The sequence below is a fragment of the Enhydra lutris genome, unplaced genomic scaffold (genome assembly GCF_002288905.1).
Source record: "Enhydra lutris kenyoni isolate GAN:26980312 unplaced genomic scaffold, ASM228890v2 scaffoldscaffold15, whole genome shotgun sequence".
Taxonomy (NCBI): domain Eukaryota; kingdom Metazoa; phylum Chordata; class Mammalia; order Carnivora; family Mustelidae; genus Enhydra; species Enhydra lutris.
In genome coordinates this window covers 62,390,549-62,530,142 of record NW_019154099.1, presented here as the reverse complement: position 1 = coordinate 62,530,142, position 139,594 = coordinate 62,390,549, and the positions used below count along the sequence as shown (strand labels likewise).

The window sequence follows — 139,594 nt, the reverse complement described above, 5'->3', positions numbered from 1 at the left end:
TCCCGGGCTCCGCTCCCCGGCTCCGCCCCTCCCGCCCCTGCCCTCCGCCCGCCACCCCCCTCAGCCCTGCCTCTGGCCGCCGGGGCCCGGCGCGCACGTCACGGGCGCCAGTGAGCATGCGCCCCGCGCCCGCCGCCCCCGCCCCTGCCCGCCACGCCCGCCCTCGCTCACCGCGCGCGCGCGGGGCCCGCCCTCCGCGTCCCAGGGCCCCGCCGCCCCGGCGCGGGGACGGACTGAGGGCTCTGGGCTGGAGGCGGGGGGGCGGGGACGACTGCCTGTTGCTTCCGCCTCCCGGGGCCTGGCCTGCGGCCCGGTGCGCCCCGCGGGAAGGAGCCTCGGCCTGCGTCCGCCCCGGCCCGACTCCCGCCCGAAACTTCGGTCTCGCTCCGGAAGGCCGGAGGGCGGGCGCCAGGTTGCCGGAGGCGTGGAGGGCGCCGTGGGGTCGGGCAGAAACCCACTACCCGGGTCTGGGCGGCGCGCTGGGGCCCAACCGGTCCCCACGCGCGGCGGCTCCTGCCCCGCAGGTGGGAGCGGTTTCGTGCCTCGGGCAATGCCCGGTGCGCTCCTCTTTGCTGCGCGGGGGTGCGGGCGAGCCCCGGCTCCGCCGCCTGCGATCCTTCCTCTCCGAAACCCGCGCCCTCCCGCGCCCTGGCCTCCTGGCCTTTGCTGTCCAGATCGCGCTCTGGCTGGGGCGAGGTGTGGAACCATTCTCGAACCTGTTGCACCAGCGGGCAGCCGGGCTGGGCCGCCCTCCCCCGGTCCCGCCGGTCCCGTTCCTTCCTGCCCCGGTCCAGGGCGGCCACCCGGAGGCCCAGTCTGGGAGGCCACGCCCGGCCCCGGCCTCCAGGTCCCTGGGGCACCGCGCTCCATGCTGCTGGCCCTGAACCCGGCAGAGCTGCTCCTGAGAGCCGGGACCCCACGATTTCACTCCCGCCGGGGGCTGTTTCTGGCTTCCCAGCAGAGAACTGACTCAGGCTCGAAGTCAGCCTGTGCTAAGTGAGGCGCTTTGCTGCAGCTTCTCTGCCTGCTGCCTCCAGGTCGCCTCGTGACATCTGAGTGGCAGAGCCCAGAGGGACAGTGCCCCGGCCATGTGAGGGGTGCGGTGGAAGAGAAGCCCTGTTACCTGCTTTTTGGCCTAGAAAGGAGTCCGCTTAGAGGGAAGAGTGACCACCAACGACCTGGGCTCTGGATCACCTTCCTTCAGTAAAACACTCCAGTTTGGGGTCAGCTCACACGGTGATTCTCCTCATTCATCCCAGTCACTCTGCCCTTCTCTGTCCTGCTCTGAGCCCAGGAGGCTAATGGTCATCCTCACTGGCCCCTCACCAACCAGGCCACCTGCGGCAAGCTGAAGACCCGGAGGGTCTGGGCACGTCCTTCCCCTCCGGCCTGGCCTCCCCTGGGGTCCACAGTGGCTGTGGCCCTCTGTGAGGACAGTGCCTGGAGACCTCCCTTTTCCACTGTGTCAACTTGGGTCAGGTTCCGAGAACTATAGTCTCCTCCGGCCTCCATGGCCTCCTGCTCCTGCGGTCCCTGGGCAGCAGCACCCCTAGATGGGTCCCTCTGTCACACTGTCTCCCAAATCTCTCAAGAAGACCCCCGCTTCCTGCCAGGCCCTTCATGGCTAGGGCCAGGTTTTGACTAGGCTTCTACCTTACCAACCACACCGTTGCAAGGGTATGCGTGCAGGAGCAGAGGGCAGGCTTGCTGGGCGAAGGCTGGCCGTCTCCCAGGAGTGTCTACTTCAGTCAAGGGCGAATGTTAATTTCATGTTGTCGCGGGCGCTCCCCACTGTCCTTGCCAGCGGAAACCCATCGTGGTCCAGGAACCCGCCAAACCTGCGCTCCTGTAAGCCGTCCTTTCCCACGACTTGTTTAAAACAAGTCTAAGCCAATGAATCCCGCTGTGGGGAAAAATGTTTCCTCACTCTTAAAAAGGCACATGAAGGGAAGTACCGCCCGTTTCCTGCCGGCTGTGTGTCGGGCTGCCATGGCAGGTGCCGGTTGCCTTCTCGAGTCCGCACCCGGAGGCAGCGCGAGGACCATCCTCGCAGTGGGGACAGCAGCGCGGGAAGATGAGAGGAAGTCTGGAGCCTTGCTCATACCGTTGGCCATGCACTGATCCCACCATAGCTGTCAGCGCCATAACTTAAAACCCGTGGAACCAAACCAGTTAGGGCTTTACTAAAACCCAGCTCACCCTGGGACTCCGTTACTTATTTCCGTGGAACCGCTGCTAACTCGAAAGCTTCAACAGCAGGTGTTTCTTCCTCAGGACTCTGGTTTGGCGGAATGGCTCCTCTGCTCCTTCTGGTGTTGACTGGGGTTGTTCGTGGGGGACTCCGCAGGACCTGGAAGGTTTCAAGGCTTCAGCCACATGTCCGGTGTCTCAGCTTGGGGGATAAGAAGTGGGAGCAGACTGGCCTCTGTCTCTCCACTCAGCTTCTCATCATAGAGGAGTCTAGCCTCGGCTTCTTAAATGGCCGCTGGATCCCAAGAGGGTCAAAGTGGGCACCGCATGGCCCCAAAACGGGACACTCCTGCTGCCCCATTCTGTCAGGAAAAGTAGGTTCCAAAGCTAACCCAGATGCAAGGAGAGGAAAAGAAGAGATTTAACGTCTTGGTGGGAGGAGGGCCTGGCACCAAAAGAGGGGAGACCTTGTGAGCCGTCATCCTGGAAATCGTCTGCACAGACAGACATCAGTAGTAAGAGGAAGTTGTGCCAGCATCACGCCGAGTCCAAGTGAGATGGCTGCGGGAAGCTCCGGGGCCTGCTGTTTCTTCATTCACACCAGGGGCTGAGAATCTTTCACTCTCACAGGGGCAGCTCAGTCCCGTGCGTGGTCCTGGCCAAGCAGTCATCGGGACCATGGAGTGCCATTCGATGATCAGCAGAGGCCTGGCTTCAGAGCACATCCCTGACTGGTAAGTGTCCAAGGGGAATGGGATGATCTTAACCAGCTTCAGGTCTTCAGGACCCCCCTTCCCCACGCTCTGCCACCAAGCCCCCAGCGGTATGGCTGCTCCAGCACGGTGGGGGGCAGTGCAGCAGAGAGGAAGCCTCCAGACGCCTGGGCTACACGCACACCACACCCGTGCCCAGACCCATAAACACCTGCTCTCTCTTCCTCCGCTCCACCTGGGAGAGGGCGCGGGTGGTAGCCACACATCTTAGACTCACTGACTTCTAAGTGAAAAAGGCTTTCTGGAGGGGCGCCTGGGTGGCTCTGCTGGTTGGTTGACTGTCCAACTATTGAACTCAGCTCAGGTCCTGATCTCAGGGTCATGAGTCGAGTCCCACATTGGACTCCGTGCTAGGCATGAAGCCTACTTTTTTTTTTTTTTTAAGATTTTTTTAATTTATTTGTCAGAGAGAGAGAGAGAGAAAGAGAGCACAAGTAGGGGAGCGGCAGGCAGAGGGAGAAGGAGAAGCAGGCTTCCCGCTGAGCAAGGAGCCCGATGTGGAACTTGATCCCAGGACCCTGGGATCATGACCAGAGCCGAAGGCAGACGCTTAACCCACTGAGCCACTCAGGCATCCCGGCATGAAGCTTACTTAAAAAAAGAAATTTTTTTTTTAAAGAAAATTTAAAATAGCCAAACTATGGAAAGAGCCTAGATGTCCATCAACGGATGAATGGATAAAGAAGATGTGGTTCATATATACAATGGAATACTACGCAGCTGTCAGAGGAAACGAAATCTTGCCGTTTGCAGGGACGTGGATGGAACTAGAGGATATTATTATGCTGAGTGAAGTAAGTCAATCAGAGAAAGACAATTATCATATGACTATATAGTATCACTCATATGTGGAATTTAAGAAATAAAACAAGATCACGGGGAAGAAAGGAAAAAATAAAACAGGACGAAGTCAGAGAGGCAGACAAACCATAAGAGACTCTTTATCATAGGAAACAAACTGAGGGCTGCTGGAGGGGAGTGGGTTGGGGGAGGGCTAACCGGGGGATGGGCAGTAAGGAGGGCACGGGATTCAATGAGCACTGGGTGTTATTTAAGACGAAGGAATCACCGACCTCTACCTCTGAAACTAGTAATACACCGTATGTTAAATTGAATTTAAATAAAAGAAAAGAAAAAAGACCTTTGGGAATTGGGGGGGGGGCAAGAAGTACAACCTTCCTGTAAAGATGGTTCAAAGAAATTATTGTTCCTGAGAACTCAGATGACGGACCTGAAGCCAAAACTGTCTACTGAAAACACAGAACAGGGAAGGAGGCATTGCACGTTGTGTTTTTGTGTGGGAGGAAGGGCAGGCACCTGGTCCTGGGGGGCTGGGCCCCTCCGTGAGCTGCTGGAACGTTCCGAGCCCTCTCTCAGGCCACGCTCCCTGTGGTCTGGAGTTGTGTGGGTGCCGTCCTCCCATGGATTGGTTCTGGAATTCTCACGGCAGAAAGCCACAGTCTCCTGCTGGCCTCCCTCATCCCTTTGGTCTGGAATCTGCTGTGGCGCCTGCGTTTGTCCCACACACCGGCTCGGCCCTTACACCCCCTCCCCTTCCTCCCCTCCTTCTCCGACCCCAGTTACCACCCCCCTCAGCGCTCTCACGGGCACCAACTCAGCATAACTTAGTTGTTTCTCCAAAAGCACTGGTTGCTGATTAAAATCATGCGGGGAGATCTTGTTTCTTAAACAGAGATTCCCTAGAACCCCCCCCCCCCCCCCGGGCCAGATGCTGCGAATGGGGTCCCAGCATCAGCATCTTTTAAAAGCTCCGAGATACAGCACGGGTGAGGCCCGCTAGTCCACATGCCTGTGTGCCTGGGACGCCTGGGGCCTCCGTCGGGTAAGCACCTGACTCTCGATTCCGGCTCAGGACGCCATCTCGGGCTTGTGAGATGGAGCCCCACACGGGGGCTCTGTGGGGAGTGCGCTGCTCTCCAGCTGCCCTGCTCTGCGCGCGCACTCTCTCTCTCTAAAAGACACAAATCTTTTTGAAGTAAAAAATAAGAAGCGTGGGGCACCTGGGTGGCTCAGTGGGTTAAGCCGCTGCCTTCGGCTCAGGTCATGATCTCAGGGTCCTGGGATCGAGCCCCGCATCGGGCTCTCTGCTCAGCAGGGAGCCTGCTTCCTCCTCTCTCTCTGCCTGCCTCTCTGCCTGCTTGTGATCTCTGTCTGTCAAATAAATAAATAAAATCTTTAAAAAAAAAATAAATAAGAAGCGTCTGTCTGCCTGCTTCCTTGGAACTTCGGAGAATGACCTCTATCACCGAGGCCTTTGTGCTCCCCGGGGCACAGTACGGTCCCTCGTTCACAACAGGCGCTCGATGAGCGGTGCGGGAACGAAGCGCAGCTGCCCGGCTTTGTGGCAGGGGAGGGGAGGCCGGGAGCGCGCACACACGGGGAAGGAACCCGCGCAGGCAGAGCCGTCAGGGCCCGACGGGACGCTGTGGAGAGCAAGGTCCTGGGTTCGAATGTGACTGAGGTCAGCTCTTCCAGTCCACCCCCCGGAACGTGGTCCTGACACGTTGCCGCCCGCGCCTGGGAGGAGCGGCTGGGGCAGGGCCACCGCCTGACTCCCGAGAGTCGTTTCTCGAGGTCGGTACGCAGGTGTCCGAGAAAGGCATCCGTCACAGCTCAGGACCTTCCTCGAGCCGCGCCGTGTGAGTGGTGTGAGGGCAGCGATCGCCAAGAATCATCAGGATTTACGCTTCCGGACAGTGCTGGCGTGAGCTCTGCCACGAAAACCACTGCCAAGCCCCGGGACTCCTTCCTGGGCGGGTGTGGCTGGCGGGGGTCCCAGGCGTGCCTGTCCTGACAGACCACGGTTCCCGAACCCTGGTCCTTGAGATGCCGTCCCCTCTGTCACTCTGAGCCCTTCTCCTCCTAGACTTTCTTCCTTCAGGTGTTCAGACGCAGGTCAGGAGGAAGTCCCGGAGTGCTCTGGCCTGTGTGTCCAGGTCCTTCCCTCCCCAGCGAGGCAGCTGCTCAGGGCGAAGGCGCAGAGGCCCCCCTCCACCCGTGCTGTGAGCTGCCGCACGAGGGCCTTGCTGGGCCCGCCATGCTCCTGCTCACCACGCTCTTGCTTCTCAGATCCCCGTTTTCTCCTAGTTATTTTTCAGTGAGAAAATATGTAAAAAGAAAATATGCTATGGATCATTTTCTCTTTCCCCACTTATTTTCTACATTCCCTCCCCCTTGTTTGTTTGTTTTTTTTTTTTTTTTTTGCCAAAGAGATCAATTATTTTAAATCCAGTTTGATTTCAGAAAAACAAAACAAAACAAAACCTGAGTTCTATGGTGCTTAAAATTACCGATAAAGTCATGAAAGCAATGCGTTGTTCTCAGTTACTTGAACAGAAGCTTTAAAATACTCCTTTCCAACAACCTCAATAAAACGAGCGCGTTTGAAACAGAAGTTGGACGTTAATGAGGACGGGAGTGTTGCTGAAGCTGTTTGCACCTTCCTCCAGCAAAGCACCTTGGCGTTGCACAACACCACTTTCCTCCGTGTTCTGTCCGTGGGCTCATCTTAGAAAACGAGGAAAGTGCTTTCTCTCATCCTGTTGTGTAAATGGGAACATTAAAGTATCAAAGACCTATCATAATCTGCAAGAATATTTTATCAGTTTTAACTGCAGATGATCTAATTTTAATCAGAATGTACATATAAAGTTGAATAGTTTTGATGACATTACGCTAAGTGGAACAAGCCAGCCACAGAAGGACACGTGGGGTCTGATTCCAGGGACCCACGGTGCCTGGGGGGTCCTGCTAGGAGAGGCAGAAAGAGGAGAGCTACTGGGGCGGGAAGGAGGCAGCTACACAGGAAGGAAGGACACCCCAGCCCCCCCTCCCAGGTTCCTCATGTACCCAACGGTGGCGACAGGACAGGGCTGGCGCTTTGGAAAGTAAAAGATGGGCGCGTGTGACCCAGGTGGGTTCTTCAGCCTTGGGGCTCTGTCAAGGGCTCAGATCAGCATCAAGGAGCAGAGCTGATGTTGCGGAAGGTCATAATTTGTGTAATTGGCCCAGCATGAGGGTCTCCCAGCAAGTGTCAACCTTCTTTCCTCCCCGCTCGGTCCTGTCCGGGGGAAGCGTGGCTCCCGCCCCCGCCCGCTCGCCCACCCTGTGGGGGAGGCTGTAGGGCGCCCATGCCTTTCCCTCTGGGGGCCACGAGCTTCCATGCAGCGGCCCGACTGGGAGCCCGCCCCATCCGTGACCTCTCCACTGTCCCCCGACCTGGTGGGGCCTCCTCGACATCTACCCCGGAGGTCCTTGCTATGTCCCTGTGTGGGAGAAGCCCAGGCACGTGCCTCCCTGAGGGGCTGATGCCCGGGGAAGAGCCACCGCCGTGAGCCAACCCTGACCCTGACCCGGTCCAAGGATGCTCCGGTGTCCGGGGCTCTTGGGGCAGAGCCCTCACACCCCCAGCAGCTGTCACAGACTCTGCCCGAGAGCAGAGTCCCCTGTGGGGGAGGCACTGGGGCGGGTTGTGGACAACACTCATGAGGAGAAGAGGAAGGGCAAAGAGCGGTGGGTTTTCTTCTGTGTGACCTGACGGAGTGCACCAAGAGTTTGTTTTCTGTGTTACATCAGAACTCCGCTTATATGAGAAAATGCATCTTAATTTTAATTGATGACGTGCATTTGTGTGGCTTCAAAGTCAGGTAGCACTCCCTGCCCCACGCAGATGCTGGACACCTCAGCTTTCCTGTCCCGCGGAGGAAATGACCCACAACCCTTGGCTCTTTCCTCTTTGTTGCGTCCATACTTCTAAATAATGTGCTTATAATGTATTATTTCTAACTTTGGGCAGCGTCCATGGACCTCTCCCCAGGGAAGGCCAAGTATTTACCTCTTTTCTACTGCCACGGGCACCCCCCTCCCCACGGGCGACCCCCAGTGTGATGACGTCCCCGTGGGACCAATATTCTCTGTGTCAATGCCATCACCTTCCTCTGCGTGAGGAACATCGTGCCTGCCCCCCCGGCCCAGCCGGACATGGGGCTCCTTCCCAACCCCCATGAGATCATGACCTGCGCTGAAGCCAGGGGAGGGGTCCTCAGCTGCTCCTACTTGTGACGACACACTGGGCCAAATCATCCACCAGCTATCACGTCAGAGAAGAAAATGGTTTTCAATATTCACTCTCCACGCACCGTTCCCTGGAACTTACTGGAGAAGATGGTCCAGCAAAATAAAGAAACCCATCAAGGAAGGAGGTAGCACATCCAGACAAAAAGGGATCACGCGTGTGGTGGCCGGCATGCCCCGGGGGGTGGGGGGTGAGGGGCTGAGGACGCGCTCGCAGTGGGCCCGCGGCCACCAGCCCGGCCCGGCCGGCACAGGACACCGCGGTGGCAGGAGGGTGGCCTAGCTGAGGGCCGACACGTTCGCTCACACCGAGAGTTTTACCCTTCGTCGGAGCGGGCTGTGATGCGTGGTGAGTCTGTAGAAGACTGAGATGATGCAGGACAGGGAGCCGTGGCCGCCCTCGAGGGGGACAAGTTGTGTAAGAGAAGACGCGTCGTCGCAACACGGTGCGCAACACAGCGGGGCTGTGCTCCAGCCCCTGACTGGTAAGATTGGAAACTTAATTAAGATGTCGTCGAGTGCAGTCACCAACTCCACAAGCCGTTCGAAATCTGGTCAGTAGTCGCCTCTCACTGCACTAACCTCCACCTTCGCAGGTCTGTGAAACGACTTTCCAGCTGCTGGAGGGGAGCGCTCGCTAGGTGCGGGAGGTCACGTCATGGAAAGTGTCGCCCGTGGCTGTGGTGAAAACCAGACTTCACCTGGGCGCTGGTGCGTGCGTGTCCGTGGGCACGTCACCCCACACCCTCTCTTTCTCTCAGCGACAGATCCGGGACCTGCTCTGGGTGTGGGGGGACACGGAGCACGCTGCCGTCCACCTGCTTGGGCTCTGATTTTCCATTGTTCAGAATTCCGTGCAAAGTAAGATGGAAAAAGAAAAGAAATGTGACTTCTTACTGTTTCCATCTTGAGGATCTGGAAACTCTGTGAGGACAGACGGGAGCTGGGTGCAGCTGTGGGACCGCTGGTGTGGACGGAAGACGGCTCAGAACCCAGATGTGCTGCGTTCGCTGGGGAGTTTTCTCTCCCAGCCCTGCCTCCCCTCGCCTTCTCCCCCTTCCCCCGCCCCCGCCTCTCTTTCCAGCCCTCCTCACACCCCGCAGTGCCCCTGCCTGTTGCCCCAGTGAGCTGGGGAGGACAGTGTCTGGGCCGAGAGGGCAGTTCCCTCTGTCCCTCTTGACGTCTGCTTCGGAAGGATCGATACCCCCAAGGCTTCCTAATGGCAGAGAAAGGGAATGCTAATAGCACGGCGGCTTCTGGTCCAACTGAGTCTTAAGTGGCTGCCTCAGGTCTATTTTTAAACCTCATTATCTGTTATAGTATAATTATGGAGTAATTTTACTTTTGTGAATTTTTCTATAAAAAGTTTGATCTGATCACCCAACTACGGTCGCCATATTAACAATGAAACAGTCATTCGATCTCATGGTTTTCGAGGGACTGAAAGCTCACTTCTTGCCCTGATTCGCACCGGCTCTCATGAGGTGCCTGACCCCCCCGGACAGAGCCTTTTCCTTCCCATTGCTGACATTCACTCACCGCCTGGGGCCCTCCTCGTCCTCCTGGGTGCGTGCAGGCCCCTCCCCCTGCAGGCAGGGCTGAAACGGGCCCTCCTTAGGCACCTGCTCCTTTCTCTGGGACGGCCTGCGCAGCGTCCCAGGACGCCTCCTAGACTCCCGCCCTGTGTGCGCAGGCATGCGGGCATCTCTCTCCCTGATTCTGTCATGTTGCAGTGGGCCGGGAATTTTGCAGCCGTAATAAGGGTCCCTGAGCAGTTGAGTTGATGTTAATCAAAGGGAGACTGTCGCGGGTGGGACGGAACAGATCTGAAGCCCCGGGATGGCTTGAAGGGGCAGACTGCCATGCTGTGGGGAGGCCACACGGCAGGGGACAGCAGGTGGCCCCCATGCTTGACAGCAGTCCCCAGCGGGCAGGCGCACCAAATAGGGAGCTCAGCCCCTCAGCCACAAGGAACCGAGGGCAGCAGCACCCCGCAGCATGGATGGCAACCCTGAGCCTCAGCGGAGGGCCGGGCCCCAGCGGCGCCTTGACTGCCCGCTCCTGAGACCTGAGCGGAGGACTGTCTAGCTGGACTCGGACCCCTGACCACAGACAGTGTGGGGTGCGTGCGGTTCCGGCATCTGAGTTCAAGGCAATGTGTCTCGCTGCCCGGGACGGGGCCCGACACAGGTGCACGTCGTCCCCACAGCTTCCTGGCTACGGCATCATGGTGACACAGGCGTGAGCCACTCTCTCCTTTGTGAGTCCCTTCCATGGGCCATATCATGGTGGGCAGCACCCGGACAGTAGTTAGCTGCGCGCGTGGGCCGGAGACAGGGCTGTGAGGACAGACTGGTCTTCTGGCGTCTTCCAGGTCCCCTGCCCTCTGCCCCACGTGGCCTCCTCCGCTTGCTGAGGCGCAGCCCAGAGGCTTCCATACAGAGCTCGCTGTAGGGCACATGGCCCCCGGCTTCCTCCCAGCCCTGTCTCCGCTTGGGGCATCCCATCGTGTGTGGCCTTGGACTGAGGACAGTCCCCTGTACCTGTCCAGCACAAAGGTGCTCCTACCTCATACCCCGCCATGCCTGGTTTGGGGGGACAAATTGCATGCCCTGAGCACGATGGGATCTCTGGCCACTGGCCACTGGAAATTGGGTGACAGGCTTTCCTGTCTGGCTCCCCAGGGCAGCCTGTGGGGGGTTGGGCATCTTTGTGACTCTTCTCTTTGGACAGCAGCCCGAAGGCAAAGGGAGTGTCTGCAGATGGCCTTGCCCTTCTCCCGGGCCTGCTTGTGCTGGCTCACCCCAGCCCCCACTTCCGGCATCTGCGGCCCTTTCCTGAGCTCCTTGTCTGTGCCTGGCCTCACAGCCCCCCACCCCCCGGTCTGTGAGCTCTGTATCCTCCCAGAGGCTTTCCTTTACCCTGAAAGAGGGAAGGATTCCTACCAAGAGCGCCAGGCCATGCCCTCCCCAGTCCTGCCGGCCGGCACAGAGTGCTTTTCCGTGACATGGCGATGGTGTTCCAGTGTGCTGGGTTCAAATCCCGCTCGGCCGTGTGCCAACTCCGAGGCCGAGGACGGTTGCAGGAGCTCCCTGGGCCTTGTCTGCGAAACGGAGACTAACGACAGTCCTTACTTCATGGGTCACACCTGTGGGACTCTTGAAGAAATGCCACCACATGTTTGCCCTGATTTCCTGCTATTCTGGGGACAATATTACTCGATGTGTTTCCCAAACTGGACTGTAGGGTCCCTCAGGTAAGAAGCTCTTCTGACTCCCATCCCCCCAAAGCACCAAGTGTGGAAGGAGCTCACGGTACAGCCCAGCGTCGGGGCCCCATGACCACAGCTGCTTCTGCCCCTGGACTGCAGGGTCCCGCGGGGCAGGCGTGTCCCCAGACCATGCTGCCAATGTGGTAGGTGCTCTGCGTGCCACGCTTCATCTCAGAGACAGGCTCCGGGTTCTGAGGATCCAACCTGCGTGTTGTCGCGTTCCAGCAGGGAGCAACGGAAGCGAGTTACCCCCCACACCTTCCACCTCCTCCCCCAGCCTCTGGGAAATAGTTTCTGCTCTTCCTTCCTGGACCTAGGCTTACAGCTTTCCTTTTCAATCTTACTAACAAGTAGGAATGCTAATCTATTAAGAATACATTTAGGGGCAACATTTACCAACTAATATAGCTGGACAGAATCTCGAAATACTTAACAGCCAGAAGGTATCGTCCTGGACAGCAGCCGGCACGGCAGCATCAGTGGGCCGCAGCCTGCGACCAGCATCTGCTCTGAGTACAGGACGCGTGGCCGGAACAGAACAGGGAAACTAAAGGTCTGTAAGGTAACAAATGAATAAAATGGTGAAATAAATGCACTGGAAAACAAGATTGGCTGGTATCTTCCAAAATGGTGTGGGGACGGGATCCAGATGGGATGGGGTGGGTTAGAGTGGGATGCGACGAGCTGGGTTATGATGGGATGGTTTGGGATGGGACTGAAGAAGAGAAGAGAAGGGTATCCACACTTGACATGATGTGCAGACGGCAGAAGGGGGTTAAAATGTTGGTGTCTTTTGCTGTCATACAACTTATTTGGGAAACAAACAGTAATGCATTATTGACGAACCGGCAGACCACATAAAGCACAGACGGCTAGAATGTTAAGAGCCGCATGCATTAATCATGAGATATCTTTAATCTCTTGGTACTCACATAATGACAGGACCGGTTTTTTATTTTTCTGGTAAATTTACTGATCTATCCGAAATGAGTGAAGATGTCTGAGACAGAACTTTTACATTCAAATCAATTTAATAAAATAAATACAGCAAATGAAGATGTTTTTGTTTTAAGACTCTGTTAAATGCCCCACTAAGCTGCTTTTTTATAAGGGACCAATTCAACAAATAAATAAATACAAAAAGTATACAATGATATAGAAGAGGAGCTAATAATAGTTCCAGATGAATGGAATTCTACTTTGATAAAGACATGAAAAGGTCAGAAAGATCACACCTACAGAGTAATCCAAATGAAGGTGCGAAGCCGGTGAATCACAAGGGGAAGAAATAGTTTAAATGTCTGGATTTGATGTGCTTTATAAAAATCCTGAGAAGCTATTGCAAAAATGTAAGATTCCAAGTTTTTAGATTATAGAATTAGTATATATTTTATATAGCTATTCTATAAACTATGTGTTTATTATCTATTTATGTATATAGTTATTATACAAAGTAACTATTGGCCAAGCGCTGGTAGCCAGAGGCCCCGACGAGGTCAGTGATCCACTCACCCACTCGCACACTTACTTATTCAATGACCGTGTGTGCAGGGTGTCACGCCCAGGCACCGGCACCAGGGAAAGACACAGGCAGGCCTGGAGCTCGTCAAGCGTGTGGTCCCATGGGACACAACTTGCCCTAACCCTAGAGGCAAACACGCAGTGAAATTCTGTGTTAAAGTCTCCGAGGGAAAGTGCTGTGTCCAGTGTGTCGACTGGGCCTGGAAGGGCCCAGGAAGTCGTCCGTGAGATCAGTGACGTGTGAGCCGCGTCCTAGCGAGTCGCCTCTGTCATGTTACAGGTTAGTTTGACAAGAAGGTGAGGGAAGGATCTGTGAGTCACTCCTAAGAGAGAGTGACTTGGGGCAACGTGGAGGTAACATAGATCTTTACAAATGCGTCTGTTGTATGAACTACTGAGCTTTCTCTCAACGAAACAGAACCAGTAAGTATATCCGTGAGGTGTCTGGCGACGGACTTGGAGTGCACGGGAAGTAGTGGATTTCGACTTGTGCCAAGTTACCCAGTAGCCTGAGTCCCTTGTGACGAGACCCTCACTGGGGGCTACCCCAAGAAGAACAGGAAAGGTTCCCTCTGATTTAGAAATATCTGAAATTTCTAGGAATATTTCATTGCTTTAAAAAATCTTCCAGTGTTAGTGACAGTTAAGTTTTTAAAAATCTTTATTATATAAATTTTTAAACATACATAGAATTAGGGGAAAAAACATACCCATTAGCCACCTTCAATAATTATCAGCATGTCAGTCCTGCGTTCCTGCCGGCGTCTACCCCATCGTCCGATCGGTCATTCCTCAGACATGCCAAAGGGAGATCATTTTGCTTCTTCCTTTCTAGTATGGATAGTATGGATACCTTTTCCTTCTGTCTTTCTTTCTTATTATTCCTTTTTTTTTTTTTTTTTTTTTTTTTTGGTGAGCCAACGGCCATAGCCAGAGCATGTGTTGGGATACTGGCTAGAAGCGGCGAGAGTGGGCGTCTCTGTCTGGTTCTGATCTCGAACGGGGTCAGACTTTCCCCAGCAGGAATGATGCGAGACGCCGCTTTTCAGAGATGCCCTCCTTAGCTGAGGGACTTCCCTACTACTCCTGGCTTAAGTGGTTTTTTTTTCTTTTCTTTTCTTTCTTCCTTCTTTCCTTCCCTTCCCCCCCTTTTTTGTAGGCTGGTGTGGAGCCCGACACGGGCTCTGAGACGGAGACCCGAGCTGCAATCCAGGAGTCGGAAGCTCAACCGCGGAGCCCCAGGGCCCTTTTCTCTTTCTTTTTTAATCATGGAAAGGTGTTGGATTTTGTCAAATGCCTTTTCTGTGTCGATGGAGATGACCCCGTGGATTTGCGTATTACCCTATTCGAGGGACGAATGAGAGAGATTTGAGCCCTGAGCCAGCCCCGACCCCGGGGCTCACCCGCTTGCCACGGCCTGTGATCCCCTTCCAAGCTGCTGGACCGGGTTTGCGAGGGTTTTCTCGGTGATCCTGGCGTTCACGTGCGCGGAGGATCCACATGCTTCTGCTTGGCGGTTCTCCTGGGGTCACGGTCTCAGCTGGCCTGGGTCTCACAGTAATAGCGGCTTCCGGGAAGGAGTCGGGAAGCGTCTCTCACGTGCTTGCTCTCGTAGGACGCGTCTGTGAAGGTCAAGTGTTGATTCTTCTTCACGTTTGGTTGAACTCTCGGTGCAGCCACGTGAGCCTGCGTCTTTCTTTGCAGAAAAGGTCTGAATGACCAATTAAATCTCTAACGATTACCAGTCTAGGCAGAGTTTCTATTCCTTCATTTTTGATAGTTTCTGTTTCTCTAGGAATCCGTTCGTCTAAGCAATCCAGTCTGCTGGCAGGAAGGCCCATCTTTGACCGATTCTGCGGGTTTCGCAAAGCGAGAGAGGCGCAGGCTCCGTGTCTCCTGACGGGGCGTCGTGGCTTCTCTCCCTTCTCTTGCCTCCGTCTCTGTCCCGTTCAATTCCCTGCTGTCTCCGCGCCGAGCTTTGCCAGGGATGGGGGGGTGCTCCGGGCTCAGGGGCTCAGGCCTGGCCTCCGGATTTGGAGAACGGAACACGCGGACCCCGTCCCACTTTGGGCTTCTGCCGTCTGTTTTGTGGCCCTTCTGTTTGGACCGCGGCTGCTTTAGGCCTGTTTTCGAGGCCATCAGGTGCCCGCATGCTCCCCTCTGTTGCTGTCACACAGTGATGCCAGGTGGGTTTTCTGCTTGCTGGTGTGTCTCACCTGCTCACATCTCCAGGGGTGGGGAGGGACCTCGTCCCCTGGTTTTGTGGTCGGCGTCCGTGGGTTCAGGGCATGGCAGCGGGTGGCAAGTTGCTTAACTTTCTGAGCCGCGGCTTCCTTCTAGTCAGATGGGGAAATAGGTGCCCCGTGATGAGGCCGTGGGAAGTGTCTGCGTCTGCAGGGTGTCCTCCGTGACGCTTCCTCCCAGCTTCCCCTTTAACGTGGAGACGCTACGGGGTCAACATTACAGCATCACATTCTCTCCTTAATGTACAAGTTAAGTTTGTGCTAAAGTCTTTTTGAGTAAAGACATTTGGTACAAGTTGGTTTAACATTTTAAAGCAGTAATAAAATCAGAGAAAGACCAGACCCTCCCGGTAGGTCTCCGCAGCCGCCCGCTGGTGTGCGGTTTTCTGGTATGATGCAAGACCGCACTGCACTTCTCCACTGGGCGCACAAAGCAGAGATCGAATTTTGCACTGCTGGTATAAATATTTAACTCCGACAAATTATCCATCCGGGTTTCAATAATAGAAGTAAGGCGACTAAATTAGTCTTGAACCAGCAAGCGACGCTTTTCTCCAGCCCATTTGTTCGTAGGGACTACCTGACCGGCTGAGAGACGTTCTAGTAGTTTCTGAAGGACACAAAAATCACATTTTAGTCTTCATTATGATGGATCGATCAAACCTGATTTTGAGTGTCCTATAACCCGGCACTTCAAAAAGGCACGTGTGGGGTGTCATGACGGTGTCCAAGGGCTCCCTGGGGGGGCAGGCATAAAAAAGCTGAACTCATGTCGGCTGAGCTCATGCACCAAACGGAGGCCGATCTAATGGGAATAAAGGAAGAAAAGGAAGCATTTTTCCTGGGTCAGATTTCCTCAAACAGTAAGAAAAGGCTTGTGTTCTCAATGCAGCAGCATCCGGCCCTGTGCTCTGAGGAGGTCAGGCTCCCGCGCAGCACAGTCTCTCTCTAAAGACATTCACGGGACGCATTGAACAGAATCCAAAAGAGGGTCTCAGACAACTCAAGTCAGTGGTTCCCAACGAGGGCCGAGTGTCCCCTCAGGGGACATTTGGCCACACCTGGAGACGTTTCTGCCCCGTGACTGGGGAGGGGTGCTACTGGCATGCAGTGGGGAGCCCTGGACGCCCCCGACACACGGGCTGCCCCCACAAGAAGACATCATCTTGTGCAGAAGGTCCCTTGGGCTGAGGATGAGACGCCCGGGCTTGTGGCAACCTCCCCGGTACGAGTGGCCTCGGGGACCTGAGTGACGTGTGGGATGGCTTCCTCTCGGGTTGGATGCCCACCTCAGAGGCCCGACAGTCACCTCCAGCCAAATTACCGTCACGGGGGCGGGTGTAACGTCTCCAAGACTCAGGTACACTGGTGACGACGACCACTGCTGTCTGTCCCCTTGACTTATTGGACAGTTTCCCTTCTGAGCCGACTTTTATTCCACTTTTTTAAAGATTTTATTTACTTACTAGAAAGAGAGTGGGGGCAAGGGGCAGAGGACGAGAGACTGGGGCGGCTTCTGTGCTGGGCGGGGAGTCCAGTGCAGGGTCCGTCTCATAACCCTGAGATCCTGACCTGAGTAGACACGGGGACCAGAGCTCAAGCGACTGGGCCGCCCTCTTGCTTCCAAGTGGGAATTACATTGTCTCGAGCTGGTGCGCGGGGTCCCAGGTGGGGTCCGACCCGAGAGCACACAAGAAGCAACAGGAAGCTCCGCACACCTCCCCCCTTCTTTCTTTCCAGCATGGCAACAAGTATTCAAAGCTCCACTTCATGTCCGCCCTCCGAGTAATTCCCGTCAAGCTCTGAAGGAAAACCGTTAATCCAGGAGAGGATAATGACTGAACGTTTATCCCTTTTAACCTTAATCTTTCAAATCAAAGTTTAAGAGAAAAAAGCCTAAAGCACGAAGCACCCTGGTGTTTGCAGATGTGACTTGGGAAGCTGCCCGCCGGTGCCCTGAATGACAGCGGGGGATGGACCTTCACGCAGAGGCCTAGGCGCTGCCGCCACGAAGGCGTCGACACGTCTGCAGCGAAGCCCAGGCGGGTGTGAGCCTCGCTCCGGCGCCTTCCGAGAAGCACTCGCCGCCGTTAGTACCCGAGCACAGCGGGGCTCGGCGCCGGCCCCTCCAGGCCAGTGGGAGGCATCTCCGTGGGCAGGTGGGGACTGGAAGTTTCCGGCAACCCTGCCTTGGAGGCGCAGGGAGGGGGGCTGTGGTGGGCGACGCTGAGTCAAGCCACCTGGGGTCCCCAGGGCTTGTGACTTGAGGACACAGGATCACGGGGCTTGGAACCCTGGGACTTTCCAGGTTTCGCATGAAGCCCATCCCCTGGGAGACCCCTCAGTGTGAGACCAGTGGGGACATCAGTTGACCTGTGCTGCTGAGTTCCTAGCAAGCTGAGTCCCCTCCAAACCTAAGGCCTGTCCCCCTGCCCTTCCCCTCTGCCCTCTGTGTCTCAGCTCAATGTCATGTCTTTGGCGCTAGTGAGGGCCCGGGGTCTCAGTGCCAGGACAGGATTCTGAAGTGCGATGTGAGGACTCTGGGGGCGTTAGGGGACAGAACAGTGAGGTCGGGAGGCGAGGGGTCACAGAGTCGGAGCACAGTCCGTCACTGAGCCTGGGGAGACCTTCCTCCCGTCCTGCGTGGGTGTGGGCCCGGGGGTCATGACACACCCTTCCTGCGACCGTCTTTCCTCGAGAGCGGACCCAGAGCTGTGTGGACAGAAGCAGGAAATGGCATCTGCGTGATGTCAGCCCCAGCAAGGAAAGCCGCTGTGCTTGGGCGCGTCAGCGAGGGCACTGACTCGCAGACCCAGGGCCGTGCACGCGGGGCGCCCGGGGCGGAACAAGGAGCCGTTTCCCTAGACACTGATTCCTGCACCTTCAGAGAACAATTTCCTAGAACCAGCGTAGAATGCCTGTGTGATTTCAGGAAAATGTTTGAAACAAACCTGTCAGCTGTCCTCTGGGGGTGGAAACTAGACCTCGAGAGCATTACGTGTCCTCGGGCTCCCGCGGGGTGTCACGAGCTCCCCCACGAGTGACCTCACGGCGCCCGCGAGCCTGGGCTGGGGACGTGTCTCCGCGGCCCCCGGGGGAGAAGTGGGGCTCAGGCAGCTGGGAGCGCATGGCTGGGGGCGGGGCCGGGCAGAGTCTGGCCTCCGCCATGGGGCAGAGCCTGCGGGAACCTGCCTGCTCACGGCCACAGACAGGCCGGTCAGATGGCGGCTGTCCGAGGGAGTCTGAGGGTTTTGCATCCTCTCCCGATTGCCACCTTGACTTTGGTCAAACCGTCTGCTCTCTTGACTTTTCTCACGTCGACAGGGAATATTGATATCTTCCGTAGGGTTCGTGGGAGGACGGTCGGAGGAGGGGGATTAGAAACTATTTATCTGGCGGGCATGAAGGGCATCACAAGGGCGTCTGAGAGCAGAGGAATGCTTCCTGCACAGGGAAAGGTAAGAAATCCCTGTAAACAATTCTAGTCCGTAACACACTGAGCTCGTGGCAAGTCTGAGCCACACCGATCTCAAATAATGTCGCTCTGGAAAAGAAAAGGAGGCAAGCATGGACTCGGACATCCCCATTCCACTACCCAGAGCCTCTTATTTGAACAAACCGACATCCAAGCTTTCTGTTTTTCTCCCAGAAACACAAAATGCAAAACGATTCAGTTGCATTTGGTCATTATTCACAGAAGGCCTGGTTCCGTCTGGATGTAGTCTTCTTTATATTAATGAAAAGATCCTTTTTAAACTCAGAAAACTTGGAAGTAACAGTCTTCTATAGTGTGCATTCTCAGCCGGCTTGTTGGGTGCACAACCGCAGACACGTCCCATGGCGGATAAGCATTGCAGAGCCCTTGGAGGTCCATCCTTCAGCCTCAGCAGAGGCAGCTTATCTCTAGGCCTTTTAAGGTTCTTTGTTTCCTTCCTCTTCGAACAACGACATACTTCTCCCTGGGATTGCGGAAGCCATCAAAGAGGAAGAAGGTAGGAGGCAACAAGAGCAACCTATCCTGTTGGGGAAAAGGAAAAACGCCCCAACAAAGGACACGCAGAGGCAGAGCAGAGCCTCCCCTCCTCAGGGCCCAGCAGCGAGGGGAGAGCCGAGGGCAAGCGGAGCTCGCCAGGCGGAGTGTTCCAGGTGCTGCGGGCCTGGCCGTAGCTCTGGCAGCCTCCAAGTGTGCCCCCTGCCCCCGTCTCTCAGTCTGTCCCCCGAGGGCAGCGTTAGACGTGGGAGGGCCTGGCAGACTTGGGGACACAGGCGTGGGGTCCCAAGGGTCTCTCCTGCAGCGTCATCTTCAGACCCACTCCGGGAGCCCCGGCAAGGGGCTTCCCATGGCCACGCCAGCCTCGCCGGCCGCCCCAGGACAGGGGGTTCCCTCCACGTGCGGCCCCCGAGGGTCCGCCATCTGCAGGTGTGGGGGTCAGCAGCTCCTGAGGATAAAACAGACTCTGCCTTTGCGGGGCTCACTCAGTGTCTCTTGGACTGGACTCGGGCCAAGCAGAGACCTTGGAAATAAATGAAACTCATGGGGGCTTCTTCAGGAAGTCCACGTGGGGAGTGCTGTCGTGAGTCCGGATCCCAGTGGCCCTCGGCTGTCCCCCGCGGTCGGCTGTAGCGCGCTCCGGCCAGGAGGGTCGTCAAGAGACGGCTGGCCCCTTCCGTCCTTCCACCGGGGTGCCCAGGCCGGGTCCTGGCAGGGAGGGGAGGGCATGCGGACCCCTCCTTTGCTGAATCCCACGCTCCTTCCTGTGTGGCCGAGTTCCGCGTCCACAAGGGAGCCGGGAGAAGGGGGTCGTGCCTCGTGCATCTGGGGGAGCCAGAGATGGCGGTTTCAGAACTGAATGATGGGACGAAGAGTGGGGACCTTAGAGGCTACAGAGGGTGGGGGTTCCTTTCTCCGGAACGGGAGACCCTTGGAGACATGAGTGTTGATGCCCTTCGCTTTGAAGGACTTGAACAGGCTTGGAGTCCTCCCACGCGTGAAGGAAGCTGCAAGCCCCTGTCCCCCGCCCCCGGCTTCAGGTACCAGCCCCGAAGGAAAGTGACCCAGGAGGGTATCAAGTGAGTATCAACAGCTTCTCCCCGCGTAGCCTGCTTCCACCAGCCCCAACCCCGCTCCCCGACGCGCGTGTGGCACGTGTGAGTGTGCACACGTCTGTGTGGCTCCTTCTGTCTCCACGCTGTGCTGGAACCTACTTTCTCACTTAATAAAGCATCACATGGTGTTCTGTGGACACACGGGTTTCCGGGCAGCTGCGTGGAACCTCGGTCCCCGGCTGTGATGTACTCACTGTCCGATCTGCTGGTGAGAGATGCTCTAACCGCATCCACGTTTTACCATGGAAGCCTCCAGGGTGAACCTTGGCTCGTGTCTACGCTGTTCGGCTGAGGGTAACGTCTTCAATGGAATCGAGACTGTGTGTTTGATTCCCGTCCCAGGATCGCTGCCCAGAAGACTGCAGTCCCACGAGCACCCGGTCCCCAGCCGCCCCCTCAGCTGCCACAGGTGTGACCTACCCTGAAATCCGTCCTCTACCTCTTCCTCGTGCCCAGCCACCACCCTTTCCGCCGGCGCAGCCAGGCCCCGAGTCCTCGCCAGAACTCCCCGACCTGCTCGTTCCCGGGTTCACTGTGCTGAGCTGCTCAGGGTGTCTTGTAGGAAGCCCCCGTAGCAGAAGGAGCAAGTCCAACCACACTTTTCATGACCCGCATCTCTGGGAAGAAGACCCCCGGGGCGGAGATGGAGCAGAGGGTCTTCCCACGGACGACGAACGATGCTGCTTTGCCGAGCCCCAGGGGGACACTCTGGTCCTGCCATAGCCAGACAGTTCTGGAAAATCACGAAACACGTTTTTGGGGGGGGTCAATAATTATTATGTACGACTAAAAGAATAGTGTGAACTCCAACCCTTAAAATATGTTTAAGTTACGGGGGGTTTAATAAAGCAATGCAGAGTCGAAGATAAGAAATCACACTGTGACTCTCACATCCTCTCTTCCAAGTGTCACGTCCCCGACGGCACAAGACGGGCGTAATCAGGGAACCTGTCCGAACCCTGTCTCTCAGCGCCTAGGAACTGGGCATGGGTTTGGTTTTCTTTTTTCCCCTTGTGTTGGTATTCTTTTTTTAAATTTAAAATCAGTTCATTAATAATAGTGTATTATTGGTTTCAGAGGAAGAGGTCAGTGACTCATCAGTCTTACGTAACACCCTGTGCTCACTGCATCCCGCGCCCCCCTCACTGCCCGGCCCCCAGCTACCCCTTCCCCTTCCCCCACCCCAGGTACCCCTCCCCCCACCTGCCCCCAGCCACCCTCAGTTTGTTTCCTGGAGTTAAGAGTCTCTTATGGTCTGTCTCCCTCTCTGGTTTCGTCTTGTTTTTTTCTTCCCTTTTCCTAGTTCATCTGTTTTGTTTTTTAAATTCCACAAATGAGTGAAATAACACGGTAATTGTCTTTTCCTGACTGACTTATTTCGCTCTGCGCAATACACTCTAGTTGCGTCCATGTTGCTGCAGGTGGAAAGATTTCCGTCCTTCTGGCGGCTGAGAGATCTTCCACTGTGTGTGTGAACCACATCGTCTTGAGCCACTTGTCAGTCCATGGACGTCTGCGCTCTTCCACGGTTCGGCTATTGCTTGGTGTCAAATCTGAGAAACCATTGCCCGATTTTAAATTTTAGGTCAGGAAAGCTTGAAGGGCAGAGATGACACCTGTCTTGTTCACTATGCCCGGACTCAGCACGCCCAGCACATCACGGCTCTCAAGAAATGCTTGTTGAAGGAACACGGCGGCGCAGAATCCTTGTGGCCCGGCTCGTCTCTGGACACGCCACCCCATCCTGACAGCCAACCCCTCGCTGCAGCGTTCAAGGTTTGAAGACGTCCCTCCTGGGTGTCACCCCCCACCCGTTAATGTCACTGAGCTTCTTGCAAAGATGACATTTTGGTAGCAGCCGGCAACCTTCCATGCGGCAAGTAGCAAGTTGAGGCATGAAAGACTGGGGAGCCGTGGCCCAGGGTCTGCGGCGCACGGGAGCCCGAGCCTGTGCTGACACACCAACAGTACGTTACCGTGACTGCTGTGGAATCGCCTCTATCTGACCCATCGTAGCTCTAAAAATGGCAGTTGAATATGGTTAAACATAAACAATTTGTATTAGGTTCAACATAAGAGAATGAAAATGAATGATTAAATATTTTGTTTGAAACTCCCCTTCCCTTCCTCCCTCTGTCGTTCCTTATGATTTTCTCTTTTTCTTGCTTCCCCTCCAGCCAAGGGGATGCGTCCTGGGCCCTAGCTCCCTGCACCCACCAGGGGAAGACACTGGCTCGGCTCTGCTTTCCCCTGTGGGGGGAGCAGGGGAACCACCTGCGGACACGCTGGGCTGACGCTGCCTGGGGCCTCCACCTTCGGTTCTAGCCCTCATCCCTTCCGTCCCCCATGATCAGGGACAGAGGGTCTCATGACAGTGGCCAGACCTGCCCGTGGCCTGCCAGGTGAGGTGCAGTGGCCCCGGGCCGTCCCACGGCGGATGAGCTTCCCACCGAAGGCCTGGTTCTTCGCAGCCTGGAGACGGTCTTGCTTACAGGCTTGGAATTCCCTTTTATTCTAAGACAATACCGGATCTTTAATGTCTAAAACAGCTCTGCCAGATTCCTAAAAGTTCCCTGATATTTTTTACAGGAGAATTCTCCTGGACGGCTTGAGAGAGTATAGGGGCCCTGAGCGCCTGACATCAGGTGGGGACCGAGGATGGGGGGACGTGTCGTACATGGCAAACCCGCGTCCCCGAGGGAAGCACTGCGCCAACGTCCCGTGTTTTTCACACACACACTGATCGACTGGGAAGAGGAATTTCTCCTGGTCTGTTTTTTTTCTAAGTGCTTGTAATATTTTGCTGTTATTGGAGATCTCTAGTACTGGACTGATTTGGAATTTTTCCTTTCTTTTCATCTGACTAAATTCACTCTCTCCTCTTCTAAGTCAGACGTGACACGCATCATGGATGGTACGTGATGCATTATTCATGCAGAGCTGGTTGAAGTAAGAAACTTTAAGTTGGACACTTTCTTTAGAAATTCCACTTACAGGGGCGCCTGGGTGGCTCAGTGGGTTAAGCCTCTGCCTTCAGCTCAGGTCATGATCTCAGGGTCCTGGGATCGAGCCCCGCATCGGGCTCTCTGCTCAGCGGGGAGCCTGCTTCCTCCTCTCTCTCTGTCCGCCTCTCTGCCTGCTTGTGATCTCTGTCTGTCAAATAAATAAATAATGTATTAAAAACAGAAAAAGAAATTCCACTTATAGTACAGAATTCGCAGTCTAAGTGCTAAGGAAGTACGTTCAAGAGAAAGACCACAGTTTTCGTGTCCGTGTCCGCCCCTCTGACTCTCCTCTGGTGACAGCCGTGCCCCTCGTGCACCTGATGTGGTCTGAGGTCTCAGTGCGAGACAGTTCTGCCCCACGGAAGGGCTGCTGACAGGGAGTCACGGCGGATGTCATGACCTCAGAGGTCGTGTGAGGTTTGCGACGGCAAGATGCCGAGCGTCACTCTAAGCGCTCCCCAGGCTGCTTGGCAGGGGCTGCCATGAGGACTGGCAAGAGTGTGCTGGCGGCTACTCCGAGCCCCGGGGAGTCCCGAGTGTTTCCTGCCGTGGACACTGCGGGGCCTCGGTGGATGGAGCACGGGGTCACAGTGATCCAGCCCGACCCCAGAGCCCAGAGTCCCAGGGTCCTCTTGTGCACCCCGCCCCATCGCGCTGGGTTTCTCCTTCTCCCGCATGAAATGGGAAAGCGAACACACCACGCCCGCTTCGTGGGTGGCTCATTCCTTCCTCGTAAGACCCGAGCGGTCACTCTAAAGTGCTTTACACACTGACCAGAGGTAACTCCGGGACCTCTAGTTTTGCCTTTGGGTTCTCCCTGGAATTTCAAGGCTCCTAGAGAAACGTCTTCTGACTTACCTACCAGGTTCCGATGTTGCCAGGAGAAGCTCCGTCCAGATCACCCACCTGCCTTCCCCTCTGCCAAGCCCTCAACCAGCCAGTCCTTGCAAACGTCACCCCAAACAAACAAGAAAACAACCACAAAAGGCAGGAGCTCCACTGTCCAGCCCATGACTGGGGTAGAAGGAAAGGGGAAAGGCATTCCCCCCGAGCAGAGACCAGACAGCTGGCCACCAACTTCTGGAGGATCACCTCCAGTGAGCAAAGAGTTAGATCCTGAGTTTGAACTCAAGGCTCTGCCATCCAAGGCCAGGGGTGATGTCCTGCCGCCTGCTCAGCTGGGCACCTGCCGTGTCCCAGGGCTTGGGCTCCTGCCAGGCGGCTTTAGTCAGGTGACGCACAGCATGAGTTATTCAGCAGATGCGAGTCCTCAGGGGCCCCATGGTGTTTTGGGGACACGTGGCCTTTGCGTGTCTCACCATTGAGGTGCCGTCTCTCCCGCGTTGGACTCTGGCTGCTCCCGATCGAGGTAGAAGTGGGGGTTATCGGTCCCACCCTTCCGCATCTAATGGGGACGTGGAGCCTCGGCAGTGCAGAAGGTTTGACCCAGCCCCGTTACGGAGGAACCTTTTCTGAGCGATCATGTGCTACCTTGGACATTTCATTCACTTGCTTGTTCTTTACTCCTTGAAATATTCCCGCGATCTCACGATGGGCTGGGGCTGGAGGCCGAGGTCACTGAGGGGTTGCAAAGCAGGGTGGACGGCCACAAGGAGTCTGTGGGACCTCGCTGAGAGGGACGGAGACGAGCACAGAGTCCATTTCGGCACCGAGGAGAGGGTTCGAGGCCCCCGGGGGGAACTTTGTCAGGGATGAGCAGACCGAGAGCCGAACTTGGGAGGGGAACGGACACCCACGGGAAACTATGACACGTTCCTGCTTCGTGATGAGAACTGTGAATCCCACCTCATCGCGCCTGTACTGGTGTTTCTCGCTGACGAGCCTGGTGGCTGGTCTGTTGGTGGGGAGGGAAGAGTGCGAAGGGCGGGTGCGACTCGATGCTGGGTGGAGACAACCCTTGGGTCACCGTGACGCGCGCTCCAGCCCGCCCATGTTTCTCATTTTCCCCCGAGGCACGTGAGGTGGGGGTAACAGCCACCAGGCCTTCCCACAGCAGCTGGCAGGGGCCACGGTGGTGGAGACGACCCCCCAGAGGGAAGTGTGCATCCCAGAACCTTCCAGAAGCCAAGGCTGGCCGCTCCGAGAGCCCCTCCCTGCGTCGCCGCAGGAATTCAGAGGTTCTGCGGCCGCACAAAACCGGCTCTGCTTTTAGACGGGTGAACCTCTGACGGCGTCCGGCGCGTCCGTCCGTTATCCCTCAGGTGCAAACACGGGAGCCACTGCCAGGAAGACAGGAAGAGGCCACGGCATGTGCAAGGAGCACAAACAGACGCACCGAGCCGGGCGCACCCTCCCTGCCCCCTCACGGTGTGAGTGCACATCCCTGCCACCCGTTCCGGTTCCCAGCGCTAGATTAGTCTAAGCTCCCGCAAGAAGGCGGGAGGCAGGTGCCGTCAGCCCCCAGGCCCCGCGCCTTTGTCCAGCGTGCGAATCCCCGTGAGAGAGATTGCCGGTGCCCGCCCTGTCCCTCGCAAGGCGGTCCTGGCCCTAGCCTGCTGTGTTTGCTCAGAGGCCCACAAAGGAAGCAGGAAAGGACGGGTCCCTCTCCACCCGGCGACGGAATGAGGAAGTCCCCTGTCTCCTGGCAAATGTAATGGAGACGAGGCCAAACACAAAACACCCGGTGCGCAGCCCGGAGCTCTTCCTGTTGGCAAATCCTTTACATGAGATCACTTGAACCACTGAGCAGGAAGCCGGTCATCTGACCAGACCCGTGGGAATCAGGTAAGAAGACCCCAAGAGACACCCCCACCCTGGCCCCAGCCCGGTGGGAGCTCGGGGCTGACTAGGGCGGAGTCACTGCTCTCCTGCGGGGTCTGGATTCAGACGTGGCATGAGGCTCTGGCTGGACCTCAGCGAGGACAGGGAGACGCAGAAACGAGGCCGGTGCTTCTGGTTTTAGCACCTGTGGGCCCACGTGGGCTCGCTCTCTCCTGTCGGACCGCCTCGGAGCCAAGCTCGCAGCCTCCAAGGACGTTCGGAGCCCCGAGCCGTGGACACGAAGGCCGCAGAGATGGGCCCGGGCTTGCTCGCATCCTCGTGCTTGTGTGCTGTGCGGTGAGGCCGGAGGCGGCTGCTCCACGAGCTCCAGAACAGTCCTGGGACGGTCATCCTGCAGAGGGGAGACGCGTCCCCGGCCCTGTCCATCCCACGAAGACTCGTGCAGAAGGGCTCTCGCTGGGGGGTGCGAGGTGGAGGTGAAGGCGGCGGGTTCCACCAGTCGGAGACGCGGGCACTGAGCCCTTTCTTGAGCGCCAGTGCCGCTGGGGGACAGATGGACGACATTCGAGCCCGAGGGGAGCAGGTGAATTATTCAACAGCCTCACACAATCAATACAATATTGCTGTGTGTTTCCTCACAGATATTTCTGGAACACGCTTCAATATTTAATTCAACCCAAACCTGTAGGTCATTAGCAAAAGTATATTCCGGGTTACCACACGTCTCCGCTCGCGTCCCACCACGGAAGGCTGGGCGTTGCGGGTCTGGGAGCTGACTGTGTAAACGTCTCTCCTTCAGAGAAAGGTTGAGACACTTTTCACACGCTCTCTTTTTGTATTTTTTATTTTTTTTAAAGGATTTTCTTTATTTATTTGACAGAGAGAGATCACAGGTCAGCAGAGAGGCAGGCGGGGGTGGGTGGGTAGCAGGCTCCCCACTGAGCAGAGAGCCCGATGTGGGGCTCGATCCCAGGACCCCGAGATCACGATCTGAGCCAAAGGCAGAGGCTTTAACCCACTGAGCCCCCCAGGCGCCCGCCACACACTCTTTTCTTTTCTGCCTTTGCATTTAAAGAGGACGTGGGGTTACTTCATTTGCAACTTCTTCTTAAATGAACAACTTGCCAAAGAGGAAGGTGCGATGAGGTCTTTGTTGAAGACGTAAGAACGGCAGGAATTCCGAACGAAGGGCCAGGCCGTGAGCCTCCTGGAGTGGGCGCGCACGGGGGCCCACGCGGGACACCGCCACGGTCCACGGAAGCAGGAGCTGCAGCACGTGGGACTTTCCTCGGCCACTTCGGGAGCGCACTTTCTGCTTGGCCGAAAGAAACAAAATACCAGTCCCGCACGTTTAGCTTCCGTCCTCTTAGAAGCTATTGAACTGTTTCCCTGAGCTACTGACTGCACGTGCCTCCTCCCCGGCCAAGCCCCCCCCCCTCCCCCCTGCTGGGAGCCCGGGCGGCTTGTGGGTGGGAACGTGACCAGGAAATACAAAGTAACAATTTCCTGCTTTGCCCCGGTTGCTCAGGAGGGCGCCATGGTTGCCCTGGTTGGGCTTTGGGACCAGCCTCTTGGGGTCCCAGCCGCTGCCCCAGCCGGGACAGGAGTGCACACGCAGGCCCCGGGGACGCCCTCCTCCCGCATCCCCTTCCTCCCAGGCAGGCGGAGTCTGCCCGTTCCCGGAGACGGTTCCTGTGGCTGCAGACCACGGAGCACAGAAGGGCGCGCTCCCTCAGGCAGGAGGTCAGAAGGGGTCCCTGCGATCTCTGCCTCTGTCCTCACCCGGCTTCACCCCCGGCCTGTGTCCAAATCTCCCTCATCCTCGAAGGACGCTGGTCACATTGGGTCAGGACCCCAGCCTGGTATGGCCTCCTCTTAACTTGATTGTGTCTGCAAAGATCGTGTTTCCAAATAAAGTCCCATTCACAGCTTCTGTCACACAAGACTTGGGGGACACTGCCCAGCCCCGTGCAGTCCCAGAGTCCTTCCAGTCCGACGTCAGAGATCAGAGAGCAGATGCCCGAGGCGGGAGGCCTGGTCAGGGCTGTGGACACAGCTTAGGGAGGAAGAGGACCCTGTTCTCAGGGGCTTGGGGCACAATGACAGAGCAGCAGAAACCCCCAAAAGAAACATTATTTTATTTACTTCCGCCTTGGACCGCTCAGCTGTCTTATAACTCCCCGTTTCTGAACGCTGCCCACACCACAGACTGAACCAGAGGGGGCTGGGGGCACGTCCCTGTCCGGGGCCGGGTCGCAGAGCCCGCCGCCTCCCTCCTGCAGCGCCGTGGCCGAGGACGCCACCGGGCTGCGGGTTCGAGCCCACCCGGGGGCTCCGAGAGTCTGTCTGTGCGGCCACACCTTGCAGACGGCAGCCCTGCAGAGCTGTACCCTTGACTAACCCAAATGGGGTCACTTATTTGTTTCTAAACGAAGAACATGCTTGTATTCTAGCTTTGTTCGAGACTGGGTTAGTGAAAAGTAAATTCCAAGTTTCGATAAAGCAACGTTCAAACCCTGTGCTGTCTTGCTCGTGAATGCAAGAGGGTCTGTGTCCCTTCTGAGACGGACGCACCGAGGCGGCGTCCCTGCTTCCGACCAAATCCCAGCAGATGTCAAGGTAAAGTAGTTACTTGCAGGAGTGACGGAGACCGTGCTGAGAAGGTCGACTGGGCAGAGCCTCGTTATTTCAGTTCCCACAAATTGTTCCTTTTCTGTTTGTTTTGAGGGTCACTGGGCAGGGGAGGATGAGAACGCGGAGCTGCCGTTACAAAACAAGCTACAAACAAAGGGAAACACACCTTTTACAGAAGAGCAAGCTTACAGGGATATTCTTTTCTACTTGAAGATAAAATGGGCCGGGCGCCGGGGGGGCTCAGTCGGTCAGCCTTCGGCTCAGGTCGTGGTCCCGGGTGCTGGGATCAAGCCCCGTGCCGGGCTTTCTGCTCAGTGGGGAGCCTGCTTCTCCCTCTCCCTCTGCCCCTCCTCCCTGTTCCTTCTCTCTCTCAAATAAATATATAAAATCTTCTTAAAAAAAAAAAAGAAGGAAGGAAAGGAAAGGAAAGAAGAAGGGAAGGGAAGGGAAGGGAAGGGAAGGGAAGGGAAGGGAAGGGAAGGGACGGGGCATTGGATTTACTGAGGTTCTGGTTCCTTCTCGGCCGGGGCCGGTCCCTAGACTGCACACACCGTGTTGTCACAGAGGGAGGCTTCAGAGCTGCAGCGAAACCAACTTTTAGCAGGATCCCAGAGCCCACACCTGCTGCCACCAGAGGAAATTATGCCCTAAAGAGAACTGCAGGGGTGACCTGGTCCCCAGCAGCTGGAGCAGGCGGGTTCCCCCGCAGACCAGGCCTCCATCCCCCTGCCGCGGCCATGGTCGGCTCGTCCCTGACCTTCCCCATGAAGAGGAAGGAGAAACATCTTCAAATATTAGAAAATAAAAATAAAAACACACTGTTATATCCAGCCCTTGGGATTAAAACAAAGATTCTTCTCAGTTCACAGGAGATGCAGGAGACGGAGACGACGCTTCCGGGAACCGTCAGACAAGCGCAGAATAGGGACGTCTCCGGGGAAGACGGGCCGTCTCTCCAAAAAGCCCAAGCTGTGGAAATGAAGGAGGGGAAGGTTGGGGGGGGGGTTGTTCTGAACTGGAAGAGGCAGGAGAGACAGAAGAACAAAAGATAGTGCATAGGTCTTTAGGATCCTAGAACTGCAGGCCCTCGGACCACAGATCACACTGTATTAAGGAACTCTGTGCGGGGACCCTTGTGCTCTGTGCAGGGGACCAGCCTCCATCTTCAGGCACACACCGAGGTCATCCGGGCCGGAGACTGCCAGGCCTGTGTGAGCAGATCAGGGGAAAAGATTATGCAAATAGTTAAGTTTAGCGATGGGGTCTTTTTTTTTTTTTTTTTTTCCAATTTCCTCTATGTTTCAGAGTATTCATGATGGGAAAAACAGGGAGAAAGGTCTCAGCAGATGACTTGAGCAGGAGGTGAAGGTCCATGTCTCCACTGCAGGCCCAGAGCAGTCCTCATGTGGCCATCTGGGCCCGAGGGCAACCCCAGGGCAGCCAGAGCGGCAGTGATCCCAGCACCTACCCGAGGTGCTCAGGCACGTTGGGAGGGTCCCTTTTGTGAGTTTCTCCATAATCATGCGTCCCGTTTGTGCGACTCTGGTCCTCCTGGGAAAGCACTGGCATAGAGACCGTTGCTTCGGAGCAAGGGCGTGAGTCCCACAGCATCTCGACCTCCCGGCGCTGACAGCTCACCCCCCGCCGGCGCTTCCACACACCACGGCACTTGGTGCTTTGCGTCCGGTAACTTCCCCACAAGGTTAACATGCTCGGTCCACGCACAGCCCGTCTGACAGGCAGAGGATGGGCGAGGAGGGATCGACTCGGCCAAGACCTCACCGCTAAAAGCCGCGGAACCGAGCAGAAGCAGAAGCAGAAGCCTGGTGATGTCTGTGCTTTACTCTGAAAAGTGTAAATACCGCGGCGGGTTGGCGAGTGGACGGTGGGACAGACGGACAGATGTGTCCAGAGTGTGGGTCGCAGAGAATCCAGGTGGTGGGTGTTCACCAAACAACTCATTCAGATTCTCGGAGTGTAAAATTTTTAATCAGATGTTGAGGGTGAAAGGGTCCATGGACAAAAGGACGAGACTGATACAAAGCGAAGGTCAAGCAAAGCTTTATTTCGCGCCAAGCATCGAGAATCAAACTGACCGGCCGGGACCGTCTCTTGCAAAGAGGCGACCCCCCCCAGCCTCACAGACTAACTTTTATAGAGCAGAGGCCATGTGGTCGGGCCCGGCCACACACGGGCGGCCAGCTGAATTACAGTTCACCCTATAGTAGTTATTCGAACTAGCCTATCACTCTGGTCAGAATTGGCGCCCAAAAGGCAGGGCCCACATTTTTGGGTGGTTAGGGAGGTGCTTTCCTGATTGGATGTCTCCACCTGGCTTGGCTCATCCTTGGCGGGCAGGGAGGTAATACGTGCGCTTTCACTGATTAGACGTTTCCACCTGGCCGGACACGTCCTTGAGTCTGGGCTCCGTTATCTCTGCCCAGCCGGACATGTCCTGGTATCTGTGCTCCGTTATCGGGGGCCATTTGGCCGTATTTCACCAGTTCTGTTTCTAAGCGCTTTCCTCTTGGGGGAAGGGGCAGGTTCAATCTAAGTTTACTGCATGAACAACAAAATGGCTCGCTCTGGCTAAGTAGGCCCTTACAGAGGGAAAAATTTCGAAAGAGCAGAACTGAGACGCAGAGCAGGCGGCCTTGCTCCAGAGCCCAGGTGCTCGGCCATCGCGGGCTCCTCCTCCTAAGCAGCGGGAGTCGGACCCCAGGCGCTTAAAGGATTTGAGCAGGTCGTTCCTGCAGACGTGCCATGGGACTCGGTGGGACCGAGGAGTCATCTGGTCCACACGGCCTTGGTAAGGCAAGCCTCAGGGAGAGGGTGACTTGCTCGAGATCTGGGAAGGGTTGGGACCGGTCCCCGGCTTGGCGTGGCCGTCTGCACCGCGCCCCCCCCCCCCACCGGCACATTGCCATGGCTGCCTGTCGGAGCGGCCGGACAGCCTGGTGTGGGACCCTATCCTCGGCCGCCTGCGTTGGCTCTTCCCGACAGTGGGCTTCTACCCACCGTGCTGCCAGTCCCTCTGATGCCCCCCGTGCGGCCTCCCCTTCTCAGAACGCTGTCCTTGCCCATCGGACCGCAGTGGCCCCGCCCGGAGGCACAGGTTATTGAGCGCATAGGACATTTTTATCTTGAGTCCAAACCTCCTCTGGTTTCACTTCTATTTTTAATACCTTGGATTCATAGAGCCATTTCCTTCGATGAGCTCAGGCACTTTGCAGACGTTACCTAATGAATCTTCCAAGACCAGTGGGTGACAGTGTTGTTAACCAGAGGCCACCCCTCGAAGAACACTGGACACCTGTCGTGATGGCTGGGCGGATGCAGAGGAGAGAGAGCAGGTCGTCACACCGGAGATGGGGCCGCGGCGTCTGACCCCTCTTCCAGGGCCCGGGGACTGAGCCCTGCATTCGCATGAGGGAATGCTACCGGCCGTGAGGGCCAGAGCTGCAGCGGTCCCAGCCAGAAGGGCCGTAGGAGGGTCCGCGGCATCCCCGCACATTGCTGGCCAGACGGCTAGGAGAGACGAGGGGCTTACCCGAGGTCACTGAGCTCATTACTGCCATGTCCCCCAGCAAGTTTCTGGGCAGCAGAGGTCTTGGAATTACACTTTCCAAGGTTAACATTGTGTTTCTTTATAAGGAACATGAAGACGCACCCCTCAGTCCTCGCTCTAGGATCACACAAGCCTTTCTCAGCCCAGAGCTGTCCCGCCCCTCGAGGAAGTCAGCTTGGGGGGCTTACCCCGTGCCTGGAGACCTGTGTGTCCCCTTTCCGGGTGCTTGGGGACAGACAAAGGGTGCGTGGGGACAGACAGCACGTGCCAGGGACTGGGGCGTCTCTGACTTCTGCGGCGTGACTCATCGCTCCCACAGGTGTCGCTCTGGGAGGAAGCCTGCCGCATGGCTTTGGCTCCCGATGACCTTAAACCAGTGCCCCTGTGAGAGGTCCTCGTTCCGTCTTCCAGATGTCACCGCCGCGAGGAAGATGCTTGTTCTGTCAACACGGAGCCCCTCATCCATCGATTCATCCATCCACCCCTTAATTCATTAATTTAATTTGTTCCCGAACTATTTCTGTAACCACACTCAGACGTATGGACGGGGTCACCCCCACTGGACGGGAGTGACCTCCTAGTTACTACTTTTGATGATGTGAGAAGCGTGAGATGTGAGAACCCACCAGCCCAAACAGAAGCTGGGGCTCTGATTGGAGGATCCCTCCTCAGCCCGTGCATCCCTGTGTCCTCCCCGTCCCGGACATGGCCATCCTGAACCTGCCGTTCGGCGGATCCCTGAGCTCAGGGAACAGGACCACTCTCGAGTGGGGCAGCGGGCTTGCCTCCCCCAACTCCGGAGGAGCCCCCATCTCTGTGTCTCACGGCTGTTAGCCATACCGGCGTTCCGGGGAAGACGATCTGGACAAAGGGCTTGACGTGCAGGTCTCGGGACCCACAGTGTAGGCTGGGCCAGCTGCTCCCTGCTGGGTCCGAACCTCTCTGGGAAAGCAAACAGCAGGCCTCGACAACTCGTTTATTCTTAAAGAAAATTAATTTATCTGGTTTTTGCCACCTTGAGAGGTGAAGGAGCTAAACTCAAGGGGCAGAACGGAGGCCGCCAGGTCTGAGCCCCGGGGGAGGGTGTGGAGGCCACTGGGCAGGTGGGCTGTGCTGCGTGGTTCCTGGCGGTCGGGCTGTCTTGTCCTGAGGCGACTGCGGCCCTGCCCTGGGTGGGATGGGTGCCGCTTGCCCGCAGGGCCGGGCATCAGGTATCATGAGTTGATCTGACGGCGTTTTCAGGCTTCGCGCTGACTAGGCAACAGGGAAGGCCAGAGGCAAGTGAGGTCCTGGGGGGCAGGGGCGGGGTCTGCCCTGGGCTCGGACCCTCTGCTCCTTCAGGGCCCCCCCCCCAAATCTCCCTCCCCTGAACAGGGCCCTCGATGTGCTGAGCGGCTAAAGGGCTGGGCACCCCAGCAGCGCTCCCCCGAAGGTCTGAGCCCCCTGGGTCTCCTCTGGCCTCGTGGGGGAGAAGCCGGTGAGGGTGGCAGCGGGGCCGCCCGGGCTCTGCGGTCTCTGGGGCTGACCGAGGATAAGCTGTCAACGTGGAAGACCACCACCCGAGGGCTCCCCGGAGTTGGGGTCCCAGACCCCGGAGCTGCTTGAATCGCACGGACGCTCCCGGACAGGGGCTGCTCTTCAGCCCGGCCCACCACACTGACCCCGGGCCGAGGGAGGGCGGACCCCGAGACCCTGCGGCCAGTCCTGCCAGCTTGGTTTGGGAAGATCCCCGGGTGAGAGCCGGGGCCCCAGGGAGAAGAAACGGAGACTCGGACTCCTGTTTGCCCCGGCTCTGGGCCTGGGCCTCAGGACATCCTGGGAGCACAGCCAAGGGCAGGGGCGGCCGAGCGGATCCGCTGCCCTACCGGATCTCCCGCGTCTCCCGAGACAGCCTGAGCGTGAGGTGTGGCCTCCCCCCGCCCTAACCGAGCCCCGCAGGGCCCTGCGGTACCCTGGGCCATGCTCCTGTGGCGGTGGAGCACCCACAGCCGAGGGGTCTGAGCTGGCCGCGTGCGCGCCCCTGAGGAAGCTGCAATTATGTCCTGACACCCCTGCTTGGGGCCCAAGGCTCCTCCTCTGGGGACCCTCTGAGCCGAGGTCGAGGCGGTGAGGCTGGGTCTCCCTGGGCCTCCCCCACCAACCCTGCCGCAGGCCCGGCCCTCCCTGGCCTCTTCCCCATTGCTGGGTGACAAGGCCCCACACTTCAGGGATTTTCTGCCAAAAATCTGAAGCTCTGGAGGGAGGAAACAGCGTGGACTGAGAGCGGTGCCCCCAGGCCGAGGTTCGAGAAAGAGCCCGGTCCAGCTCCGCGGCCGCAAACCTGCTCCGAGTGCAGCCTCACCGTGGACCCCAGGGCCAGCTCCAGGTCCCAGGGAGGACAAGGCCCCCGGGGATTCAGGTCCCAACGGGGCCCCTGCCGCCCACAGCTCTGACCACCAGCCTTCCGCCAACCGGTGCCCCCGGGGAGTGTGCTAGGGACGGTGAGCAGAGCCTGACAGAGGCGATGACGCTCGTTAGCCGTCCCCGTGAGCTCACGCGGTTCTGAGTGCGGTGCCCGGAGGACTCCGTGGGGCCTGCCCACAGCCTCCCGAGGGACAGACGGGGGCAAGCCTGGGTTTCAGGGCTGGGGGACTCGCGCCCCGGCTGCACGGCCGGTTTTCTCATCTGGAACTGTTAGAAAGAGTTCGCGTCTTGCAGGGTCTTCACAAGCCCTGATGCACTAGGACACGGGAAGTGGCCCGGAAGCGCTCACTGTTTGCAGCCCCATTCTCCAGTGGGAAAGCCCTTGCTCAGCGCACAGTCAGGCAGGCCGCCGTCCACCCACTGCGAGCCCGAAGCAGGGACGGGAGGGCCTGAGTACACCGCTCCAGCCCGCACTAGCCACTGACCTCCACCCTGTGATGCTACCTGAGCCTGAACCTCAGCGGGGCGGCAAGGCTTCCTGCCGGTGCAGCGGCATCCTCTTTGCGCTCCGTCACAGCCTTACAACAGAACAGAATCGCAGCTCTTCTCATTCTGGTTGGCGAATTAGTGGACCTGCCTAATGCATGACCGACAGCCCGGGCTGGGCCAGAGGCCTGCAGAGGGACGGCCCCGGGAGCAGAGGTGCAGCGCCGGTGAGCAGATGGAAAGTAAATGCTAGATTTGGGAAAGCACGAGGGCCAGTTTGAGAGACGATGACTTCCCATCAGAAAGCTGAGGTCTGAGGACCCTCTGGAGCCATGCGTGAGGCTCAGTCAGTCCTCAGGTTAAACGTGGCATTTCTTAAACGTTTCAGTCACTCATGTTCTATTATTGTACTCTGTAATGCTTCCAAGTTTTCGATCTTTCCTTTGAAGTTTCTAGATTCTGAAACAACTGGAGTTGGCCCAGAGTGCAGATAGCTTGGAACTACTGAATTATCACCTAAAAGCTGGTTTGGAAGCACATCCCTGCGCCTGGTCGGGCAGGTGCGGAGGAGGCCAGGGTCAAGAGTCTGCGTCCCGGGTGTCTTTGTCAGCGGACACAGGACATGGGGCGTGCGAGCTGGGGTCTGGACGCTGGGCCTGGAGGCCCAACATTGTGTGCTTCCTCTGCCCCTGGGGATTAGGTTCTGGTGGTCTTTGATGTGAGAAACAAAGGCAGAAGATTACTGACAAGTCCTTGAAACAGGGAGAGTGACCTTACCCTAGGGACTCAACTACCTCGATGTTTACACTTGGCTAAGGGCCAAAGACAAGTGTCAGCCCATCCCCCCAGGACCCTGCGAGTTTACTTTAACACATATAAATTCCTTTGGGAATGTCCTTTATCTAAATCCCCCAAGATATGGGTTGGCAATCAGCCTTCAACCCTAAGGCCCACTGATACACGTCTGAAGGGTCTCCTGACTGAGGGTTTACTAAGCGGGCATAAATGGCCTTTCCCAACAACAGCGAGCCCCCTCGGGGTCCTGGAAACTTTGCTTCCAAAGTTCCTCAGAGACTTACACTACCGCCATCATTTTGGAGGGGCCTTTCATGACTTATGGGGCTCGGGGGAGGAGTCACGTAAGCCCGTCTGTTGGAACAGATGCTGCGTACTACGCAGTCGGCGGGCAGAGTTCTCAGGGACAAGGACGACGATCAGACCGCCACCGTGGCTGGGCCTGCTGGCGTCTCAGGGCGGAGTGGACGCCTGACTCCCGGCATGTCTCCCAGACACCACTGTCTCCTGCCCTCGCGGGCTCTCTACCCCCACCTTCCCACCCCGGGGCTGCGGGTGCATCGCCCCGTTTCTCAGCACGCAGCCGCGCAAACCCCACGGCGGGGTCGGCCAGCGGATCATTTGCGCCCCGAGGCGTAGGTCGCCGATCTGGGAGCTTAGACAGAACCGGAGCGGAGCAGCTGGGTTCCTGGACTGGCGCCCACCTGCTGGCGTCCCGCGGTGGAACTTCCCTGCCTGTAGGATGTTCCGTGGAAGGAGGAGCTGGACGCCCAGCCCCATGGTGACCCTCGAGCCCAGTGTGCTCCCCACCCCCCAGGCCCCAGACGCACCCGCCCCAGTGGCTCCGGGAACAGCGGGCTGGGCCACCGGCTCCCTGGACCGCCGTGACCAGGCTCCGGCAGGAATGTCTGCCTTAGCTGCAGGGCCCGCAAGTGTTCTGGAACCGTCTGCACTGTCTGTGAGCAGCGCTCAGCCCGAACAGAGGCAGCTGGGATCCCAGCGCCACACACAGATGTCCCTCGGTGGTCGTCAGTGCGGCACCTGGTTCCCGGGCGGATGGACGGCCTCGCGGCCTGTGTGCTTGCTTCCGGCCTGTTGCTCCACCTGGCCCTTCGCATCCGCATCCCTGCCAAAGGCAACTTCCCGAAATCCAGTACTTTGTGAACCAAAAAAGTGCTTCCTTGGGGCGCCTGGGTGGCTCAGTGGGTTAAGCCTCTGCCTTCGGCTCAGGTCGTGATCTCAGGGTCCTGGGATCGAGCCCCGCATCGGACCCTGCTCAGCGGGGAGCCTGCTTCCTCCTCTCTCTCTCTGCCTGCCTCTCTGCCTGCTTGTGATCTCTGTCTGTCAAATAAATAAATAAAATCTTTTTTTTCTTAAAAAGTGCTTCCTCCCCTTTAGCCTCCAGTGTTTTTATTTTGTTGGTTTTTTTTTTTTTTTTTTAGATTTTATTTATTTATTGCGGTTGGAGCCGTGGTAACGTTTACCTGTAATACCCCTTTCCGTGAGATCGTGTGACTCTCGCAAGCGCACACTAGCCTGGCCGCGGAACTCTGCTCCTCCAGAAGAGACCCCACGCGGGGGTGGCTGGCCCGTGCAAGGCTGCTAGAAGGCTGGAAGGGGCCCAGTGAGAGAAGGGAGCCCGCGGGGCGGGAGGACAGGGCGCTGCGGGAAGAAGGAAGCACCCGCCGTCCAGCCTCCTCCCTCCCGGAGCCGCCACTGGGTCGTCTGAAAGCGTGGATATATAAATACACACGGGCAAAGAGCAGACCGAGTGCCGGGCCTCTTTTTACCATCTTTGATCTTTTCTCGTTATTTGTTGAAAAAGTTCCTTTGACCTCATAGAAGGTGACACACTAAGATCAAGAAAGAAGAAATTTCTATTCTCATTGCATTGAGGATTCTGAAAATATGTCACCTGCACAACTTATTTTAGGAACGAGCTCCCCCACCCTGACCTGTAGTAACCAGAGATGTTCGTCCTTCGCAGAGCTCATGGCACTTAGACTCCGGAGCGAAAGGACTTCTGTCCTCTGAGCACATGTTCCTTCAGCCCACGCGGGTCAGCTGTGGACCCGCCCAGACCCCGTTCGAGGCACAGACCTGCTCTTCCCGAACGAGGACCGAGGTGGGGCAAGCCTTAGGACCATCTGTCTCCGAGGCCAGGAGCCGGGTTCCCAGCAAGACCACCGTGAAGCGAACGCCATCGGTCCTTCAGGGGCGGCGGGAAACAGCTGCAATTGCAGTTTTCCCGAAGCTGCTCTCCAGGAGCCAACTCAGCCGAAGCCAGATGGGTTCTTTCCATTCCCCGTCCTGCACTTTGCCCTTCTAGCTGCTGCTTTGCAGAGGCTCATGGAAAGACTTGTGTGGGTGGTAGAGAGTGCCATCTTTGGGGGTCCCTACGGGACCGGGGGGTGGGGTGGAGGGTCTGTAATCAGATGTAGGACCCTGTCGCCCTGCCACGGGCCTCCCAGGTATTGGTGCTTGGTGAGTCATTAAGGCTCAGTAGAATGTCCTCAACTTTGAATATTCAAGAAATAAAACACCGTGGGTTTACGCCGAATGGATACGCTCTCCCATGACATGGAACGAGGCAGAGTCGTGAAACAGAACCCACATGTGCGTTTCCGGGGGAGCCGTGTCTGGGACTCGGCACTGGCTGTGCCCGGAGTCCTCTGTCTGGGGTGCAGGTGGGGCTGGACGGTCCCTCGCTGCTTCCAGGATGTCCTGCTTGGCCTGTGCACTTCTCCCTAATCGACGTAGGTCAAGGCCAGGATCGCCCTTGAGAAGAAGGGAGTCCCTTAGTCAGACAGTCCTAACCATACACGGCTAATTCTTTAGCCTTTTGTTTTCCAGATAGGCCCGGAAGGGTGTCCCTCCACTCCTCGCAGTCTACCGAAGACGCAATACGAGCAGGATAGGTCAACTCAAAACCTGCGGGCCAGGTCTAGGCACTCCCGAAACCAGCCCAATCCGCACAACCTCAGCCTGACTTCGGAGCTCACCTGGCCTCCGGGACCAGTCCTGAGCCCGGAAACGTCTTCCTGCCTGAGGCGTCTTCTGTCCTTGTCCCTCCGAGTCAGTCAAGTCCGGGCAGGCCGCCGCGGCTCTCCACTGACTTTTCCGGACAGAGGGGCCCCTTCGGAGGCAGGAGCCGTCCTGGGAAGAGGGCTTCCTTGAGGGGAGACTGAGGCCTGACTTCCCATGAGTGTGACCTACTCCTGCCCCCGCTCCCCGTCCCTCCCCAGCAGCGTGTCCCTGGCGGGGGTCCGGTCCTGCCTCAGTTCGTCCATGACCGGGCACTCCGTGAGCGGCCACCTGCTCTGGCCTCATACCTCCCTCCGCAGCCAGGCTCCCCACCCTTGTGTCCAGGAAGGCCACTGTCTTGGTTCCCTGCGTGTCCTCAGTGTGTCACTGACTGTAGGAGCAGGCTCAGGGAGGGGCCTGCCTGTCTTCCGGGGACCGAGCGTGGCCAGGACGTGGGCAGGCTCTCCCTGTCCCTCCCTGTCCCTCCCCTCCCTCCCTGTCTCAGGTCTGCAGACACGGGAGCAGCCCGCCAGCCCCAGAGGATGGCCACTTGTGTTGCCATCATCCCATTGATGCTGGGGGAGCGGGGGACACAAGGATGAGCGTGCTCTTGCCGCCACAGATGACGGTGGCATAGATCTCCGTCTGTAAGTGCACCCGGCGCGTGACTCGAGCCGCCCCTGTGGGAGCCACCCCTGTGGAAACTGTCACGACGTCTTCCTGCTTTGCTGCTGTGGTGGCTCTGATTCCCTCCGTTTCCTCAGCAAACGCTTTCCTGAAAGTCCCGCTGAGTGTCCTGAGACTCGGGTGGTCCCGCGAGCTGCCCAGGCCTGGACACGGACGTGGGAGGAAGAGAGGGTCCTGGCAGGAGAGGGGGCGTCCAGGCGCAGGATATGGGTGATGCCAGGCCCGTCCGCGAGTCTTCCTCGCGTGTGACCCGGATTTTCCTGCAAAGCTGCTCACGCCCCCAGCTCCACCCCAAGGGCAGCGGCCCATCCTCAGTGCTCAGCGCTCTGCTGCCTCGTGGTCCCTCTCACCCGAGACACCCTCCTCCCACTCGCCCGTCTGCCCAGCTGTGCAGACTCTCCCTGTCCTTGCTGGAGTCGTCCCCAGTTGCTTCTTCTGCCTTTTTGGAGACGTTGATATACTCTTGGGCTGTTCCCAGGGGGGCCTGGTCCATTTCTGAGCGAGCCGTGTTCTGTCCTTCCCAAAGTTCGCTGCCAGGACCCGTTCATACCAACTTGCGTTTCATAGTTTCATAAATCGTCTGGACGAAGGAGCCCATGGTGACCCCTGAGTGATTCCAGGGGGAGGCAGGAGGGGCAGGGATGACCTGCGACCTGTGTTCTGCCCCACAGGTGGAGTGAGCCGTGCTCTAGAGGTAGACAGGCCGGGGGTCAAACCTCCACGGCCCCTGTCGTCCTGATCGCTAACTCCTCAGCAGCAAGTGGGGCCCCGAGCCATTGATGAAGACATTGGGACAACCGGGAAGCATCCAGCAGAGTTGGCGGAACACTGCAGGCCTGTGAGAAATGACATGTGTGTCGTGTTGCTTCTCATCGCGCACGGGGGGAGGAACAAGAGGAGGGACCACGGGTGGTGTGCTCATCAGACCCCACACGGGGCTTAAACTCACGACCCTGTGGCCACGACCTGCTCCGAGATCCAGTGAGACGCCTAACCAGCAGAGCCCCCTGGGTGCCCCCTCCCCGTTTTTATCTCTGTGAAACTTTTCGTGGTTTTAGAGCTCCTTTTCCTACTAAGACTGTGTGCTCTGGATGATAAGAGCCGCTAACGGACAGTCACAGCAAACTCCCTGAGTGCTGGCTCCGTCCCGTCCCGTGCCAGCCTGGTCAGCTGGGAGCATTAGTGCCCAGAGTGGAGGGCAAGGTGAGTGGGGCCGAGTCCCCCGTGCTCTGTCCCTTCTACCTGCTCCCTCATCACGCACCCCTCAGTGAGGCGTCCATCTTTGGAGAAGCCAAGCTGCTGACACTTCCTGGCCCCGCTCGGGACCCCTGCACACGTGGCACACCAGTTATCCTGCTTCTCGCGGCTGGACGTCCTCTTGCTTCCCTGGGGGCAGACATTGGTTCGCTTCTATCTGGGTTCGTGGCGCCAGCACGGCGTCCGACCCCATCACCGGTGCAAACGCACCTTGGTGGGACGGACGGGTGACCTGGAGGAAAGCAGTGGAAGTGGAGGGGGAGGTGGGCTCGGAAGGAGAAAGGGACAAACCCGGTGACAAGAAGTGGGCAAGGAGGAGTCACAGTGGGGCCAGGATGTCCACGCCGAGTGGTGGGAGGACGAAGGTACAAGGCAGGAAGGCAGGTGGGAGATGATGATGCTTGTGTGCGGACGGGGGACTCTGAGGTTAAGCAGAGCGTTCAGCGAAGCGTTCTGGCCCAGGTGATGACATTGAAACCCAGTGTCCTGCTGTGGACGACAAAAACGTCAACGAGATATTGCTGCGTCCTGCCACTGGGGGTGCTGGGGCGGAACGGAAAGTGTCTTCCTACCAACGTCCGTACCTGGAAATCTGTATATCCCTTTGGTTGCCAAACTCGAGAAACAAGTGATCGGGCTAGGAAAAGCCCAGGAGGAACTCCTGTTTTCAAGAATACACAGAGATTTTCACAAAAAGTGTGATGGAGGAAAAGTGTTTGTTATCGGTTTGAAAACGAAACGAGAGGTCTCAGGAAAATGTAATGTGACTCGTAGATGAAGGAGATTCTTGCTTAACTCCAGAGAGGAAGGGCGCAGGCACGCCTGGAGGCTGCAGTGGCTACACTTGTAGCGCGATTCCGTAACACCTACACACTTGCACGCACACGGGAGCCCAGTGGTACCACGGCCCTGGAGCCCTTCCATACCTGTCACAAGACGAAGTGCTCCCCCGCTCCCTGTGGCAGCGGCACCACCCCAGCGTCCCCGCGTGCGGCCTGCATCTCAGCAAGTCGTCGCGCTTGTCCCCCTAACTAGTGGCCACCACAACCTTCGAGCAAAGTAGGTGTCATTTAATACATTCAGCAATAAAAAATGTGCAGGTTTGTTAACCCCCAGAGGTAGAGTAGAACATGAACGCTCTAGACAGACAGACAGACCGCTCAGATCGGTGAGAGAGAGCGTTCTGCGGTCCGTGGCCCAGTCCCGCTGAGTGATGCTGTGATCTTCTCCCTGCGAATCTGGAAACACTCAGCGCGCTGAGGACCATCCCAACGGCGGGAGCACTTCCGCCCCGGCACCGCCCCCGCACTCGTGACCGTGCCTCCAGCAGTGGGGGGCAGGGCGTGTCCCGGAGGCGGCGGCACCTGCTCGCGCACTGAACGTGGCTTCTCGCCCCCACTCCACACATCCTACACTCAGAGCCAAGAAGACCCTGTTTGCCTCGTGTTCACACGGAAACCTTTATCAAATTAGAAAATCAGAGGTCGGGGTACATGGGTGGCTCAGTGGGTTAAGCCTCTGCCTTCGGCTCAGGTCATGATCCCAGGGTCTGGGATCGGGCCCCGCATCGCGCTCTGCTCAGCGGGGAGCCTGCTTCCTCCTCTCTCTGCCTGCCTCTCTGCCTACTTGTGATCTCTCTCTGTCAAATAAATAAATAAAATCTTAAAAAAAGAAAAGAAAAGAAAATCAGAAGTTGTTTTCATGATTAAAAGACCCTTTCCTAGAATGAGACCCTCTCCTGTCAGGGTAACGACTGCCGACCTGGATCGGACATGACGAAGACACCGGCAGAGGACGAGCACCTCCCTGAACGTCGAGGGCTCACGAGTGGACGGAGATACAACCGACACGTCCATCCTCCGAAAGAGGCCCGAAGACTGGGGGTGCGCTGTGGGAGACGCGGTGTCACAGGAACCTGATGGAGAACTGGCTCAGGTTATGTCACAAACGGGCAGGAACAGCCAAAATTCAAAACACTGCATCATAGGGTTTGTAACATAGACTTTTGCAAGTAGAGATCTTGTGTGGATTTCTTTTTTCTTTACTGATGTTCATAAAATCAGCTATTTTATTTTATTTTATCTTTTAAAATATTTTATTTATTTATTTGAGAGAGAGAGCACAAACAGGAGGAGGAGAGGGAGAAGCAGTCTCCCCACCGAGCAGAGAGCCCGATGCGGGACTCAATCCCAGGACCCCGAGATCATGACCCGAGCCGAAGGCAGATGCTTCAGCGACTGAGCCCCTCGGGCACCCCAAAAGCAGTTATTTTCATTTTCAGCATTGAGCTTTGATGGTACGTTATGAAATGCTTAGCTCATCTGAACACTGTGTCAGTGGTTAAATGGGCTTGTTGGAGAAAAGAGAGCCGTCATCACGACGGTCGAACGATGGTGTCTTGCGCTCACAGGAGACTGAGCTGCTCCAGCAGAGCACACAACATGCAAATTTATCAGTGTTTTAGATAAACCGAAAGCACCCCTGTTGTGAAGAAATGTTGTGAATTCAGGTTTTTCTGATTCAACGCTTTGTTCTATTTAATGTGCTGTACGTGCAGAAGCTCACGCGTCTTCCACACTCGGGCATACGCAAGTCGTAGTGTGTTTTACAAGGGCTTTGCGGAAACTGTAGAGTCACAGGTGCTTCTTTCTGGTGAGCTCCGCGCACTCGCAGGCTTGAGAAAAGGTAGCATGGAACGGTTTCGCTCATTTTGTATCTTCTGTTACATGTGTGACGTCTGTATCATACTGCACTCAGCCAGCACTCGGGCTCAGCCAGGGGAGCGTGCGACTCTTGGTCTCAGGGTTGTGGGTTTGAGCCCCACATGGGGTGCAGAGATGACTTAAAAATAAAATACAAAAAAAATCTAAAAGTTTAGAGGATTTTATTAGGAATGCACCATAGTTCAAGAAAGATCAATACTTTGTAAGTAGGAAGGCACTGATGACCGCCACGGACGCCAAGCCCGTCTTCCCCAGGTTGGAACGTCCGTCTGTCTGACCTTGGGCTCTCTGCTTCTCCATCTTTGCTTCCCTATCTTTAGGGAAAGTTGGTGTCTGTAAGCACCTGTAGCTGTGCTTGGCACATAGGACACGACTGGGGGCGACGACTGCCCACGTGTTCCCTAAATGAGGGTCTTTATTCTTGTCTTTGACACCGTAAAGAATACCGAATCCTGGATGCAAAAGTACTCCTTAAAGTGACTCCCATAAAAACACAGCCACGACAGAGACCCGTCCGCGTGCTAGCGTTATTGTATAATTCCATGACTCTCTCCTGCGTTACGGAACGACCAGCCCAACAGCCAAGAGCTCTGAAGGGTTAGGAAAATCGGAGGCTGACCGTGCAGACGCGCCCAGAAGACAATCCCCAGCCTAGAGCGACCACATCCGGGGGCGCTAAGCAGCAGCCGGCGGCGTCTTTGGAAGGGACTGCAGAGGAAACCATCGTCACTTGTCACAACCTTGTGACTTCAAACTCAAGAGCTGAGGACACTCATGCCAGAGAGGTAAGTTGCGCAGACTTCAAAGGACCCCGGGCCTGGTCCAAGCCCCCTGTCCACTCGTTACTATGCAGCCCGGGAGACCCCAGACCGAGAGGGACCGGGTGTGGGTTTGTCCAGGGACATGCCATCTGGTCTCCTGTCGCTGGGGCCAGTTCTAGCGTTGGGGGCAGCTCCGGGCGCATCTCCCAGGAGGGGCACCGGGAAAGGCTCGCAGCTCTGAGGGAACCCTCCCGTGTGCTCCCCGTCTGTGCCATTCATGGGTTCCTGGCCACCTGCTCAGTTCCTGGTTCACGTCTTTGCAGGGACACAACGGGCTGAGAGTTTACAGCAGGAATAGTGTGTCAAGCATTGTGTTGGGGACGAACTAGCTGAGTCACGTTACTAAGGGACTCCCCGATATCCAGCATTGTCCTGCCCTGAGCGGGTCCTTTTGCACTTGTGCCGAGAGAAGGCCTTTCCTGGAGCCGGTGTGCGGGATGGAGGGTGAGACTCTGGGATGACTGTGTGTAGAGAAGGCAGCAGCGGGTTCTGAGGGACATCTGGGGGCCACAGCCTCATCGAGCAGGTGTGGTGTCTCAGGCTCAGGAAGGGTCAGAGTGCTCAGCTCCGAGCACCTGCCCACAGAGGCAGCTGACAGGCTTGGACTTGGCACGTGGCTGGTCTCGTGCATGGCATCTTGACTTATCGCAGCATAAAGGGGATAAACACAGATTCAGGTGACGGTAGGGAGATGTTTCCTCCGAGACAGGCTTGCTGGAAGCAGGAGTCATGAAGGAGCAATTCCAGGAAGAACTGGAGGCCGGAGAAAGACACCCGGTCACCTTCTCCAAAGGACTTGCAGGTAGGGTTACTTTGCCCTCTCTGGGTCGGGGACATAGTTCCTTCAGAGGGAAGAAACGGGGTCAGCGTGATTGTCGTGACCCTCCCCGGGCCCGTGATGCTGTGGTTTCTCGCCACATGTACTCAGGAAGGGACGACTCAGAGTGCGTTTTGGAAAACTGAAATGTCCAGGTGGGCTCTGCCCGGTCTCAAGTGCGACCTTTTTGCACACGTGGCCGCAGGTCACTCCGGTGACAGAAGCCGGCCGGCATTTGGTGTCTTAGCAACCCTAGCTCGGGGGCGCACTGAGCTCTGCAGAGTGCTTCATGATGTCCAAGAAGGGATTGAAGACACGTGCGGTGAGCTAGCGCGCTCGGGACGAGTCCGGTGAGGTCCCCGCGGAGCTCGGAGCCCAGCTCCCGGCACAGAAGGCGGGGCTCGCGCAGACGGAAGGCTCATCGTGGCCGTCGCTGCTCGAACAAAGTCCGCCAGGAAGACAGCGTCATCAGGCTACACGTTCTTACCTTGGAGGGCAAGACGGAGTTCTGTAAGACCACGAAGATCGGACCAGGGTGAGCAGACGGATGACCCAGGAACTGAATGGGGGGGGGCTTCTTTTCACTGGGAAGAGGCACGTCTGCTACTTTCAGAGCAGACACTCGTGTCCAGTCAGTAAATTCATGAAACTCCTTATCCTCCAATCAGCAAAGGGGGGGTTGACAAGGCTTGAATCACTGAATTGGTGGTCAAGACCCAAAATGCAGTGAAGAAAGGGGGTTTTAACCTCTGATGTCAGCAGTGAGGCCCAGCACGCCACCCACAAGGTGCCCGCAAACCCTCATTGTGGGAAGGAGACCCTGGGGCAGGAGGGGGGGTTCCATCAGGTGCCCGTGACCTGGGAGCCGCTGCAGAGCGGGCCTCGGCCAGCGAGGCTGCTGTGTGCGCTCAGGGCACCCTGGGCTCCACGTCCATTTGGAGCCGGAACCGTTTCCCAATTGCTGGTGTTCTGCCAAAGAAACGACCATCAGGCGTTGCTGAGGTCTCCCAAGCCCGAGTTAGGGGTCGAGGTACCTTTTCTTAGCCCCGTGAAGGGCCCCAGTATGCTGCCTCCTTGGCCCTTCCTCTGAATATTTATGAATTGCGACCGGCCTCTCCCCTAAGTGCCTTTTGGGCCATATTTAATCAGAACTCATTTACTTATTCATAGCGAACCCTTATTGAAAGGCAATATATTGATATTGGGTTGTAAGTATTAATAAACCGTGGCCCCTGCCCCCCAGGACTTACAGTCAGAAGATAAATCACATGAGCGGGGGGGCGGTGAGGAGGGTGCTCTGGGCGCCTGCCCGTGTCAGCTCTGGCCGGCCCTGCGCACTGGAGACCCCGTCCACAGGCTGACAGGAAGGAGAGGCTGAAGGGGACAAAAACCACAATCAGCCCGTTTCCCGGGGACAGGAAGTGTGGCCCCTGGCGCCAAGTGGAGGGCGTCTCCCAGGAGGCTGTGGTCCCGTGCGGGGAGAGCCCGGGCTGGCGGAGGAGGGAGCGCGGGCTTCCAGAGGGACAGCTCGGAGCTCACGCTGGCCGGACAGCGCCACGCTGCTGGCTGGAAGGCTGGGAGCAGGAGGAGAGCTGGGGAGGCTCACACACACCCGCGCCTCCGCTACAAAGCCCGAAGCCCGTCGTGACTCGTGCCCTAGAGCGAGTGCTACAGCTCCAGGACCCAGCACCCTCCTGCCCACGACGTCCTGCACGCGTCCTACCACGTGCGCACCACGACCTGACCAAGTGGCCAGGCCGCTGTTTCGACCCCCGGTTCCCGTGCGGGTGGTCCACCAGAAACCAAGAGCGCCAAATGAGAGACAAGAAGCTCGCTGTCGTTTCAGTCGCATTTTGTATTTCTTTGCCCCGTTAAATCTCAGTGATCTACCCAAACGTGGAAAGATGCGATGGGAGGGTGTTTGAGGCTCGCTCCGTGGCCATCAGCGGGAGAGGAGTGGGTCTCCGAGGGCCCTGACGGGCACACCCTGGGCCAGGGCCCTGGCTGGAGGTGAGAGGGCTCCAGGATTCCAGAGCTGACATCGAGGGCCCCCAGGTACATGAAGACAAGACGCATCTTTAGTGACCTGAGTCAGAGGTCGGAGAGTAGAACGGTCGCCAGCAGTCCCGTGAGTGCAAAGCCCCAGGAAGGAGAGAAGCAGCAGGACCCCCAGCCTGAGGCTGGGATGGGTTGGGGGGGCGGGGTGCACCTTTGTGCCTCCCCAGGGCTGAGGCTTGAGTGCAGAGTAAGGCCACCTGGGGAGATTGTAAAGTCACCCAGCCCGGGCAAACCCGAAGATCTAGCTGGTGTTGGGAGAACTCGTCACACCAGGACTTGAGAGCAGGGATTACAGTGAGGCTGGCAGTTCTCGGGCCCCGGTGAGGGTCACGAGCATAGGTGTAGGCACACGACAAACTGTGCTCCCTGCCTGTCACTTCCATCTCCTTCTGCATTTTTTTGAATATTTTATTTATTTACTTATTTGAGAGAGAAAGAGAGTGAGTGGGGGAGGGGCAGACATAGAGGGAGGGGCAGAGGCAGAGGGAGAAGCAGGCTCCCCGCTGAGCAAGGAGCCACCTCGGGGCTCGATCCCAGGAATGACCTGAGCCGAAGCAGATGCTCAGGGACTGAGCCCTCCAGGCGCCCCCCGCCTCCTTGGACAGCATGTAACTTGGGCCGATGGCTTCTCTTTTCCACTGTCTCCCACCGTGTCCCATACAGTCTATGAGAAACATGTCCTTGATTCCAGTGTTGCGACCTATGAGATCACTGCAGGAGAAAAGCATTTTTAAACCATCATTTTCTTTATTTTGCCAAAATTGCACTTTTGAGCCTATTGTTGGCGTCGTTTCTCAGCATTAGCGCATTGTCAATGCTGGTATTACGGAAACCTGATCTAAAACCCTCTTTCTATCCCGCTTTGATATTGATTTACTATCAGGAGATCATTTTCTGTTCGTCTCCAGCAGAAGGCAACGTGAGGAGGATAGGATGCGCATTTCCTGACGACGTATTTCTCCTCTAACCCAAAGGACAACGTTTTCCTTTTGCTTGAAATATCTTAGTTGCACTTTTTATATATAGAAAAGAACGTGTAACTGTGTTGGGATGGTAAGATTCCAAATGAGAAAAATAAATCTGAAGGACACATTTTGCCTGTTTCATCTATACGTATCCTTTACTTTCTGCACTTTCATAATTGATCAGCAACATTGTATAAGTTTCAGGTGTACAATGTGGTGACCTGATACACACTGTGGAATGCTTACCTCGTTACAGTTCATTCACACACTCACCACTTCACATCGTCACTATCTTCTGTGGCTGTATGGTGGAAGCATGTCAGATCTCTCGTCTTAGCAAGGTCCAAGTACCCGACACAGTATTGTTAACTGTGATCAGCTCGTTGGGCGTTAGATCTCCAGAACTCACTCATCGTGAAACTGGGAGTTTGTATCCTTTGACCATCTCCCCATTTCCCTGACACTCCCACCCCCTGATGACCTCCAAGTTAATTCACATTGTTGCAAATGGCAGGATTTCCTTATTTCCAGTGGCTGAATAATATTCGTGTGTGTGTGCGCGCGCGCGTGCGCGCGCACGGGCGTGTGGCATCCTCTTTCTGCGTTCATCCACTGATGGGGACATCGGCTGTTCCCGTGTCTTGGCCACAGTGAAATGTTGCAACGAACATAGGGGTGCAGATAGGCCCTTGCGAGAGTGATCTCATTTCCCTTGGATATATACCCAGAACTGGGATTACTGGATCATATTGTAGGTTCTTCTTTTAATTTCTGGAGGAAGCTCCAGACTGTTTTCCGCAGCGGCTGCACCAGCTGGCATTCCCCTCACCGTGCACGAGGCTCTCTATCTCAGCGCCCTCGCCCACACTTGCTACCTCTTGTCTCTTCTGTAACAGTCATTTGCCAGGTGCGATGTGACATCTCCTTGTGGCTATTGAGTCACATTCCCCTGATTCTGAGGGAGGCTGAGCACCTTCTCATGCACCTGTCGGCCCGTATCTCCTGCGGGAAAATGTCTGTTCGAGGCCTTTGCCTATTTTTCAATCACACGATAATGATGACTCCTTGCTCTCGAATTGCACCAGTTCTTGGTACATTTTGAATATTAATTGGTCATACAGGACTCACAAAATCTTCCCTTCTCTCCCATTTCTAGACATAATTTTGTCATCCTTAAAAGCTGGCGAAATTTTTAAGTGATACCATCTGGGTCTGGATATTTCTTTTTTGAAAACTTCAATGGCAATCTTTTTTTTTTTAAAGGTTATGTGCCTATTCAAGTTATCTATTTTTTCATTTTGGCTGAATCTTGGTAGTTTGTGGTTTCCAAAGAATGGGGCCCTTTCTTCCCAGTTTTCACATGTAAGAATGTCAGGTGTTCTAGCAGTCCTTGGTCACTCCTGATGACTGTGGAGTCTGCAACTGTAGGTCTCACTAGTTTCATACCTGATATTGGAGATTTCTGTCGTCTCTTTATCTTTCTCAGTCTTTCCAGAGGTTTATCAATTTTGTCAATTTTTTTGAAGAATTAACCGGCTTTGCATTTCACTGATTTTCCCTGTTTCTTCTGCTTTCAGTTGTATTGATTTCTGCCTTTATCATGATTATTTTCCACATTTTTCTTGCTTTGGATTCATTTTGGCCCCGTTTGTCTCGTTTTGGGTTGGAGCTCACATGCCTGACTTGAAACTTTGCTTCTGTTCTGAGGCGGACCCTGGCGCACTCCCCTCCCCCGCCGGCCCTTCTCTGGCCGCGACCCGTGGGTTTTCATTCGGCTTTCTGAAGTTTCAATACTTCTCTTGCACCTGCCTCTCCGGCTCATGGATCATCTACAAGAGTGTCGTCTGGCTCCCACGGGTCAGAGATTTTTCGTCTGACTTTCTGTAACCGACGTCTGCTCTGATTCCACTGTGCTCGGACGGCGCGCTCTGCGATTTCAACCCCGTCGAGCCTGTGACCTGGACCGCGGTTTGCACATCGCGGTGACCCGGGCCACCGTTAGCGCATCGCGGTGACCGGAAGGAGGGTATATTCCGCCACTGCCGAGCAGGGGGGCCTAAGAACATTAGCTCGGTGCTGCTGGCTGCTGGGGCTAGTTGGATCTGCGCATCCTTCCTCAGTTTCCCTCTGCAGGTTCTGTCCCTTCGCTGAGGAGGGCGTTGGAGTCCCCATGTCAATTCTGGATGTGGCTACCTATACATATTTTTAGCTCTGTCAGATTTTGCTTCATTTGAGTTGAAACCCTGTTGTCTGGCATCTGCCCGTTTCGGATTATATGTATATATTCTCGGTTGATGAATCCTTCCATCATTATGTAAAATCCCTTCCTGGCCTTGGTGATTTCTTCGTCCTGCAGTCCACTTTGTCTCATATTAATAGAGCCTCTCCTGCTTTTTTAAAATTAATGTGGGCTTTGAAGATCATTTTCCATTCTATTTTTTCCGTCACCTCTGTAATTACATTTGACTTGAGCTTCTTAGAGACAACGTGTGATCGAACTATGTTTTTATTTACTCTGATAATCTCTGTATTTAATTTAATTTTAATACTCGGTGTGTAGGTCACTTACATTTAAGGTCAACATTGATTTTTAGGGCTTTGCTTTGCCATTTCATTATTCGTGTCTGCTCTTTTGGTTCCTTGTTCCTTTGTTTCTCTTTTCTTAGGTTGAGTCCCTTGAATATTTTTTGGACATTGATTTTGTTTCCAACATTTTTTAGTGTGCCATTTTGTACGGTTTTCTTAGTGCTTGGTCTAGCGGTTACAGTGTGTCCGTCTGTGGATACAGTGCGCACATGTGGATACGGTGCGTGCACACGTGGATACAGTGCGAGCACACGTGGATACAGTGCGAGCACACGTGGATACGGTGCGTGCGAATGTGGACAGGCGTATAGGTCACTTCAGACTACTGTCATTGGTTGTACCACTTCAAGTCAAGGGCTGGACTCCGGCTTCCACTTGGATTCTTTTACCGTCTCCACTAGAAGATGTGATTCTTTTAAGTCTTTCTTTTACATGTGCTGAATAGCACATCAGATGATGTTATGATTTTTGTTTTGGCCATTCAGACATTCATGAACTGAAGGATAGTTTATTATAGTTACCCTTATCATTACTATTACTATTCCTGTCCAGCTTTTCATACTGAAATTCCCAGTCTTCTTTGGTCATTTTCTTTGCATTTGCAGCTTCCTTCAGCCGTTCCTTAAGCTGGTCTGCCGCGGACAAATTCCCTTAGTATTTCTTTGTCTGAGAATGTTTTCATTTCCCCTTCATTCTTTTTTTTTTTTTTTAAGATTTTATTTATTTATTTGACAGACAGAGATCACAAGTAGGCAGAGAGGCAGGCAGAGAGAGAGGAGGAAGCAGGCTCCCCGTGGAGCAGAGATCCCAGTGCCGGGCTTGATCCCAGGACCCTGAGATCATGACCTGAGCCGAAGGCAGAGGCTTCAACCCACTGAGCCACCCAGGTGCCCCTTCCCCTTCATTCTTAAAGGATAGTTTTGCCGGGGGTAAGGTGTTAAATAACAAATATTTGACTCAGTAAATGTGGAGATCTAATTGGCTTTATTAAATGTTTCACGAATGGGGCCGCCTCCCATCTGGCAAGTAGAGGGGACTCTGGGGGTTTGTACAGATGGAAGGTTTCTATAGACGGAGGGTAGGGCAAAGAAGTTAGAAGCAAAAGAAAAGGATTATTCCAGGCAAGGTTTTTTCCTAGGGGGACAGGCAAGGAGTCCCATTGTGCAAATCACCTCATCTTCCTTGGAGGGGTTGGGGAGGCCAGGTGGCAGATTCGCCGGCACCTGTCGGCAAATTCGGGGGCGAGGGGGTGGGAACTGCGGTCATGGGAGGCATTAAGCCCTGGTTTGGGGACTTGGCCTATGTGGCGCCAGGTTCAGCTTGTGGTTTTCTCTTTAACAAATGTTGTGGTTGACGGTTTGCTCTCACTCAGCTCTTCCTTTCTCTGGGCCTCCGCGGTTTCAGATAAGACATCGGTTGTCACTCATGCTGGTTCTTTCTAATAGGCTGTGCGTCATTTCTCCTTTGTCTTTAAGAGGTTTTATTTTTATGTGGCTTGGTGTGGATTTTTTCTTTTTTAAGTTTATCCTGACTGGTGTTCACTCAGCTTCTTGAATCTGTAGGGTGATGTCTTCGGTCAAATTTGGGTAGTTTTGGGCTATAAGTGCTTTTTTCAGCCCCCAGTCTTTATTCCTCCCTTAAGGGACTCTGATGACAGATATGTAAGGTCTTCATTACTGTCCCACAGACCCTGAAGCTTTGTCCATTTTCTTCTGTCTGTCTCCCCTGTTGCTCAGATGGGGTCAATGCCGTCAGCCAGGCCCCGGGCTCACCGGCACCGTTCCACTTTCGAGCTCGTTCAGCCTATGTTCATGTCTGTTATTGTACTTTTCCCTCCTGTAGTTTCTACTTGGTCTTTAGAAAAAAACAAAACAAAACTTCTATTTCTTTGTTGAGATTTTCTATTTTCCTCATTTGTTGAAACAGTTCATAATTGTTTCTTAGAGCATTTTTGTTGTGGTTGCTTTAAAAACCTTGCCAGACAATTTTACTACCTGATTTATTTTGGTGTTTATGTGAGTTTATTAGCTGGGACGCAGGGAAGCTACTCAAATCAGAGGCCAAAAGCTCCAGCAGAAGGAAGGAGGGGAAGGGACAGAAGCAGGGAGGTAATGTGGTTTGTTCCATAGAACAGACGGCTCCAGCCAAGGAATCTCCTGGCTCGCTGTCTTACCTGATAACCCCTTACGTGAGCCAGTCTGCACCGGATTGGAACTGAGGACCTGCACAAAGCTCCCCAAGACATCTGCAAGCTGCCTTTAGCTCACTATGATACCAAGATCTCCTCCCGCGGGTGGGGTTTTCCACCATTTTTTGAGCACAGTGTATTCACCAGCCTGGAGACAAGCTCCCAGCTCCAGTGTCCTAAAACACCAGATAAAAGCTTCCTGAACTGGCCCAAGGGAGACGGGGCTTCAAGAGCGACCTCCCTGTCTCCTTCCTTGTAACAAGTGATGAAACGTTCTTTGCTCTCCACGCATCCTTGGGTGTATTCAATTTGATGCACTCCAAGAGTTCAATTACAAGTTCATCCTCTTTCTCTTTTTTAAAATCATGTGCTTTTCCTGCTTCCTGTTAGACAAGTGATTTGTACTTGTATACTTTGGATATTTTGTTAGAAGATTCTTGATTCCTTTCAAGACTGCTTAGTTTGGGGGGGGCCTCTCTCAATGCAGTTAAACTCTGCTTCACATTTCAGCAAGGTTCAAAATTTTAACGACTGAGCCACTCAGGCCCCCAAGGTTCAAAATTTTAATAAGCATGAATTTACTTTTTAATTAGAAAAAAGAAAACTCGGGGCACCTGGGTGGCTCAGCGGGTTAAAGCCTCTGCCTTCGGCTCAGGTCATGATTCCAGGGTCCTGGGATCGAGCCCTGCATCAGGCTCTCTGCTCTGCGGGGAGCCTGCTTCCTCCTCTCTCTCTGCCTACCTGTGATCTCTGTCAAATAAATAAATAAAAATCTTTAAAATACAAAAAAAGAAAGAAAGAAAAAAGAAAACTCAGTAAGGATGTGTATTTCATATTCCATGTGTGAGGCTGGAGGGCGCCGGGATGCATGTGAACTCCAGAGTTAGGGTAATGACCCACGCAGTAGTTAGTGGTCTTTCCTCTGGCCAGGACTGGCGGGGCCGGGGGAGCGGGCGGGTCTGCCCTAACACCAGCCAGCGCCAGTTTGCCTGTGTGCGGCCTCTGTGCCCACTGGGTTAGGATGTGCCCCTCTCAGACGCGCTCTCCAGCGTCCAAGTGTTGTGTGCTCAGCGGCCAGAGTTGGGTGCAAAGTTAGGGCTTCAGCCTACAAAGCTGGAATGTTCCCACTCAGAAAAGAAGACACACGGCAACACAATCCTGATGAATTAGTGAGCGTTACACACGAAGACCTGGTTACGGAAAGTTTAGGTGTGCCATCTCAGCAGGTCATTTCAGGTGGACAGGGATGCTCCAGAGGCTGACAGGTGCGTTCCTGGACGAACCTCGATCTGCCGCTGAGCCGGGAACCTCCGCAGACCACGCCTTTGCTCGGGGATGACGACTGCGGAAATCGTTTTATAGATTTCGACCCTTTGCTACTTTTCGATTTATCCTTGATTAAATTTTAATACGTGAAATAATACAGTTTCCCACACACCTGTAATGTCGAATTAGGCTTCATTTTAAAATAGATTCAGTGTAATGAAACGAGTCTCTCTGCTGGTCTTCCAGTGGAATCCTGAAAAAATGCCGACCCCGAAATCTACCAATAGACTTTCCATAGCCTCGTTCGTGGCCTTGATTTTCTAAAGTCCACCCAGTATTTTGAAACATTAACTTGGTTGAAACTTTTCCAAATTGTACAAGGGAAAGATGCTCGCTCTACGTTAGGGACTAGAAAGCTGACGGCGGCAGCGCTAGTGTTCCCAGAGCCACGTGGCCAGCGATGGGCGTGCTGCCAGGCTTTCTGAGGAGGTTTTTTTTTTTTTTAAAGATTTTATTTATTTATTTGACAGAGATCACAAGTAGACAGAGAGGCAGGCGGGGGGTGGGGTGGGGAACAGGCTCCCCGCTGAGCAGAGAGCCCGATGCGGGGCTCGATCCCAGGACCCTGGGATCATGACCTGCGCCGAAGGCAGCGGCTTACCCCGCTGAGCCGCCAGGCGCCCCTTTCTGAGGAGTTTTGCAGGATACTCGGCCTCCTCCTGCTTTCTCTTAGCCGTGGCCGAGGGGACAGTCTTGCCAGCATCCGGCAAGCGAGCGGGCCATTCCAACAGTGGCTTTTCTCAGGAAGGTGATGCCTGTGGCCAGTATAGAAGAGATTTATCTGGGGAACTATGGGAATTCTGTTAACGATATAATGCTCACTAGATTTATTCTGTGAAACTGGATGATTCAACTAAAACGCAGTTCCCCACTCGGGTAGCAATTCAGCCGTCTTGCCAGCAGAGGGCAGCACGAGGCCGGCTCAAGGAGGACGCTCAGCGCCGTGAGGGGCATCACCTGGCCTTGCTCCCGGGTCACCTGAAGCCCATCCTGGGCCCTGAAGGGCACCGGTGTCCTGGCACCAAAAAGTCGTGCAGGGTCAGCAGCAGGAGTCAGTCCCGTCCCCTGCGTGTTTACAGGATGGAGGGGAGAAAATTCTGAACCGAATATACATTTTCTCAACTACCTTTTCCGTCGGAAATCTTGTCCGTAACTGAGAGTGTGATTTTCCTGCGTCAAATACACGGAACGCTGTCTTCGGAAATATCTCTGACTGTGCGTCCTGCAACAGGAGTCCCAAATCATGTCCCGAGAGCCACAAAAACAAACCAACCAGCCCGTCGTACGGCAAGAGCAGCTTTGTGACATCGTAAAAGTCAATTAGTAACTTTTTTTCTGAATATACAATTTTATACAATTGTATATTGCAATTTTACATTGAGATTTTTAAAATACAATTTTATACTGACTTCTTACTCTTAATTTTTTGACGGTGTTGATGTAAGTAGTATGAATGCGTCTTACACACCATTACTACTCGAATAAGGATTTTATTATTTTATTTTATTTTCAAATAAGGATTTTAAATTTAAATTTCAAGTGGTACCTTGAACTTCTGTTACAAATCTGTACTTAGGTAGTGAGCTCGTGAGCTGTAGAAGGAAGACACATGAATTCTAGCTCTGTCTGGCCATTTGCTGCTGCGTGAGCTCGGGCAAAGCACAACTTCTCTGATCCTTGGTCTCCTTCTCTCTAGAACAGGGACCCCAGTTCTCGCATCAGGGAGGTTTGCTGAGGAAAACGGTCTCACTTAGAACTGTCCGTTACGAGTATAACTGCGGCCCCAGGCAGACGTACGGGGTTTGTAAGACTTTGGCTCACGTAGCCCCTTCCCTGGTATTTATCGTGGCCACCCACGCTGCAGACCAGGAAGCCACGATTTCGAGCGCGCCAGTGCCTTTGCCACAGTCGCCCAGATGGCCCATGGCAGAGCCGAGACCTATAGCTCTTCTTCCGGCTCCAAACCCGTTCCCTTTCCACCTCCTGGTACCACACTGTCATGTTTGCGGAAGGGCCTGTGGAGGCATAAAGACCACGGCCATCCCCAAACCTCACGAACTGTCCATCAGGTTGGCTAAGTGAGAAACGCAGCTTCAAGTCGACGTTTTCAGTAAAGACTTAGGGGAATTGTTCAACCCAAATTCAGGGCTTTACAAATAGGCTTTCCCAATGGTTTGGGTCCAAAGCTACTTTTAAATGGCTTTAATGTTTCTTACATGTAATAAAGAAAAATCTGAAAACGAACTGGATATCCAAGACTATGATGAGGGAAATGGATAGCACAGACGACGAGAGTCCACTGGCACAGAGCGCGATGAGGCCGTTAATGGGGCTCAGTCCTGTGTGATGACAGAGACATGAAGTAGATCACTGGGTGAGACGGGAGGTCGCAGAGAGTGCGTGTGGTACAAGTCTAGGTGTAGGTTCACACACGCACCAGGGGGAGAAGCCTGGGTGTGTAGATGCTGAACAAGTTGTGGTGACGACCCCTGCAGCAGAGATTATGTCCATCATTATGGGCTGCGCAGTGTTTCCTGGTTTCTCAATTTTTCTTTCTTTTTTTATTTTTAAAGATTTTATTTACTTATTTGACAGACAGAGATCACAAGCAGGCAGAGAAGCAGGCAGAGAGAGAGGAGAGAGGAGGAAGCAGGCTCCCCGTGGAGCAGAGAGCTCAATCCCAGGACCCTGAGATCATGACCCGAGCCGAAGGCAGAGGCTGTAACCCACGGAGCCACCCGGGCACCCTGGTTTCTCAATTTTTCAGCGTACATTCTTATCTCAGAAACAGAAAACAATTAATTATTTTTTATTATTTAAGTATAGTTGCTATACAATGTAATACTAGTTTCAGGGGCTCAACGATCCTGCCCATTATACCATGCCCCTCGCAGGTGTAGTCACCGTCTGTTACCATACGACGTCACCACACAGGACTGACGATGTCCCGACGCTGTGCTTTTCATCTCCCTGACTCTCTTGTTTTGTAACTGGAAGTTTGTGCCCGTTGGTCCTTCACCTGGGTGCCCATCCCCCTCCGCCTTGCAATGGCCACTTTGTTCTCTGTACTTCTGAGTCTGTTTCTGGTTTTCGTGGGTTCATTTGTTTTGTTTTGAGTCCACATATAAGTGAAATCATGATATTTGACTTCCTCTGGCTTATCTCACTTAGTAAAATACCCTCTGGGTCCAGCCATGTTGTCACAGATGGCAAGATCTCATCCTTTTTCACGGCTGAGCGATCTTCCGTCACATAGATCTGTGCACACGCACACACGATCTGTATCTCTCACGCGTGCGCACACGCACACGCACACCACGACCTCTTTATGCGTCCACCCACCGTGGACACTGGCTGCTTCCACAGCTCGGCTACTGCAAATAAAGCTACAGTAAACACGGGGTGCGCGTGTGCTTTCAGAGTAGGGGTTTGGATAAACACGCAGTAGAGGAGTTACTGGGTCACAGGATACTTTTATTTTTAATTTTGGAGGCCCCTCCGCACGGCTTCCCACAGCGGCTGCCCGGCTCGCGCTCCCACCCACGGCGCCGCACGCTCCTTTTCCTCCTCAGCGACACCTGTTGTTTCTTTTCTAGACTCGGGCTGTTCTGGCGGTTGTGAGGTGGCATCTCTCTGTGGTTTGTTTCTTAAGACTTTACTTGACGGAGAGACAGTGACAGAGGGAACAGGAGCAGGGGGAGGGGCAGAGGGAGAAGCAGCAGGGAGTCCGGCTCGGGGCTCCACCCCAGGACCCTGACATCGCGACCGACCCGAGCTGAGGGCAGACGCCCAACCAACTGAGCCACCTAGGCGCCCCTTGCTGTGGTTTTAATTTGCATTTCCCTGATGATCGGTGATGTTGAGAATCTTTTCATGCGTCTGTTGGCCATCCGGATGTTTTCTTTGGAGAAATGTCTGTTTAGGTCTTCAGCCCATTTTCCCATCAGATTATTTGGGGTTTGTTTGGTTTTTTTGGTATTGAGTTGTATCAGTTCGTTATACATTTTGGATACTCTTTACTGGATAAGTCACTCGCAAGTATCTTCTCCCATTCGGCAGGCGGTCTTCTCGTTTTATTGATGGTTTCCTTCAGTGTGCAAAACCTTCTGATTTTGGTGTAGTCCCTATAGTTTATTTTTGCCTTTAATTTAATTAATTAGCTAATTAACTAAAATAGTTTAAAATGAATTTTTAGAGAATTGTGTATATATAACATTGCCAATAAAATCAAAGTAAATTTGTGGGTAAATATATGGAGATTGTTTCCCAGAGTAAAACATGCCAAAGGAAAGCCCTAGAAAGTGAGCTGAGAACCGAAGGCCTCAGAGCCCAGGGACTGTGGGCGGTAGGAGAGGTGGATGTGGGGGGGTGGGGGAAGGCTAAGGAAACCCCCCAGACGCTAGAGCACTGGACTTGGACTGGGTTTTCTTCACGCAGGAGGGTGGGGAATCCTATCCGTTCATCACTGAAACGCTTCCAGGAATCCTGGAACTGACGCTTAAGCAGCTTTTACCGTCCACTGCAGGACAGTCCGCCGCAGGACCCGGAAGGCGGACGGTTGCACAGCTGGCATCAGCGTCGGGATGTCATCCTGGAGCAGAGCAAGCCAGAGAAAATCCCCAAAGCTGACCAGAGATTCCTTCCCTCCCCTCCTTTCTGGCTTTCCTTTCTCTCCTCTGCTGCAGCGCCCGTGACCTTTGACCCCATCCTGTCAACCAAAGATAAAGTTAACTGTGATCACTTTGTGGGTTTTATTAGCATTTAGGATTGTTATGTTGAATTCTTAACAGCTTCTGAATTTAAAAACGGAGCAAAACAAACCTACCAAATGTAGAGAATCAGTTACTAAATGAAATTGTCGGGAGAAAACAAAGACCGGGTTTTAGACGTGTCAGCAGAGGAAACAGCGCACTGCTAACGCAGAGGCTAACAGGGCTGTGCCCGGAGCTCAGGGGTCCCAGGTCCGCGATGCTGTAGGACGACGGCAAGGCGAGGTCAGGTTTCATGGGACACAAAGGGTCAGAAATCGGTAACATAACTGCAGTTGGGGTTTTTGGGTTAGAAGGAGTTTGGGGAGTGAACTGACTCGCCCTTGCCCTTGCTTGGGGCAGAGACCATAGCGCTGTCCTCCGCAGGCTCTGGCTGGGGCCTTCCTCCCACACGCCTGACAACGACGCGGGTGGGCTGTGCTCCGTGAGACCTCGCCTGGGGGGCTTCCTGCCACCCCGTTATCTCACTGTGACCTCACACACTGGTTGCCGTCCTGGGGCTGTTGGTGCAATTGAAGTGTTGGTGCAACGCACAGGGTGAAGTTCCCTCGGTGCGGCTTCTGTGCCCTCCGCCAGCCACAGCGGCCCCTTCCCCAATGTGTCCAGGCGACATTCCGCTCCAGGGACAGAGCGGTGCGGCTGGGCGTGGGGCTCCGTGGTCGCTTGAGCTGTCTTGTGCGGCCCAGCGAACAGGAGATCGTGACCGAGAACAAATGCTTTTCTCCCCACTGCAGAGAGGAGCCGAGTTCCGCTGATGCCAGGGTATTTATAGAAATAATCGCGCCGGCCAGCGACTCCTGTGCTCCAAATCGATCACGGAGCACAAAGCTCCCTGATTCCCAATGTCTGTGAGGCCTCGGGCGGCCGCGAGGCTCCTTCAAGAGCTCGCAGCTGAGGGTTTTGAGGCCGAGAGAGGCTCTTCATGTCTGCATTATTAACTCGGTGAAGCATTTGTTCCAGCAAAAGGGGAATAAGCCCTCTAATCATCCGGAAAACTAATTAACTTCTTTCTTCAAATGCCTTATCAGATCTCTCCTGCGCAGCTTTCCCTGAGCTCCTGGGGACCGAAGCGCGGCACACGAGCGGTTATCAAAGTCCATGAAGCCGTCAAAAATGTCTTTGATGCGGGGGCGCCTTTGGGGCGCTGATTCACTGTGGACTTGAACCCTAGGTCCCCCCCGGCTGTGAACTTGGGCAAGTTACCTGTAACCTCCCGTCGCAGCTTCTCTTCTGCCTCCGGGAAGCCGACCCCGGACGGGCGTGCGACCTGTGGAGGCGAGTGCCCCCTGCAGCCCTGGGCTCACAGAGCTGTCCCCCGACCGCCACTGCTCCCGCCACGGAGCCAGGACACCTGCCCGAGGTGACTGGAGCGGCCCAACGGAAGCCCATGACCCCACAACTCAAGGACACTGCATTCCCCGCGGAGCCTGGGGGGTCACGAATTTGGACAGAGCGGGTCTGGGTCCTAGAAGCTCAGCACCTGGGACCCCGCCTGGGACATCAAACTGGGTTTGGGGGCGAGCCTGGCCCTGCAGGAGCTTTAGCAAAGGCTGGAAGCCGGGAAAGGAGAAGGCACACCCTCCTTGTTTGTCCCGGGGCCAGTGAGAAGGGCCAGACCCACTGTCACTTTAGCCTGAACGGTGCTGTCCTGTCCTTAATCTCCGAGGTAGGTTTCATTTTCCAAATAGATCAGCCAGACCCGTGCTGACCTGGGACCCCCACATCCCAGAGGTTGCTCATCAGCTGGAGACGCAGCCTTCTCCCCCATCCCTTTCCCCTTCTCACTCCCCACGAAGCTCAGTCTTCCACAGGTACCCACCCCCCAGCTGAGAGAATGGCAACGTTCAACCAGTTTGTGAGGAAAAAAGTCCGTGGAAGGAGCAGCGTTCCGTGGGGAGTTGTGAGGTACAGAAAGAGAATTCTGTGCTCAAACAGATGTTTCATCCCCATCATGAAAAACCATTTATAGTCCCTTCCTTACAGAGTTTTAAAATTAATTCAGGATACGTTTAGAATTAAAGGATGAACATTCCAGTTGAACACCATCCTAAGAAACTGAATGTGCTTCGCAAACTGTAAATAGAGACCCAAGCAGCAGGATAAACGACAACAGGCCAAAACGGTTCCCAGAGGGAGGGGTAAGGGCTCCTGCCTATGTGGAGAGAAGGAGACATAGTCTTCAATCCCAGTGATATTTATAGCAAAGCCTGTCAAATGTCAAGCTTTGAAAATCAATTCCAATTTTTAAAAAGTGTTAAGAAGAAACACTATGTGCACATGAAACAAGGTAACAAAAGGACAGTGTCTCAAAAGACTTGACTCCTAAAGTAATTTATCCATCTACGTACAATGGTTAAATGACATTTTCCTGAAATATATGAGTTTTCAAAGCCTAATTGGAGTTTCTTTCTGTTGATCTGATGTCAGAGCAATAAATCATTATGATCTCAGAGAAGAAATGTGAGTATCAATTTATAAATTAATTGTAATTTGAAAGCTCGTTCATGAGTCTCAGTCAATCAGGCGTGAGAAGCTCTGAGCAGCAGAGGTGCGTCCCCGTGACCGCACTGCCCACGAGGCTTCCGATGTAGACAGCCCGAATGCAGTTTCCCCGCAGCGTCGCATGGGACGTGAAAGGTAGTTAGTCTCTGTCAGGGCGAAGGGAGACAGACCCGCCCTCTCGTGCGGGGTAGCCTGCGCACAGGGGCCAACCAGGCAGAAGCTGTGGGCCACAACATCCCGCGCAGCCCTGTCTCAGACGAGGGCCCTTTTTACAGGAAAGATGAGAGCCCGGTACGTGACCATGGAACGTACGGTCTCCTCCCGCTATGCCGTCACCCGGGGCCCTGGACGTGTAAGCTGTGGACCTCGGTTATTAACCGTGTGTCCGTGCTGCTCACGAGCTGTAACAAATACACCTACTGAGGCAAGATATTACCAGCAGGAGACACGGCGTGCCAGGGACGGGTGCCCACGTGGGACTTCCTGTGCCCTCTACTCAATATTTTTACAAATCTAAAACGGTAGTACAAAACATGAAGCAAACCCGTTAATTTCTAAAAACTCACGATGATGAGCAGGTGTCAAAGGGAGATGGGAGCCAAGGGAAAGAGGTGTGGGGGGTCGAGGCCGGAGCGATGTGGGTGGTTGGTGGTGGGGATGTAGCCCAGAGTGTGAAGTCCACGCACAGGGGCACGGACTGAAGCAGACAGCACGGAACGGGGAGAACACACAGATCTGCCGCGGACACCAGTCTCGCTCAGTCCACGCAGACACCTCCTACCTAGGGACGCAGAGCCTAGCTCCCCACGCCGAAAGCGTGGGCAGCACACGTGGACAGGAAGAGTGACTTTGCCCCGGAGAAACTGGACCAGCATGACCTCAGGCTCGCGATCAAGGTCCATACCAACGGTGCGGAGTCAGGTGCACAGAACGCACCCACGCGGTGCACCTAGGCTTGGGCCTGAACCGGCGGACGGGGGCCCTTCCATTCAGCGTAATCCGGGAGACGTTTTGGCTTCAGGGTACCGTCGTAGTACATTTTCTCTTGTTCCTCTTGCTCTCTGGTCATTTTTATCTCTTTTTGTGGAGGAAAATTTTTCATTCTATATTCTTTCTTCTGCAGTTTGGTAGTCATCAATACATTCTGCAGTGGTTACTGGGATTTGATTAAGTCTGATTGATCAAAGTCTGGTATCAATTAGGACTCGCCTCTGCAGGGCATTTTGAAGACAGGAGAACACGTACTTAAGATTTATTTATTGATTTATTTGGTGGGGGCAGGGAGAGCACGTGGAGGAGAGGCAGAGGGAGAGGGAGAAGCAGGCTTCCTGCCGGAGCAGGGAGTCCGATTCGGGACTTGACCCCAGGACCCCAGGATTGCAACCTGAGCCAGAGGCAGACTCTTAACTGAGTCTCCCAGGCGCCCCAGGAGAAGACCTTTTTTTTTTTTAAGATTATATTTATTTATTTGACAGACAGAGATCACAGGTAGGCAGAAAGACAGGCAGAGAGAGAGGGGGAAGCAGGCTCCCCACTGAGCAGAGAGCCCGATGCGGGGCTCGATCCCAGGACGCTGGGATCATGACCTGAGCCGAAGGCAGAGGCTTAACCCACTGAGCCACCCAGGCGCCCCACGAGGAGAAGGCTTTAGTTACATGGACCGCCTGGTTGATTTGGAAGGTCATTTTTCATTTTTGTGTCTCTGTCGCAGGCTTTCATTCCTTCCTCTGGATTACTTGCATCCTGTGGAATTCCAGCTTAATTACTTGCTAACGAGAAAAATCTGTTCTAATTGTTTCAGGCAATCAAGGGTTTCAAGGCCATTCTCAGCAGGTGGCGGAGGTTTTCCGCTCCGGATTTTGCAGGTCTGGCTGACTAGCGGTTTCACAGCGACTCTGATGTCTCCGCCCCACATCTCAGGGTCCCTCTTCTTCTCAATTAATGACCTGCCCTTAAGAGAAGAGTCTTGGCAAGACAGTGCGTCCAACTTAGGTCATAATTTACAACCTGAACAGTTGAGTCTGGGGTCTGGCCCTCAGTTCTGACTATGTCGGGTGTGGACGTGACTTAAAAATAAGTAAAAAATCTTAAAAAAAAAGAGGGGCTCCTGGGTGACTCAGTTGATTAGGCATCCAACTATTGGTTTCAGCTCGGGTCATGATCTCAGGGTCGTGAGCTCGAGCCCCACTTGGGCTCCCTGCTCAGACCACAGTCTTCTTGAGACTTTCTCCTTCTCCCTCTGGCCCTCTTCCCACTCATGCACTCTCCCTCTCTCCCTCTCAATAAATAACATCTTAAATAAATAAAAAAAAAATAAGAGCTTCTTCTTAGGGCCGCTGTTGGAGCTCCATGGCCCTATGGCTGCGCATTAAGCTATACCCAGGCTTCCCAGACACACCCCAGCCCGGGCCACCGCGCTGCCGTCTTGATGTCATCCTTGCTGCCAAGACAGTGGACAACAGCAGCCACTTCCCTCCCCAGGCCCTGCTCTCAGTCAGCTCTGGTGCTTCGACATGAACGGATTTCACATTCAGAAAGATCCCCAACTGGGGAGACTGGGGGCCTCAGTCAGTTGGGCGTCTGACTCTTGATTTCAGCTCAGGTCATGATCTCGGGGTCGTGAGATCGAGCCCCGTGTCTGCGCTCGAGGGTAGAGTGTGCTTGAGATTCTCTCTCTCCCTCCCTGTCTGCACATCCCCCGCATACCTTCTTTCTCTCAAACAGATGAAATCTTAAAAAAAGAAATCCAACATGTCTGAGCTCAGGCGTGGGAGCTACCTACTCCTGGGATCCGACAGAGGATCTCTTCCCTAGGACCATTCCCATTAGCATGAACTATACAGTGAGGTTGAGTCTGGAAAACGGAAACCACTCAGGCAATTTCAGCGCAGGGACCGACACAGAACTTGGTTATGTGGGGTCGAAGGAGGCAGGGAGGCACTCAGAGGAACGGGGCAGGAAGTGGCTACTTCGCCTAGGGCTGAAGAGACAGTAAGAAGAGCTGATGTCCCTGTGTCCCGTGTTCTGGAATCTTCCGACGGGAGTGAGATCTGTGAGGAGGGCACGGAGGAGGCTGGAACATGACGGGAGGAGCGGGCAGGTCGCAGGCGCCGCCACAGAGGACCTTCGGCTGCTGGCGTGGACTGGGCGAGGGGCAGAGGCTCTAGGGTGAGAGCCTCGGTCGTCTCCTTCTGACCTCCATTTCCCTGGCAGGGACTCGCCTGCCTGAGCCTGCCAGGAGGCCAGCAGTCCCGGGAGCTTGCGCGACAGCGTTCTAGAGAATGTGGGGCAGATCAGGGAAGGGCAGTCGGTGGCTCTGAGGGCACTCCGGGCAGCGTCGGCCCGTCCTGCGCACAGCCACCCTCGAACCCTCCAGGCAGGCCGCCCGTCCAGTCTTATCCTTAGTGACACCGGAGGAACCCAGGGTCTTTTTGTCCTATAGCTCGTGGCTTTTCCCCAACCCTGTGCAGCCGGACCTCACCAGCCTATAAGCGCCCGATGACGGGACAAGGCGACATCTGTTCTCTCTCTTCCTTTACCTCCCACTGCTCTCTCTAACTCCTTGACCTGGAGTCCAGACAGAGGGATGAGGACAGAGGTCAAACGTCCTCTGGCCGACTCTGCAGGCGGCCATGCCTTCTGTCAGTGGCCCTCACCGTCGGCCGCCGACGGCCATCAGCGCCCTCTCTGTGTGGGCGTCCTAGGCCAGTCCTCCGGGGGACACAGACAAGACTTTCCTGAGGGCTCCCCGCAGGGGGTCTGGCCTCCGCAGTCTCCTGGCAGGGCAGGTCCCGATGTCCCTGAAATCGCCTCAGGACCTCTGGGACCCCTCCTTCCCCGCGGTCACCTGCGCAGCCGGGGATGGACCTTTGGGATGGGGGAGACAGCGGTGGGGTCAGCAGTGTCCGCCCAGCTGCGGCCTCGTCCTCCGGAGGGGCGTCGGCCTCCCATCTTCCAGGCTTTGTTTAAAGTGCGGCGTCCTCCGTGTTGTATCCCAGTGACCAACCCTCGGGACACCCTGTTACTTGTCCACCCGTCGGTCGTGTTTCCGTCTTGAATCTGGAAGAGCAAAGGCCCGTCCCTGCACGTGTCAGCGACGGGGGCAACGGTCCGACGCCCCCGCACGTCTGCTCTGCTGGGCCAGCGTCTCTCGCGTCCTTCCCTCGGGGCCTGGCCCGTCTGGGCGCCCGCGGCGCTGCCGTCAGGACTGTCACTGGCTCTGCGGCCCGGATCCCAGCGGGCGCGGCAGGACCGCCGGGCGGGGGCCGCGGGGCCTGGTGCCCCTTTTTGACCCCGCGCTTCGGCCCCGGGTGCGGGGCGCGGGCCTTCCGGAGACCTGGGCCACCGACCGTCTGGCGGGGACGTTGTGTGTGCGAGGGGCGGGGCCGTCGGGACCCTCCGGGGGGGACGTGGGCGGTGCGGCGCGGTGCTGACGCTGCAGCGCGGACGTGTGTGGCGGCTCCGCGCTCCGAGGGCAGCTGGGGCAGGGGCGGCAGGGGCGGCCGGGGCCGGAACCCTCCAGGCCCGGCGGCTGTGGTCGGGGGGCCGCGCGCGGACGGACCGGGGGACTCTCAGACTGGCGCACCCGCCGCCCCGGGCGCCGGAAGAAGCGGAGCATTGTGGGAAGGGCGCGCGGTTTCGGCGGGTTCCGTTAAAATGGCGGCCTCGTCGCCGGCGCTGCCCGCGGGGCCGTAGCCTGTCCGGCAGGTCGGGAGCCCGCGAGGCGTGGGGCGGCCGGGTACGGCCGGGGGCTCCGCAGGGCCCCCGTGGGCCGTCCGGGCGAGCATGGCGACCCCGGACCAGAAGTCCCCGAACGTGCTGCTGCAGAACCTGTGCTGCCGGATCCTGGGCAGGAGCGAAGGTAGCGGGGCCGGGCCGGCGGCTCGCGGCCGGGGCGCGTCCGGGAGGCCGGGGCGCGGGGGGCGCGGAGGGCGCGGGGGGCGCGGGGGCCGGCTTCCCGGGCGGGCCGGCGGAGCGCTGCAGCCTTGGGTGGAGGCGGGAGGGAGCCGGGCCCGGCGGGGCTGAGTCACCGCTCCCCGCGCCGCGGTCCAGGTGGGGGGGCTGGGGCCGGCGACTGGCCTCCGCCCGCCTGGTGGGGAGCGCGCGGGCTGACCGGCGGGCGCGGGTCACTCGGCTGTCACCGGAGAGGGACGCGGCGAGCCGCCCCGGACCTCCCGGGCGCCCCGCAGATGCCGGTCCCGGGCGCAGCCCGGACGGGGCGGGAAGACGCTGGGCGGGCGCGGGGCCTCGGGACACGGCGCCGCTCGGCCTCTCCTGCGGGACGCGCGGGCAGGGAGCACCGGGGGGGTGGTTCTGGGGGGTCGAGGACGCCGGGACCGTCCGTCAGCGCCTGACGCGGCCGGAGACCCTCCGCGAACTCGCTGCGGGAGCGTCGCGGCCAGAGTGGGCGCGGCGGGCGGGCGGGGGAGGGGGACGCGCTGGCCCCGCTGAGGGACACGGACTTCGCGCGGTTCTCGCTGCGTTTTCTGCGGTTTGGCGCTGGGACGTGACTCGTCGGCGGGTTGTGGGCTCGACGCCGCCAGGCGGGATGCGGAGCGCGGGCGCAGGGCGGGCCCCCGGGGGCCGCTGCGTGCTGGGCGGAGGCGTGGCCCGAGGGAAAGCGCGGGTGAGCGGGAAATGCCGCAGCGGGGGTGGAGTGGGGCGGCCGGGGGGGGGGGCTCGGAGACGCTTCCGCGGGGCGGGCGGACGGCGGAGAGGCCGGGCTGGGGGGAGGTGGATGCGGCGCGCCTCGTTGTCCCGGCGGGTCCGCGGGTTTCCTCGGGGACGGACCGCGCTCCTCCGCTCCCGTCCTCGCGGCTGGACGCTGAAGGCCACTCGCCGTGACGTAGCATGCTGTTCTGCATGAAAAACATCTTTTCTAAAAAAAAATCTGAGGCTCCTGTTGATGGACTGTTTGAGCCCTTCCAGGACGTAAAAGCACCAGCTTCCGCGGATTCTGCTTCCTCCTCTCCCTCTACTCAGAGCCGCGCTGAAACTAGGAGCAAAGGGTGTCTCCGAGGTCCGCGGGGGCCTCCGAGTAAGACGGTTCCCGGGGTTGTTCTGAGCACTCGGTTGCCGGTTGCGGCCGTGATTCCAGATTATGCTGTTGGCGGAGGAGTTTGTAGGCACTGAGCGGCCGCGTTCTGACTTCTTCTGCCTCCGTGAGCAAAGGAGCATATTAATTGCTCACTTTACAGTGTTTGACGTGGAAACGTTTTTCTTTTTTTAAAAAGATTTTATTTATTTATTCGACAGAGAGCGCGCGAGCGTGTGCGCGCCAGCCAGAGAGGGAGCTCGAGCGGGGAGCGCGGGGAGCCCGTGCGGCTTGTCCCAGGACCTGAGCCTGAGGCAGTTGCCAAAGGACTGAGCCACCCAGGTGCCCTGAAAACGTTGTTTCACTAGTGGTGTTTTACCTGATAACTAAGAACTTTTGGTAACCCTTTCTCTACTGTCCTGTCACAAGCACTCGCCGTATACTTTTGTAGTGTTGCTTTTTCAGTGCTGTCATTCTGAGGAATAATTGATACTTGTTTTATCTTTATTTTTTCCCTAAAGAAGCCCTACGCTGATGTGGGGCTTGAACTCATGACTTGCATACTCCAGACGAGCCCACTGGCTCCCCTACTTGTTACTTTTTTTTTTTTTTTTTGAGAGAGAGAGAGAGAGAGCGAGCGAGTTAGGGGGAGCTGGGGAAGAGGCAAGAGAGGGAGGATGCGAGAGAGTCTTGAGCCACTCCAAGCCCAGCCAGGAGCCCGATGCAGGGCTCCATCCTGGGAACCTGAGATCATGACCTGAGCCCTGAGCGGAAATCAAGAGCTGGACACTTAGTTAACTGGGCTTCCAGGTGCTCTTTGTCACTTTTACTTATTTATTTATTTATTATTTCTTTAAAAGATTTTGTTTATTTGACAGAGATCACAAGTAGGCAGAGAGGCAGCAGAGAGAGAGGAGGAAGCAGGCTCCCCGCCGAGCAGAGAGCCGGACGCGGGACTCGACCCCAGGATCCCGACACCACGACAGGAGCTGAAGGCAGCGGCCCAACCCACTGAGCCACCCAGGCACCCCGCCCCCTTGTCACTTTTAATATGAGTTTCATATGAATCAGTTTTTCATAGAGTACTAAAAATTTTTTTTCTAGTTGGCTTCAAGGGACCCTCAGAAACAAAGCACCAAAGTGTGATGGTATTTGACATTTTTATAAAGTTAGTATAACCATTATTTCTCACCTTTCCCAGCCTGAGAATTTGCTAGAAATGTATACTGCCAGCCAGTGACTGGAAAATTCTCTCTACATCCCTGCCTCTCTCCCAGAGCACGTTTTCTGTATTATGTCTTTGGAGAGTCCTTTCTGTCTGTGGAAACCATGTTCTTGATGTTAAGTGTTGCACCTCTGTCAGGGACAACTTTCCTTTTCATACTTTGTAATTCACTTTTTCACAAGAGATAACAAATACAGGAGTTTCTGTTTGGTGAGCATTTCCACGCAAATGCTCAGGTGTGATGACAGTACCCTGTGCCTTGAGTTAAGGGGACCGCCCTGCCACATAGCGGCGCTGGGAGTGTGTCCTGAGCCGCAGGGCAGGCCAAGGAAGGAGTCTTGTCCTCCTGGGTCTTGTACCTCAGGTGGTATTGCTGTTGGTGTCATGATTTTCCAGAAACGGTGCGGAGCTCTTGATGAAGTTCCCGGTAAGTTAGGGTCTTCCCTGATTACATATACTTGGGGAAATCAGTGTGTGTTAACTAGACATTACAACCTACATCAGGAGCGCCTGGTCGGCTCAGTGCAGCGTCTGCCTGCAGCTCGGGTCAGGTCCTGCGTGGTGAGGCTCCGTGCTTGCAGGGAGCCTGCTGCTCCTCTCTCTGCCCCACTCACGGGCCAGCTCACTGTCTCTTAAATAAATAAAAATTTTAAAAATAATAAAACTTATAATAAATGTATGTTGAAATGTGCGCCAAATATCCATTAACATACTGAAATTCCAGAGTTTTAGGCTTCATTTTAAAGTCGTGTTTCGTAGTCTTACCATTTTAAAATGAGTTTATATGCAAAAATCCTGATTTAAATTTCTAATACGGTAAGCGTTGATAGGTTTAGCCTGTATAAATAACCAGACCCTTTTGGGGATCCTTAATCCTAGGAGTGTAAAGGGGGCCCGAGACCAAACAGTCTGAGAACCAAAGATCCAGAGCAGTGTGTTTGTATTTTAGTTCTCATCGGGGAGCACCGCGTTTCATTCCGTGGGCGCTGTGCACGGGCTCACCTGCGATCTGTGTCAGCCGGACCGCTGGCTTGAGGCTGGGCCCCTGTGGCCCGGCGGCGCGTTTATTGTTTGTTGTGTTTGTTGTTTGTTGTGTCGACAGTGTCTTACTGCGTCTGAGTCTTCGTGCCTTGTCCCTTTGAATTGTGCACATGGGATGCTTATCCAGAATTAATCTTGGGGCCCTGGCTCCGGGTGCTGATTCTGTGGGAGCGCACATGAGCGCGCGGTCACAGAGACCCACGGCTGGAGGGACGCGGCGCAGCTGACTCCCAAGCCCGGAAGCAGCTGTGGTTCAGCTGGTGCCTTGTCTGCCGGTCCTGTAGGACAGCAGCGTCGTCTGCAGGCAGGAGGAGCCGTGAGGCACAGAGTCCAGCCTTACCGGTCAGCTCAGTCTGCCCTGGTCACCTTGGGAAGCCCTCGAGGGTACCCAGCGGCGGTGTTTGCGCTCGCCTGAGCCGCACGCGCCTCTCCCTGAGTCTCTGCATGCAGTTTTGTTTGATCTGAGTGTGCATGGAATCCTTCTGGGTTCTTTCTGGAGAAGAAGCCTCATCACACCGGGGGAAGAGAATCTGTTTCCTGTGTGTCATCTACAGGATGAAGGGCAGATTACCTTGCTGAGAGGTTAAATCTGGGTGCTTTGTTGAGTTATGGTTCTGATGGTGGTAGTAGACATGACATGCCTTGAAGTGACATTTTCAGATTAATAACAACAGCCATAAAAACAGCCACTGCTTCTCAAGTGCTTACTCTGCGCTGAAGAGCTTGTGCACTGTGAGCTCGTGTGTTCAGCTCCCAGTGGCGCTGGGGGTTGGGGTACTTAGTACCCTCCTCTTGGAGCTGGGGAGACCCACGTCTCTGGGTCCAGCACCTGATGTCTTGAAGTCATTCCCTCTTGTTCTTCTGTGTCGCACTTGACAGCTTCCCTGTTTGTGAGCTGAGTGGAGGCAGGACGGTGCTGGCCCTGCCTGTGGCATGGCCTCTTGCCTCCGGCCTCACCTGCTTGTTCTAGGGAGGGCGTGTGGGGTCAGCGCAGTGTCCGCTCTCTGGGACTTGTCGGACGCTGTGTCCCGGAGTTCACTGGTACCAGGTCTTCTCAAACAGCTCTTCTCAGAGGTTGGGCGGAGTAGCCCTGGCCTCCCTTCCAGGCTGCCGGCACCCAGAGTGGTTCCGAGGTGGGAACAGAAGACATTCCTGAGGTGTGTTGTGGCTTAAAAAAAAAAAAAAAAGTTGAATACTCTTTTAATCTTGGGCGGAGCCAGTCATCAAAGAGCTACAGCCTGGCCTCCTCACCTGGGTCTCAACGGACTGACTTCAGCTTGTCTGATTGGGATTTTCGAACCCGCCGGCGCCGGCATCCTCTGGGAGACCGGGCGCACGGTAGCACACGGTGGCACACAGTAGTGCCGAGCGGCTCCTCCTGGCAGAGGGCTGCTTCCTCAGAGAGGCCTTCCCCAAGCGGCCCACTTCACGGGGTCACCCCTGTCATTTGCCGTCGTGGGGTCCTGCCCGTTTTCTGAGCAGCTCTGACCACAGGCTCGTCACCTGTGCAGGTCCTTGCCTTGTTTCTCGGATCCTCACCGAGACGGCCTCGTTAGCCGCTGCTCTGTTCTGCTGCTGGTGTGGGGCATGGAGCGGGCGCTTGGGAGTTACTCTTCAGTTCCCGACTGAGCTTAGCGCTGCTCTAGAAACCGAGTAGGATTTGGGGAGTATTAGCCTAGAGATCCGTAGTGAGTGTTGTCTGATACTTTGCAATTTCATCTTCGATGGTTGGGCTCGCTAAGCAGCTAATTACCGCTGCACATTCAATAGCCCGTGGTCCATGCAGCTGCCCTGGGAAGCTAGGTGGGTTTTACTCAAAACCAGTAGATGGGTTTGCACACGTTTGATGTCAGCAAGAGAGAGAGACGACAAACTAGGTCGGCAAGGAGGTGGGGAGATGGAAGGTGGCCAGCGAGGCGGGGTGAGATGCTGCAGGGGACCACGGGTGCCTCGTGCAGAGACACGGGCGAGGGCGGAGGGGGAGGTGGCAGGCGCGCCTCTGGTGTGGAGGAGGTTTGAGTGTTTGTTAGAAAAACCAAAACTTAACGAGGCTTTTGGAGTAGAGATGTTAGTCTGATGTACTTGAATAGGTTGTTAGTAAACTGTGTTTTTGTGGAGCTCAGGATCATGGGAATCTAAGGTATTCTTTAAGTAGAATAGTTGCACAGGTACCCCTCTGTAAGCAAGTAGTTCCCAGTGCCACATTTCTTTTTCTTTGAGCAGTGGTGGGGGGCTGGAACCCAACCCTGAGATCAAGACCTGAGCTGAGATCAAGAGTCAGACGCATAACCAGCTGAGCCACCCAAGCACCCCAGTGCCACTTCTTATATATATAAAATTAACATTTACTACTTAGAAAACTTTAAAAGTGTGGGGAAGTACGAGGGAGAAAATTAAAACCACTCGCTAATGTTAGGTTTCCGCTGAAACAGTCTATTTCCTTTGCCCCCTCCCCCTGTACTCACCGAGTCCGAACACAGTGTGTGCTCCGTGCTTGCCCCGCGTGCGTGCGCGTTTGGGTGTGCTTGGGACGGGAAGGCCCCGTGAGGGTCGGGTGGCATTTAGATGGAGAACCGAGTGACGTGCTGGAAGGAGTCCCAGGAAGGTGTGGGGGGAGACGGCCCAGGTCTGCGTGGGACGCGGGCGCCGTGTGCCCGGGGGGGGGCAGGGGGGGGAGGGGGGCCGGGGGGCGGCCGGGGGGGGGGGGGGGGGGGGGGGGGGGGGGGGGAGGGCACTGGTGAAGTGACAAGGCTGGGTTGGGCAGCCCGTCCTGGTGAGTTCGGGTTTTATGCTGGGTGTGTTGCGAGGGTTCAGGCAGAGCGATGGCACTCCTTACGTTTTAAAAAGATCGCGCTGACTTGGGTGGTTTCAGGGCGCGAGTGGGACGTGGTGGCCGAGCCACCGAGGGGACTCCTTCAGGTGCACGGCGGCGGTGGAGTAAAGCCCCGCGTGGGATTGCGTGGCTCGCGGAGAGCGCGTGCGCAGCGTTTCGAGAAACTGCCCGGGTGTTTGGCCGAGCGTGGTGCCAGCTCCGTGCCCGCGGTGAGAAGAGCTCCCGGCCCCGGGGCTCCCCGCCCCCCGCCCCAGGGCTCCCCGCCCCCCGGGTGGTTTTTATGGCTGCGGTTCCAGTGGACGAATCGTGGTGGCTCCTTGCGGCTTTAGATTGTGTTTCCCTGACGGTGAATGTCATCGAGCCTCTTGTCTTGTGTTTCTTTGCTGTTCATCTTCTTGGTGAATTGTCTTTTGGGAACTTTTGCTTTTGTTTTTACTGTTTTCTTCCCCCTGTCCTGCATTTTGAGAGTTCTCTCTGTGCATCTGGATTCAAGTCCTTTTCTGTGTTTTGCAAATGTTTTCTGAGTATTTTCATTCTCTTAACATTGTCCTTTGCACAGCAAGAGTTTAATCGTGGATGGACTCCAGTAATCACATTTTGTTATGGTTCAGGATTTTGGTATTTTATGTAGAATCTCTTTGTCTAACTCCAAGTCCCAAAGATATCTTCTGTTGGTTTTTTCCCTCTCAGAGTGCTGTAGGCTCATGTTTTACGCTTACTATGACATAATTTGCGTTGGTTCTTGTATATGTTGTGTGCTGTGTGCTGACATTCTTTTCCGAGTTTGCCAAAGAAACCCATCCCATTTAATTTGCTTTATTCTTTAAAGTTTTTAAAACAGCTTTAAAAACCTATTTTTTTTTAAGATTTTATTTATTTACTTGACAGAGAGAGATCACAAGTAGACGGAGAGGCAGGCAGAGAGAGAGAGAGAGAGAGAGGGAAGCAGGCTCCCTGCCGAGCAGAGAGCCCGATGCGGGACTCGATCCCAGGGACCTGAGATCATGACCTGAGTCGAAGGCAGCGGCTTAACTCACTGAGCCACCCAGGCGCCCTAAAAACCTATTTTTTAAGAAAAGATTTTATTTGTTAAGAGTGAGCAGGGCGGGGGGAGGTGGTGGGACTGAGGGAGGAGGAGAGAATCTGAAGCAGACTGCTGAATGTGAGCCCAGCTCGGGGCTCAGTTGCAGGACCCCGAGTTCATGACCGAGCTGAAGTCAAGAGTCGAGTCACCCAGGCGCCCCTGAAAACATGGTGATACCGTGGCCCCATTCCAGATCAATACATCCTGATTGGTGAAAGATGGGGTTTAGAGTCAGTATGTTTTTAAGAATAAACTTCAATTTTAGAATGAGTTTCGATTTACAGAAAAATGGGGACTACCGTAGAGCGTTCCCTTGTTCTGCACACCTTTCCCGTTACTGGTGGCTTACATTAGGATGGCACGGTCGCGCAGTGAGTGACTGTTACAACACAGTCGCTACTTACTTTCCGTAGATTTCCTCACTACTGCCTGATGTCCCTTTGCTCCTGTAGGGTTCCTGCAAGGGCACCGTGTGACCTTGAGCTGTCCTGTCCCCTTGGGCTCCTGTTGGCTCTGATAGTTTCTCAGACTTTAAAAATTACTATTTTTTCGATGACCTTGACAGTTTTGAGGATTAAAAGTTACTTTATAGAGCATCTCAGTTGGGATTTAGCTGGTGTTTTTTTCGCTCATAACTAGACTGTGATTCTGTCTGTTGGGCAGAAGGCCCCAGAGTCCACAGTGCCCTTCTCATCGCCTTATATCTGGGGTGTATGGTGTCAGGGTGCCCGTCACGTGGTCACGCGGTCTTGACCTGGACCGCGTGGCTAAGGTGTGCCTGTCAGTTGTCTCCTCTGCCCGGAGCCCTTCCCACTCCCACGCTCCCCTCTTGGCTGGGCAGACACCGTGGGGCCCACGCTTACCGCTGGGCGTCCTGGCGCACCTGCCCTTTGAGGCGGGCGGCTGCGGAGGGGACTTAACCTTCGTTTTCAGAAGTTCTGTGGGATCAGCGACAGTATTGCTGCTTCCATCCCTGAATTTGTGTTTGTCTTTTCTTGATCACAAATTGGTTTCTCAATTCCAGTTTTTTTTTTAAGAACCAGCTTTTGGTTTCACTGATTTTGTTTTTCCTATTTTTGCTATAAATTTCATTGATTTTTGCTTTTATCTTTATTATTTCTTAATGGTCTGAGTTTAGTTTGCTTTTCTTTTTCTAGATTTTATTCTGTAAGCCGAGATTATTGACTTGAGACCCGTCTTCCTTTTTAACAAAAGCATTTTATACTTTACATTTTTCCCCCAAACACTGTTTCAACTGAGCCCCACATATTTTAATGTGTTGTATTTCCATTTTCATTCAGTTCAAGATGTTTTCTGATTTTCTTTGAGACTTTCTCTGGCCGTCGTGCTGTGTAGGGCCATGTTGGTTGCCTTGCACACGGGGGAGGATTTTTCTGTTACTGATCTCAGGTGTAATTCCTAATTCTGTTCTTGGTGGAGAACACACTTGGAGTAATTTTAGTTATTTTGTATTTAATAAGGTTTGTTCTGTGACCCCCAGCGCCGTCTGTCCTGGTGCGTGTTCCCAGCGTGTTCGAATAGAACGCGTGTGTGTTCCCTAAGTGCCGTGTGGGCTTGGCCAGGCCTGGCTGGTTCTGGGCTGCTCAGGTCTGCATCCTTGCTCGTCCTCTCATCGCTGATTTTTCTGATGATGGAGAAAAGGCACTTCTGCCCATGGTGCCTGTTGGACTGTCTGGCGTTTTGTTGTGTTAGTGGTTTTGCGGGTGTAGGTTGGGGTGCGCCCTGTGTGGGGTGGTTGTGCTTCCGGGGAAAGGTAGGGCTGTTGCTGCTGTTACCCTGTAAAGATGTTGACTCTGGGGCCTGGGAAGGAGGGCTGGGATCTGTAGTTCAGTCTGCTGCTTTTACTTCATGCCCTTTGCTGTCCTAGTGTCCAGCCAGACCCTCTGTGGTTTGTCTGGGTGAGGTCCTCCCTGGTTGTCTGGGTGAATGGGAAGCGGTAGAGGACCCGGTAGTCTGTTCTCCAGCCAGACTTCCCGCCGGTCCTCTTCTGCCCCATTTCATTCACACCTTCTGCGCGGTGGAGTTCCCACCTCTCTGGAGCCTCCCTGGGTTTCCTTGTTGGCGTTTGTGTCGTGTGCCCTGCCCCCCTCTCAAGCAGACACTGAACTTCCAGTCTCACCGTCCTGAACCAGTTCCCACCGGTCCAGTTGCCTCTCCGCTCCTCACACTGGTTGACTTCTCTTCGGTGTGGTTTCTGCCTTGTTTTCTTTGCCCCTGGGTTTCTGCTTTTGTAAAAACAAACACAGAATTCTTGATTCTCAGTGGGGTTTTCGGCGGGAGTGGAGGCAGACATTCTGTGCTTAAGCCGTCGTCCCGATCTGGGGTGCCAGCGTGCTTTGATTCTCAAGATCCCCTTCGGTGATCCCCGTTGTGCATCCAGTCAGCCTTGGACCGTCTTGGGGTTCTCCGGGACACGCCTGCCTCTCACGGGCCACGTTTGGTCTCCGACTCTCCCTGCTCCTTTTTGGTGGTGACCAGCCCAGGTCACCATCTGTGTCCTAGGATTCTTCACACTGCGGCCCTGCTGCCGTCTCCTTGTCGTGGTTTGTCGAACTGTATTTTATTCACTCATTTGCTTTGGTCTCTTAATAGCTCCTCTGTCTGCTCCGTGAAGACCTGGGGGAGGTGGGAGCTAGATGGGCGTGCGCGGTCCGCGGTCCGCACCTGACGCGCGAGGCGGCGAGTGCTTCCCTGAGCGCCAGTGACCTGCGTCCTCTTGTTCCCGCAGCTGACGTGGCCCAGCAGTTCCAGTACGCCGTGCGCGTCATCGGCAGCAACTTCGCCCCGACAGTCGAAAGAGACGAATTTCTTGTAGCAGAAAAAATCAAGAAAGAACGTACGTATTTTTTTCGGTGTCACGGTGTGTAGGATTTTTGAACTTGTGTGCGTGCATACACATGCACAGGTGTGCTCACCGGTGGTTCCAGGCACGGTGTGATTATAGGTGCTGTTCGCATGTATATAAAACATGTATTAAAAACGTGGACAACTTGGGGCGCCTGGGTGGCTCATTGGGTTAAAGCCTCTGCCTTCCGCTCGGGTCATGATCTCAGGGTCCTGGGATTAAGTCCCGCATCGGGCTCTCTGCTCAGCGGGGAGCCTGCTTCCTCCTCTCTCTCTGCTTCTCTGCCTACTTGTGATCTCTCTGTGTCAAATAAATAAATAAAATCTTGGGGCGCCTGGGTGGCTCGGTGGGTTAAGGCCTCTGCTTTCGGCTCAGGTCATGATCCCAGGGTCCTGGGATCCAGCCCCACATCGGGCTCTCTGCTCGGCAGGGAGCCTGCTTCCTCCTCTCTCTCTGCCTGCCTCTCTGTCTACTTGTGATTTCTGTCTGTCAAATAAATAAATCTTTAAAAAAAAATAAATAAAATCTTAAAAAATCTTAAAAAAAATATGGACAACTTAATTGTGTCTTTTATTAGAACATAGTGCAAGACGGTTTTTAAATTTTTTTTTTATTTTTTCAAAGATTTATTTATTTAATTGAAGTAGAGAGCATGAGGGGAGGTGCAGAGGGAGAGGGAGAGGAGCAGGCTCCCTGCTGAGCTCAGAGCCCGACCTGGAACTCGATCCCAGGACCCTGAGGTCATGACCTGAGCCAAATCAAGAGTCAGACGCCACACAGAGGGAGCCCCCAGGCGGCCCCAGGCGCACCAGCAGAATGTGTGGGTGCGGGCGATGAAGCTGGCTGCGAGCTCCAGGGCATCCTGCCGCTTGTAGGGCTTGCGCGCCCCCTCTGCCCCCTCTGACCAGGTACCACGGAGCGGCGCAGTAGCCTCTGCTGATTGTCCGCGTCCAGACTTCTGGTACTTTAGAAGTTGTGAACATTTTCATTCTGAGCTATACTGAAAGCTCTCGTAGACATCATTACCTTCAAGAAGAAAGCTTTTCCTTTATTCGCTCTGGGTTGCTGACGTGTTTGTTCTCCGTGCGAGGTGGGGCCCTGGCGCTGTGTGAGGAACGGCGCTTTGCACAGAAGGGCCCACGTAGGAAGATTTCTCTCGTGCCCGTTGGAGGGTGGTTTTTCTCTGGAGGCCGGCTCCTTGCGGTTCTCCAGGCTATCCGAGCCCAGCTTCGGCTGCCAGGAAGCAGCCTTGCTGTGAAGGTCACCGCGTTCTCCCTGCTGAGGCCTGGCCTGGCCTGGCTCTGAACCGCCCGGACAAATGGGCTTCGGACTGACTTCAGTGTTGGCAAACCTGTGATGATGCCTTCTAGGATTTCCCTTCTTTGTGGCGTAGTCACCCGAGCCGGTGCGTCCTTTCCTGCGTTTGACCCGTGGTCTGCACGCCCTGCTGTGGAGCCCAGCTCGGGGGAGGCGGCTCTGCTGGCGAGGCGGTGGCCCTTGGGTACCTTGGCTTGGCCGTCCTCTCCTCGGCACAGCCCTGAAGTGGCCCATCCATTGGTGTTACTGAGCGTGATGTATTATTTAGGGGAGGGACACAAATGGAGGATTTATCCTGCTGTTAACCTCTAAAATCATATTTTTTTAAAAAAAATTTTGTTTGTTTGAGAGAGAGGGAATGAGAGGGGGAAGGTCAGAGCAAGAAGCAGACTCCATGCCGAGCAGGGAGCCCGATGCGGGACTTGAACCCCGGGCTCTGGGATCATGACCCGAGCCGAAGGCAGGCACCCTACCAGCTGAGCCACCCAGGCACTCCTAAAATCTTACTTTTATTTACATTTCTTGTCTGTAAAGCTGAACGTAAGAGCCCCGCTCTCCTGGAGCTGTAACACTATCACATCTTGGATTATTTTAGTATTTCGGACTTTAGATTATTTTCCATTTTGGATGATTAGTGACATCTCCGGCCATCAGGAACTGTGTTAACAGACCGTTCCCTTTGCAGATTCGCATCTCAAGGCCTCCTGGTGTGTGTGCGTGCGAACGCGTAATCAAGTTTATCACGGGCAGTAAGGAGGGCCCGTGGTGTGATGAACACTGGCCATGGTACGCAACCCATGGATTGTTGAGCACTACGTCTGAAACTAGTGTCCTCTTTGCTGGCTCACTGAGTAGAAAAAGTTTGTCTGAACTCAGTTACAGGACTGGCGGCGACATTGCTGGAGTGGATGTCGCAAAGAAGTCTTGGGATTTCCTTTACAAGGAAAGCTGTGGTCGTGCATGGTTGGGGTGTGTGTACCTTCTGCGGTTTTGAAGACCAGTGTGTCGACGCAGCACGCCTTTTCTGCCTCTTCCCACCAGGTGGCCATTGCTCTGTTGGGCACCCCACGCTGTCAGCACCCCTCTCGGGGTCTGAGGCGGCCCAGCTGCTGGCAGTGCAGTGTTACTGATGTTTCTCTCGCGTCACGGTCACCACTGACTTCCCGGTTTCATTAAATCTTACATAGAAGTTTTTTGATACTTGAGTACAGTCTTCAGTAGATGAACTGAATTAAGGTAGTTCTGTCCTTTGGAATAATACAAAAGTCATTTTCCATTTTATATGGTGGACTTAAAATGCAAAACACTAGCACATTTTATACTGAAACAAATTGCAAAACTCATGTGTGACGAAATTTAACACCTAATGATTTCTGAATTTCTCACATTAGTGAGTGGGATACGTTGTAAGTAAAGATTTGTTTTGCAGTCTGACAGATAAAACATCATTTTCTGGTGAATGTTCTGTTTATTTTTATTTGTGTTATGTACAGTTTTGTCGTTCCGTGGTGGTTCTGCATGTGTGAATTAGTGTGGGTCTCATTCTGTAGAAAGAACATCTCTTGGTTAACTTAATGACGGTATTTATTTGGAGTATTTTTGTATATCTGAAAAGGAAATCAGTTGACTTTCAATTGCATTATCTTCGTTGAAAGCATTTTGTGGCGATACCCTTTAAAGGCAGCTTTGCTTTTCTGCATAGGACGACTATGGTAGGGCAGATGGGACTGGGGTGACAAAAGCTCTGGTCTGTGGTTTGTGAGGTCGGAACGTGACGCCAAGACCCATTCCCAGCTGGTGTGCATGAGGAAGGATCGGCCGTCAAGCTAGTGACTGTCTTTCTGCGAACCGGTTGGAGCATTTAGAGCTCCGTGAACTTGGCTGATGGGGTCTCCAGACAGCAGTCCTGCTGCTGTTCGCTCGGTGAAGGTGGCGCCTCTTCTTCGGGGCAGGCGCGCGCACAGCTGCTGTGTGCGGTGTGGCAGGTGTGGGTGCGTGGGGTCTCCTCCCTCAGGGCCCGGGCCCAGCCTGTAGCCTCGTCCTTTGTGGGACGGATCAGAGCACGGGCACCTGGCTTGTTCTTTGGCTTCCAGGAGCCGGTGAGTGTAGCGCAGGTGTCTGAAGGCATTTACTGGGGTCTGCTCCGTGTCTGCAGAAGCGCTTGCGGCGTGCGGTTCCGAGTCAGGCTGCTGTGAAGGCTTTGCTCATTGCCGTCTGGATCCAGCACTGCCGCCGCGTTCTCATCTGCACCTCACTCCACGGAGTCGCTGAGGAGTCAGACTGGTGGGACTTGGCCTCACCGGACCGCTTGTTGATGTTTGCAGATAGAACGTGAAGGTCCCATCATTCTGTTACTTTGGCCAACTTTCTCGTAAACTCTGCAGCCTCGTGTATCCAGATCTTACAAACGTCAGAGAGGTTAAAGGCACGGACTGAGTCTGCAGAGCTGGAACGTCACCTGTTGGCGAGTTATTTCGACTCTTAAGCTCGGGATTCTTTGCAGATGTCAGTTGCCTGTTTCCGTGGGTGAAACGACCGTAGAAGGGATTTGGTGTACACGGTTAACACACTCCTTTTCTCACTTCCCAGTTATCCGGCAAAGACGAGAAGCGGACGCTGCCTTGTTCTCGGAGCTGCACAGGAAGCTGCACTCACAGGTACTGCACGTCCTGCGGGGCCGCGGCCGGCGGGCTGCTCTGGGGGCTGGGCGCCGCGTTTCACTGTCTGCGTCGAGCGATGGCTTCTAACAGTAGATTGCATTTGCTTCTTAAGAGCTTTTCAACATTAAAAGTAAGTTTTAAATGGATTTAATGGCACATTGCTAATGAAGACGACGGAAGCCCTGTGGGGAGGGTCATGGGGATTAGGGACGGCTGAGCTCCTGGGGCAGAGGGCTCCGTTCCCTCGTGGGGAGGGAGCACGCCGGTGCGAGTCTTCACTGCACATCACACCGAGAGCCGGTCCTCTAGATCCGCGCTCCTGTTCTGGGATCAGACCCCGATCGGGGCTGTTCGAGTGAATAACTGAAAAAAATTCTGATTTTGAACATTTTGTGATTGGACGTTGATAACTTGCACACAAGTGGTTTGTGTTTTTTTTAAACCCTTTTTTCCCCTTAAACAGAAGCCTCTGCCCTCCTGTACACGCATAAATTAACCGGGGGTGAGAGTCCTGTGTTCTGCCGGGACAGGAGTGTAGCTCATGTAGCTCTCCCCTCCCCCGTCACGGAGAAGAGAGGCCACAGAAGCCTCGCGCTTGACTCTTCAAGTACAGTGGTTTTTACTGAGTTGTGCCTAAGGCTCTTAGTGATTGAACTCGTCTTTCAAGTTTCTCTCTTTATTTCTTTTCTTTTCTTTTTTTTTAAAGATTTTTAAAAAAATTTATTTGACAGAGATCACAAGTAGGCAGAGAAGCAGCAGAGAGAGAGGAGGAAGCAGGCTCCCTGCTGAGCAGAGAGCCCGATGTGGGACTCGATCCCAGGACCCTGAGATCATGACCTGAGCCGAAGGCAGAGGCTTTAACCCACTGAGCCACCCAGGCACCCCTCTCTTTATTTCTAATTTAAAATGGTGGTTTTCCAAAATTTTGTTTGGAACACTGAATGCTCATTCTTAAGCAGTTTAGACAGCCGGCTTCCTGGGGCTAACAGCCAACCAGCGTGGCTCATTGCGCGGCTGAAAGGGGACGGGCGGTGTTAGGACACAGCAGTATAACGCTAGAACTAAAGTGATTAGGAGAATCCCTGCGGAGTAGCAGGCGTCCCGTCCGGCGTCGATGTTTCTTCCGTCTCTCCACTGAGGGCCCTTCTGGGCTGTGCCTCTGTGAGGCACGGGCAGGACTCGGGGTGTGGCAGGAGTGACGTTGGGGAAGGGGACCCGGAATTCTCCGGTGGCAGTCTCGATGTCGCCGAGCCGGCTAGAGGCACAGCGAGTGCGCCGTGGTGCCTGCCAAGCAAAAGGGGCACGGGGTGAGGGGTGGCGCGGGGCAGGTGGAGGGTCAGGGCTGGCGGGCAGCCGGCCGTGCAGGGGTGACATTGGTCGGGAGGGAAGAGTGCTGCCTGACGTTGGCACGTAGGGTAGTAGCCGCTTCACTTAGCCGCTGGTTCTGAAGTCCCTCCGGGTCTTCCGGGCCTCGTGCGTCCTCTTGCCGTTGGGCTCAGGCTGTGCGTCTGAGGTTCACGCTGGAGTCGGGGTCCTGAGACGTCAGACGCTAGGTAGCAGGGCCTGAAGCGGGTCAGAAGCATCTAAGACGTCTGAGGCTGTGCCCGCTGATCGCCCCCCGCCTTCTGTGTGCTGCTTTGGGCTCTGGGGGCCTGAGGGCCGTGGGGGCTGCCCCTGCTTGGGGCCCCCTGGGTCTGATGGGGCTCCAGGCGGTGAGGCCCCGCTGCTCCCCCACTCCTGCCGGGCGGCGGCTCGGCGCTGGCTCCACGGCCAGAGCACGGCCATGCCCTGCTCCCTGGCTCTGGGGAGCCGTGTCCTCCCCGGCCCCGCGGGCCTGCCTGCTGGTGAGAGTCCTGGGTTCCCTGCAGTGCGCGCCCCTTTGCAGGGCCCCTGCCTCACTCGCCCCTCAGGCTGTTCTGCTGACAACGGTGCCTCCTGCACAGGCGCCACTTGCTGGGGTGTTGGTGCCCAGCTCCATATGCTTTTACAGCTTCCTCTGCTCTGCCCTGTGTGTCGTCTGGGTTTCTCCGGGCCAGGGCGGTGGGTCCACCCTGGGACACGTGCTGCACCAGGGCAGCCTGTGCTGCCTTCCCGAAGCCCCCGCCGCTGCGGGGGGCCCCCTCCCCCGCACTGAAGGGCTCTTCTGTATTTTCTTGTTTCCCAGCCCTAGGGGGCCCTTCACCGCTGTCCAGGCTCGCCCTGCTCTTTCCTCTGTGTTTTCCTTTTTTGGTGAACATGACCTTGTTTGTTAAGGGGCAGCCAGAAGCCTGAGTGTCTCGTTGACTCCGCCTCTCTCCCCTTCCGCGGTGTCCCAGGCAGCGTTCGCGCTTCCTCGCAGGCGGGCCTCTCCGCTGTCCCTCGGGAGTCAGGCAGGCCTCGGTTTGCAGCCCAGCTTACGGTGACGGAGGTCGCCTAGTTTTTCACCTCTGGCTCTGTTGTTTGTGGAGCGAAGAGAGTAGAGCCTGTGTCCCCGCGCGGGTGCGCCGACGGCAGGAGGCCATGTGCGGAGGACGTCCCCCACGGGCTTCCTGTCAGCGGCAGTGCCCTTAGCTGATGGCCTCCCGCCCTTGAAGGAGATGGGATCCGGTGAGGAGCGGCCCTTCAGACGCGGGCAGACGGGCTTCAGGCCTTGCTCCTGTGTCCGTGGAGTCCCCAAGCCCAGTGCCTGCCCACAGGGGGCTGTGAAGGTTGTCTGGGTAGATGCTGGGTCACCGAGTGCCCACCTTGCCCTTGGCCGTGTCCTCCCGAAGGACTGCAGTTTCCTGTGCGTCTCGTCTCGTCTCCTCCGCAGTCCGGCCTTCAGGGACTGTCGGCAGGCGCGTTCAGGCCGTTGCAGGCTCCTGCTGTCCCATTTTTTGGTCCCACACAGGAGACCCCTTTGTCTGAGGCTTCATTCCATTCCCAGTGTCCATGCTCCTGCCTGGCGTTAGCTGGGTTCATCTGTCTCCGCTTCCCTGAAAGGCCGTTCCTGCTCCCTCCTCTGTGCGTGCATTGCCCGTTTCTCTAGGAGACCCTGTCCTCTCTGGGGTCCTTTTGTAAGCGTTGGGCCACTTGTGACCCCCACCCCAGGTCTGAGATGTCCCACCAGAGTGCCTCTGCTCGTTTGTCTCTTTGCCACCAGAGTGAGGACTGTTGGGGCTGGTGAGTTTATTATTTCTGGAAAATTATGTGTAAATCAGTTTTTTTTTTTTAAAGATTTTTATTTATTTACTTGACAGAGAGGGATCACAAGCAGGCAGAGAAGCAGGCAGAGAGAGAGGTGGGGAGAAGCAGGCTCCCCACTGAGCAGGGACCCCCCGATGCGGGGCTCAATCCCAGGACCCTGAGATCACGACCTGAGCCAAAGGCAGGGGCTTAACCCACTGAGCCACCCAGGCACCCCAGTAAATCGGTTTTTTAAGTTAGATCGTAAGTTAAATACCTGAGATGAGTTTTTTCTTTTACGAAACTTCCAAGGCATATTTTCTATAACAAAGAACTTGTGTAAAGTGAATATAACCGTCGCAGTTTTGTAAATAAAACGTGTTTATGTAACTCTAGCTTGTGCATCCAAAGGTAAGGCCGTATGAATAGAGTAGAAACACTCTGTAAATCTGGGAAGAAACATCGAGGGTGGGCTGCTCCCGGGTGAGTCAGGGGGCAGCCATAGACTCTAGGGAGCGAATGAGATCCCGAAGGCGGCCTCACGCAGAGACCTGGCGGTTAGCTTGTCTGGCGGCTCTTCCTTCAGAACCTTGGGTTTAGGTATGCACGACGTTGGGCTTACAGCGTGCACTTTAGAATTCCTTGTTCTTTCTATCTATAATGCTCTGTCATGGCAAACGGCACTTTGTTGGGGGTGGGGCGGGACGCAATCACCTGTTTTATGATGGCATTTTGTTTATAATTGCTATGTTTAGGAAGTTGGTTATTCTAAAAATTATTCTAAGGGGGAACTGCTGTTAATCTGGAATCCGGAGTAGGGTGATTCAAAAACATTCTCATCAGGGACTGCAGACTCGTTTTCGGCAGGGGATGACGCCTCGAGAGCATTACTTCCAGCCTTACTCAGTGGGCAGTGCTGTTGGCAGTCCCCAAAAAATGAGCGCCCTTAGACTTGGTACCATGCGAATTAAAAGAACGCGTTTCTAGCTCGGAAGTGTAATTTAGGAGAGAGGTAGGTAAAACTGGAAAGTAGTGCAAACTTGTTCTTGTAATGTTTTCTTTTTAAACAGGGAGTTTTGAAAAATAAATGGTCAATTCTCTACCTCTTGCTAAGCCTTAGTGAAGATCCACGCAAGCAGCCGAACAAGGTGAGAGGCTCTGTCTCAGCAGCTCGTGCCTTTTCTTCTGCAGATCCGCTCCCGTGTCTCAGCGCGCGCCTGCACGCGGGGCGGGAGGGGCAGAGGAAGGGCGAGAATCCCAGGGTCTTGCTGGGACAACGATACCAAGTTTTGATAGCAATTGGCTTCTGTGCTTAAGAAAATAATAAGAGAATAAACAACTTGTCTAGTTTTCTTGGTATTCATGGCAGGTCAAGAGATTTTCTTTTTTTCTTTTTTTTTCTAAGAGATTTTATTTATTTGTCAGAGAGCCAGTGAGGACAAGCAGAGGGAGAGGCAGGCAGAGGGACAACCAGGCTCCTCACTAGGCAAAGAGGAGCCCGATGTGGGACTCGATCCCAGGACCCTGGGATCATGACCTGAACCGAAGGCAGAGGCTTCACCCACTGGGTCCCCAGGCACCCCTCTTTCTTGAGACCGGGTACTCACTTTCCCGGAGTTACGCCATTGCCTCAGATGTGACCGCGTCCCGTGGAGTAGAGCGGGAAAACGGTTTTCACAGGTTACCGACAGGAGCATGCCGCACAGTTCCGTGTGGGTTAGAGGACCTTTCAGGTTTTCTTGTGTCTTCACGTATCGTCATGAATATTGACTCCTGTCCTGCCCGCGTGAACTTCGTTGTCACGCGGGCTCCGTCTGTGGCCCGTGCGGCGTCCACAAGAGCTGTCGGGCTGCCACGGGCCCAGGGTGTCCGCTGCGAGGGGTGCTCTACCGCAGGGACCTGCGTGCCTCCCGCAGGGGCTCTCTGTGTTGAGAGCCTCCGTCTGAGTAACGAGCGCGTTTTGATTTTAGTGTAGTGCCACCCCTGCAGACACGTTTGAGTGATTATTTGGGTTTTAGTTTGCTTGGATTCTGAAGAATGTGTTCAGTTGTCAGACCATGTGGCAGTTTTGGAGTTTAGAAAACATTCTGCAACTGAGTCGGTTCTGCCATATTTCAGAGTATAACAAATTATTGCTACAGAGTACGAACTCGATTATAGAACCAACATCTGAATATACGTTATCTTTATTGATTCGGGAAGTGTTCTGTAATTTTTGTATTTTTTTAAAGATTTTATTTAATTTTTTTAGGGGTAGAGAGAGAGCACAGAAGCGAGGGGAGGGAGAGAGAGACAGACTTCACACCGAGCGTGGAGCCCAATGCAGGGCTTGATCCCGCAACCCTGAGGTCATGACCAGAACTGATACCAAGAGTCGGATGCTGAACCGACTGAGCCACCCAGGCGGCCCTGTGTCTCTGTTCTTAATGGATTTCCTTTCCAGGTTTCCACCTATGCCGCGTTGTTTGCCCAAGCGTTACCAAGAGATGCTCACTCGACTCCCTACTACTACGCCAGGCCTCAGACTCTGCCGCTGAACTACCAGGACCGCAGCACCCAGTCGGCCCAGAGCGCCGGTAGCATGGGAAGCAGCGGCGTCAGCAGCATAAGTGTGTACGCCTTAAATGGCCCGACCCCGACGCCACAGTCTCTCCTTCCGGGGTAAATCCAGCTTGCACACACAACGTTGCTTAACCAGTAGAGACGGAAGCATCCTCAGGCTTTGATCAGGCATTTTGTGTGTTCACTGAATCTCTCTGTAGAGCCTCGTGTGTGCCGTGAATGTTCTAGGCACTGTATCTGATGTGCTTCCTCCTAGGATTTTATTCTTTCCAGAAACTGTTTCCAACGGGAATTCTTTGCACTTCTAGTTGTGGTTGGCCGTGATGATGCTTGGTCTGCTCTCACCCTGTTAACGCAAGTACATGTTAGCAAAGGCCCCGAGCAGAAGTGTGACAGGATGGGCCTGTCGCTGTGCGGTAACTCGTAGACATTTCCCTTGCTGTGTTCCTGGACTTATCTCTCAGTGAATATCGTCCCCGTCACTGATGCATGCTGTTCTCGTTGCTGAATTATTGAAGAAATAAGTAAACTGAAATAAAGCTGTCTTGTCCTCAAGTGCTGGGCTCTCCTGCGGACCGGGCGTCACAGCGCCATGTGCTGCTCGGCGCTGAGGGTGAGCTCTGAGAGCGCGCGGCCGGCATGCTGTCACGTCTCACCGTGTTTTCCGGGGACACAGTTTGTGCTTGGGAATGGAACCGCTGCTCATAGAGTAGTAAACTCGAAACTTTGCTTTTCTTGTCTTTTTACATGTTTCTGTGCATGGTTCCTTCCTGGCAGTCACATTGAAGCTGACTGTCCTAAAGTGGGTATTTTTCCAGACCAGTGACTGGAGAGTCGGGGTTGCGTGTGTTCCGCGTGACCATGGCATCCTGGGAAGTTAATGTGTGACGTAAATATGGTTAGGTTCACGGCCCTAGAACCTCGAATGTATGCACCACACGTGGGTTATACATGCCGACTGGTTTCCAGAAAGACAGCGGAAGAGGTTCTGGAGATGTACTCTCTGATGCATATTCTGGCTAAAAGAGTCAACAGACTTCGTCACTTTTGCTTTAGAATTTGAAATAATTGTTCTGATACTTAAAAAACTGTGTAGAGAACTATGAACTGAAATGGTCCTTTAGAATTTTTCTCTTAAATCTAGAACTGCATTAAAGGTCATAGTTCGACAAGTGCTATTGGAGGACTTTTCCCATTGACGCTAGGAAAGAGAAAGGGCCGTTCCCTGCTCACTGCGTCGGTGGGGACAGATGGGGCTGTCCGCGTGGCACTGAGTGAATCAGTCTGCCTTGTGGAGGCTCGTTCGTGTGCCGCGGTCCTGAGGAGTGGTATTTTTGTTGTAAGTGTCGAAACATACGTCCTCAGAAATCAGCTGTTGGGTTTTTAGAATTTCAAAGAGCAGCTTTTTTTTTTTTTTTTTTAGATTTTATTTATGTGAGAGAATGAGAGGGAGAGAGCACAAGCAGGGAGAGCAGCAGAGGGAGAGGGAGAAGCAGTCTCCCCGCTGAGCAGGGAACCCGATGCGGGGCTCGATCCCAGGACCCCGGGATCATGACCTGAGCCGAAGCAGACGCTTCACCGGCTGAGCCACCCAGGTGCCCGTCACAGAACAGCTTTGACTTATTCTCCAAATCATCAAAAGCTGTCCTGACCTTTGTGCTTTTGTCTTTGACTTTCCATTTGTACATTTTTGGAATTAATTGCAAATTATGATATTTTGTTTTGTATTGAACATTGCAAATGCTGGGAGACGAGTGAGCATGCAGAGAGGGGACAGCACTCCAGATTTTTAACTTCTGTGGTCTGCCAATGCTGGTTAAGTTTGAAGTTAAAATTAGTTGTGAATTTCAAAGTGGTTTCAGTTATGTATGTTATGTGTTTGTAAAGAAAAGCCAAATAGATTTGATTTTTATGCTAAGAAATAGGTGGGAGGTGCCAGCAAGAGCCTGAGTGCCAGCTTCAAGGCCCCAAAGAGCCCCCGGACCGGTCAGCTGACGGATTTGCGTAGGTGGTGTCACTCGCCCCGCCCACATTTCTAACATTACATCATCCGGTATAGTGATAGAAGCAGAATTTCTAGGAGTGGTTTGTCTGTCGAGTGAGCAGGCTGGGTGTTTGGAGATACGAAACACTCTGTCTTCTTTTAGACAGCCTCATCACACGCCCGGAGTGGGGGACGGTCTGCGGCAGCAGCTGGGGGCACGTCTCGCGTGGACTCTGACTGCAAACCAGCCTTCTTCACAAACCACTACCTCAAAAGGTCTCCCGAACGCTGTTTCTCGCAACATGACAAGACCAAGGAGGGAAGGGGACGTAGGTGGTGAGTAAGGATAGACTTTAATGTAGATTTTCTTTGATACTTGGAATTTATGCTTCCCTTATCTTAAAATACTGATGAGGAGTCCTTGCTTAGGATTGTCGAGTGGTGGGGGTTCTCATGACCTGAGGTTCGGAGTCAGAGTATGGTCTCACGTGCCTTGGGGGGTTTGGCAGTGCCTGGGACATTGGAGAAACCTATTGAAGATTTATTTGATGGTTAAGCGGATACCTGGCGGGTCTTAAAACTCCACTAGATCCCGAAAGAAATGAGTTTCTCTCCAGAGAGCCTGATAGTAGCGGTGTTTGGAACATGAGTGTCTGCGAACAGAGGGACGGGCTGCGTTGTCGGCTTATCCCCTGTAGCTTCGGAAGTCCCGCTGGCTGTGTCTTTGCTTACAGAGAAGGCGAGGGCCAGGGGTGTCTTGTGTGTACCTGGGAACACGGCCCAGAGCGCAGAGCCCGGCCCGTGCCGCTGCACTTCCTGCCTCTGTCCGTCCTGTAACACGGGACGGCTTGGGAGGCTCTGGCTGGGAGGCTGGCGCCCAGACGGGAAGAGTGCCCTTCTCTGATGCTCATTGGCTGTGGCTTCCGATCTCTAAGCAGCGTCTTCAAGCCCGTGTAATGTGAGAGCTAACATGAAAAGATGTCACGGTGTTGCCGGTCGGTCCAGAGGAGCAGGAGGGGATGTGCGAGGGACGCAGGAAGGGCTGGACAGGAAGCTGCGGCGGCAGATTGAAGCCGGACACATCCGGGGTCTCATGCAGTGTGGATGGACTAGACACTTCCTTTAAAGGACATAAAATTCTGTGGAGACAATTACGTACTCTCAGAAGAGATGTGTTCTCTTTTTTTTTTAAAGGCTTTATTTATTTATTTGACAGGCAGAGATCACAAGCAGGCAGAGAGGCAGGCAGAGAGAGAGGAGGAAGCAGGCTCCCTGCCGAACAGAGAGCCCGATGCGGGGCTCGATCCCAGGACCCTGGGATCATGACCCGAGCCGAAGGCAGAGGCTTTAACCAACGGAGCCACCCAGGCAGCCCAGAAGAGATGTGTTCTAAATGTAGGGACGCAGGTCGGTTAGAAGTAAGGGGACGGAGAAATGCATCTCGTAGACACTGACCGCAGGAAGACGGGTGGCCTCGTCGGCACATCACTGTGGCAGGAGGCCGGGGCAGGAGTGTCGCCAGGGCCAGAGGGACGTTCATAACAACGAAAGGGTCAGTTCTTCAGAAGAAATAATGCTGCTGAGTGTATGTTCGCCTGGTCTCAGAGCTTCAGAGGCACCAAGGAAAACCAGGCGCTCTACAGGGAGCAGACACCCACGGTTACAGCTGGTGTGCCTACTTCTCTCACGGTAATCGATGGAGAGGAGTAGACAGAACGGTCCATGATGACAGGTGGGTGACATTCGAACAGTACTACCAGCAGTTTGATGTCGGCGATGTTGATGGAATATTTTCTCCACGACTGAAATACAAACCTGTCCTCACCTTCTGATTCTCTGCCCTGTTGTGGGAGGGACGGCCTTGACTGTATACATGTTGCATTTTTCCTCCCACTGATGACTTGAATTTCTGGGCATCGCCTCCTTGTCATTGGGTGACATCTAAACTCTGAATTAGTTTTTGTTCAGGGTTCGTGGAAATCATAACTTTTCCGCTCTCTCCACTCCTCTTCATATGGTTGAGGACGGACCTGTGTCTGTCTGTGCGCTGTGTAACACCCAGCTCTGCACACCCCGTCTTAGGAAAGCGTCACCTGTCTCTCTGATGGACCTGTGCTGCTGTTTCTTGTGCCTGTCGCTCCTGGATTGTGTATTAGGTCCCCACATGCTGCTGTGTGTGCGCATTTCTTTCTTTAGTGAAGACCGTCTTTTTAAATCATCTCCGTATACAGTGTGGGGCTCAAATGCACGCCCCTGAGAACAAGAGAGGACGCTCCACCGACCGAGCCAGCCATGTGCCCCACTGCCTTTTTTTTTTTTTTTTTTTAAGACTTTCTGTAGAAGAACTCACACACTCTCCAGCTCTCCATATCCTTTTTAGAGAATTCTTGTTTCTTAGAACTTCAGACTTTTTCCATCTTAGGCTCATTTTTGTTTTGTTTTGTTTTGTTTTGTTTTAAAATTTTGTTGTGGTTGCACACGCATAACGTAAAACTAATCGTGTCCTAAAGTTTATTCCATCTTAAAATGTGTTGTTTGCTAATTACTTTCTTACAAAAACCCTTTCAGGTGCTGCGGAAGTGACTGAGGCAGCGCTCGTCAGAGACATTCTGTACGTCTTCCAGGGCATAGACGGCAAGAACATCAAGATGAGCAGCGCGGAGAACTGCTACAAAGTGGAGGCCAAGGTACAGGAAGCAGCCCCTGTCGGACCTGCGCGAGCAGGAGAGGCCGACGCCCGCCAGGCCAGCGGGAGCTGTGACGAGGTGGGATTGGGGTGACTGGGGCCAGAGCTTGGTTTGCTGGTCAGCTGCGTGGTCAGGGCCCGGTGTCCGGTTCCCTGTGTGCTCGTGGGCTCGCGGGCTCGCATTTGGGCCCTTTTCCTTCCTCATCTGCCCCCTGCGTCCCGTGTGGTGGTGTCAGAGAGGCACCCAAGGGTCGGTACGGCTTGGCATCTCGGCTGTAGACAGACGGGTCCCGATAAGGTGCCTCTGCTGACCTGCACTCACCTTCCAGAACCTTCTATCCCACAGCCTTCTGCAGCTCCCGGCTGTTGGAAGCAGTGGCTGAGGGCACAGGCCGCACTGGGGGCTCCTCCAGTCGCGCCTCAGGGAGGTGCCCTGAGCCTCACACTCCACAGAGAGGTTTTATCTCCCTGCCAGCACCTGGTGCCTTTGTTTCCCAGAATCTCTTTTTGTCTTTATTGATGGTGTATTAGTCACTTTCAAGTTCCATGGGTTGGAACCTTAGAATTAACTGAAAGTACAAATGATTGAGAAAAATAATAATTGAAATTCTAGTGTTAACTTTTAACTCTTGATATATTTACCTTTTAGGCAAACCTAAGTAGATCTTTGAGGGATACGGCAGTCAGACTTGCGGAGTTGGGATGGTTACACAATAAAATCAGAAAATACACCGACCAGAGGAGTCTAGACCGCTCATTTGGACTTGTGGGTCAGGTATGTTCATCGTTACCAGAACATTGAGGACACTATTCATTTGGGGAGTACTTAGTGTACTTAAAATCTTGTTATGAAGGTAATTCTTAAAAAGAGGTTTCTTCTCAAATAGAGAAGTTTTGATAATAGAACATTGTAGCTGTCACGGTCCACTCCGGACAACAGAGGCCACAGTGTGTGTGGACAGAGAGCACCAAGCACTGCGCGTCGTTCATGGTCGCTGTTGGTGGAGTGTGAACACAGGAGAGTGCGTGAATGCATTAAAATAAACCCCACATGACGGCTTGCGGGCCACTTTCAAACAGGTGTGGAGGCTGATGTTTAAAGAAACAGGTTTTACCCTTTGCAGGTTCGTTCCACTGAGTACGCCTCGGTTTATATCCTAGAGTTCCTTCCAGAAAGTTCCTGTCTCAGGACTAAGGGAAGGTCTTCCTTACAGCTTCTGACTTGTCACCTTTGCAGTGTTTAAGATAGCAGATGTACAACGAAGTTTTTAATCATGCAGGTGTGGAAGATGAGTGTCAAAACAGCAACAGTGAAAAATTGGGAGGAACGGGCATGGAGTTGCCAGTTTTCCAATACTGCTAATTAAAAACATTGGAGAAACAGATTTTAACTGAAGATTTGGCAGGAATATAATCCTAAAGGATTATTGTCTAAAGCGAATACACTTTTAGCTGTCATCTGTGTTTTACATTTCTTTTCTGCAAAGTTTGTGCTAAGGCGTGACACGTCCCTGACATTAGCTGCAGACGTGGTGGGGGCTGAGCCCGCGGAGGCCAGTCAACAGCATTTCAACCCTGCAGCGCACCCGAATGGTGGAAGCCCCGGCGCCCGCACACTCCCCACCGGCTGGTGTGGGAGGCTGTGTGGCATGTGAGGACGAGGTCGTGCTTCATGGTACCTGCTTTTTCCCGCAGAGTTTCTGTGCCGCCTTGCACCAGGAGCTGAAGGAGTACTACCGGCTGCTCTCTGTTCTCCATTCCCAGGTAAGCTTTGCTTTTTCATGTCTTTGTGATTTGCAGTGTTACACAATTGCAACTCCATAGAATTTTTAAGTTTCTTCATAATTACTTTTAAAAGATAAAACTGGTATTTGTATGGGATGGCAGTCCGTGAAGTTCCAGTGTCTTCTGGAGGCAAGTGCTCTCGCTGTCAGGGTTCCGGCTCCCGCGTAAATGCATCACTAGGAGCCTGACGGGACCGCTCTTCTCTCAGAGGGACGTTTGCTTCGTGCTCTCTGTACGTGGGTTGAGAACCGATGGATGCATTTGGTGGCTCGTACTTACACGTTTCGTCTTTGTGGTTTCTCAGCTGCAGTTAGAGGACGACCAGGGTGTGAATTTGGGCCTTGAGAGTAGCCTGACCCTCCGGCGCCTACTGGTTTGGACGTATGACCCCAAGATAAGACTGAAGACTCTGGCGGCCCTGGTGGACCATTGCCAAGGTTGTTCTGCGTCTCCGGGACCTCTGTTATGTCGAAGAGAGTTTCGGGGAACGTCATCTACGTTTGTTTTGTGCCTGCTCGAGGGTATCCTTCCGTATGCCGGTCACGTCCCGGCTCGTAGATAACTTGCGGGGGGATAACCAGCTGCTAACACGGCCCTGTCTCTGCCTTTGTGGAAGCTTAGGATTTCATTGACGTGAAGGAAGGAGGGAGGGCCTAGTTTTTCAGGCTTTCGTGGTCCTCGGGCTGTAACTATTCATGTTTGCGCCTCTCTTGCTTGCCTCCTACCTGGGATCTCTTCCCCCCGAGGTTATGGCTCGTGTCCGGGCTCTCCCACTGTGTGTCCCACACTCTCAAGCGTGCACGTCTGGCCGAGGCCTCTCCTGGGCTCTTGGTCTGCATCTCTGCTTGTCTTCTCAGCATGTTTCCTCACTGTGCTACCTTGGCCAAGAGCTCTCTGGCTTTTCTCTCGGGCTGTCTTGCGCGGGCACGGAGAGTCGCCCCGTCTCAGGGTTGGGAGGGCTGAGTGAGGCACGTGAGGAAGGGTGTGCCGGCGAGGGCACGCTCGCGGGGCGTGCGGGAGCGCAACTCGGGTGTCCTCTGTGTGTCCCGCAGGAAGGAAAGGGGGTGAGCTGGCCTCCGCTGTGCACGCGTACACAAAGACGGGAGACCCGTACGTGAGGTCGCTGGTGCAGCACATCCTCAGCCTGGTGTCCCACCCTGTGCTGAGCTTCCTGTACCGCTGGATCTACGACGGGGAGCTCGAGGACACGTACCACGAAGTAAGGAACCCTTCCGGCCTCGGGTTGGCTCCCAGAGGCAGGGGCGCCCGCGCCCTTCTGGGCTGCTCCCCGTGGCCATGGCCTTCCCCTCCCCAGGAGGCCAGCCCGCTTCTTTGAGCACTGTGCGTGGTGTGCATGGAGCTCGGAACCCCAGTTCCCTCCGAGCGGTGCTGCAGGAGCCCCACGGAGAATTATCACCCAGTTTTAATGGTGGGAAGCTCAGGAGGTCCTGTCCCCTGCACGGGACTGGGACTGGGTCTCCTGTGCTCTTCCCCTTGTCCTCACGGGGCAGCATCACGGGTTCTGTGGCTCCGCAAGATGACCACGTGAGCTAGACGTGGGCCCCGCGGTGCCTGCAGTGCTGGTGACGGAGTCTGCATTCCTGCTGCGCGGTGTAGGTGCGGTACATTCTGCGGGGAGGCCGCATGTGTGCTCCTGAGGACTGTGCACCTCGCAGGACCGCCTGGAAATATCCTCCTCTGACATGGAGGAGGAGGGACGCGGCCCACTCCCAGCCCTCATCAGGGCCGCTCCCTTCCGACAGGCCGCAGCCTTGCAGGGGTCGTGGCACCGTTGACACGCTTGAAGTGGTTCGGCCCCCCCCCTTGGGTTCCGCAGACGCGCCACCGGGGTTCATGGCCGGGGCTCATGGGGGAGGCTCACGGACAGAGGGGGTCGTGGCAGCGGGTGCGTGGGGTGGAGGGAGGCCGCTGGTGAGTGTGGGGGGTGCCTGCGATTTGTGCCCCCTGGTCCTGGGTTTGTGGGCTCACCTAGTGTCTTGTGGATGAACTTGGTGGGAGTGGTCATGAACTTCGTGTCACGCTCACGTTGTTTCCTGATACTCGTGCTGGAGCCGGGCCTTTGCAGACAGGCATGGCTGTGGAGCCCACGGCGGGGCGTGGCTTTGCGGTGCCCTCGAAGCCCCCAGGTGGCGTCTGCAGGTGCCGGCGTGGGCGGCTCATCACGTCCCGCGGCCCTTTCCGTGGTGGCGCTGCCGGCGGCCGTACTGTGGCGCACACTGAACGTGGACTTCCCGCTTGTGTGTCGCGGCTCCTCTGTGCGGCTGCTGGTGTTCATGGTTGCCGACCTTTTAAACGGCCTTGGGAAGAACGTCCTTTCCTGTGCCTCTCTCTGTATTGACCGGTTTCTCTAAGGTCAGCCCTGGGAGGTGGCATGGCTCGCTGTTGGGGAGGGCATCCTTTAAGTCTGGTTCTGCTCTTTCCAGCTTTGGGGTGGTGCTGCCTGTCCCCCCGCGCCGGCCCTCTGTGGTTCCTGCTGCTCCCGCCGGCGCAACTCTCCCTACTCCGGTCTTGGAATGGCTTCTGCTCCAGGGCGTGATGCGCGGCGCCTCCTGTGATGCGTTTTACTGGTTCCTAGTGAGACGGGCCAGTGTTCGTGCTCGTCGGTTGTTCTTGTCCTGCTGTTGCTGTGTCTTCCGTTTCCCCTTTGCCCGGCGCATTTGTCCGTTCTTCTAGACTTGAATCTTGGGATGGTTTTATGTATTTGGATATCTTAGGTCTGTGATTGCATTTTTTTTTTAAAGATTTTATTTATTTATCTGACAGACAGAGATCACAAGCAGGCAGAGAGGCAGGCAGAGGGAGGGGAGAAGCAGGTTCCCCACGGAGCAGAGAGACCGATGTGGGGCTCGATCCCAGGACCCTGAGATCATGACCTGAGCCGAAGGCAGAGGCTTAACCCACTGAGCCACCCAGGTGCCCCATGTGATTGCATTTTTAAAATTATTTTTTTTTAACTGTTTTGTTAACATTATTCAGACTTAAGAGAAAAGGTGTGAGAGTCGTACGAGAGTCACAGATTCGACTGCTGACCCTCCCCGATGTTCCTTTTGCCACGTGTACTGTGTGTAGCACATTCCAGCGCACAGCACTTGACAGGAAATAGAGGTGTTCCCAGATTCTTACTGAAATTGGACTTTATCTCACTCTCTGATAACACGGAGTCAAGATTTTCCTGGAATGACATACATAAATAAAAGATTCATATAGGGAGAAAAAATTAAGATTACAAAAAGATGAAAAATTGTCCCTTTTTATTAATAAAGAACTTATATTCCACATCCTTCTCCACCTAGTAATTAATACAGAAACTACATGAACTTGGTGATTCTCGTTTTCTTAATAGCCACCAGCTGACCCGATGAACTTGATTTTCTTGGAGGCTGGGTGGGAATCGACCGGATCTCCTGGCATGTATATATTGCCACCCATGAGAAGTCAGAGCCACAGACTGGCTAATTATCTTCTTTAAATTTAGTACTTGACTTCTAATTTGTAATACTTTTGCTTTCTTTCTTAAGAATAATTTAGTTTGCATGTTCGAGCAATGAGGTTTTCAAGGCGTCCTTAATTGTACCCCTGGTTCATCGTGCGCATCTGTGTTTTTAAAATAGGCTCTGAAGTACCGCCGGTTCCTTCTCGATTGTCTGCCTTCGGTGTGATTTGGGCTTGTTTACCTGTTTATTTTGTTGGTACTCATTGTGGGATTGTGGGACTGGAGGACTGACAGCAAATGAGATGGAGTCAGGCCAACTTCGTATTCTCCTCTCGACGTTTTCTCTGCTGTCTTTGAACACTGACTCACTGGGGTCACAGAAGCAAACGCTTTAAGACTGGGGTAGCTTACGTGGGGTTACTCATTTTGGAGAACTCCTGTTGCACAGAATATACAGAAGGTAAATTGGGTTTTATTTATTTAAAGACTAAGCATCCCTGCTGAATACGGTATTAGGATTAGCAAATGATCACTTCAACTGATCTCAGATTTGGCCTCATTGGTAAAATGTTTCTTACATGTTTTTCTGTTTGTATAATTTCACACTTCTAGAAACGTCGGAAGGACTGTACAAAACACTCCTCAGACTGAGTACTGACCTTGTACTATAGTAGATTTACCTTTTTTTTTCTTTTTAAAGGTTTCATATTTCCTGGTATTCTCAGTTGGGGTCGGAGTTGAGAGAAGGGCTTGGGCTCTTCAGGATCAGCAAGTGTTTCTTTCGCTGGTGACTTTGCCCAGCCTGTCCCTCACGCCCCAGAGGAGCTTGTTTGCTTCACTGGTTGTGCCGCTGGGATTTCTCAAAGTGCGTCGTGACTGACAGAACCAAAATGAATCCTTTTGACATAAAGTGCGTGACGTTCCCGGCTCTGGGCCTCCTGTGGTTCGTACTCTGACGCCGGTGGGCTCACACCGCCTAGCAGTGGGTCTTGTTACAACTCAGCTGCTTCACCACTGGTGGGCAGAGCCTCAGGGATCCGGTCCTGGAGTCCCGTGGCTCCACGTCAGCCTCTCACGGGGCTCTGTCCTGGCAGGCAGCTCGGCCTGCCCTTCCGAGCCTTCCCTGCGCATGCGGTGGTGGTGCCGGGCCATGGGTTGTGCCGATGTGGGAGGGTGAGTTAGGCACATCGTACACCTTCTTACGTCGTTCGCTCGTAATTAACAGAAGAAGAGCGCCAGGTAAAGTCAGGACCCGCTGGCCCTCACATGTCTGTGGCCTTTCTGTGGCTCATGGTCATCTCTGGCTTCTTGGCTTCCTGTCGGACCACGTGTATGTAAATGTTCGTTCAAGTCTTTGATTAGTTTTGGGAAGGTTTTCTTTGCTTAAAATAATATATTTACCATAAGAATTTGGCTATTTAGACAATTGCGTTCTGTGTTTGATCCTTAGATGATTAAAATTTGAGTATTTTTGTCTCTTCAGTTCCTGCGTTGTTTCACTTTCCCTCCTCTGTGTAAGGAGTTACAACTTAGTTTTATTTTATTTTTTTTTTAATTTTTTTTTTAAAGATTTTATTTATTTCACAGAGAGAGATCACAAGTAGGCAGAGAGGCAGGCAGAGAGAGAGAGAGAGAGGAGGAAGCAGGCTCTCCGCTGAGCAGAGAGCCTGATGCAGGACTCGATCCCAGGATCCTGAGATCATGACCTGAGCCGAAGGCAGAGGCTTAACCCACTGAGCCACCCAGGCGCCCCTACAACTTAGTTTTAAAATCAGATTTCTTCAAGTGTACGGTTAACGTAAGTAGCTGTATGGGAGTCTTATGACTGCTCTTTCGGAAGTAGTGTATTAAGTACCTGTATATGGAAATGCTCTGTTCTGTAATCAAAGAAAGCACAAAATGTAGATAAACAGAAATTGTAAAAAGGACCCAGAGAAGAAATTCTGGCGTTGAAAAGTATGGTAACTGAAATGAAAAAAACATTGCTAGTGGCTCAACAGCAGATTTGAACAAGAAGAAGAAAGGTGCCTTGCTCGTAGGCTAACAGGTAATCTGGTCTGAGGAACTTGAAGTAGGAAGACTCATCAGGGCCCACAGGAGTCCACTCTGTAATCAAGCCGTGGAAAGACAGAGAACCTTAGAAGTGTCACGCGAGTCCTCACGGAGAAGGTCCTTGAGTAGGTCTGTAGCTGATCTCTCCCCAGAAACCGTGCGAGCTAGCAGGTGGTAGGGTGACACGTTCAAAACACTGAAAGGAAAAACTGTCATTCAGGAATTCTGTATCCTGTAAACACTACCTCCAAAAGTGGAGAAACGGAGTCATTTGCAGTTAATAAAACCTGAGAGTTCGTAGAAACACAAACCATCGGCACCAAGTCCTGCAGAAACAGAGAATCCGAACAGATTTATGACAAGTAAGGAGATTGAGTCCATAGTCTCAGGCACTTTCCAGTAAAGGAAAGCCAGGGCTGGATGACTTCACTGGCGAATTCTACCAGATAAGTAAAAAGTTAGCATTAATTTTTCTCGAAGTCTTCCAGAAAATCGAGGAAAGAACACTTCTTAACTCATTTTGTGAAGCTAGTATTAGGGTGATCCCAACGCCAGTCCAAGAAGACTGCAGACCAGTGTCCTTCGTGGGTATTGTTGCAGGAGTCCTCACAGAGCACTAAAATGGGCTGGAGGGGGGGATGGTACACCCTAAGCACGTGAGACTTCTCCCAGAAACGCAGGGGTAGTTCAGCATAATTAAAATCAATGTAATAAAACATGTCATCCTGATAAAAGTGAAGGAAACACACACAGCCCAGTCGATGCAGAAAATGCATTTGATGAAGTTCTTCACCAAGTAGGAATAGAAAGGAGCTTCTCACCTCATCAAGGGCATCTGTAAAACACCGACGGTACCATCATAGCTCTGAAAGGGTGTACACTCCAGCCCCAAGATCAGGACAGGGGCTCCATTTTCCCCACTTCTACTTAACATTGCACTGGAGGCTCTAGGCAGGGCGGTTAGACAAGGGAATAACCGTTAAAAAACAAAGACTCTCAGATTGGAAAGGAAATAAAATAATTTCTGTCACAGATGACAAAATTTCATGTGTAGAAAACTAAAGTGTTCCTAGTTTGTATCTGATAAACACGTTTTCCACGTGAGCTGGTTGCAGGATCCACACACGAAAATTGGTCACTTTGTTAAATGCTTGAAATAAACACTCCAAAAATAAAATGAAGAAAATAATCCCATGTGTGATCGTGTCTGAACTGAGCAGCGCGTGGGGAGAAACTAGAGCGGAGAGGTGGAAGCAGTGCACACCGGACACCGCAGAACTGCAGGGAGACGCGGAAGCAGACTCCGTGAGCACGGGGCAGCGCGTGTTCCTGGGCCGGGAGAGGGCGTACAGTGAAGGCGGCAGTGCGTCCCCAGATGACTGCGGATTGAACGTCATTTCTATCAGAATTTCAGTGGCCTTTTTGCAGAAATAGGAAGGCTGGTCCTCAAAGCCCTGTGGAAGTCCATGGAACCCGGAGAGCCACACACTCTGGAAAAAACCACCACCAAAGTTGGAAGAGTCACATGTCCTGATTTCATGACGTAAGACAAGGCACGGCTGTCAGAGTTGTGGTTCTGGCATGAGTATAGACGGGTAGATCGAGAGGGTAGGATTGAGATTCCAGAACTGAATGCATTCATTTTTGTTCAGTTGATTTTTAAATTTTATTTATTTATTTTTTTAAAGATTTTATTTATTTATTTGACAGAGATCACAAGTAGATGGAGAGGCAGGCAGAGAGAGAGAGAGAGAGAGGGAAGCAGGCTCCCTGCCGAGCAGAGAGCCCGATGCGGGACTCGATCCCAGGACCCTGAGATCATGACCTGAGCCGAAGGCAGCGGCTTAACCCACTGAGCCACCCAGGCGCCCCTATTCAGTTGATTTTTAACAAGTGCTCCAAGACCACTCATGAAGAAAGACTAGTCTTTTCGGCAGGTGGTGCAGGGACGGCCGCACATCCACACACGAAAGAACGAGTTGGACCTCAGGTGGACCTCAGATGTGTACCATACATAAGAAGTAACTCAAAGTCTATCTCCCACGGAGAGCTGTGAGCGCTTAGAGGTTAACACAGGTGTGAATCGTTGTGACTCTGGATCAGGCAGTGGTGTCGTAGATGCGTCACCAAAAGCTTAAGCAGCAAAAGAAAAAGATAAATTGGTTTCCTCAGAATTAAAAACTTACGTACTTCAAAAGACATTGAGAAAGTGAAAACCCACAGACTGGGAGAAAATGTTTCAGGTCATCTGCGTGGTAAGGGTCTAGCACCCGTGTGTAAAGAACTGTGCCGACTCGAGCCCAGAGATGAACAGCCCAGTAGAGAAATGGGCCAAGTCCCGAGATCTTCCCGAAGATCTGCAGGCGGCCTTAAAGCAGCACAGGAAAAGACAGGAACGTGGGTCGTCACGGAAGTGTGAACGGGGAAACCACAGTTGGATACTGGCGCGCACACTCACTGGGATGGTGTTAGAAGAAAGAGAAGCTGGAGCGTGACGAGTGTCGGTGAGGACTCCGAGAAGTTGGAGCCTAATGCAGTGCTGGTGGGAGCGGAGTGCTGCGGCCGCTGGGCCACGGAGCTGCCGGTGCCTTGGAGGTCCTACGCGGACCCAGCTGTCCCCGGTGCTCAAGAGAAGCCGGCACACAGTCACTGAAAACCAGTACGGGGTATCACAGAAGCGCTCCTCGTTACCGGAGAGTCCGGAGCGGAAGTAGGCCAGCGCCCATGAGCTCATGGATGGGCCCGCGGAATGCGGTCTGTCCGCGTCCTGCAACGGGACAGTCAGCCGTAGAAGGACGGAGACTTGGATGCGTGCCGTGACATGGGCGAACCTTGAACACATTAGGCTGAGTGAAAGAAGCCGGACACAAAAGGTCACACATTGGATGCTTTCGTTTACGTGAAACGTGCAGGATAGGTGAATTCTTAGAAGATTCGTGTTGTTGAGTGGGGGGGAGAGGGACCGGGGAGGTCATTGCCTGACGGGTATGCAGTTTGTCTGCAGGCGGAGAAGATGTTCTAGAATTCCATAGCAGTGGTGGTTACACACCTTGTTCTGGAAAATCCTAAAAAAGCACTGAATTCCACTTTAAAATGCTGCCTGTATTACGTGAAGCTGGCTCCTAAGATTTAACTCTCCTTTGCTGAGTTGCTTCTGCCTCTCTGCCGGTTTGAGGGTGTCCTCGATACCTTCCATGTGTTCAGTAGGCTGGAGGAGAGCCCGGCCGTTCAGTCTCGGGTCCCTTTGGCGGGCCTTGGGAACCTCGTAGGGAGGTTTGACGTGGACTGTGACGTGGGCACGGAGAGGTTTTGGAGCACGATGAAGCCCGAGCCTCCACAGCCCTGGCCGGACTCGAGCGGGACATATGCCGAGCGTGTGGTCAAGGGTGGGGTGAGGAGGGGGCGAGTCCCGAGTGCCTCCGCAGCGCACACCCACTCTCGCTTTTAGGACAGTGTCTTGGGAGTTTGTCTCTGGGGCGCTGGAGGGAGCGTAACCATGAAGGAAGAATGGGAAACACTGCATACGAGCGAAATTACGAGGTACGGGGCTGGGCTCTGTTTAACCTTACGTGTGTTTCCGGGTTTAATACTAAATGGGCTATACAGGAGTGTGTGTTTTTAGCCACATGTTCAGTAAGAAGCGATTAGTGACTTGGACATCTGTGCACGAGCTTTTCACAGGTGACGTGAGAGCGTCTGATTTCCGGGACAAAGGCACGGGGACTGTAGTTCATCCTTCACATTTACAGTGGAAGGGAGAGCTGAATTTCCGAAGTTAGTGCCAAAGTGCCCTTCCCTTTCCTTGCACACGTGCCCACGCCCTTCTGCAGTTGGTGCTCACGGACCTCGGCTCAAGGAAAGTCGCGGGTGGGAGCTGGCTTCCTGCAGGTTAGCCCAGGCTGGAGTGCGTACGGCTCGCGCCGTTCTCCTGCCTTGGGGCGGGGGTGGGCTGGGGTGCGGGTCACGTGGGGGACCCGGAACCTTCTCTGCCTTTGCCTGTCCCTCTGGAGCTTTTGGACCTTCCGTCTCTGACCCGGCCGTCCACTGCTCGGGAACTTCATCGCCCGAGGCTCCTGCTGGAGCAGGACATCTGTCTGGCCCTAGAGCGCTCACGTTGTGTCCCCTCTGGTTCTGTCCTTGGCGGGGGCTCTATCACCTGCTGGGACTGAACTGCGCTCCCTGGAAAGGCTTCTCTCCTGCTGCTCAGGGCTTGGCGTCCTGCCTTCGCTGCTCTGGTGCTGGCCGTTTTGCAACCCGGGAGTGAGTTTCTTTTTCTTCTCCCCAAAATTCCAAGTGGCCTCCGAGCTTTGTTGTTTCTGATAGGAAATCGTTCAGACTGCCTCCGGCTCCGCCAGTTTGCTGTGAGTTGTCACCGAAGTACAGGCCCCTGGAGCCCAGCCGCGGGAACTGCCGTCCGGCTTTCGGTTATTCATCTGTCAGGAAACGCAAAGGCGGAGCAGGGGAGCTTCTCAGAGGTGATAGGTACGGGAGTGATTGGCAAGTACGGTCAACATTTGGAAGAAGTTTCTTTCTTTCTTTTTTTTTTTTTAAATATTTTATTTATTTATTTGAGAGAGAGCCAGTGAGAGAGAGCGTGAGCGAGGAGAAGGTCAGAGGGAGACGCAGACTCCCCGTGGAGCTGGGAGCCTGATGCGGGACTCGATCCCGGGACTCCAGGATCGTGACCTGAGCCGAAGGCAGTCGTCCGACCAACTGAGCCACCCAGGCGCCCCTTGGAAGAAGTTTCTGATTATTTTTGGTGTTACAAAGTGGTGCAATGAAAGCATTTGGTTTTCGCTTTGTTGCTAGTGCTGCCTGGAGAAGCTGGTCTGTTAGGTCTTCCGTAGCGCGCACGGGTCTTCTCCCCGGAGTGTGCAGTGCAAGTTATGCCTGTTTAAGGGAAGAGCGAGAGAGTTCCAGTTTTTTTCTTTCCTTTCCTTTCCTTTTTTCTTTTTTCTTCTCTTTTAAGAATTTATTAGAGCGAGTGAGCCAGAAGAGCGAGCACGAGAGGTAGGTGGGGAGAGGGAGAAGCAGACCCCGCCGAGCAGGGAGCTGGACACCAAGCTCGACCCCAGGACCCAGAGATCGTGACCGGAGCTGAAGGCAGACGCTTCCCTTGAGCCACCCAGGCGCCCCAAGATAGTTCAGTGTTAATTTATTTTTATTTTTTGCCTTTTGGATAATCCTTGTCAAAGGGTAAGGGGCTTCAACTTGGAGCCAGAAAAGAAGGGCGAAGGTAAAAGGTCTTTTGCTTTCAGAATTCGAAAATTTTCAGACCTGCCTCAGATGTTTGCTTACATGCTGTAAAACTGAAAACCCGCACCCTGTGTTGGAAGGTCAGTGACTGAGCCAGAGGGAGCGCAGTGGCTGCTTTCGGGGCATCCGCGGGCGCACTCCGCACTCCTGGTGCTGTGTTTCTTTCGTGCTCTTGCCAGGAGTGACCGAAGGTAGAAGTTTACCATGTACAATATCTTGCCGTCCTGGCACTTGTGTGCCCCGCCGCTGGCCTGGTGGGACGCACCCATGTACCTCGTCCATTACCTTTCCCGGGTTCAGGTCCTGCCCCGGTCGGGCCCAGAGCCTCTGTCACTGCTCTCCGGGTGGCCCTCGGGGTGGGGGCTCGTGGGAGTTGCCTGTCCGTGGACAGTCGGGTGGGGGTCTGTGTGTAATAATGGATCTGTTTCTTAGAAACTATGCTGCTGGCTAAGAAAATTACCCTCTTCATTTCTGTTTTTAGTTAGGGAGGCCTTGGCATTTGTCCAGCAGTTAACGAGAAATCATGGTACAATTATGTTATATTTTTTTCTCAGTTCTTTCTGTGTTTGACACATTGTGAAAATTAAAGAACCTTGAGTGGAAAATGCATCAATGAAATAAAAGCAATTATGTTCTGGCCTTGGCTTTTTCCCTCTGTAACGGTGTATTTTTCAGAGGATTAATTAAATGCGGGGATGCACCTATTCCTCTCCGTGTTTGCTGGCAGATGGGTTGCACGCTGCTCTGCCCCCAGCTGAAGTGATGCTTTCATAATTTCTAAAGATAACTGAATTGTCTGAGTTTTTTATCTTTTAAAATAAATTGTCTTATTGTTCTTACTGATAAAACCTGGATACACTCCAGCTATCAGGCGAGTTCGTGTGGTGTTTGTAGAAACGAGCTCTTTTTGTTAAGTTAGTGACTGATCGAGACCGTTTACGCGCAGTTTGTCTAGTCTGCTGAGTGGTGGGCCACAGCCAGCGCGGTGACCTGACGACCTTTCGGATTACTCGTGGTGGGCTGATGACATTTAAAAAAAATTCCTGTGAGGGATAGTGGACATGTATCTTAAAGTGACAGTAGGTTCGCTACCGTAGTACTGATTACGCCGCCGGCCTTCCCTAGTTACGTGCTTAAAATTAGAAAGGGAATATCAATCAGAGAAACCTAAAATGTAAAGATCAATAAATACCTTGGTAATTTCAGTTTGTACCTAAAGATAAGAAATTTGAGTTGAAAATAAATATAGTGATCTTATCCTCTTGGTCATAAAAATATGGCATTTATTCAGATACCTGCTTACAAAGGAGATTGGCTGGGTGTAATGGATACCACCTCGGCCTGGCTTCGTGCCACTGAAAATTACGTTTCCTTAAAGATTCATCCTTGGGAGTAGATTTCCGTAAACGGAAAAGAAAAGAAATAACCTTTTCTTTGATTGCCTTGGAAAAGTGATGTTACTGAGGGTTTCTTTTTCCTGGCACCTTATGCTCACTCGCTGGCTTGAAGTACTCAGTTCTTTTGGACAGTGTTTTTTCTGATTTAAAAATATTTATTAATTAAAAAATTTCGAGCATATTAATAGAGAAAGTTTATTAGTGATCCCATCTTGAACAGATAACCTGTTAATATTTTTTGTATGTTTCTCTGTGTGTCAGATACGGCGCATATAAGGTATTTTGTAACCCTTTTTACTTCATTTTAATTTGAAGTGAATAAGAAAAAAACTTTTCAGCCTTCATTGAACATATTTCTGAAACATACTATTTTGCATTCCTGCTTTACCAAATAGTATTTTTTTTTTTTTTTTAGTAATGAAAATTTCATGCCATTGAATTTTATTATCCTGTACCAAGGCTTGGTAGAGTGTGATCCCTGCAGGTCCCGAGAGGCACATGAAAGTGGGTTTGTGGATATGTGCGCTGTTTTCTCCCCGGCAAGAAGAGCCGCGCGTTTTTCCACCCGGTTCTTGGAAGGGTTTAGGATAGTTAAGAAAAACTTTAGTTTTGATGACTACATGATACTGTTTTATAATTTGTTGTCTCTTGCCTTGTCGTTAGGTAGTGTAACGTACCCTGTAACGCACGGAAGTGGAACGAACCCTGAGCAAAACGATCCTACTCCAGTCACGCAGGGGCACTATCCTTCCTAATTTTTCCATCTGTATTCACAGTGAAACTGACCTGTCCTTCCATTTTGGGTATTATTGTTTTTTAAGATTTATTTATGGGAGAGAGAGAAGAGGCAGAGCGAGAGGGAGAGAATCCTCAGCAGACTCTGTGCTGAGCAGGGAGCCCCACGCAGGGCTCGCTCTCAGGACCCTGAGGTCATGACCTGAGCTGAAACCAAGTTGGCCACTTAATCGACTGAGCCACCCACGTGCCCATTTTGGGTATTATTTTTATCAGGCTTTGCTGTACGGGACCCATAAAATAAACTGAAGCATTCTGTATGTTTTTCTGTGATCTAGAATTCTTCAACATAAAAATGTCTTTTTTTTTTGTCTTTTTTTTTTTTTTTTTTTTAAGTTAAGTGGGCTGTGTGCCTTAGTGACCGTTCAGCTTCTCTCTTCTGGGGTTAATCTGGGTTATTTATGTTCTGCTAGGAAACCATTAATTTTGTATTGCTGTATGATGACTAAAAATATTTGTAAAATTCTTTAAATACATTTTGTCTCTGTGGATAGACTTTCCTGGGGGAGGGCTGTGTCTGGTTCACCTGGTGATTTGGAACTTGTGTCAGAATCACTGGAAGAGGCCGGCCCTTCAGGTATGTTGTGACTTAAGTGGATTTGACAGTCCTGGTGGGAGCCAGGGTGCCACGCGTGACATGGCCAGTGCTGAGTCGCGAACCGCCCAGTTTCTAACGGGAGACACTAGCGAGTACTGAAGTTGTGGTGCAAGTGCCCTTTGAAAGGAACCAGGGCTCCTCGGAGGAGGGGCTGAGTCTAGGTCTGCGGGAGAGAGGAAGAAGATGAGCCTCGAGCGCCTTCCATACCAGAAGCAAGGGAGACAGCACGGCTCAAGTCTGAAGGACTTCACAGCTGGCTGGAAGAGGCTCCTGTCACCCCAGAATGGGAACCCCGGAGTGCTGGGAAGGATAGTTCGTGCATGGCTTGGAACCCAGATGTGCTTAAGTCCGGTCCATGATGATGAAACACGAAGCCCACTGGTCCCCCTTGGAGGCCGGGAGAGGAGGATGCTGTCTGGTGCCACCTCAGCCTCTCTCGGTCTAGTCAACTTTCTGCCGTTTTGACCTGTTAATACAGTTAAGGACAGTGAGGGTTTCTGATGAGGTGTCCTAGCCCAGAGGAAGAAATGGCACATTGAAGAGAAGGCGCTGGGTGACTCGGCCGCTAGGCGGATGCTGTCCAGAAGGAAGGCCAGACCCCTGCTTTCCATCCAAGATAATTTCCAGAGGGATGAAGGACCGGAGTCCTAGAAACAACAGGGCAGGAATGCTGGGAGAAAATGGTGCGGGATATTTGTGTGCTCAGGGGACGGGAAGCTCTTAGGAAGACAGGAAACGCAGAGGCCATTAGGAGGTCATTTACCTGCAAACAGAAACGGAACAGAGCAAAACCGGAGTATGTTGTAAATGGTGGTAAATGATTCGCTTGCAAACATTTATAATCTGGACCTGCAAATGGTCATTATCCCAAATACAACAGTTTCGTATATTGATGAGAAGAGGACAGTGTCCCAGAGAAAGATGGGTTGAGGGGATGAAAAGACAGTTTACGGGAGAAAAAGAGCAAATGGCCATTCGCACCAGGAGAGCAGGCCCAGGTTCCGTTGTCAGGATAGTACCGGAGCAGGCAGCCCGGCTCTCGCCAACCAACCAGCAAAACCTGCGGGGAGGTGGCGCGCTCTGCTCCTGGGAGTGCCGTGGGCGCAGCTCTCTGCAGTCTGGCTTGTCTGCCGCAGGTAAGGCTCGACGCGGCTCCGCTGCTCCGTCGGAAACGCAGCTTGTGGAGGCGAGCGCGAGCCCGCTGGGACGCCCGCCGAGGATGAAAGTGGTCTGGTGGCGGCGGCCGAGGGGGAGTCGGGCCCAGTTAGCTCCGAACACCCGTGCCCTTTCTGTGGTCAGACGGCGGACTGCGCGGGGGGTCGCGAGGGGAAGAGCCCAGCGGACCGGGGAGGAGCTTCTGAGCGAGGCTGTTCTCCGAAGGTCGCGTCCGGCAGCGCTGCTTGGCCGACGGGTGCCGCCCGCCCGCATGTCCAGGTCTGCCCGGAGCCCTCGGTCCCTGTGGAGCATGTCCTCTTCAGCCCCTGTGTTCCGGGCTCGGGGGCCTCTGCGAGGGAGAGCCTGCGGGGGCTGCGCACGGCGGGAGGGGCCGCACCCCTGCAGCGGGCCGCACGTTTTGATGAATGGAGAACGCCGTCCTCCCACCCAGACCACGAGGTTGCCCGCGGGGTCTGCCGCGACGCTCACCACGGACATCGGGCGTCTTCGGGACAGAGCCTGCTCCGTTACACTGCGTTTAAGGAGTCTGGGACATGATGCGATTTCCGCTTAGAGGGTGACGTGTCCAAAATGCTTTCTAAGACGAGTTTTGCTCTGTAACGGGCGACTCTCCTGTGTCTGGAGGGCTGGGCTCTCAGGACTCCTTTGGCGTTGCTGTTAGCGGGTCGTTTGCCACGAGGGTCACTGTCTGACATGGCTGTCTCTGCTCTCAGTTTTTTGTAGCCTCCGACCCAGCAGTGAAGACAGACCGTCTGTGGCAGGACAAGTACACCTTGCGGAAATCCATGATTCCCTCCTTCATCACGATGGACCAGTCCAGAAAGGTAAGGCCGGGAGACACACTTGGGCTTTGTATCTGCCCACCATGTGACAGGAGGAATCTTCTTAATGCGGTTTTACTGCATTTTACCGTTAGAAGCGTAGGAATTGAATCCGTTGATCTATTAATGCATGTCAGCTAGTGAGGTCTTTGCAGTTTCTGGAATTCGCTCGATGCTGCCCCAGGCGTCTCTGTCTTTAGTTTCCAGTTCATAGTTCGTTCTTATGAATCTTTGTAGTAGTCGCACGATTAATCATTTGTATGTAAAGGTAACTCCAGGCTATTTTCTGTTTTAGGTCCTTTTGATAGGAAAGTCAATAAATTTCCTGCACCAGGTCTGTCATGACCAGACGCCCACCGCAAAGATGATAGCAGTGACCAAGTCTGCAGACTCCCCCCAGGATGGTACGCGGGTGCTGGTGGTGGAGGGGCTGCGCGCGTATGTACTGCCCAGAGCCGCCTTCTTCCAGGGGGACGGACGGATGCTCTGAATTGTTGTCCCAAATACCTTCATACATAGTGTGATGTGTATGAAATACCACTGCAAATTTCCAGTTCTCCTTTGTTTTAAAGATTTTATTTATTTATTTGACAGAGACGTCTCAAGCAGGCAGAGAGGAGGCAGGCGGGGGCCGGGGGAAGCAGACTCCCCACTGAGCAGGGAGTCTGATGCGGGGCTTGATCCCAGGAACCTGAGATCATGAACTGAGCCGAAGGCAGAGGCTTAACTCACTGAGCCCCCCAGGCACCCCTCAATTCCATTTTTTATGTGGGTTTAAACAATAAGTTTTAGACGAGGTCTGGGTGTTTTACACTTACTAACCACTCGTAGTAATTCATATTCCTGTTTTCTTTAACTGCTGTAGCGACGCTTTGCCGGGCTGAGGAAGGACAGCTGCTGCTGAGGGTGGCCACAGCCAGCCTGGAGGCTTAGTCAGGGGTCAGCAGGGGCTTACACGTGTGGCTCGGGTTCCGAGTGCCGCGTGGAATTGCCACCTGCTCTGAACGGCGTCTGGCTCCCTTCGCTGCTGTTCTCTCCCACTTTCCCCATCGGCCGCCCCTCCGCCCTGTGATTCCATGGTGGCGGGCGTGTACCGCTCTCTGGCCGTGGCTGCGTTTCCTGCTCACGGGCTCCCTCTGACTCTGTGCGTGGGACGGTGTGGCAGGTGTAGGCAAGGCAGTACGAGTTCTGGTTCATGGTGATGGCTGTGCCTTTCCTGAAGAGAAACGTGCAGATGAAATCGCGATCACCAGTAGTAACAGGCAGGACGTGCTGCAAGCGTCCGACCCTGCAGGGCTGGCTGTAGGCCCTGGGCGTGAGCTAGACCCCAGACCTTTCTCACCTGGCATCACCAGGACTGTGCCCTGTGACGTCCTCGCCTCCCTGCAGCCGCCGCTCGGCTCGCTGCTCCTGGGTCGGACGGCTGCAGGCTCCACGCAGTGTTTCTGAGCCGCCTCACTTCCCTTGGCTCCGCGTTCTCGGGGTCTGTCCGTGCGGCCGCAGTGGGATTGCCTCCTTGTAAGGCTGCGTCCCGTTCCGTTGTGTGCGGACCCCGCATTTCCTGTGACTGCCCATCTGTCGGGGACGCTTGGGCTTCTGGATCTCGTGTTGAGGGGACGCTGCCCTGAACGTGGGGCGCGTCTTTGCAGGTGAGCCTTTCCACCTTCTTGGGTGGATGCCTGGTCACGGACGTCCCGGAGCTTAAGGCCGCTGTCCTTGCCATGTCTTGCCCCTCCATGCGCTTGCCACAACGGCTCCTCCGGCTCGCGCTCCCACCAGCTGTGCCCGTGGGCTCCCCTCTGTCCACAGCCTCGCCGGCGCCTGGGGGTGTGTTTCCGTTTCTGGCCGTTTTGGCAGGGGTGAGGCGGTGCCTCTCTGGTCTGATTTGCGTTTCCCCGACGATGAAAGGTGGCGAGCATCTGTTCACGTGCCTCTCAGCCCAGTTTGGTTTTTTTGTGTCTGAGAGGACTCCCGGGAGGAGGTCTCCGGCGCGTGCTGGAAGCGCTGTGCCGGGAATCCAGACGGAGGCCACGGCTGCTGCTGGGCTCTGGGAGGTGCCCGTGTCACTGTGCTGCTTGGGACAGGGTTCCATGCTGTCGCGGGTGCTCCGGCTGTTGGGGTCAGACGCCTCTCCTCCCGCCCTCAGTGCATTTAGACACGGTTTAGCGTGTACGTTTCTGCGATTCGTGGACCCCGGTTTAGTTCTTAGAGCAGAGAGAGGTGAGGTCCGAGTACAGACTTTCCGGAGATACGTGTTTAAGAGGTAGAACAGGGAAGAAGAGCCAGGAGAATGGTGCGGACAGGTGTCGAGTGCTCTGCTGCCTACGGAAGACGGCCGGCTCGGGGCACGGGACGTGGGGCCGTGCTCACGTGCGGGGGGCGCAGGGGATTGTGCGCCTCTGGGCTGCAGTGCCGCTGCTGTGCCGCTGTCCCCCCAGCCCGAACCCTAACCCTAAAAGCATTTCTGGGGTAACATTTACATTTTAAAACGATACAGACGAGCAGAAGTACGTAGCCCACTCCCCACCTCCCCTTAAAACGTGGCCACTGTCCCGCTCATGAGTCGTGTCCACACGTTATTGTGTCATTGGATTCCACCCCACAGTGACGTGTGGTCTGAACAGCAGTGATCAAAGCAGGTCTTTCTTACTGGGACTGTTACTCTGAGCAGCACACCGAAAACAGCCCCGAAGGCTCCTGAGGCTTGGGAGCGGCTCGAGGGGAAGACCCTGAGCTGCTGAGGCCTTGCCTCGTCTTGTCTGACCGCGAGCAAGTCGCTCCATACGTGTGTCTTCTCCCTGTGCTGTTTCTGCTCAGTGTAAAACTGTGGAAACGTTTGTTTTTTATATATTACTGCTGAGAGTTAGGTCTCCTTCCTGGGGACAGTCTGCTCTTAACTCCGCGTCCCCCCAGAAATCTCCCGGTGTGGCTGCTGTGGCGGCCCTGACCCTGTAGCCAGGCTCGCCGTCGGCACAGCCCGTCCTCACACGGGCCGTCCTGTGACCACTTCCCAGGGCATCCCGTGGGCGCGTGTGGACCCTTGAGTCGTGACCACCCTGCACCGCACGGCTCACTGGTGGGGGCGGTTTTGGGTTTGTTACACTGACTTGACCCGGAGGTCAGCACGCGCCAGCCTGCTGTTAGGGCCCTTTCCCAGGTCACGGCCTGGGGCTCGGGGCTCACTTGCCTTCCTGTGCACGCATCCCGCTGGGTCTGCCCTCAGTGCCATTTGGGGGTTTTGGCAATGGCTTCTGTACGTGGGGGCTTTTGTTTTATGTTCACTGAAATACAAATCATGTACGTCTGTGTGCTTCTCCTCTTGTTCTTTATGGCTACAGATTTGTTCACAGATTTGGAGAACGCGTTTCGGGGGAAAATCGACGCGGCCTACTTTGAGACCAGCAAGTACCTGTTGGACGTCCTGAGCAAGAAGTACAGCCTGCTGGACCACATGCAAGCCGTGAGGCGGTACCTGCTGCTCGGACAGGGCGACTTCATACGACACCTGATGGACCTTCTCAAGTAAGCGTCTCGGCCCCGAGAGCGCGCGGCCAGCCAGTGGGGCGCGGTTGGGAAGAGTAGAGGGTGTTACAGGGAGACTTGCTGAATTCTTGTAGAGCGTACTGGTGAGATGCCATCTGAAGAGATTGTCACGCTGAAGTCCCTTTGTTTGTGCTCATTCTGTGCCTCGTTCACGGAGGAGCCCGTGGGCCTGGGGAGTGCTGTGGTGCCAACCGTCCAGTATCTGCAGGGCGTGCAGCGGGGTCACAGTTGGCTCCTGTTTGAAATGAGTCCAAAAAACATACTGTTTCGGGCGCCTGGGCGGCTCAGTGGGTTAAGCCTCTGCCTTCGGCTCGGGTCATGATCTCAGGGTCCTGGGATCGAGTCCCTCATCGGGTTCTCTGCTCGGCAGAGATCATGCTTCCCTCTCTCTCTCTCTGCCTGCCTCTCCATCTACTTGTGATCTCTCTCTGTCAAATAAATAAATAAAATCTTAAAACAAAACAAAAAAAATACTGTTTTTTTTTTAAGATTTTATTTATTTATTTGACAGAGAGATCACAAGTAAGCAGAGAGGCAGGCAGAGAGAGAGAGGAGGAAGCAGGCTCCCCGCTGAGCAGAGAGCCCGATGCGGGGCTTGATCCCAGGAACCTGGGACCATGACCTGAGCCGAAGGCAGAGGCTTAACCCACTGAGCCACCCAGCGCCCCGGAAGATGTGTTCCTTCTCGAAGGCGTGTTTCAGGGCTGCAGTTTTGAAAGGGAGCAATGCCGCTCATCTCCAGGCTCCCATGTGCGAGTGATGGCGCTGTGGTCCGGCGCTTCTCACTGCCCCGGCCTTTGCCGCCCTGCAAACTTGCCACTGCAGAGCTGTGGTATACACTGCTGGTGATTGGCAGGGCTTCTCCCCAGTTTTCTGAGAAGTAGTTGGGTTACGTCACTGTGTAAGAGTGAGGCGCACGGCACGATGGCTCTGTCTCCCCCTGCTGTGACGTGGAGGCCCCAGCAGGCTCAGCTGACATCCTGTCTTCTCGGACAGACACTCAAAAAGAAAAGAAAAAAAGGATAAAAGGTTTTCTCCTTGTGATGAGAACTCCTAGGATTTGCTCTCTTACCGGCTGCCCTGTGGGTCACACAGGGTGTTGGCCGTGGTCCTCACGTGGTACACTCTGTCCCTTACCACTGCAAGTGTGCCCCGGCCGACCACTTTCCCCTGCTCCTCTCCCCGCACGGCTGTGTTCTTCACTTGAACACCGGAGCCGCCCCAGAATGTTAGCTTCTTACTGAGAAACCCAGGCATCAGCAACCCCGAAGATGTGTTTGCTGATGATGCCGTAAGTTTTAGCCTTTAGGATCATTGATGTCCTTGTGTCCGGCTGCTCTGATGTCAGGAGCTCTCCTCCCATCGGAGCTGTGCAGGAGGTCACAGTAGTTCATGTCACCGTAGACGAGACTTGAGTTGAAAAGTCTGTTTTTAACATGTGTGGCACATGGAAGTATTTTCAAGTAAAGTGGAGTCAAAATTAATTTTTTTTAGGTTTAAAGAACTGTTTTGCTCCCCATATACTTGGTGAAATCCTGTTGACATTTAATTTTGTAAAACTTTTTTTTTTTTTAAAGATTTTATTTATTAGAGAGAGAGTGAGCACGAGCAGGGAGAAGGGCAGAGGGAGAAGCAGGCTTCTCACTGGGCAGGGAGCCTGAGACAGGGTTCGATCCTAGGACCCTGGGATCATAACCTGAGCTGAAGGCAGGAGCTTAACCGACTGACTCCAGGTGTCCCTAATTCTGTGAAACTTTTGTTCCTGTGTTGTAGTGGTTTCTTTTGTCTTTTTAATTTTTATAATTTTGAACCCTTTTATTGATTTTGAGTTTTTATAAAGCTCATTAAGGATTCAAATAACATTTTCTTTTATTTTTAAAAAATCTGTTAGACCGGAACTTGTCCGTCCAGCTACAACTTTGTATCAACACAACCTGACTGGAATTCTTGAAACAGCCGTCCGAGCGACCAACGCCCAGTTTGACAGCCCCGAGATCCTCAAGAGGCTGGACGTGAGGCTGCTGGAGGTACCGTGGCTTCAGGCCTGCGTGGCAGGGAGTGCCCTGCTTGAGGGCAGGTGGTCTAGCCTGGTGGGCAGGGGGTCGCTGCCTGCTCGGCCTGTGCTCAGATGGGCGAGCTGGACGGGACCCTGGGCCCAGAGCCTGCAGCGCTCCCAGGGTGCCTGGCAGCTCGTCGTGGAGTAACTCCTGTTTCTGGTAACGTGGCAGGAGCCACAGGAATGAGACGTGATAACGATGCTTATGAGCAAAATAGTAACACAGCGAGCACCGGTGTGTTTAGTTTCAGTTTGCTGGATGATGACTTTTCTTCAGGGAATGGGTCTGAGAAACATCACACACTGTTTGCTCTGATGAAGGACCACTAGCAGGGACTACTAGGTTTTTAAAATGTGGTCTTTTGAAGGATTTGGGACGTAGAAGGCAGTGAGTTTCTGTCAGCAGAGTGTGGTGAGTAATTCTAAATGGGTTTTATGGCGCTTCTGCAGAGCCACGCCCTTCGTTGCACGGTGTCTGCAGAGTGTCTCCTGGGTGGCTGGGGTTGCGGTACCGAAGGCACAGGAGCGCACAGAAGGGTGCACTTCTCATGTCGCTGACACTCTGAACTGCGGAACCTTCTGCAAAAGTTGGGCTTGATTTTACTGCCGCTTCTCCGAGGCCCGGACCTGTCCCCTGGCAGTAAGCAGAGTGCCGGCGGGAAAGCCTGCAGCGTTTGTGCTTGTCCCCAGGTCTCTCCAGGTGACACCGGGTGGGACGTGTTCAGCCTGGACTACCACGTCGATGGGCCCATCGCAACGGTAAGGCCGTGCTGAGTGACGGGGCAGCGGCCACAGCCCCTCAGGCTGGCCGTCGCTTGTTTGCGACCAGCCGTCTTCTCCGGGAGCTTCTAGAGAAAGCCGGGCCGGCACGACGTCTGGGATAGACCCACTGAGTGAAAACAAGCGAGACTCGTGTGTGTCTTTTAGCTGAAATGATCTGTAATTTTAAGAATTCTTAAAAATACCCTTTGTCGCATCTTAGTTTTAGCGAGGACTTAGTAAGTGCGTCGCCGGTGCTGCCGCGTTGCTCGTGGACAGCAGCGAGTCCTTCAGAGGCCAGCAAGTGTGTTTCAGGGGAGTCCGGTTGGACTCTTGGGTAAAACGTCGCTTAAACCGACAGGAAATAGCTGTAGCGTTGTATGGAGTGCGTTTGCCGCACTTAGCAGAAGCGCCGTCGCGGGCCGTGGGGAGACCGACCGTCAGCGTGTGTCTGCGGCGAGCCCGGCCCCGAGTGAAGCCTCCTTCACCGGGAAGCTTCTTTGAACCCACCTCAGTCCTTCCACAGCTGAAGTGTTGGAGGAGGACATGCGTTTCTTTTAATTATCGGGGAAAATACTCCACTAAGAAGAAATATAATTTGGCTTTAAAATTTCTCCAGGGATGAGTGCCCGCTCCCCCAGGCTGTCCTGTCCCGGTGCTCCCGGTGCGCCCTGCGGGGTGCTGGCGCGGCTGCCGCGGGCCGGGAGCGCCGGGAGCTCATGCGCCTCCCCAGTGTTGAAACGTTACCAGGTCGAAGCCTCTGTATCGTAAATGCGTGACTGCTGTCAGGTTTAATTTTTTTGTCATAGTCAAATTCATTTGTTCTCCTTTGACTTCCATCCTAAATGGTTTTAAATTCTTACTCCTTAAAATGCTCTGTTCTAGGGCTCCTGGCTGGCTCAGTCCATTAGCGTCCGGATCCTGAGTCCCGCTCAGGTCATGATCTCCGGGTCCCGAGTCCAAGCTCCGTCAGGCTCCCCGCTGGGCATGGAGCCTACTTAAAGAAAATCTGTTCTGTGCATTATCATGAAATCAGAAACTTTCCTATTACCTAGTTTGTGAGTACGTTGTATGTCACTGTTTCTGGCGTGAAAGACACCGCAGTAGAGACCACCGTATCTTATTTCGAAGGACGAGTGCCTTGAGCCGCGGTGAATTGAGCGCGGCCGCAGACGCAGCTGCTGGGTTCTGGGCGCTACCGCGGGCTTCACTGAGGTGCACAGTTAGGTGGGCACTGCTTGTGTGCGAACACTCGCTTAGGCCATCTGTTTTTCAAAGTCTAGATTTTGGAAAGCTCTAGTCGAAACAGTGAAGAAGTTTGTGTCTCAGATTTATTTAAAGAACACATTTGGAATGGCTCTAGCCGTGGCTAACAGGTGTTGACTTCCATGCCAGCGCCAGCGGGGGGAGGGCACGCCTGGGAGGCTCCTCGGAGAGGGGGAGCAGGGCCTTGGAACGCATCAGCAGGGTGTGCTGGGGACATTGTGCAGGGCGGGACGTCTTGCACCTCTGGCCTTTGCTGTTCCCGTCCTGGGTTAACTGTGTCCTGGCTTGTTATATTTTCCCCGACTTGGAATATTTTATTGAAAGGTACACTTTTTAAAGTCAAATTTTGAAAGAAAATGGATTGTCTGCTTTTTTCCCTGTTAAATTTATTGTATTATTTCTATTCCTTTTATGTTCTCATTAACTGAGATTGTCATTTTTGTAGAGCATTTAATTATGATGAGAATGTCTCCTATATTAGTCCCATAATTTTATCTGCTGTAGCGCAGTGTGATTGTAGCTTCTTGCTAACCCTGTGAAGGATGTGGAGGGTTATCTCTGATCTTCTCGCTTGGGTGCTGAGGAGGAGAAAATCCATGGGTCGGCCATGGATCTCCAGGGCATTGAGTTCAGGTGTCAGAAGCTTATGTAATATTTTTCTGAACTTTATTCTACACAGACAGTGAACTGAAAGCCCAGATGTGCAGTGACACTAAAGGTGAAGGGTGTTTTCCCCGTGTCCGTGCAGTGGGGTACGACTGTTCTCTCTGGAACAGCTGCGGAGTTTGAAGGATTGTGATGAGACTGGATGTTTGTGAACCAGGTCCCACGGAGTGTGCTCTGGGAGCCCGGCGCTTACAGGAGCCTCCAGATGGCGTTTGTGTGGCACGTTTCTTTTTTTATTTTTTAAAATCTTTTTTTTTTTAAGATTTTATTTATTTATTTGACAGAGAAAGATCATAAGTAGGCAGAGAGGCAGGCAGAGAGAGAGGAAGGGAAGCAGGCTCCCCGATTCAAAGCTCGATCCCAGGACCCTGAGATCATGACCTGAGCCAAAGGCAGAGGCTTTAATGCTCTGAGCCCCCCAGGTATCCCCACATTTCTTTAATGCAGTTGTAAAGTTGTTTCATCCCATCACCTTCATCTCCATAATGGCATGAGCAGTAGTGCGGGCAGCACCGCAGAATAGATGGTGCCCCTCCCTTCAGGGTTGATTTCAGAGCCCGTGCAAAGCAGTCCCTAACCACTCCCCTTTAGACGTGCACCTGCCAAATGCTGGCACAGAAAGCGCTGCGGGAGACAGACAGGTAGTCCTTGTAAGGACTACATGTAGGCAGTGCCCCGAACACACACGGTCCAGCAGTGTACGGCGAAGTGCTCTGATTGCAAGGGTTAGTGAAAAGTGTCCTGTCTGGAGAAGGGGCTGGGAAGGGCATGTGGCCTTTGTCCTTGAGGGGCAGGCGGGGTCTGGGCTGGAGGAGAGTGTGGGTTAGCTAGGGCATAGGGGCTGCAAGAGGGTGATGTGGGGGAACGCCCCAACCCAGCACTGCTGGCGGCAGAGGTCCCGCTTAGGTGGCCTCTTTCCAGTTTGTGCTGTGAGGGGAGCGCTGGAGACACAGAAGATGCATCCCTTTCTCACGGCATCTAGGAAAGGGCAAACGTATGCCCCATCTGTGTGCACACATATGCAGTAGTGTCGGAGCCGTGTTTGCATGGGACAGACAGACTCTAGAAGATTCTTTGTGGGTCACCTGACATGTGTATTTAACCGGCCCCCGTGGGAGGGAGGTGAGCGTGGAAGGAAGGCCTCCTCCCACCCCTGCCCACAGGGCGCATCTTCCCGGGGTGGGACCCTGCGGGCCAGTTGCAGTGAAATGGCTTCAAGAGCAAGAGGTACCTCCTGGAAGACCACCCGCAGCCCCTTTAAGCCTGGGGGTCCTTCCCGGCCCTGCCTCCGCCAGATTCATCCCCCTGACATCTCCCTCGGGGGTTCGGGCCCGGGAAGCTGCCGCGGAGCTGGAGCCGGAGCTGGAGTTAAGAGTCCGCGTGTTCGACTAAGGGTTAGGCTGGGTTTAAAGGTCCCAACACACTGGTCACCAGCCACGTTTCTCAGTTTGTGGCATTGATGTGAGAGTGACGCGCCGCTCAGCAGGTCCCCTATCGCTGCGGTTCAGTGCCATGGGACTTCCTAGGACGTGTTAGTTGCTCACGCGCTACTTAGCACTTATGAGACTGGATTGTGTGTTCCTTGGCTTTTTTGTGTTAAAAAAAAAGATGCAGAAAGCTTGAGTGCTGTCCTGGGAGGCTCTTCTGTCGCAGAGGACTACTCACCTGTGTCCTCCTCTTTTCAGGTGTTTACTCGCGAGTGTATGAGTCACTACCTGCGGGTGTTTAACTTCCTGTGGAGGGCTAAGCGGATGGAGTACATCCTGACCGACATTCGGAAGGGCCACATGTGCAACGCCAAGCTCCTGAGAAACATGCCCGGTAAGCCCACCCTGGGCGGTCGCCGCACCCGCAGGGACTGGCGGTGCCGTCGCCCGCATGAGAAGTGACGCCTGTGTGCTTGCGGGCGTGCTGTGTGTGGGAAGGCTGTAACACTGCGGACCTGGGTTTCTGTGTAGATCGGGAAGAAAACTGCGTCACGCTGGGTTGTTCCAGATCGCGAGGTCTCTCTCAGAGCTCCGTGCGTTTGCACTCTAGTGTTCACATAGGGATTTTATTAATTGATTTTTAAGGAGTGAAGCTGTTTAATAAATGAGTGGTTCATTTGAAATTCACTTAGTGTGTTGATTAGTCTGTTTGGAAATTGCTTGAATGTTTGTTTTGGTACGTAAACCAGGACATGGAAGCATTTGGTAATATTATTTTCTAATTATAAGCTGTTATGAACTTTCTCATGTCAGATAGCCAGGCTTATTTTAAGGTTTAGTAAGTACTGAGTACGTTCAATTATCTGTTCAAAACCTTTGAGAAGGTATTTCAGCGTGTGTCTTTCAAGAGGAGCAGCAGTGAAAGATTCTTAATCCTTTGGGGAAAGTGATTCTTGAGAAAGGGGCCATTGCCGGGTGACAGGCAGGCGCGATCCCTCCACATGTACTAGGTCGAGGCTGGTCCTTGAGCAGCTCCCAGAGTTCCAGAATATGACACCCCCGAAGCTGAGGGCCGGTGTGTTGACGCGACGGGCAGTTCGTGTTCGCTGTCCCACGCCTTCTGTATGCACAGCTGGTCTTTTCCTGGGGATCAGGATGCCCTTATGCTCCTGGCCTTGCTTCCTCTGGACTCACTTCTTAGAAAATTGGTAATAAGGACCCTCTGACACGGCTGTAAAGAGAGTGAGAGGGAACGTTTTCTTTTAACTACCATAAAGCTCGTGGAGAGGAGATACTGCCTTCGAGTGTCTCTAGTGCATGTGGCCTTCCTGGCGGAGGGGCTGCTTTGTTTGGGAAGGTTAGAAGGGGCGTCTGGCACTCAGCCTCGCAATCTCCTGGCTCTGTGCCTGTCCCCCTTTCCCACGGTATGCTCGGGGTGACTTGCTGTGTCTGCTGGGTGGCCATCGTGGCTGGCCTTGCGGTCTCCTTGGGGGGTGTTGGTGCTGCGCTGCGAGGGGTGCCCGTGTCCTCCGTCCTGCCTGATGCGGACGGGCTCCGTGCTGCCGTGCCTTCGCAGGAGGCGTCTGGGCAGCCCCGGCTCTGTAGCAGGTCCCGCTGTTAGCTGGCTGTGACCCGGGTCTGCGGGAGCTCACTCTTGCACTCGGCAAGCTCTGCTTTCGACACGAGGGTCACAGACGTCTGGTCAGTTTGCTGCGTGTGGGAGAAGTGGGCTTTACCCGGCATGGCGTTAATCACTCCAGTGGAACGTCGTGCCGCTAGGGAGAGCTCTGTGTTAGCTTCTGTCACTGACCCTTTCCTTGTCGCTGAGACCTCCCCTGGAATCTAGCAGAGTGTCGCTCCTGCCTGTGCGTTTGTACCATCCTGTCCTGTCTCTTCGGCTGTGGGGGTTTTCTTTTTTCCCCTGAGTGTAGCTAACGGGATAAGCTTTTTTTGTAAGGATCCGTGTGTTTGCATCTGAATGGTTCCTTAGATGGTTAGGGATGGAACAGCTGGGCGGACAGGCACGGATTCTCATCTTATTTTACGTTTGCGAAGCTGGTGCTGGGATTTCAGCTCTGGGTGTGCGTCGTCAGATGACTTCGGGGACGAGGTGCTGGTTCAGGGCGCGGCCCCCGGGCCCAGCCCTCTGCCTGGAGGTGGCTGTGTTGCTCTTGGTCAGCGGAAGCTGAAAGCTGGGTGCTGCCTTCAAGCAGATTGTCCCTTTGTTTTAGTGTCTTTAATGCATTTTAAATGTTGAGTGTAAATGCTTTCTGTTGTCATTTGTGTTTTATTTTTCAGGAAACTGGTTTTTTGCTCCTGTTTCTGTTGGGGTGTGCTGTTCTTTCTTTCAGTTGTAAGGAGTATTTCAAAGTTAGTGTCCAGGCGACTTAATGAGCTGAAATCAATCAGCTACTTCGTTAGGTCTTGTTAATACAGAAAATTGAGGGGCGCCTGGGTGGCTCAGAGGGTTAAAGCCTCTGCCTTCGGCTCAGGTCATGATCCCAGGGTCCTGGGATCGAGCCCCGCATCGGGCTCTCTCCTTGGTGGGGAGCCTGCTTCCTCCTCTCTCTCTCTCTGCCTGCCTCTCTGTCTACTTGTGATCTCTCTCTGTCAAATGAATAAATAAAATCTTTAAAAAAAAATAAATAAAATACAGAAAATTGAGAAACACCCTGCCAACCGTGAATCTGAGGCAAAAACACAGAGCGATCATATAAAGTGCTTCTGTAAACCACTTCTGGAGTTGTTCGCTCCTGTACGGGGCGGACAGCTGGTGTTCCCACGCGCAGTGTCCTTAGTACCCAGATATCGTTGCAGTACTACTTGTCGAAATAACTTTTTTGGAATAAGTAGTTACACTGGAAAATGCTGTGTTTGGTGCAGGAGTTTCTGATCGCCGTCTACCGCAATGCTGATGCCCGTTTCTGTGTGTCTGTCTTTCAGCTAGACAGAAAAAGTTGTTAGGAAAATCGTTTAAAGTTTCGGGGTCCAGTGGTACGGAGTCTGTTGTTTGGTTGTTGGATTCAGTTAATCTAAAAAGTATCACAGTTAGCGGCGACTAAGTTTGTGTTTCACGGAACAGCTCACAAAATGAAATAGATAAGCAGTTCACTGAGCCTGTGTTCTTGCTCATCCTTGGTGTACGGGGCGGCGGGCGGGGGAGTGAATGGAGGCCCCTCCCCAGAGAAGTGCTATTGAAATGATCTCCTTTTCGGTCCTGTTAGGAATGAAAGTGAGCGTGGTGGCGGTGGGAGGGGTGGTCAGGCCCTGTAGGGGACGCACGGCCACGGGTGCTGCTGTGTCCCGCCTGTGTCATTGGTGGCTGGTTTTCTTTCTTGGTTCATACGATGATAATGTTCATCGTACGGTGGACAGTGTTCTGGACTGCAGAAATGATAACTTAAAAAACGAGTAGACATTTTTCTCTTTAAAGTATCTCCCTGTGTGTATCAAGTTGCGTACATGAGGAGGCTCCTCAGTGATTAGACCTTTATGAGGAATTCCCTGTGCCGGACCGTGAACCATGTGGTTCATGGTCAGCACAGACGCTGAGCGGCTCTGCCTAGGCAGGTCCACCGTCCGCCAGCACCACGCTGTGGCCGGGAGCCCATTTCCTTGTCTTCTGCCTCGGTTCCCTCATCTGGGGGCAGGGTTGTAGCCGCAGCGCTCACTTCCTGGGGTCTTGGATCCTGGGTCTGTGTAGGGCTCTGACCAGTGTGGCCTGGGGTGGGGGTGGGAGGCGCCTCGCAGGCATCCCTGCTGGCTGCCTGGCCATGCAGAGGACGGCAGATGGCGTTTGCAGGGCCTTCGTGGTGACGAGCGGTTCAGCCTACGGGGTCCGAGGAATCCTTCTTGCCAACTTGGAGCCCTTCGCCTTGAGAAGTAAATCAGGTGGGTGACTCGGTGGAGTCGCTTTTAAGTATCGTAGGCTCAGTTACATGTACAGCTTGAAGGAGGTGATTGGCAATTGTGAAGAAACAGCTTTAGGGTACTTTTTTTTTTTTTTTTTTTAAATAAGCTTTTCATAACTTTTAACAAACCCGGCGCTGTTGAAGGTGCATCTCCAGACGCGCATCTCCAGACGCGCGGGTGCTTCCCGTTGAGGTGCTCGGCAGTGCCGTCAGGTCCCTCCCGAGCCCGCGGTGTTTCCGTTGGCCGTGACGTTCTCGCAGTGGCCGTCGAGGGCAGCACGGACTTGGAGACGGACCTCACGCCCGCTCTGACGGTTCTGGTTTTGTGTGTGCAGCCGTCTGCCCTGAAGCCAGCCCAGTGGTGGGGCGTTGGGTTCCTGTCGGACCCGGGGTCCTCACGGGTGTGGCTTGTACGGGGCCACCCGCGCCTGCTGGTAAGTACATGCGGTCTCTGCAGGTGCCATTGCCCAGCCTTCAGGGGAGAGGTGGCGCTGTCCCTGCCGCCCTGGCTCTGGGGTGAAGCCCCAAGTGGCGTTGTAAGTGGCTCTCGTTTGCTTTTAGAAGCTTCCTGATGCTGTGACACAAGCGACTCCCACGTAAAACAGCATTTAGTGACGCTCTTTTATGCCGAAAGCAGTTTGGGTGAGCGGGCTTGGGTGTCAGGGAGCCCCGTCCGCCGCTCGGGCAGTGTCCGCAGGAAGAGCGCAGATGACTGTCCTTCACGGGAGCATTGACGCCGCCCAGGCACACTGGGGTTCCCGACGGTGGGGACGTCGGGGGGTTTGGAGTGTGCGCTCCTCCTCTGAGGTGGCCTGCAGCTGCGAGGGCCCGACGCCGACCCAGCCAGCAGAGTCCCCATGGGGCACTGAGGCCGTTTCTAAAGTCTGTGTCCCGCAGCTCTCTCTGTCCCGTGTCTGTTTCACTTCCTCGTCATACTTGGGGCCGAGGGCGGCGCTCAGAGAAATGCGTGCGGCAGTCATTTGCCCGCGGAGCTAGTTAAAGGCGTTTGGGCTGGAAACAAAATACACCCAGTCTGACCCACACTGAAATGTGCCTGTGACCGTTCCTTTGGTGGCCCCATCTGCCTGAGCCCTCCTCTGCGTGGTGTTGTCCCCTCATACTCTGGGAGAGTCTTTGATCAAAAAATTAAAAGTATGAACAGAGAATGGCGATCTGTGGTGACCTCTAAGCCTTTCGATGGTTTTGTAATCTTTCAAAGAATAGGAACAGAGTCGGCTCAGGCCCATCTCCCTCCTGGGTCATGTCTCTCTCAGGGGACAAGGTCCCTTTCAGGCCCTCAAGGAAAGGTCACTTTTGTCTCCAGATCTCTGGGAGTCATGAGGTCTTACACAGCGGCAGGCGTGTTGTGGAAAAGCCACAGAGCTGAGCAATTAGTCAGGCTCGCGCAGTGAAATGTGTTAATTTTCAGATGCAGTTACTGTATTTTACGCCGTCCCTTATCAGGTCCTTCCGTTATGTGAAGTAGCGCACGTGACGAGACAGCTAAGCCCTTGCGTAGCTCAGAGGGCCCGAGACCGGCCACGGAAGGACCGCTCCCTGTGCGGAGGCGCTGACCGTGGAGGCTGGAGGCGGTGGTTTCGAGAGGGCGCGCGCGGCCGTGTGGGGCTGGGGGGAGCGTGTGGCGGCTGACGTGCGCCCGCGGCGTCTGACTCGGCTCTTCGGCTCCTTGCAGAGTTCTCCGGGGTTCTGCACCACGGCCACATTCTGGCGTCCGAGATGGTCCATTTCATCCACCAGATGCAGTACTACATCACCTTCGAGGTACCCGGCGCCCTCCTGCCCGCTGAAACACGTCGTGTCTCTGTGTGGCGTACGTCGTCGGGGTTGTGGGACGGGGAAGACACACCTTACCCCTGAGTGTCGCGCGTGTGTCTCCTAGGTGCTGGAGTGTTCCTGGGATGAGCTCTGGAACAAAGTGCAGCAGGCCCAAGACTTGGACCACATCATTGCGGCGCACGAGGGCTTCCTGGACACCATCATCTCCCGCTGTCTGCTGGACGCCGACTCCAGAGTAAGCCCCGGGGGCTGCTAGGAAGCGGGAGCAGTGAGAGTCTTCTCCTCTGGGCTCCTGTCCCCCGGGACATCTTAGGAATCGCCCAAAGGCCACGTTAGTAGTAACTAGGGCTGTTTTAGTAATCGTTTAACATTCTGGGTGGGCTGTTTCCGAGCGGAATTAGAGCCAGAACATGCTCTGAAGTGGGTATAGGCGGGCGAGGCATGTAACCGCGCCTGTCCGTTGGCTCAGTGTGACAGCGGTATCATCCGTGGGGCTCAGAAGACAGAGACGACCCCCGGCTGGTTTCGTGTCCTGCACAGAGTAAGCCAGGCGGGCGGTGCGAGGGCACAGCACACGGCGTCCATCTGTGAGTTCAGGAGGCAGACGGCATGAGCACGCGCAGGGCGCTCCGGGCTGTCCCTTTGCTGTCTTATCCAGGGACCAGGGTCTTCTCTGTGTTTGCCTGGTTAAGGGCGTGGTGGCTGCACGGGTCAGAAGATCGGCTGTTTGTCTAGAAAACTGTTGGGGTCCTCGGTCCCAGCTTGGGCGCTAGCGTTGCTTCCCCGTAGGCCCCTGTTCAGGACGTTGCTGCTCCGTGCGGCCGAGCCTCGTGAGTTCTGACTCCATTCCCACGTCTGGGGAAGCAGTGAGCACATTGTTTTCCTTTGAAAGGAAGATACTGTGATGGAAGAGCCAAAATTTTGTGTGCATTTTAGACATGAATGTGTGACTTCACAGAGATTTCCAGCTCGCGGAGGGCTGCCTCTGCTTCTCCCCGCGCCCCCCTCGAGGGAAACACGCTGCCTCCGCAGCTGCGGCTGGGACGCGCTGTCTGCGTGTGCCCGATTTTACTGCTGAACCTGTCGCTCGTCTGTGCAAAACAGTTGCTCGAAGATGCTTCTATGTAGAAAGCTCTCAGAAATGTACGGAAACAGTGGCACACAAGTAATTTGAAACGCTTTGGATGTGACTAACAATTCAAGAAACGCGCACCCACGGCCTTTGACCCTGGCCGCAGTGAGCCTCGTCTGTCAGCTGAGCCAGCAGCCGCGGTCTTGGTGAGCCGTCCGGCTGGTGGCGCATGCGCTGGAGGCGCTTGGGGTACAGAGGGACGGCACAGCGCTGTCATGTGGGCCGAGGTGTGACGGGCTGCGAGGGGTGCACGGTGTGGTTCACAGAAGCCCGTCATCGTAGTGAGGATGCGGCAGCGGTCGCTGCCTCTGTTCCTAGAGGCTTCGGAGCCGTGGGTCGCGTTTTACAGAGATTAGCGTCATTAGAGTCTGGGCTTTTCGGGGGACCGGGCCACGTGCAAGGATCACGGCCGCACTGACGAGGGTCTGCGTGTGGGCCGTGAGGAGTGTCAGCGGCTGGCCGCGCTGGCTTTCGCCACGTGCGCGTGTGGCAGTTCTGGACGGAACAGTCACACCTCTTGCTTCTAGAAGATTTCCACTGCTGGGAACAGAATCCAAGGAGAAAGCGTTTTCGCCTGTGGCACCGTTTTCTTGTGGTCGTGGATGCTTATGTGCGGGGTGCCCCGAGTCACCGTGAGCGCGGAGGGAGTCACGGCGCTGAGGGCTGGATCATCCCTGCTGAAGCAGCCCCTAGACCGCCGTTCTGGACAGAAGCAAAGTACGTTTGGGGTCTCCCTTCCCGGGAGCACAAGGCTGCTTGACGGGCATGCGGCGGCCGTGGCGGGCAGGAGCGGGTACACACGGGTGTGAGTCCCGCCTGTGCCTCGCTGCGAGGCCGCATCCCGCTGTCCACCGCTGCCACCCCGAACGCGCGTTCCGGTCGTCCCGCCCGAGCCACTGCGGACAGAGCCCAGAGCAGTCAGCTTGTGGGTGAGCTGACTGCTCCAGAAATGCTAATTCTTACTTGATTACGATAAACAAATTGGAAGCAGTGAGGCTTCATTAAAAAGCAAACAATCAGAGCCCCTCCGTCCTTTGTCTTGCCTTTTGCTTATCAGGTCAGGCCCCTCCCAAAGAAGCAGCAGCCTCGCAGCGAGCCCGGGTCCTGGTCCTGGGTTCCAGCCTGCTCTCCTGGGTCCTGGGCCGCCCAACCCCCGCCTCCGCAGCTGCAAGTTACTGACGTTTGCGGCCGTGTGTTGCCGACCGTCAAGGGGACGTGTTGGGGCTGGGCGGAGCGCGTCGCCCAGACCGGGCTGTGGGGGGTGTTGCAGTGTCCTCACTGGCCGTAGTGCCTTCCCCCCCGCAGCGAGCCGGGCTGCCTGTCCTCGCCGCCCCGGCCTGCGTGCTGCCTCCTGTCCGTGAGCCCGGAGCCCCTCCCGTTTCCCCGGCTCTCCTACGCGTCTGGTAAAGTCCTGTCCTCTTTCTCCCATAACCTCTTGCGAGTCTTTTTTAGGTTCTTAGCACCGTAATTGTGGCATGTGGCTGGTTTGGAGGAATGTTACTCATTTCATGACTTTGATTTTTTTTATCCAATATTTTTCATCCCAGGGGTTTCTAGATCTGTTTCTAGACCCTGTTTTTACAAGGAAAGCCTGTTTTGTTTCTTTCCGGGGGTCTGTTTCCTGCCTTTCCTTGCCTCGGGGTGTTAGCTGGGCCCCCCCCCGGCAGCATGGGAAGGCTTCTGGCCCATCCCCGAGGATAAAGGGACGTTTATCCTTTCACTGTTTGCTCTGACGTTTGCCTGGAGATCTCGTAGGACTTCGATCAAGGAGGGCCTTGTCGTCCGGGTGCATCTGGATGTTTGTGTCAGTCGTGAGTGGCTGCTAAGTTTTAACACGTGACTTTTTCTCCTGTGATTTCAAAATTATCTTTTCTCCTCAAATCGTTAGTGGGTTTCTAAGTCGAAGCGCAGGGTGGAGCTGAGCCTGCTGTTCGGCTATGGGGCGCCCTCCTCCGTCTCCGACGTCCCTGCGTGTCGGCTGCGCGTCGTGTGATCCCAGCCCCACCGGCACACCACTGTCTTGGAGTTTGCCATTCCAGGGTGTGCGCGTCCGGTGCTGTGCCTGGATGTGCGCTGCCTCACCCCAGTGAGCTCTGCTACAGGCCCCTTTCTCTCGCCCTCTTCCGTGCCGCACCGGGGGAAGCAAGACTGAAATACGGGAGACGCCCGGGAGGGGCACTGCGCGGCGCGGGTGGCCGGCGCCAGCGCCGCGTTTCAGCGTGACACCGTCCTCGCGTTCCTGCTGGACGCTGGATTTAAACTCGGTGCTGAATTTGTCCTTTATCACACTACGAATCCCCTTTCTCACGTCCTCCGTGGCTGGTCTTGGTGCGTGTGGCCGCAGTGAATCCAGTGACGTCCTTTCTGATGCTGCCAGCTCCGCGGTCTGGGGCCGCGCTGTGGTTCGGGGGCCGCTGGGTGTTGAGTGCGCAGCACTGGGCCAGCAGAGAGCGCTGGGAGAACGCCAGCGGACAGCTTGTTTATAGTCTCTCTCCGTCTCCTGTCCTCAGGCACTTTTAAACCAGCTCAGAGCCGTGTTTGACCAGATCATTGAGCTTCAGAACACGCAGGACGCCATATACAGAGCCGCGCTGGGGGAGCTGCAGCGACGACTGCAGTTTGAAGAGAAGAGGAAACAGCGTGAAGTCGAGGTACGGCTTTTCCACCAGGGGCTTCTCAGTTTGAATAATGGGCTTATCACCAGCACAGGTAGTTTTCCTGCTGAAATGGTCCTGGAGACGGTGCGCACACCTGCGTTTGGAGTCCTGAGCAGGCTCGGACTGTTCCAGGCGTGGCGGTCCCCCTCGCTGTCACCCTGTGTGACCTGACGACAGCGTGCCCCGGCCTCCCGTGAGTGAGCCTGCGGCTGCTGCGTCCACAGGCGCTGGTGGCGCTGCAGACCGGCCCCAGCTCTCCGCCGCCCGGTCACCTGGCCGGTGGACACACACGGACACATGGCAGCTGAAGCTCCACGCTGCGGCTGCTGTTAGTGACCTTGTGGAATCCATGACCTTGGGCTGTTGAAGATGTCCCCACCGTGGTTCTCTGCTTCCTTTTCTCTTTTCTCTTAGGTTCATAATGTTGTTTCCAGTTCAAGTTTGGGGTTAAAGGGACTTCATTTTCCTTCTCTTCTACACTGGAAATCCTGGTTTGGAATGTTAGCAGGCGATCACTGGTTGTCTGACAGCCCCTCCCCCAGGGCACACGGACGTGCACACAGCTGCCTCCACGGCGGGCCCCAGCAGGCTGGCGGTGGGGCGCACAGTCGTGGTGCACCTCGGAATCCGGGTTCTAGCGCACTCGGCGTGGTTATGACTCCCTGGACGGTACACCCCTGCTCAGTAGGCAAATTAATTGGTTTTAGTTTGGCTTTTAACTTATAAAACAGAATTGAATTTAATCTTGTAAAGTAGTTTCCTGGTTTTGCAGTCAAATCTGTGACACAAATCTATGCGGCTTTCTGCTCTGCACCAGTCTGTGTCTTGCAGCCCAAAGACAAGGTCACCGAGTTGGGATGTATCAAAGGATGGGACGTTACAGATAAGCTTTGGCTCATTCCATAATTACAAAGTTCATGTATCGTTCTGATGAAAATGTTGTAAGTCTCCACGTTCACAAACTACCGGAGAAAATCACGCAGTCTCTCAAGGGATGGATAAGATCATTGGACACTGAGGAGAGTCTGATAGAAGGTTTGTTTAAAAGGCCCGAGTCAAAACCTCATGCTAATGGTGCCGTCCTGGGACTGAGACCCAGACCATTGTCACCCCGTTCAGCACAGTTGTGGCCATGGCCGTGGAGGCCCGCCCGTGCTAGCAGCTGAGACGAAGAAACGCAGGTGCACACACACAAGCGAGCAGTTTTGTTCTTTTTCTCTTTTGGGGTGGGGGGGCAAAGGTCATGGCTGTGGATATAGAAAACCTGAAATAATGTTTAGGTAAATTAATAGAATTAATAACTGACTTTATCAGGGTGGCTTAAAACAAGGTCATCATGTAGAAATCTATTCTATTCTATTTTTATCAGCCACAAACAAAATAAAATCTTTAAAAATGCCTTTAAAAGAGCACTAAAGTGTACCGATATGGGTAAGGCCCCAGTTCAGGAAACTGTGAAACAGGACTTGGCGGCCGACGGTCCTCGGGCCGGGCCTGGCCTCCCATGTGTCTCCGGAGGTGGGGTGTGACGGGAGCAGCCGTGCCAGTGATTTCCACGCTGTCCGTGGTGGCTCGTGTGCTGTGTGGGAGCACTGAGTAGCAGCACAGATCACATGGCACACGGAGCCCAAAACGTGTGCTCCCTGGCCCCTCACGGCACATCGCAGCGGTGGCAGAGGGCCCCTCGGTAGGCAGAGGCGTAGACTGCGTTCACAGGAACTCATAGATTCAGTGAAGTCCCAATTCTAATCCCCAACAGTTTCGGGTTTTTGTGTGGGTGTAATTTTTGGGGGGAGGGGTAGAAAATGATAATTTTTAAAATTTATGTGGAAATACAAGGACGCAGCTCGAAGGGAGGAGAATTTTGGACAAGAATAAGTGAGATGGGGGTGCCTGGGTGGCTCAGTGGGTTAAGCCGCTGCCTTCGGCTCGGGTCATGATCTCAGGTCCTGGGTTCAAGCCCCGCATCAGGCTCTCTGCTCAGCAGGGAGCCTGCTTCCTCCTCTCTCTCTGCCTGCCTCTCTGCCTACTTGTGATCTCCATCTGTCAAATAAATAAATAAAATATTTAAAAAAAAAAAAAAAAGAATAAGTGAGATGGTATGCATTTGTGGTTGAGTATACATATACCCTCAAGATTTCCAAAATTACAGCAGTGAGAACAGTGGTGTTGGCTCCAGCAAGGACAGTCGGGAGCAGAATAACACGCAGGAAGAGCCCCGCACATTCTGGATCGTTTGTTCTCGACTGAAAACAGTGGGGAATGGAGCACTGGTGAATGGTGTTAGGCGGCTGTCTCGACCCTGCCTGGCACACACGCGACCACCGTGAGGTGGGCTGTGAATCTGCACGTGAAGGATGAAATGCTAAATTAAGCTTCCAGAGGGTGCCAGAAGGAATAAAAGTTTTATCATTGTGTCAACGACGAGGTAACTCTGTTGATAAAAAGACAAGAATCCCGTGCTGACTCCTGTATAGGCTGGCCGAGAAGGCATTTAGACTCACCATTCGTTAAGAACCATCCTAAAAATCGAAGTAGACGTCTCTCCAGTACAGGAAGATCAACCGTGCTTGGAGAAGTGGCACGAAGCTTTCCCACCGAAGTCAAGGGTGAAGGGGTTCCGGTACTGGGAACCATCTGGGTCTGCTTTCGTGGGGCAGGTCTGTGTTAGAAACCGTCGGTGATGAGGGAGAGACACAAGGCATCGATTTCACTAGCTAAAGCCTGGTTAGCTTGTGACAAATGATGGGAAGTGTTACGTGTTCTGCAACGTGGTCCTGTAGTTGTTACTACAAGGACGGGGTTCTCTGTGCTCCTGTGTGTTGATAAGGAGCATCTCGGGGGGATCTTGCTAACTGGAAAGAGTGAGCGAGAGCACAGTTCAGTGTCAGCAGACTCTCGTGCAAGCGTCGAGCAGCTCGCAGGGCGTGGACAGCACCCATCTCCCCCGCTCTCCCTACAGCGCAGTCCTAGCGTGGCAGCTTCTTGTGCCCAGATTTTAATGTAATCTGGTCCTTCCGATTCTTCAGGGCCGGTGGGGAGTGACAGCGGCGGAGGAGGAGGAGGAGAGCAAGAGGATTCAAGAATTCCGAGAATCGATCCCGAAGATGTGCTCGCAGCTGCGGATTTTGACTCACTTCTACCAGGTGCGTGTTGGCGCCACGGCACGGGGCCCGCGTCACGCTGCCGTTTTTCTGCTGTTCACCCTCGCTCTCAGGATGAAGAAAGAGGAGTCCTTTCAGTGCACCCCCCACCCACAGCGGGGCCCTGTCTCGGCTGTGACCTTCCCAGGGATCCTGGGCTGTCCCGGGCCGGTTCTGGTGTTGTCAGCGGTGGGTGGCAGCCCTGCAGGGGCCGGGCAGAGCGGTGCGGCCTCAGGGTCCTGATGGAGCCCGGGGTGAGGCCGGAGGGCGCGCAGGTGTGCGGGAGCTGCTGCGGGGTCGCCGAGCGCGGGAGGCGGCGGGGGCTTCACTCGGCCCGCGACCCCGGAGGCTGGGGGAGGAGCAGGTAGAGTGCGCGCTGCTGCCCGTTTCTGTGTTGTGGGTTTGGTCTGATTCTGTTTCCGGCGTGATTTAGTGATGGACATACAGGTGAGAAGGTTTGACCAAGAATTTTACGTTTGGTTGTTGGTAACTAATCAGACGAGCATCGACGTTGAAACCGCTAGAAATGACATTTCTGGGCACTGTTGTCTCCATGTGGGTCGGGATTTAGAACGAAGCCGCGTCCCTGTTCCACAGCGTGCGGTTTGCTTCCCGGGTGCTCACGCTTGCCGCGGTGGCTGTCTGTAGCGCAGCGGGCGTGGGCGGGCGCGGTCCCCGTCGCAGGCGTGGTCCCCGTCGCGGGCGTGGTCCCCGTCGCGGGCGCCCTTCCTCTGACATTGGCTTCCACAGCACTGTTGTCGAAATGCTTCCTAAATGGTGGCAAAGACGGGATTTCGTTGAGCGCAGAAACACCGGCCGGGTGTTTCAGTAATGGAAGAGCTGCCAGACCCCGTGTCATAGACACCATCTGGGTCCCCGTTTCTTACAGCGGGAGCGTAACCGTTCCGCACTCTTGGCAAAGGTGGAAGTGCGTCCGCAGGGGGTGATCTGCAGCCTGCAATGTGTGTCCCTGTGCTCACTTCTGAGGGAGGTGGGGATGGTTACACATTCTCCTGAGACACTTAACACATTGGTTTTAAAGATTCGATTTATTTATTTGCGAGAGCGACAGAGAGCACACGAGTGCTGGGGAGGGGCAGAGGGAGACGGGGGAGCAGACCCCCGCCGAGCAGGGAGCCCGAAGTGACCCCAGGACCCTGAGATCAGGACCCGAGCCGAAGGCAGAGGCTTAACGACTGAGCCCCCCAGGCGCCCTGAGACTTGATTCATTTTTGAAAAGTAATCTTAATCTGTATAATCCCAGTTTTACTCAGATTGTGGTCTTCATGTTTCTCAATCCTAGCCATTGAGGTATCTTTTCCTTAACAGAAATGAAGTCCTTCTCTGTTCTCTTTGACTTCGTGGCTGAAACAGCCGCGATTAGCAGCTGCGGCCACGCACGGCCCCCGAGCAGTCCCACCCGGAGGCCGCAGCCTGAGCACAGACGCGCTCCCCACAGTTCCTCGTAGCGAGCGTCACACATCATCACCTGACAGGAAGCCACTGCCTGTACGCTTAGCACTCAGATTCCTTAGGGCCTGTTCCCGAAGCCGTCGGTTTCCCGGAAGGACAAAGGGGATGTCCGTGGCACCCCACTCTGTGCTCGCTAAGGTGCGAGTTCTCTAGTGCAACGTCCCCGCGTCCCCGGAGCTCGGAGAGGGACTGAGGTGCCGTTAGGGTTTGGAAGGACTCATGGGTTGTGGTGTTTCGGTGCCAGCGCCTCTGCAGATGGGACCTTTTTCAGGTGTGCAGGCAGGGAGACAAGCTTCCCCCTACTTTGGACAGCCACACACCCCCTGGCTGTGACTCAGGAGCCCGGCAGGGATGGGGTTTGAGCCCAGAAGTGCCTCGGCCCTGCAGAGAAGCAGCCGGTGCCTGTTACGCACAAGTGGAAGGAAGCTGCTCGCACGTTCCCGCGCCTCTACGAAGCCCCCTGAGGAGGAGGTGGCTTAGCCACGCTCTGCCTGGTCTTCAGGACAGCGACTCGGCCCACGTCTGCCAGGAGCAGGGACCCTGTGGTTACGGTTAGAGGTGCATCGTTTCTCTTGTTCTCATGTTTGTTTCTGGCAGGGCAGGGATGCAGAGCTCTTCAGCGCAAAGGGAAGATGAAAAGCGTAGCCGTGGTTTTACATTGAAAAGACAAAGAACAGGCCTTTTTTTTTTTTTAATGTCAGAAGTCTTGCTGTTTTGCTTATTTTTATAGAACTTAGGGCAGAAAGGATGTTCTTTTACGTAAAACTTACTGATTGTGCATTCATGTCTGTGGACGCGGCTGCCGTTGGCTTGGTGAACCTGAGTTCCTGGGGCAGCCGTCTTCCGTTTGGGACGCCTGCCGTGGCGCGTGTTTCTGCAAGTCTGTCGGTCTGGAAGGAGAAACCAGCCCAGATGAGGCTGCGGCGGCGAGGGGGGCGGCATGTGTCGTGGAGGCCCCTCCTGAAACGGCTGTTCTCTTTCTCCTTCTCAGGGCATCGTGCAGCAGTTTCTGGTGTTGCTGACGACGAGCTCCGATGAAAGCCTTCGGTTTCTGAGCTTCCGGTTGGACTTCAACGAGCACTACGAAGCCCGAGAGCCGAGACTGCGGGTGTCTCTGGGTTCTCGAGGACGGCGCGGCTCCCACACGTGAACCCTTCCCTGTCCTCACGGGGAGCTGCACGCGCTGGGCACTGCATTCCGAGACAGACACATTCAGATCCTAAGGCCACTGGCATGTCCGCCTTTCCTGCCCACGTGTCCTTCAGCATTTTCGATGGCGTCTGTAGAGTCAAATCCTGTTTTCGTACAGCCGCGGCGAATATACTCGTAACCTCACCCGTTACGACGCTGGTTTGCACTATTCAGGTTTATTTTTTGAAATCGTCATAGTAAAGAGACCCCACACTTTGTCAAGGCTTCTGAAGCTCTCCGCGATATAATTTGTATCTGTCACTTTCTGAGAACTCGCAGTTGCTTTTAGAGAAAATTAGAGCGAGTGGATGTTCATCGGTTAAGGTGGTGATGTCGTTGCTCCTCTTTTAACCTCCTCTTTAGAGGGAGTTTTGTTACATAACCTAATTAAATTGAAACAGAATGTCCCTGCTAAGAAAGTATATAGAGCATTTTATTTTGGTTTGTAGTGTGTAAAATACTAACCTCTGTAAGAACGCTTATCCTTCTTTCAAAGTTTACATTTTTATATTTAATTTACTCCTTCAGATAACTTCTAAACTAGTGTAGACCTAGTTTAGTGGGGGGAGGGGCATGAACTGAACACCCGCGAGCCTCCATTTCTCCATCTGTCGGCCGAAGTGATATGTAAATACGATGACTAGACAGTTAACGAACTATTTTATTTTCAAATTCTGATAAGCATTGGGAAGAAACTGACTTGAATAATGAAGATTTCCTTTCTCCTTGCCTATTTTTTCATTGTAAATATTTATATACTACTGACCAGATGTGGGGGAAACTGTTTTTTGTAAAAATGTCATATCAAGTCACATAAATCTGCCTTTATGATGTTGCATAAGTGAAACTTAGAGAATTAAAAGCAGTTATCTTTCCGACGTATCCGTTCTTCCTGGAATGAATGCTCTGGAGAGACCGAGGTCGCCTGTCAGTTTTGCGGGCCAGGAGGCGCGTCCGGGCGTGAACTGGGCGTGGGTGAGACCTGGGAAATGCCCCGTGTGTGGCCTTGGGATGGAGTGGAGGGTGGGGGGCACCTGCCATCAGCTGTTGGCAGTTCCCGTCCGGGTCCCTTTCTGACCGGAGGGGCGGTTAGGAGTCTGGCTCTGCAGAGATGAATCTGTGGTAAAGGATAGAACTTCGTAGGATACCAGCTTAGTCTTAGTTTAAAGATTTGTAAAATTGGAAATCGCACGCATGTATCTCTACCGGACCGTGTCCCAGAAGGGATGGTGTGTTGCGCACGGGTTTCCCCCACCGGCCGCAAGCGGGTGCACCTGTGCGGACTCCAGCCAGCCCAAAGCCAGGAGAGCAAAGCAGCGACCACCGTTAACTGCTGTTGCGGGTGGGGGGCGGCTTGCACACTCCCAGGCCCCGAAGTGACCCGTCTTGGGCTTTTCTTAGGGCACATCTGGCGGACAGTGGACAGGTGCCGGCAGGTGCGGCCGCCGGGCGCAGAACCAGCACTGAGCTCTTCTGCAGGGCAGGCCCCCTCGGGGCAGGGGCTGAGGGGCTCTTCCGTGACGGCACAGCGGCGTAATGCAGACTTCGGAAAATCAGGGGTCGCTTCTGTCTCCCTGGGAAGTTTCCCAAGGATTTTTTTTTTTTTTTTTTTAAAGATTTTATTTATTTATTTGTCAGGGACAGAGGGAGAGAGAGCGAGCGAGCACAGGCAGACAGAGAGGCAGGCAGAGGCAGAAGGAGAAGCAGGTTCCCTGCCTAACAAGGAGTCCGATGTGGGACTCGATTCTAGGACACTGGGATCATGACCTGAGCCGAAGGCAGCCGCTTAACCCACTGAGCCACCCAGGCGCCCCAGTTTCCCAAGGATTTTTGACCTTGGAGCCTGTTTTTATTTTCTTTAAAGCACTTCCCCTTTAGTCCTCAGTAGAAACCACTCTGGAAAATGCTAATTTGGGGCTAAAACGCCATTTGAGCTGAGGAGCCATCACATAAGTAGGTATGATTTGTGGGTTTTGGAGGTGCTCTCCGAGAGGGGCCTCCCAGCGGGGCCAGGACGGCTCTGGTGGGTCTCGGGACAGAGTTGCAGTTCTGGCCGACGGAGGCAGGGCCACAAAAGGGCCCCGGTACCCAGAGGGTGGTGTGTCTGTGGACGAGGCCTTGCCAGAGCTGGTTTGAGATCCCACCGGAGATGCCCCGCGAGCGGGCAGGCCTGTCCTGGGAGCGGGGTCTCAGCGGTGAGGAGTCGGGCCTCCCCACTTGGTGGTTGAGGTGGGAAAGCCTGTTGCAGGGCTGAGTCCTCTCTGGAGGCAACGCTCTGTTGTGGCTTTGGGGAAAGAGTGCTAGCTTTTCCGGGCATCGTGAAGATCAGAGACCACTGTATGCACCGGGTCCGGCTCTGAGCAGCTCTTCCCAAATGGAGCTCTTGTGTTTCTGGTGGACGGGGCACTGCCCGCCTGCCCAGCGCCACTTTCCTGCCATCGAGATGCCTCTCACTGCCCAGGAAGGTCTGGTACTGTGGCTGCAGCCACAGATCACCCCTGGCCAGGACTTCCCTCCTTCGAGTCCTACTGGGGTGGCAGGCTGGGCTGAAGAGGGGAGGGGAGGGCGCCTGTCACTCCTGCGTACGTGTATGTCCCCAGCAGACCTCACGGTGGCATGATTCTCCCAGCCCTATGGAGAATGTGTCCTGGCTTGATAGGACGGAACATACAGCCGACACGAACCTCCCACTTCCTAGGAGGAAAGCACTTTTATCAAATCACCACAGTCATGCTCAAGGTGGGTCCGAAGGCACCAAGTCTGCGTGAAGTGTTGAGTGTTAGCCGTGGAGGTTTGGACCACGGAGCTGGCGAGCGAGCTGGTGGCCCAGGGTGAGAGTGGCTCCTCGTGGCTAGGAACGCTGGTGTGAATGCTGTGGCCACCAGCAAGGAGGACAGGCCTCCTGCCACTGTCATCCTGGAAGACTTGAGTAGAGCTCAGCGTAGCCGGCGGGGCCTCCGCGGCAAGAGCTCGTGCCACCCTGCTCGTGCGCGTTCGCATGTCGGAACTGGGAGTCAGGATCCACGTATTTGCAGGTGTGTGGGAACGACCCGGTGCGCGCAGCTCGCACGTGAAAGGCAGAGCCGCTCAGTTCCGTGTTGGTGACTCGGGCGGAGTTGCTCAGGTCTGTGCGGCTGTGACACCGTCTGGAAGGAGCGATTGTCCTTCCGTGACCCTGCTCTGTTTCAACGACGTCCGCTCTCTGGACGCTGGCAGGCGGGTAGGTTATAAACAACTGTTTCCTTCCCTGCGCTGCGGATGAGACGACTCTGATTTCTCAGTTCCGAGCTCATTTTGTTTCTAGAAAATCGTGTGTTTTCTTTCAGTGCTTTTAAATTTGTTGGCATTTTTATATCGATGCCTTTGCAGTTACTGAAACACTCGTATCTGAGTTCCAGCCCTTTCCTTCCTGATGTTACGTGTTTTTCTCTTTCTTCCTGTGCCCTTTGCCCATGTGAGTGTCGTTGATGCTTCAAGAATTACTCTCGATGTCCTTGTCTCACGTGTGTAGCTGCCATTCTTCCCTTTGTAAATTCCTATTCTGTATTTAATACCTTCTGCTTTCCTTTTGGTTTATTTTTTCCCAAACTGAATGCTTGTGGAACTTCTTTTTCTCGTTGTGTTTCTGACGGAATCGTTCTCTGCTTTAGCTTGAGTTACCCTGCAGGTTTGCCGGGGGGCGTTTTCCCGCGTCATTAATTCCTCCTCCTCCATGGCTCTTACCGTCTTCTGACCGTGGATATGGTCACAGCGCAAAGTGTCTAGGAAGTTTGCTTTCTTTTTACTCTCAATTTTTTTTTTTTCTGAAAGAGAGGAGTAATAGGAAAATACACAGAAATGTGTCAAAGCGTGTATCGAAAGACAGAACAGCAGCGCGTGTGGAGAGCAGGACGCGAGAGTGTAAGGAAGCCTCAGGACCAAGTGCCCAGCGCCACTGTTGTGGGTCCCCAGAGCCCGTGAAGCTTCTCTTCAGAGGTGCCTTAGCTGATGACTCGGCAGCTTCTTTGGGGAAACCGTTTGGAAAGAAAGTTGAGAGCTTTGGCTCCTACCACACGAGGAAGCACGTCTCCTCGTGGGCGGCCGTGCGCTGTCTCTAGCGTTCGCGTGCAGAAGGAAAGCCGCGGGAGCGGGTGCTCGGAGTCCGCGGGTAATGCCTTCATTTCCCCTGTGACCAGGAGAGGCGACAGCTGCAGCGTCCACGGTGGGCTCACGACGGACGTCTCCAGAGCGGGCTGCTGTGGTCAGCGCACGTCCCTCCTGTCCGCGCGTCCCCGAGTGCCCGCTCACGGCTGGAGCTCTTCCCGGGGCAGGGGGTCCGGCGGGGGCCGCGGTGGCATCACCTCTGACATCGAGCATGTTTTCCTTGGCTTATCTGCCGTGACACCGTGTCTGTTAAAATATGTGCTTGTGGTTTTTGGGTTGTTTTCTTACAGTTTTGAGAATTCCTTATATATCTGGATAGAAGTCTTTTATCATAGAGGTGATTTGCAAATGTTTTCTCCCAGTTTAAGTCTTTTTAACAACCTCGCGCCTCCATCAGGCTCTGCTCGCGAGCGTGGGGATTTTACTTCAGGCCGTGGCGTGGACAGCGCCTCCTGTAGGTGCAGCTCGGGGGGGACAGCGCTCCAGGCCCACGAGTACCCGCAGAGTCCGAGCAAAGGTGCGACTCCTTTCTTGTCATTTTCACCACAAACGGGAACTCGTCAGAGGAAGCGGTTTTCTCCGTACTCGCCGGTAGTCAGCGAGCGTCGCCGCTGCGATTGTCGCCGCGATTGTCGAGTTTTCCTCGGTCGCCTGGGGCCGCAGCTTTTGTTGGGGCCGCCTGTGGTCACACGCGGCTGGGACCCGGAAAAGTGCCCCCGCTGGGTTGAGCTGTGCTGTGGAGCGTAACACGACGCAAATCCCAGATTCTCGGTATGAAGAAACAAATGTAAAATAGCTAAATATTTTTTCATACCGTTCCATGTTGAAGTGATACTTTGTGTGTTTGCGTCAATAAAATATATTAAAATTTAATTTTGCGAGGGTTTGTTTTGTTTTGTTTTGGTTTTACTTTTTACTATTTCTACTGGAAAATTACAAATTACCTGTGTGTCTCCTGTGTATTTCTGTTTCCGTTCCAGGATTCCGCTCGGACACCACAGGGCGTGTGGTTGTTACTGTCTCCACAGGCTCCTTCTGGCTGTGACAGTTTCTCGGGCTTTTTCCTATGACCTGGACGGTTTTGAGGAGTACCAGTCGGGTGTTTCATAGATGCCCCTCGGCTGGATTTTGTCTGATGTTTTTCTCGTGATTAGATTGGGATAAGGAGCTCTGGGGAGGAAGACCACGGAGGTAAAGTGCCTTTCTCAGCACGTGGAGCCCGGGGAGCGCGCTGCCAGCGCGACCGGTCACTGTGGGTGCCGACGCAGGTCACCTGGCTGGGTGGGTTCTCATCCTGTGCTCTGGAGGAAGTGGCCCCCTTGTGCAGCCCGTATTTAGGGGAGAGGGGCTGCCCTCCATCTCCTTGAGGGGAGAGCAGCTACGTCAATTGTGGGAAATTCTTCTGCATGGGAGGTCTGTCTCCTATTTCTGGCCAGACGTTAGTCAGTTTTATTTACCTTCTCAAATGAGAAGCTTTTGTTGTCATTGATTTTCTCGATTGTTTTCTGCTTTATTTTTTATTGATTTTTACTCTGATCTTTATTATTTCCTTTTTTCTGCTCACTCTGAAGTTCTCTCTCTCTCTTTCTTGAGACAAAGGTTTAATCTTGAGATTAAAGATCTTTCTGTTGCATTTTACTAATTTTAATATGTTCTTTCATTTTTTTCTTTTCAGAATACTTTCCAGTTTTCCTTTTGGTTAATACTTTGACTTAGGGGCTGTTTAGAAGCTTGTCATCTGATTTCCAAATTTTTATGGATTTTGCAGATAATTTTCTGTTACTGATTTACACTGTAATCCCACTGTGGTCAGAGAACATACTTCATATGAGGTGAATTCATTTAAATTTATTGAGATTTGTTTTATGACCCTAGGTAGGGTGTATCTTGGTAAAGGTTCTGGGTACACATTAAAAGAGCGTTTATTCTAGGGGCACCTGGGTGGCTCAGTGGGTTAAGCCTCTGCCTTCGGCTCAGGTCATGATCCCAGGGTCCTGGGATCGAGCCCCGCATCGGGCTCCCTGTTCAGCGGTGGGCCTGCTTCCCCCTCTCTCTGCCTTCTCTCTGCCTGCTTGTGATCTCTGTCAAATAAATAAATAAAATCTA

General features: G+C 54.2%; 1 protein-coding gene across 3 annotated transcripts; it reads left to right on the top strand.

The window, feature by feature from the left end:
* Positions 1 to 66,210: 66,210 nt before the first annotated feature.
* Positions 66,211 to 134,227, top strand: LOC111146880 (tubulin gamma complex associated protein 3). Of its 3 annotated transcripts, XM_022502599.1 has the most exons (23): positions 66,211 to 66,415; positions 76,521 to 76,628; positions 80,544 to 80,611; positions 84,829 to 84,906; position 85,020; positions 86,233 to 86,419; positions 88,468 to 88,640; positions 90,873 to 90,991; positions 91,640 to 91,765; positions 92,686 to 92,754; positions 93,080 to 93,212; positions 93,828 to 93,994; positions 108,217 to 108,327; positions 108,620 to 108,728; positions 111,663 to 111,846; positions 113,759 to 113,894; positions 114,614 to 114,682; positions 118,300 to 118,435; positions 123,646 to 123,734; positions 123,853 to 123,984; positions 127,392 to 127,532; positions 130,568 to 130,684; positions 133,146 to 134,227. In XM_022502599.1, exons 1-23 carry the CDS (start codon positions 66,340 to 66,342, stop codon positions 133,302 to 133,304), a joined length of 2,688 nt encoding a protein of 895 aa, XP_022358307.1. In that variant the 5' UTR covers positions 66,211 to 66,339; the 3' UTR covers positions 133,305 to 134,227. The 3 variants fall into 3 exon arrangements, with proteins under 3 accessions (XP_022358307.1, XP_022358306.1, XP_022358308.1); XM_022502598.1 differs by lacking the exon at position 85,020 and having other exon boundaries at positions 86,202 to 86,419; XM_022502600.1 differs by lacking the exons at positions 66,211 to 66,415; positions 76,521 to 76,628; positions 80,544 to 80,611; ... (1 more) ...; position 85,020; positions 86,233 to 86,419 and adding an exon at positions 86,427 to 86,933 and having other exon boundaries at positions 88,472 to 88,640.
* Positions 134,228 to 139,594: the final 5,367 nt, after the last annotated feature.

Excerpts from the sequence above, each read along its gene's own strand:
- LOC111146880 (XM_022502598.1), top strand. The coding sequence starts at position 66,340 with ATGGCGACCCCGGACCAGAAGTCCCCGAACGTGCTGCTGCAGAACCTG. Across the intron at positions 88,641-90,872 it reads GAGGGAAGGGGACGTAGGTG|GTGCTGCGGAAGTGACTGAG; the intron begins GTGAGTAAGGAT and ends AAACCCTTTCAG. Across the intron at positions 92,755-93,079 it reads TCTCTGTTCTCCATTCCCAG|CTGCAGTTAGAGGACGACCA; the intron begins GTAAGCTTTGCT and ends GTGGTTTCTCAG.